Consider the following 134767-nt stretch of genomic DNA (forward strand, 5'->3'; position numbering starts at 1 on the left):
CTCATGAATCCCCTTCTGACTCTCTTGAATTTCAGACCCTCTTCCCAGACCCCCCAATCATTCCTTTAGCTTTTGTGTCATGGTACCAGGTATCTCTGCCTGGCATCCTTTCTCGGCATTTCCCTGTTCTCCCAACGCCCTGACATCCCCTGGTCCCAGATGCCTCTCTGTAGCACAGAGAATCAGACATATGGATTCATGCAAGGATCTGCTCTCTCCCTGTATCATTCTTCATATTGACATTCTTTTTTTTTTTTTTAAAAATTTTATTTATTCATTTGTCAGAGAGAGAGAGAAAGCAAGAGAACGGCAGGCAGAGGGAGAAGCAGGCTCCCTGCTGAGCAGAGAGCCCGATGTGGGGCTTGATCCCAGGACTCTGGGATCATGACCTGAGCCGAAGGCAGCCATTTAACTGACTGAGCCACCCAGGCGTCCCCCTTCATATTGACATTCTATACAGGAAATCAAATCATGTCACTCTTCTGCCTGAAACCTTCAACGGCTTTCAGTTGTCTTTAGGATGAAATCTAAGCCTCTTGGCATGGAATTAAAGTGGACTTCTCTCATCCAATCCTACACATTGACCATATGCCTGTGTTCTGTTTATGCTCCTGTTGAACGGACCTTCTTAAAGATTTCCAAATAATCTATGTTCCCTTATGCCTGGAACAGGCTTACCATGCCTCGCTAGCAAACTCCCCTTCTTCCTTCAAGACACAGTTCCTCAGCAAAGTCTTCCCTGACTGAGGCCATTTTTACACACTTAACACATTCACACAAGCCACACTTGTATACACACACACACACTCAAGCATGACCTTGCTTTTTGCCTTTATGGTGGCTTCTATAACTAGGGAAATGGCCTTGATTTCTAGCCTTACAGAGATTATAGCAATCTTAAATAGCTATAACAAATGGAGAACAAAGAGAAGGAGAATTCTCCTACTACCAACACTTAGTAAATATTGGATATATGTTATTTAAAAAAACCTTTTTAAATGCACAGTTGAGCATATAAGGAAGAGCAGACTGCTCTGGTGGCAGAAGGACACACGTGAGACCATGAGCTACTGTGGCTGCCCTGCAGTATTCTTGGGCTCTGGAATCCAGAGGCTCGGAGTTTGCCATTCTCATAGGGACAGAAATTGAAGCTTTGTATTCAAAAGAAAAGGGGGATTGAAACTGAGAACTTTGAATAAATACGGGACCCTGAAAGCTCTAAATCTCAGGGAAACTTTCAGAGAAAGTATTCTTAAGACAAAAATCCACCCATTGGTCTAGAAAGAAGAAGACAAGGAAGATGAATCAAAAGTGCATTTTCTGAGAATCCAACTCCAAATATGTGTTTCATGAAGGGTTAGGATTCAAAATAATACTTTTTGCAAAGCCTAGAAATCTTGAAAGGAAGAAGTTTGCATAAAGATTGGACCCAGCAGGGTGGTACCTTTGGGGCAAGGGCAAGAAGCAAATGCAAATGCTCTAGAGAGGTAACCCTCAACCTAAGCTACAGAGAACAATTCACAGGGAGCAGTAGTTACCAGATTCAACAATGAGGAGGAGTGCAGCCCTAAGAATTTCAGCTCCTGGAACACTCTGGTAGAATCTATAAAATGTTTGTCCAACATGAATAAAACATAAAATGTGAATAAATCCTAAGAAAACAATAGGGCACTATGAAAAAACCATATATTTGTAAAAGAATACATAAAATTTCAAGAAATAAAAAGCTAATGGGTACACTAAGCATAAATTAAGTGTTAATCTAGAATAAAATAGCAAACTGCCATTTGGAAAAGAAGGTTAAACAACACACTTTTAGGCAGAATTCAGAGGATTTACCACTCTCAGATAAATGGTGAATAGAAACATTTTAAAAGATGTAAGTAAGGAAAAAGCCAGAAACAAATACAGATTTCAAGTAACAATGGTAAGCAAAAAATTAGTAAAAATATGGGTCAATAAAACATGCATTTCTTATGTGGAATAATAACAAAGCTGTGTCTCAATGGTTGTTAATTTAAGCAATAAAAAAACCCAAGATATAATAAAACTCCAAATACCTACGACATTAAATAAGGAAAGTGGGTAATTATTGTTTAGGAGAAGGTTAGAATATATGTTAGCAATTTCAACATAATCACTTCAACAACAGAAATCGATTGTATAATATTTAATTAATTAGAGGATAAAAGAGATAAAGATACCTTGGCCAATCTTACGGAAGTCAGACAAAGATAAAGGCATTTTGAATAGAAAGCAAAAAGAGAACAAGAGAAAAGAGAGATAAATCTAAAAATTTTAGTAATTACAAGAAATGTCAAGGGACAAAATTCTATAGTTGATGAATAGAGGCTATAAATTGGGTTTTAAACACCTAACAAAATTATCTTTATATAGGAACATAAACATAATGACACAAAATAATTCACTGTAAAGGGGTGAGAAAAATAGCCCAGGTAAATAAAAATCATAAGTAAGCTAGTGTAGCTCTATCAATATGAAAAATACACTTGGAGGGAAAAGCATTATTAGAGTTATAGATGGTTACTACATGCTGATCTAAGGTTCAAGTCACAATAAGTAATACCATTTCAAATGTCTATGCTCCAACAACATACAGAGAGAGCATTTTACACAATTAGAAGGAGTAATGAACAAATCAACCATTATATTGGGAAGTAAATGTTCCTTATTCCATAACCATAGATCAAGCAGACATGTAAAAATTATTTATCTGCAGCTCTGTTTGCAAGAGCAGAAAGTAGAAACTGTCCCAGGTTAAGGAAATAGAGAGCTAAACTGGTTTATTTGCACATTAGGTTAGTCCTCAACAGTTAAAAATGGACTCACTCTCATGGATAACATGGATCATCCTCAAAAACAAGATGCAGAATGACAAAAGGAAATGGAAAAGTATTACATATGGTAGGACGGCAAGTGGAGATATGAATCGAATATATGAACATGGTGCTTGGAGGTGAGATTTGGACTGAAATGTAAAGTTAGCAATTGTCTGCCTATGTCTCTTCAAAGCATGAGAATGTTATAAAGTCACCAAGGAGAGTAAGTTGAAAAGAAAGCCATTAGAGCTCTGGGGATTTTCAACATTTAATAGAGCAAATTGAGAGGAAGAGAATCAAGCAAATGAAATCTAGAAAAGCCGCCTTACTGATAAGGTAGAGAGGACACAAATAAGGAAAGCTTTCTTGTTCCCTGGCATCAATACTTCCTGCTTCAAAAGTGGTCTAGTGAGGACCTATGATACTCAATGTTACAACAGCCACTTTGGAACCATGAGGGAGCAAGCTTGAGGATGAAAAGCCAACACACTGAGGCTGGTGGATTAGAAAGAGAGAAAGAATTTGACCTCATACAGTCGCTTGACAATCTGGAAACTCACTACCTCTAGAATTTTGTTATAGGAGATAAACATCTATTTTGTGAGGTCACTTCTACTTACGTGTTCTGCTACGTGAATCCAAAAGCATCTTACTCTATCCTAGTGCCATCTAACAAGTCCGTCTATTTTCCAGATAAAGGAAGGTCTTGTTGAATAAATGAATTAAGCTATTCACCAGGGTTGCAAAGATGACTAAGACAGGTTCTTGGCCCAGGAGATCAGCCTAGGAGAAAGAAATTTGCATTTAAATGTTAAGAAAGAGCAGGCCCTTGAAAGTTTTTGGTCACAGATGTAAAATAATAAAGGCAGCATTTTGGGAATATTAGTTTGGTATAATAAAAGTGATTGAGCACCTTGAACACATATAGCTGTCTATATAACAGATTTTATTTCATTCGAACCTTATATCAAAACGATAAAGAAGGTATTGTCTATGTTTTATGGATTAAGAAATTGAGGCCCATGGAATTTAAATAATTTGCTCAAAATCAGACAGCAGTCAGGTTAAAACCAGGTTTGTTCAATTCCAGGCTCTCACGTGTTTTCTTTCATGCTACACTGTCCCTCCTGGGCCGCCAGCTGTCTTCTCCTCTTTCATTATTCATAGTGGAGGGCTTGCAGGGAGGGGAAATGGGAGCCAAGGGGACCAATGAAGGTAAGAGAGAGGCAAGCATAGGAAGGGAAAAAGAAATCAAGATGGGAGGCATCTGTAAGAGGAATAGTGAGCCTTGGTGACAGACGGACATGGGATGGGGAGTAGTGAAGTATCATGGAGATGCCAGACATCCTGCTTAGGTCCCTACTCCTTGAAAGAAGACTTAGTATTCATTGCTTCCAACCCTTCCCCTATTCATTAACACATGATAATCCTACTTCTGCTCCAACTCTTTTCTTTGAAACTGTTCTCTATATATTGACTGTTGGCCTACCAACTGAAAATATATACACATATTTCTTCTTTTTTTTTCTATTCTCCTTGACACCTCTTTGCTTTCTTTAAATTTTCTCCTTCATCAGCCTCTCCACAAAATTAGATTTATGCCCAGAAAAGCTCATTCTTTTTATTTTTTTATTTAAAATCAATTAATTAACATATAGTATATTACTCTTTTCAGGGGTAGAGTTTAGTGATTCATCAGTTGCATATAACACCCAGTTCTCATTACATCATATGCCCTCCTTAATGCCCATCACCCAGCTAACCCGTCTCCCCCACCCACTTCCCCTCATTCTCTCTCTTTAAAAATCTCCCTCTCCCTCACCTTTTGCCTACTTCCAGAATTATTTGTGGTTGCCTCACTTCATATCTATCTTCATAGTTGGCTCTAATTTTTTCCTTCTGTAAGCTAAATGAGCTCTGGGGCTATGTCCTTTACTACAATGATCTTGATCTAAGTTTTACCTCCTCCTAGAAATCTTCTGAAAAATCCCTATACTTTAATGCTTTGTCTCCACACCTCCTTGCTTATAACTATCACGTGGCTATATTATATTATATTTATTATATTATATTATATTATATTATGCCTTGTTTAAGGAATAGTTTTTATATTTTATATTTTTTATAGTCTCCAAGTGCCCAGAATTTTTGTATCCAGAAGACTCTCCATTCATCTACTTCTTCATTCATTGAACAAATATATGAATGACAAGCACAAAAAGGAGAAAAACAGAATAAACAACTATCAAAAGTGTGAAGCAGAAAAGAGAATAAGGTGGTAATTTGAGGATGCTGTGGAAATTCATGTTCTATTTTTTTGGCCTGATAGGTTGGGCTTATTTGAAAGTCAAGAAAATATAGAATGTATAAGGGAGAGAAGTAGAAGATACACTGTAGAAGATAATCTGTTTTTAGTCTACTGATTTAAATGCTAATCACTTCTAAATAAATCACATTCACAGCAGCATAACGACTGGTATTTGACCCCAAACTGGGTCCCATAGACTAGTGAAGCTGACCTATAAAATTCACCATCACAGAATGGAAGCCAAAGAACCAGGTAAAGGTTTGTCTCTAGAAGAAAGAAGAGAAGGCTCCTCCATTTTAAATGGGAAATGATGATGGGTACCCGTGTGGGTGGTCAGGGAATTCCTATCAGATGGTTTCTATTTCTCTCTGAAGTAGAATGAGATCTTCTGGGATGGAAGGAAAGGATTGAAGTTTGGAAGAGAGTAGATAGGTTTGCAAAATTCACTGAAGTGAGTGGGAGGGTGAGTTGCCAAGTGAAATAGAATCAAATTACTGGGGTACCTGGGTGGCTCAGTGGGTTAAGCCTCTGCTTTCAGTTCAGGTCATGATCTCAGGGTCCTGGGATCGAGCCCCATGTGGGGAATCCCTGCTCAGCGGGGAGTCTGCTTCTCCCTTTCCCTCTATCCCTCCCTGCATTCATCTCTCTCGCACTCTCTCTCAAATAAATAAATAAAATCTTTTTTTAAAACAAAGAATCAAATTGCTGAGCAGAGCTAATCACAATCTTATGAGTAGTACAATCTCTTCAATAAACATTCATTGCATAGTCATTTCACTTTGTTTCAGATGACATCTTTATAAGTGTTTACACAGTACTGCTCTTTACTTTCTGCTGGAAAACACCACTCTTCAGTTAAGCACTGTGTACTCTACGTATTCCATCTATTAGATCCAACTAGTGTCAACTGTGGTCTGCTTGTTTGACAATCTTACTCTTGTTTGCCTTTAACATTATGCATATAATAAATATTAAAATTTAGAGTGGTGCACAGGTGACATGGTATATTAGCTTAAAGAGGAGGATACAACTGTTGGGACAAATTTAAACGTTAGAAACACTTCTTGGCTTTTGACATAGACGCCCTGCTCTGTGACTCAATATTAACACACTCCTTTTGCCATCTTCCAAAGGATAAGCTCAAATACTGGGCAATAGTCACTCTGTATGTATTTGAGTAAGTGAATGAAGATGTTGATTTTCTTGATTCTATTTTCTACATTTTTGCCTATTTTGCATACCATGCCCCAGAAAGTGGCTAAGAGCCGAATTTATCTAAAGCTTTTGATTTAGTGTTCTCGTCTTCCTTTTTGTTTGAATTATCTGATAAATGTACTTGTGTATTTGAGAGGTGGTGTGAGGTGGAGGAAATATTTTTAGACCATGGAGGCAGAAGACCTAGGTAGGTGGTGGCAAACTCAAATCCCTACAGAAATATAACACATCTGCTAGAGCCAAACATAACACATCTGCTGGCAGATCTTGTCATCTTCAACTTACGTTTTAGTTCAGATTTTATTCCTTACTAGTGCTATGATTTAGATAAATAATCTGCTCTCTATTGGCTTATTTTCTTTATCTCTAACATGTGAATAATAACTTGTTTTACCTAGGGCATAAGGTTATAGTGAAAATTAAATTAAAAAGTGTTATATAAGACAACCTTTGGATTATACTAATACACATGAATTAATCTAGATTCTCCATAGAAACAGAGAATTTCTAGAAGAGAGATTGAGAGAAAGAGATTTATTTTAAGGAATGGGTTCATGCAGGTATGAAGGCTGTCATGTCTGAAGTCTGTAGAGTAGGCCAACAGTCTGGAGATTCAAGGAAGGGTTGATGCTGCAGTCTTGAGTCCATACCTGCAGGCTGGAGACTCATTAGAGTTTTTATGTTGCAGTCTTGAGGTAGACTTCCTTTTTCTTGGGGAAACCTCAGTCTTTGCTCTTGAGGCCTTCAGTGGATTTGATAAGGCCCACCCACATTATGGGGGAGAGTTTGCTTTACTTAAAGTCTACTGATTTAAATGTCAGGTCACATGTAAAAATTACCTTCAGAGCAACATCTACACTGGTGTTTTAACTAATAACTGGGCACAACAGCCTAGCCAAATTGACACATGAAATTAACCATCACAGTACAACATTGTGATTAAACGTGACTCTTGAGTTAGGTTGCCTAGATTTAATTCTAGCTCTGCCCTTTGGGATCTCCCTTGAGCCTCTCTGTAGCCTATATATCCATCTTGTGATTGAGTCTCCTCATCTAATAAACCACCTTACAGAGTTGTTCTGAGATTGGATGATACATGTAATGTGTTCAGAATAGAGTAGCACACAGTAAATGTGCAGAAAATTATGGCAATTATTATTAAATGTACATTATTATTATCACTGTTCTAAAATCTGGAAATATAACAATATACAAGTTTTAAATGGAAAATAAATTTTTATGTTTATTAGTCCCGTTGTCTTCCTTCCCCTCAGGGTTCAGGCAGTAACCAATCATCCTGGATTTACTACGACAGTCACAATTTCAACATTCTGCCCTAACATCTCCTTTAGCACACTCTATTTTTCAGATCTTTCATTCTGATGATTGATTCACACAATATTCATGCCATTAATATTGAAAACAATTGACCTTTTTAAGATGGTTATTAAGCCTTACTACTCAGGCTCATGGTTTATTCCATAGTTTAATAGAGAACCATCAACTTAGTTAGCTATCTGTCAGCTAAGAAGTCTCACACTTGTAGGCAGTGTCTTGGTGATGGATCCTTAATCTCAGGCAAAGTTATTCATTAATTTTTTGCCATAATCTCAGAGGGTTATAGTTTACTTCCCTGCATCTGTACATACCAACATCATCTAAAACAATTTGTTGATATGTGATTTTATCTGTTAATACTCATGTGATTTCCCATTTCCAACCCTTATTGGCTTTTCTGAATTATTTAATTAACTGTGGGCTTTCCTTTAGTCACATAAGTGTGTATTTAATGAGTTCTCCATCCCATTAAAATATATATATGTGCACAGATCTACGGGTTCTTAATGTGTCTCTACAACAGTTCTGTTTAGATGAAAAGTAAGTTAGCTTAGGAAAAGAAAATAGAAATTAAGAAAGGAATTAAATTTTTAAAAGGTCATTAGGTGACCTTTATTATTAAAGATTTATTATTAAAACAAGTAAGTTTTTGAGACAAAACTTTAAAATGAATTTATTAAATTATAAATAAGATGTTATTTTTTGCTACATTTACAGAGATGAGATGAAGGACTGGCCACCAAGGGGGGCTCTCACAGGTTGGTGGTGAGTTGGCAGGGCTACTCTGAACCAGGGCCTAGATCTTGGCCTTTACTTCTTAAAACCTCATTTTCAGGATGTCTGGGTGGCTCAGTCAGTTAAGCATCTGCCTTCGGCTCAGGTCATGATCCCAGGGTCCTGGAATCCAGTCCCGCATCGGGGTCCCTGCTCAGCGGGGAGCCTGCTTCTCCCTCTGCTCCTCCCCCTGCTTGTGCTCTCTCACTCACTCTCTCTCTCTCTCTGACAAATAAAATCTTTTAAAAAAATAAATAAAACCTCATTTTCATCAGGTTCTGATTCAACTCCATTCTCAGAAATGACTCTTAAGAATCAAACTCATAAATGATTGTTGTGTAATTCAGAATGTCTGTTTGTTCATTTACACTGCAGGCTGTTTCCATCCAAGGATTAATCTCGAGTATTGCCCTCTCCTGGTATTAAATTCTCGGAAAACCTGAGTTAGTATTTAAAATTATGCTTAGAGTCCACAGTTAGGTCAAAAGGCACTGGACTGTTGTCTCGATGCTAGAGGAACAGTTTGGTTTTATATTATGTCCCCACTTTATTTGCCTGAGGTGCAGGATTGATGAGTATTTTGAGACAACATTTGAGGCCAGTGCAAAGGAATGTTCTGTGATTGAATACAGCGTCTTACATCTGCCCAAGATTTCTGCTGTGAGCTGGGCATCCTGTTTCTGTCATCTTTGATCAAAGCTATTGAGAAAAAGCTCACAAATATCCTTGGCCCAGAATACATTGCATCACTCTAGTCATTAGGATACAGATGTCTCTCAGACACATTGCCCATCTGACAAAGACTGAAAAAATCTTACTATCCAGACAATTACTCTCTTGCACAGACAACCATAAGACCATGTTTTCCTGGCAAGTAACAATATTCCTAAGTAGGATATGGTTTTCTTAGTCATGTTATGGTCCTAAGAACAACATCAGAATTGTGGTGTTTTCATAAACATTTTTAGAAAGGTCATTCTCTAAAGATAAAGGATTAATATGTGATATTGACGTATTTTAATTCAGTGTGGACTATTTTATTGTCAGAAGTGAGTATGCTGTATCTTCAAGTTTAGGAACACTCTATGTCACTTTATAATGAAAATTTGTTTTCAGTGATCCATGCTACAAAAGACTTCAGAATTTGTCTCTTAAGTCTCTAAACTTTTCCAGGTAAGGACTGACTTTGATTTTCATAAGTCTTAGGCTAGATGGGCAAGGAGAGAAACTCACAGCCTGGGCTCTGCATGAAAATTTATAGCAGTGGGAGCCAAGCCTGGTTTAACTTCATGATTGACCAGAAGAGGGCAGACAACCTTTCGGGTTACCTTAATTTAAGTGATCCTTCATGTTCTGTAAGGAACACAGATTTTACTCCCAAGACATTTCTTTTTTCTTTTTTGTTTTTTTAAGATTTATTTATTTGAGAAGGAGGCAGAGAGAGAGAAGGGAAGAGAGAGAGAGAGAACACGGTGTGGGGAAGGGCAGAGGGAGAGAGACAATCTCAAGTGGACTCTCTGCCCAGCGTGAAGCTGGAAGCAGGGCTGGATCTCTCCATCTCTCCATCTCACGACCCTGAGATCATGACCTGAGTTGAAATCAAGTCTGACTCTCAACCGTCTGAGCCACCCAGGTGCCCGTTCCCAAGACATTTCTTTGGGAGTGTCAGTAGACATTGATGGATATGGATGTGCAGAGCTGGTAAGCAAGAGTAAACTATTCATTTTTAAATTGTAGTTCTATATATATTTTTAAGGAAACTGATTACTTAAGAGAAAAAAAATATATGTGTAGGAATAGCCTAAGAATGTCATATAATATACAAACTAGACTCCAAAAAGCTTTAAGCATTCTACACAACTCTGAAAATCACTTCAGAAAGTTTTGAATAAGCTTTTCTTCAGGGTATTTCAGACTAATCTAAGAAAATCTTTGCCTGAACAGTTACTGTGTGTACTTTTTAAGAAGGAATTCTACTCAGTCTCCAGCTATTAACGTTTATCTTATTTGTGAAGCTCTTTAAGCACTTCAGAAAGAAGGATTAATGATTAAGTACCAAGGTAAAATGTTATTACTCTTTTTTTTCTTCCATTGCATTCAACTGAAGAACATATTAATCATTATTATGACATATTTATTAAGACTTCTAATTCCAAGCATTTATTTTAACTTTTCCAATGATTTATTTTTCAATATGACTGTTAGCATGGTCTCAAAATTATATAACTCCCTGACTTTTGGTTCTGCAGAAATCTGTACACTATTGAGTACCCTGAATGTCCCAAACATCCCAAGTCCTTTATCTAGCATCAGTTTTCTCTTCAATATCCAACAACTACAGTCCAATCATTCATCTTAAATTTCTGCCAGTAGTTCATCTCATTCTTGAATTTCTTTCCTTTAATATTTTTGAGCTCCAGGAATGTTTAATTTTCCCATAAATCCTCCTGATGATTGTGTACCAACATTTGTATCAGTTAAAATGTTTTCAGCTTCAACTAGCATGAAATCTGACCCAAAAAGAGCTTTAAAAATAAGGAATGTAATTGGCTCACATCAGAGGAGCTCCAGGGGTAGGGTATGGTTCAGAGTTGGTTGTTGATGAGAAGGACTGGGTTCTTTCCCTCTTTTCCCACTACATCCACTGGATCAGCTTTATCCCACATTTCCCTTGTGGCCACAAGATGGTGGTTCCATAGCAACTGGAACTGCAGAGTTCCATTTTCAAGTCAAGGGAGAAGGAGGTTGACTTGTTATAGCTTTCTCTTAAAAGTCAAGACTCCAGCCAAACTCTCGTCACTTCTCATTGGCGTAAACTGGCTTAGGTATGTACACCAACAAGCAAGGGAGATGGGACTAATGTAATTGGCTCATATTAACCAGTGATTCTTGCCCCCTCCCCCCAACCCCTGCCTCAGCATAGAAAAGGGATATTGACTAGTCAGTCATTCCATAGTAAGCTGCTATGAAATGATGTTCTGTGCTCTTCTACGGGTTACCCCTTATTGCATTATACCTAGTTCTCCAGGCTGCAGCTAATTTGTTCCCTTACTTGGTCCTCACTGTGAACATAAGAGCAAGCTTAACTTCCGCCCCCCACCCCAGGCAAGTGAGTGAAGACATTAGAAGAAAATAACTTAATACTAATTATCATATATTACTGTTCCGCATCTGGAACAGCATGTCTCCTCCAAGTAGGGGTCCTCTTTATCTATATTCCCCAAAGGCAAAGGTCACAACCTTCTCTGTTTCAGGTGACAGTACCCTCCTACCATATATGGCCAATGACCTCCAAATTCATCTTTTAAGCTTGATATCTCTATTGAGTTCTGAGCTAAAGCAGCCGATGTCTATTTTAATGGAGCCAATATTTCCATGTAGATATCTAATAGGCAACTCAAACTTAACATGGTCCAAAGGGAACTCTTGATTTCTCCTCAACGCTAAACTTTTCCTCCCTCGGGCATCTCCATTAATAGAAATAGATGTATTTATTTATAGAACCCCATGGATCCAGTTGATTGAGATAAAAAATAAATTAGAATTAAATTTGGAATCAAATTAGAATTTTTTTCTTTTTCTTTGAAGCACACAATTTGTCAGCAAGTTCTATTGCCCATACATGCAAAAATCCATCCTGAATCTGTCTATATCTCTTTTTCTCCACTGCTACTACCCCAGTCCAAATTTCCATTATTCACAACTAACTGGGCTCTTAACTGCTCCCCCACATTTCACTTTCGTACCTATACAGTTTATTGAACAATGGCCTGGTGAGCTTTTAAAACCATAAATAAAATCATGTCACTTGTCTCCTGAATACATTCTAGATTTTAATTCTTGTTATTTATATGTGCTGCAAGTATAGTCTCCCAGTCTGGTTTTTCATCTTTTAAAAAATGTTTTGATTAACGTAAGGCTTTAAATCTAAAGCAGTTGACTTTACCAATCTTCTCATTTAGAGTGTGTCATCTGTTTTCCCTTAATAAAATCTAACGAGTATCTAAATGCATTTCCCCAGAACACTTTAATGTTTTTTCTTTAAAACTCGATTTTTAAAAACTCCTGGGATTGATTTTTGTGTATCATGTGAGGTACATATCCATTTTCTTTTATTCCCATGTGGTAAAAACAATTGTTCTGTCAACATTCTTGAATACTCCCTCATTTCCCCTCTTATCTGAAATGCCAAATTTGTTTATAAATCAAGTTTCTGAAAAATGTGTGGGTTAGTTTGTGGGGGCTCTATCTTTAGTTTCTTGACCAAGTTCTCTAAATTTATATCTTAATTAGTAGAGCTTTGTAACTGTTTACTAAGGTTAAGACAAATCTCCCCAATTTATTATTTTGCTTCAAAAGAAGTTTGGCCCTTCTCAGGACCCTTTGATCTTTGGTATATAAAATCACCTTGCCAAGTTCCACACAAAAAGATCACGATGAACTTCTAATTAGAATTCTATCGAAACTTTAAGCAAATGAGATTAAAATTGATATATATTTTTTATTATATTGAATCTTTCCAAGAATATTATATATGGATCTATTTACTTAGATATTTAAAAATACCTTTCAATAATATTTTATAAATTTATCTACAAAGTACTTGCACTATGAAAAAGATTTTATGATATTTTTTGGTTGCTACTATAAATAGTAAAACTGCATTTTCTGTTTGTTGCTATTGTAAAGAAATGAAATTGATTTATTTACATTGATTTTGTTTCCAGCAACTCTGCTAACCTCTTATTAATCCTAATAAATTTTTTATAGATTCTTTGGGTTTTCTTTCTAGACAATCAACTGTATCATCTATGTCATCTAAACAATTACAGTATTAATTTTTAATTTTCAACACTCTGTCTTCTTCCTTTTTTTTTTTGCCTTATTTCCCTGGATTTAATCTCCAAAAAAATGTTAAATTGATACTGTGATAGTGGAGTCATTGTGTTTTTTCTTGATTCTAAAGAGAATGTTTATAGCATTTTGGCATTAAGAAAAGTGATAGCTTGAAGTCATTATAGATTTTCTTTTTCAGGTTATAGGATCCCCTTCTATTCCTAGTTATGTAAGAATTTTAATCATGAATGGATACTAAATTCTGTCAAATGTTTTTCCTGAGTCTATAAAGACGATCATATGGTTTTTCACCTGTCAAATATTATTGGTGGGAAATGTATTGATTGATCTGCCAAGATTCAAATAACCTTGAAATCTTGGAATAAACACAACTTGGCAATCACATAGTATCTTTTTACATACATTGCTAAATTAATATTTTGTTCAGGATTTTGCACTTACACAAATATATTCAATTCTTTCTCAAAGTATTCTCAGATGGTTTAAGTACTGCATAAGTCAGTATCCAAGAAGGAGAAAAATAAGACCATTCTAGATATTGCAAGAAGAGGACACTTAATATAGAGAATGAAATTAGTTACAAAGTTATTGGATGAGTTAGAGGGGCACAAAAGGAATAGTTACCCAATGAAGGTAATAAGGGTTAGAGAAACAAAAAGTTACCTAGTACTAATGACTGCCATGATTCTGAGGCTCCTTGCAGTTGGAAGGGAGCTGAAATGAGAAACAAATCATTTCACCATTAGTCTCATTTTCCAGACTCTTGTCAGTGCCTCACATTAGCAGAAACTAACAGGAAGCCAGATGGCAAGAAGACTCCGAGATACAGTGTGTGCAGGCTTCTAACCCCAGAGGTATAGAAAAAAGTATAGAGGACAAATGCGGAGTAGAGGGAATATGTTATCCATCACAGGTATGGAGATTTGTGCTAACCTCATAAAATGAGCCAGGGAATGTTCTTTCTTTTTCTATTCTCTGGAAGATTTCATGAACATGAAACTGTTTGCTCAACTGAATATTTGGTAGACACAGCTGATAAACTATCTGAGCCTGGTGTTTTCTAATAAAGATTCTGAACTACCAATTAAAGTTTTAACTGTTGATTCACTACAGAGGTTCCATTTCTATAGTGTGACAAAGGATATGGATGATCGAGTTATGATTCTGACTTACTGTCTATTTCATTCTCTCTCCTAACTTTTTTGAATTATTTTAATCCTTTTTTTCCCTTGTATTTTCTGCATTTCTTAACATACTTTCATGGATCTAAAATATTCTGTAGTATTTATTAATTCAGAAAGCTCAACCTTTATGTACAGTGGAAACTTGTGCATACCGTGGGAAAGGAAGTATTTGCTCGATGCGAGAGACCATATGAAGCTGGATGCAGCTGTGGGCAGGGCTGCCTTTATGCCCATGAGACTATACCGTTAGCTAGTTGCTTGGGGCTTCACACCAAGAAGGACTCCATCTTGTTTTACTGCTCTGCTGTCTGTCTAGAAATTCTCCATTTTTTTTTAAAGATTTTATTTATTTATTTGACAGAGAGAGACACAGCTAGAGAGGGAACACAAGCAGGGGGAGTGGGAGAGGGAGAAGCGGGCTTCCCGCGGAGCAGGGAGCCCAATGCAGGGCTCGATCCCAGGACCCTGGGATCATGACCTGAGCCGAAGGCAGACGCTTAACGACTGAGCCACCCAGGTGCTCCGTAGAAATTCTTCATAGTTTTTGAAAAGGGGACCCCACATTTTCTTTTTTGCACTGGGCCCTCAAATTATGTAGCTAGCTGGCTCTGTTGTGAGTATTGGATTGGCTTGGAGTTAAGCTTTCTTTTTCTTTTCTTTTTTTTTTCGTTAATTGCTAAAAAGTATTCATTAACTGTGAAAATAAGTATTTTTCTAAGGCCTTATTAAAACTATAATTCAAATATTCTTTAAGAGAGGAATTACAGCATTGATTTAGGAAACCCAGGATTACAAGGTAACAAAGGAGAAATGGGTTTAATATTGAGTTGGGTTGTTCCACAAACTGTGGAAGAAACAGAGAATTTGCTATTGAAAATTGAGTAACTGTGATCCTCAGGGCACTTTTATAGGATCTTATTAAGGAATTAACTTGGGTCAGTTGGCTGTTAGTGATTATGTCCACAAGTTAGAGTAAGTTTTTAAATAGCTTTGCTTACAAAGAATAGCATGCCAATCACTAGTTTATTTAATTTGATCATTCTAATCATTTCTTTATACGAGTAGATAGATGTTAGCCTGAAAAAGCTTAGCGTCTGTCAAATATGAGATAGTTGTTTTAAAAGTAAACATTTATGCAAAGTCAGTTTCTACATTGCCAGTTAAGACCTGTACTTTTATAATGTCTTTTGACATTGATGTAAGTGGCTGAGCATGAAGCAGACGAAGAGGTCTAACTCAGATGTAGCCCAGGGGCATCCTATCCAGTATTTAAATTTAAGTTTTTAGAGAACATACACAATTTGACGGGATTATATATGATATATTCCTGGGAGTCTTTTCTCATATTCTGTTCTCTGTTTGGCCTCTCTGATCAAACAAGCTTTTGTTTTGTTTTTACTTTATTTGTTTGGGTATGCTTGGTTTAGCTTGATGCTAATCTTGATCAAACCTGGAACTGGAGTACATGGCCAGAAAATTCCTGAAGGGCTCTCTCAGAATGTTAAAATAAAGTCCCAGGAGATTTTTAGATGTTTATAAATTCTGGAGAGGTCAAGAGGCCCTTGTTCCAGCTCAGCCTCCTTGATTTAGCAAGTTCAAATATCCATGCTATCTTATTTTCTTTGTTTGTAGGAAAGGTCCAGGAGAGAAACCTCAAACCAACGGGCTTTGACCAACCTGGAGAGAGTCCCAAACCCTAATTCTGATGGCGTCTCATCAGACCTTGTGAAAGGTATCAGTGGAATAAATTCTGGGGCTGGTGGGTAGGTTCTAGATTACAAGATTAAGCCTCTGGAACAAGGGAATGCTAAAATCTACCTCAAATCAAGGCAAAAATTCCTTTTCTGAGAAATGAAGTTACTCTGATATAGAAGCAAATCAAGGTGCTAAAAATGCATCCTAGATGCTGATTCACAATTGCCTTTTGACCTAGCTCCAAGTAAAGATGTCCCAAGATTCTCAGGAGGAGATTTATGAGGCCACCTTTCAGGTGACAAATAACCAATATTAATATTAGGATAGCCAACATTTACTGAGAGAATAATATGAGTACACACTGTTCTTTATATAATTCTTAATTCTCTTAATAACTCATGAAACACAATTATCTTTATTTTAGTGATAAAGAACACTAGGCTCAGAGAATTCAAATAACCTTACAAAGTTAGTGAGTAGCAGAATCAAGATTCATACTCTAATCTCTGGCATTAACACGTGGCTTCCTCAGCAGTCTTATCATGTAATTTTGACCTCTGTGGGAAGAGAGCCTTCTCCAAGGTCACTGAAGGAGAGCCAGGGTATTTCAAGCATTGTGTTCCAAATGGGAAAATGCATGTAGCATACTTGATTTCATGTTACAAACTGTCAGAAAATATTATTTATGATGCTGGAAACTCGACGGTAAAGGACAAAAGTTTAGGTGTTAGATTCTAAGTTCTGGTTTGTAACCGAGTGCTAGCTTGTTGTGTGATTGTCAGTTTCCTTTTCCCTGCTTGAAAAATGGGGATACTATTCTTCCTCACTTTGCAGAGTAGTTGTGGTAATCAGACAAGATGATACTGTACTTAGCACTCTACTTGGCACTCAGAAAGTGCTTAAGAAATGGTAGCGATTGTTTTTGAATGTTTTGAATTCCTATTGTGGTCTTTGTTGCTTGTCATGTGGAGCCCCAGAGTCGATGCTGGTGCTTTGAAAATCCTTGACGTCAGAAGCCACCGCGTAAATCAATCAGACGGAGAGGTACAGGTGTGGTCCTCGGGCCTAGCAGAGCCTGAGTTCGCACAGCCACCAAGCAGTGGAAATGAAAAAGAGCAGCAAGAAGCGGAAAAGTCACCGAGAAGTGTGAGCCTCCTGGCATCCTGCCGGAAGAAGGAAGGAGACCCGAGAGACCGGGCACCATTATTGCGCTGAGTGTGGGGCATCAGAATCCAGATCATTTCACTGGCATCAGCTGGGTTAACCAAACTCCTTGACTGTCCTCCTCCAAGCTCCTGTGCCACTGGGAAGTCAAAGCTCTACCCCTTACTCCCCTTAATTGTATTCTTCAGCCTTCCCAGTGTTCTCCTTTCGGCTCAGAAAGCAATCACCTAATAATATCATTCAAAGGGAAAAAAATCTTTCTCCAATTTACAAAATTGCAGGTAAATCTGTTATTCAATTAAAATAATACCCTTTCCTGAGCATAACCTCCTGTCCTAAATTGAAACCCTAAATGCGTTGCAGACACTTAAAAAAAATGACTGAAGAATAGAATACCCATGGTTTCTCTATTCTTATATTAAAGAATGATATTCTCCCAGAATTTTCTGGCATGCTTATCCATTTGAGTCACAGAATCTGTTTCAGTGTGTTTCAATTGCTTCAAAGAATGTAAAACATCATTACCATAATTGCCTCCATATCTTTATAAATATTACAATATTGGTAGAGTAAATGTAATCTTAGTAAAACCTAGATTGTCTTTTGAGAAAATTTCATTTCATATCTAGAGCTTTAAGACCCTTCGTGGGTAGAATTTTTATTAATAGAAATACTTCATATATTTTATTTCTTCATTGAGCAAAGAAATGAGTTGTTTTCCAAGGTTAATTATCTCTGTCTTCTAAAAATACAGTTTTTGTGGGGGGCACCTGGGTGGCTCAGTCGGTTAAATGTCTGACTCTTGATTTTGGCTCAGGTCAAGATCTCATGGTCCTGGGATCAAGCCCCACATCAGGTTCCCTGCTCACTGGGGCGTCTGCTTGTCTCTCTCTTCCTCTGCCCCTCCCCCTGTGCTCTCTGTCTCTCCCTCAAATAAATAAATAAATAAATAAATCTTTTAAAGAAATAAAAATATTTTTGGTTAATAAAAATAACTTTAAAAAGCAAGGCACAACATACCACGTTCTAACAAAATTTCAATACACTGTGCATATACACAGTTCTGGTTATGAGCTAGGGAACACAGTTTCCTTGAATGTTATAGTTTTTCTATTCTATTTTAGTGCTATAATTTTTCCTGGCAATAAATAATGTACTTCTATTGAATTTAAAATTACAGTAAATGTGCTCCGTGCAGATAATTTAACACCTGTAAATCCCCAAGCCCTAGGATTATAGATTGCATATCTTAGAGAATTAAGGATCTGAATTATATTGCAAAAATAATGAGTTGAAGACTGATTGCAAATGTGTATCTATTAACATAGCCATGAATTTTTCTATTGCATTGAATAGACAGATCGGAGTGTGAGTCATTCAATAACCATAGCAATATGTTAGATTTAGCAGGTTTAGATCTTTAAAAAATTAACTACAATTGTAGCTAATATTCTTCCCCTGGGGATTGAGAAGGGCAAGTCCATTGGTGGTAAACCCAATGCTGCATTTTAGCAAAGTGTACCTTGGATAGATGACCCCACACTGGGTTGCTCTGGAGGAGTGAATATGACTGAAATCGATCCAGGGAGCCCTGAGAAAGAGCCACAGTGCTGTGCACCATCTCACTTCCCCCACCAAATCAGGGAGCTACAGAGAGGAGGAACTATACTTAAAAAGGAAAACTGATAAAGTGAGCAAACAGCATCAACCTCCTACCCACTCTTGCATTTTCCATACTTTCAGAAGTGATGTTAGAATTATTTGAATTGAACCTTTTATTATTATTGAGTTTTTTTCCTACTGTGAATATCAATTTTATTCACCCATCTACCAAAATAGTGTTTTATTTATGTGGCAAGAATTACAACATGGTAGGGCTGGAAGGTTATTTAGAAATCAGTGAAATTCTATTAAAGATGTGTTTTATGAGAGGTGAGGGCACTGGGGCCTAGAGAAGCTATGTGCCCAGCCGAAGGCTGAGGCAAGAGCAGGCTCGCCGGCCCACTTTCCTGCCCTGGATATTGCTGCAGCCACTTGCCTGGGATTATATGCCCATAGAGCAGTATCTAAGCCTTCCTTAAAAACCCCCAAAAACTGAGGGGAGAGTCTTCCAGGGACTGTGCTACACTTTTTTAAATTGGCTGAGATTTGGAAAAGGGGGGGCACCTGAAGTATTAAAAATAAAATTTGTAAAGATGTCCATGGGTCTACTGCTTTCTCTTAGTCTCTTTTTTCTGATTCATCTCTTAGGTTCTGGCCGGGAAACATCCCATTGAAAGGGATCAAATCTTCATCAAAGGAAATGTTTTGCTGAATACAACTTTCTTATTCTAAATTCTGGGTTTGGTCACGGATTGGCTGGGCTAACTCAGCTTTATGGGGCATCCAACCTTAGGTCCTTTCCCCCCCCAATCATGACTGAGTTTTTATAAGAGTAAACTACTCAGTCTTTAGCCAAGGAAAATGGGGGGAGTTATGACTCAGAGTTGGAGGTGGGGATTATTTCATTTATTTGGGGAGAGGCTGGTTTACCATATACATCCTTGCTTGAGCTTCCCACTTTCCTCCATCTGTATCATGGCACAAGTAGGATTTATCCTGCATTCATTTTCAACTGAGGCATCAATACAATAGATGTCAGACATCAAAATGACTGAGGCAAATCCTTATGTGTAGAACTAGCCAAGAAAGTGTTTGAGAACCGATTCCACATTTTTAAACTTCTTCGCCAACTTCAAATGTAAAAGAGTTGAGAGCAGGAAGAAAGATGGGCAACTATGAGAAGTTTTTAAAGAGAGAGAGCTGTTATACTGTGAATCCCCCATCCCTACCCAAACACACAGGGACGAGGGGGAGCTGACCTCTAGTCCCACAATTAGGGAGCCAGGAGACTGCTCAGAGAGCTTGGTTTGGTGCCTGAGTCAACCTGAGAAAGTTTAAGAGGTCTGTGAGCAGAATGGAGCTGAATGCTTTGAGACAGTCCAGTGCACTCCAGTTTATCAGGACAAAGGATCTGTAAGGGTTTTTTGTGTCCAGACGGCAGCCATGTTGGAGAGGGACAGGGTAGAAGAGCCAAAGGGAGCCAGAGAAGTTTAAAGTCCTGTCCTAGAGGAACTTCCAAAGGATAGGACCTCTCTTTGGATAACTGGAAAACCAGGAACCAAGAGTAGTATGGTAATGGCAGAAACAGATTCCATCCGCATTAGGAGAGGGGCCTCTGATGGACACGGGAAAGTACCCATGGAGGAAGGAGCCCGCTTAAAACCTCCATCCAGCCCAGGGAGTGTTCCTTCCCCTCCTTCCTCCTTACTTCCCAGACCTGAAGGGCTAAAACCACAGTTAGCAAGGGTGGCAGAAGCAGAGCCAGAAAGAGAAAAGTCATAGCTCGCCAACACCTCTTCCTAATGAGTGGCTGGGGCCGATCCAGTCCTTAGAAGACAATGAAATAATTTTACTTTCTAAGCTCTGGGTTCTAGTGTCAAGTTATTCTTGATGCAATTTGGGTCCTAATTTTGAGCCCTTTGTTTTGATTCTGTGCCTTATTTTTAAAACCCACCTTATTTCGTCAGAGATATTAATTATAGGACGTCATTATGAGAATAGTATCATTTGTATCATTTTTTTATCCCTAATTTTCTTAATAATCTGGTGGCTTATCTAGGTGTTGGTTTTTCTTTTTTTATTTTATTTTATTTATTTTTTTTTTTGGTTTTTCTTTTTTTAAAGATTTATTTGTTTATTTTAGAGAGAGAGAGCGCGCTTGCAGAGCAAGCAAGTGGGGGGGGGCGGGGCGGGAGGTGCAAGGGAGAGGGAGAGAGAGTCTTAAGCAGACTCCGTGCTGAGTGCAGAGCCCAATGCGGGACTCGATCCCATGACCCTGAGACCACAACCTAAGCGGAAAGCGAAAGTCAGACGCCCAACCTACGGTGCCACCCAGGGGCCTCGGTTGGTTCTTTTTTAAGAGTAAGACACTAACAAGCTGATTGTAATCCCACGGGGCGGGAGCTGGGTTTGCACGTGATGAGAACTTTGAGGCTGTGACAAACTTTTCGCCTTGGAGGATCACCAGCACTCAGCATCTCTAGGACTTTCCCCTCGGGTTGCAGTTTTCTTAGAATGGTTCAGCAGTAGTTCTCACATTATAGCTGCATTAGAATCATCTGGAAGGCCTGTTCAAACGGAGGGCTGAGCCTCATCTCCCCCAGTTTGTGATTCAGTAGGTCCGGAGAGAGACGCAGGAGAATTTGCGTTTCTGTCAAGTTCTCAGGTGATGCGGATGCTGTTGCTCTGGGGACCACACCGCAAATCACTGCCGGAAGTGCAGAGTTTCTCAGCCCCGGCACTCTTGACATTTTGTGCCGGGTAATCCTCTGTGGTGCAGGGCTGCTCTGTGTATTTGTAGGATCCCTGGCTTCTCCCCACTAGATGCCAGCACCAAACATGTCTCAAAACATTGCCAAACCACTGACGACCCTAAAGAGTCCTTGTGTCTCCTGCCTGGAAAATCAAAGCCCCGATGTAAGCAATCTGGGAGGCAACGGGGCCCTCGAGAGACCGACCATTCAGTTGAGAGAGTCTATTTAACGCCCTTATTTTCGGCATTGCCTCTCACCAGTCTGACCCAACTCTACATTTGCACCTGTACCTGTCTCTAAAGATAAGTCTCTTCAACAGGGGAGAAGCGAGCCACGGTCCTGGGGAGGGAACCTGGGAGTCTGACCGACCCTCGCATGAACTTTCGACCTACCCTCCAGTGGCAGCTTTGCTCTGAAGTTCTGCTTTCAGAAATGTCCGCTGTCGCTGGGATTGGAGACTTTCTGAGGTTTGGCCGAGCTAAGCAGCTTCCTCTCCTGCAAGCCCACAGGTCCATTTTCCCGGGTCTGCTGAATCGGTTACCGTTCACCCCGCTGCTTTCCCGAGTCCAGGGTTTTGTTGACATCTTTCATCTGCTGTCATCTCTCCTCCCATTCTCTTTGTTCTTGTGGCTCTGTGCCCTTTTATGCATTTACTTTCAATCTGGAGTATTGCAAAGGAGCAACAATAGCATGTGTGTTTAATCTGCTGTGTATAACCAGAATTCCCAGCTGCTTTTTGGAAATTAGGTTTCGGTAAGAGGGAGAATACAAGGGGCATAAAGGTATGTGAGTTGGGGAGGTGTTATTAATGATTTTGGCTAAAAATGCAGGAAAGAAATTTGAAGGTATAAGATACATTCTATTCATATTTCAATTTATTTTTTTGCCTAAAGCCCTGATTGTTACACTTTGTTATCACCTATTCAATAAAAACAACATTTGCCATGGAAAATATAGCCCTTAAGAGACTCTGAAACATCGAGTAAGACAATATTTATTAAAACCTTTTATAAGTGTCAAATATATACCTATGTTAGGTTATGATTCCTCACTTAAAAATATAAAGATTATTGGCCTTCATTTTACCCATAAAATCAAAGCAATATATTCTTACAGTAGACTTGCTCTCCACTTTGAAATTAACACTGGCACTAAACCAAATAGCTTAGAAGTGAGAATTAAACCCCTTGAAGCATTTAGAGGTGGGTGTTTTTTTTTTTGTTTATTGTTGTTATTAATATTCTAGTCAGTGGAACCACTTGGCTGCTTCCCCAAATACTAACAATCTGAAATCGGAACGCAATCCGAAAGTGTGATTTAGGTCTTAAGTCAGACTTGCTCATGTGTAACTTTTCTTATTTTTGAGAGAGGGCCCAGCTCGTGACTTTTGGGGATCAGGTGGGATTTAGCCATAAGTAACCAAAGGGGATATTGAATTTAAATTCAATAATTAACAAAATGACAAGTGAAAATTCTTCACAAATAAATATCTGGCTCTGGGAAAATTACCAGATCCCTCAGGAGTAAATCTCTCTCAGGAGAGGAATTGTAAAAATATCACAGCTGAAATGGACTGCCTGTCCTATGAATCAAACTTTGACTTGGCATTTGACTTCTTTTTGAGCTTTCTACGGGTATAGTCATATTGACGAAATGCCCTCCAGCTACTTCTAGAAATGATCAGTGCTTTTTTTATACTAGCACTTTGAAAAATTTTGGTTAACGCATGTTCATTAAATATAAATTCATATTTCCATTGCATTATGACTTACTTGAATCCCAATATATAGACAGGCCACAAGATTTCTGCTAAAACTGTGTATTGTCTGGTGCTTTCAAGCTAACAAGCTCTAAGAAATAATATGGAGTTCTTGCCCTTGATTTTCACACCTGTTGACTTACAATGGCGTATGGTGCAACCTGAATGTGCTAAGATGCAAAGTCAATGGAAAATGTGGGAGGAGGAAGAAGAGGTCATAGACATACTAGAGTATGTCCAAAGTATATATCCAGATCCAGATCTAGATATATTAGACTATAGGATCTATATTCTCTACAAATATATAATACAATATATGTAAGAATAATACATATTTATCAAAAAGAAGTCAAATGCAAATATGATTTAGAGTGTCTCTGAGAACTTGGAAATGAAGAAGGTATACATGAGAATAATTTGTCATAAGAGCCAGTGAAGTATGGGGGCATAATCACTAGATTAGACATTTGGAGAGCCAGTTATGTGACCTCAAATAGAAATCATCTGGCTTCTCTAAAATTACATTTTTTTTTCATTTGTAAAATGAAGACAATATCTGTCTTAGCTCTCAAGAGTCTGTGAAGACTTACTGAGATAATATATGTGAAATCCCTTTATAAGTTACATGTATTATATGAATGTAAATTGTTAACAAAAACAGAATCATAGGAAAATAGAACTAGTGGTGTCCACAGGAGGTTGGTTCATTTACCTACCTAAGCCACTCAGGAGAGTAACTTACCTGTATATGCCTTTGACATATTTTATAGTATTTCAATTTTCTCCAAACATTTAAAAATTATATTTATTAAAATAAGGCATAACCTTTTTTTAGCATGAAATAGTTTTGAAAATAATTTTAAATTAAGTAAAATGGGATTCTTCTGACACAGATGATATTACTTAATTCCATAGAGATGAACTCCCCGAAGTAGGGTCCCTTGTTAGACTTTGGGGGGACTTTGTGGCTTCATTGAAAGTACCCATGAAAGTGTGTGTGTGTGTGCTAAGGGGGGATTTTCTAGGAAGAATATACATCCCTAGGAAGAATGTGCTATAGGTGGTCTGTGCCCCTCCAGAAGGATGGAGAAAATGTCTTTTTCTGGGAGGGGGGAATGAAGTTCACATTTGGACATTGTAACTTACATTCACGGAGGGCTCAGTACAGGCACTGTGATAACAGCTTTCGTTCGTTGACTATGCCCACGACAACCTCATGAGAGAGGAAAAGATCCACAGCACCTTTTGGGAAGTGCTTGAGTCCAAGTATATGTCATATTAAGGTGCATATGTTGGGGCCAGAATTTTTACGTTTTTAGAAAGGTGAGTTGATGCCTTGACCATACATTAAACAATACATCCAAGTGGTTCTGAGAGATCGCCTCATAATCGTAGAGGCATAAATAAAAGTTTTAAAAAGATTCCCATTAGTTTATTCCATACAAGTCAGATTTTGATGCCCAAAAAAGCTATGAAAAAGCATTTTCTTTTCCTAGCTTTTAGGACTTTGGAATTACAGATGAGGGATCGTAAACCTGTATTATTATCATCCCATTTAACCAATGAGAGAATGGCTCCAGGAAGTTAGTAGTAGCCCTGGTTTGCACAGACAGCAGGTGACCAAGCTGACTTAAATTCTGGTCTTCTGAGTCCAGGTCTATGGTATTTTAAGAATTCAATGCAGATGGACGATGAGAAGTCCTAAGAGACACAATTTGGTCTTAGTTCACAGCTACTACCAACCATCCACGTTATTTTTCTTACTGTTTCTATGGGTTGTCATTTTCCCTAGCAACCATAAGCCGCTAGGTGACAAGTGAGTGGGAAAAGGAAGACAGTGGCAGAGTCCAACCCATTCCTAGAATCCTGAAATGCTGATGGGAAAGCTGACTGCCCAGATTTAGATGAGTTGGCAGCCAGTCCATGAGATCTTCCCAAGAAGAATTAGAAGGAGTCACGGAACATTCATAAAAGTATTTCTTGAAGATCTACTATGTGTTAGGTACAATTCCAAGCACTGGCGATGCAGTGAAGTGTATGAAAGTCTCTACTGTGGTAATATACAAGTAACCACATACCTAGGGTACACTTGACACCTTCACATAGAATTTGGAAAGAAGTCCAGACCGCAAGACGGGTTTTCCTTAGCTAATAATTGTCTCATAGGTCTATGAGGAACTCAATTTAAGGAGAGGGACTTTCACAGGAAACCAGAAGAATGAGAGAATTCCTTAAGCAGCTATGTTCCCTTTTTCCTATAATCAGGCAACGGTATTAATTCATCATGCTCTCAAAATATTTGGATAGGAGAAATAAGTAGGGAAGAATACTTCTTTGGTCAAGAGGATCCACGAGGGCAGGATGAGGATCACTGACAGGAGCTCATCAGCGAGGATTCCACTGAGTCATCAGCAAGGCAAAGCCAGACAGAGGGTCCAAGTGGGCCAGGTAAGGGTAGAAGTGGCAGAGATACACAACTGGGGGCAGGGGACAGAGGCCAGGCCCTTCTGAAGCTTAAGTCACAGCATCAGCAATCAGGAGCGGACTGAGAGAAAGAGACTGACCCCCCAGTGGGGTTCTTTTTCTGCCCAAGGCCAGACTGAAGGTTGAGACAGCATGGCTGGAGTGGAAGGCTGGGAACGAGGCATTTGCTCATGGACTCTCAGAACAGTAAAAGCACAAAGAACATATAACATGGTACAAGAAGATTCCATGAAACTGTGAGGACAGATGGGTCAGCTGAACTGGAAAGTGTTCAGAGTACATTATGGGATGAATGATTGTGTGAACAAGCTGGAAACTTAACAACTACTCATAATATCATTTCTATATTAAAATGAGTTGTGTATTCCAAGCCATCAATGTCAAAACAGAAATTTTAAAGAATTCTGGCCCGGAGATACTTGAATTACAATTTTGGTCAGTCGCGGAGGCTGTGGCCAAGACCCACTAGGTGGCAGGGTGGTAGTGATTTGCTGGGAAACACAGCCCAGAACAGAGCGGAATCTCAAGCTATTGGTTTTTTCTGACATTTAGAATTTCACAGTAGAAGATGTGCGTGGAATAATGGATGGAAAGTCAAACAATGACTACCATGTGAGCAGCCATTGACCTATAAAATAAAACTGTTTTACAAGTAGTTAACAATGGAGCATTTTATAAAAAGTCAAAACAGCAGTGTCGTCTGCTATGTTCTTAAACGATTCTTCTGATAGGTGAATGTTAGACGTACCTAAAATATAGATAGGTGATAGAAGAAAACAATGGATACCTCTCTCCCAGCGCTTACAAAAGCCGGGCTCCCTAGCTGGACCTAGCGAGCTTCAAGGGTTTTCTGTCTCAGGCTTCACTTCCTCCTCACCAATCCACGGTCCCTGTTGCCTTTGGAGATGCCACTGGGGACCAATCCCTGACAAGTCACCTCATATGACCATCTTACCTTGTACTTTTCATTCGTATTTCCCCCAAATTATGTACAAAGCACACTAATGTTTTGCATTGTAAAATTTTCCTGTTCTTTCTTGTTCCTTGGATCATCACTTAATAGCTGTGTGATGTATGACACATTACATAACCCTTCTGTGCTTCATTTTTTTTTTTATCTGTAAAAGGGAATGATGATAGTATTAACCTCTTAAAGTTATTGCAGGACTGACATGAGTTAATATAAGAAGTGCTTAGACTGATGGGTTACACGGTAAACACCATGTAATAATTTGCTCCCAACCGGAAAGTAAGGTAAAAAGGAAGAAACTGCATTCTGGTTCCCTTTTTATTAGTGCCTTTTAACTGCTGAATATATAGCATAAATGCTCAATAAATATTTAAATCGATGAATGAACAAATGAATGGTTAAAATATGATGGCGCACTGAGATACACAGGGATGACTTAATAAATACAATCCAGCCCTTAACATTTGGAACACCTTTTTTTCTTAAAGATTTTATTTTTAAGTAATCTCTACATCCAACCCGGGGCTCGAACTCACAACCCTGAGATCAAGAGTCGTCGCATGCTCCACCGACTGAGCCAGCCAGACACCCCTGGCACATTTAAAGAACATATTCTTGCATGATTAAAGATAGAACACTTCTTAAATAAGCCTTTAAAATATTTCTTTACATTTTAGATTGACCAAATGTTATTAAATATCAGGATAATAGTTAAGAAAGATTAGCTGAATCCCAAAATATTGATTTTTTAAAAAGATTTTCTGTATTTGAGAGAGAGAGAGAGAGCACAAGCAGGGGGAGCGGCAGAGGGAGAGAGAAGCAAACTCCCTACTGAGCAGGGAGCCTGATGCGGGACTCGATCCCAGGACCCTGGGATCATGACCTGAGCTGAAGGCAGACGCTCAACCAACTGAGCCACCCAGACCCCCCCCCAACCAAAGTATTGATTTAAAATAGTAGACATTTTCAGTGAGAAGTTACCTTTGAGAAAAATAGGCTAACCCTCTTATTTTTGGACTAGAAACCAGGCCTTTAAATTCAGTGTGCCTTTTTTTTTTTTTTTTTTTTAAATATTTTCTTCCCCAGTTTGGCAAAAGCCATTAGTATGAGTATATTAAGTGTGGTTAGATTTTGCTGTTAAAAACGTAGGTGAGGAATACTCTTGACATTTTATATTTTTATATGGTTGTATCCATTTATATAATATTGAAGCATAATTTTTGGAACTGGCTTCTTTACCATCAAAATATAAAAATGTATTCTTAAATCTGTACTTAGCCCTTTTCAAATTATGAAGCACTTTTAGCTGTTTGCACCAATTTACTGTGTGCTTTCTTCCCCTTTGACACTGCTTCTCTTTCCTTGAAGGAACTAGGTTAAAACTCTACTTATCAGAAAAATTAGGCTCAGAGTAGACAAGTGATCTTTTAAATGTATCAAGTAAAATTTTAAACTCAAAAGATCTGAGCATTATTCTTGAAAACAGCTGCAACTAGAATAACATATATTATATTTTGGAGAAAATTCTTTGGAACAGGAAGATGTTAATTCATGCACAAAACTTGCCCAGACACAATCACCTAGTGTGGTTTAGGCGCAGTCTGCACACAAAAACTAATCCTTTCCTTTTGCCACACTGGGACCTTCCCATGCAAGTTTGCCAAGGAATCAGGGGATCTTGTTGGTTTGTTCTTGTTTTAAAGGATAATCTTGCCGATTTTAAATTAAAAATACTTTTATTGCCATAAATACCAGTATAACCTTAAGTGAAATCGCAGGTACCATTGGGCCACGGAGAACTGTATGCATTCACAAACAAGAGTTGTGCAAGGCTTTTAGTTTGGCAGAAATCTCATTGCTGTTCAAGTTAGGATCTATGTATTTCTTTGCACTTTTGGCGCAGTCCTGTACTGAGATTATTCTTTAAATATCACGGTTTGAGTGGGTTTGACAACATGAGGGACATTTGTGATGTTGGCATGAGTAAATTGAGTGGAGGTTTGGAGCCAAGTGTGCTGCAAAGAAACTGGGGGATAAGAAAATGTAGGCTGGTAGGATGGACAGGTTTTTATAAAGAAGTTTTGCTGGGAAGGGGGAGGAGTATTAGCTGAGGGGGACCTGAGGTCGTGGAGGGCTGTCAGTGGTTGTTGTAAGTGGAGAGAGGTACTACAGCAAGGTTGTAAACTGATACAAGGGGAACATCTTGGTGTGCTTGAGGGGACTGGCTTCAGACACAGAGGGACTGCTACAATTTTCCCACTGTAGCAAAAGAGAGGGAAGAAAGTCAAGGTCAGATACAAGCAGCTGGTGGATTTAGTGATTGGAATATAATCATCGTGTTTATTTCCTCAATAAAGTCCAAGACAGCCGCAGTTGATGTGCTAGGTTTATAACCTGGATCTTGGTACAGGTTTTCAGCATTTAAACATATTTTAATGCATCTTTGATACATGCAAAAGCGTGTTTGTTATGAAGTATACATAGTAAAAGGAAGTCCTGGGCTCCTCCCACCCACTTAAGAGCTACACTTTAGAACTTGACCACAACCACTCACATGCCTGGGTACTCCTTCCTGATCCTGTTGCTCTGTCTCCTCCCCAAAAGCAACCAAGATTTTGAAATGTGTGTTGTAACATAAGTATAAGCTAGTGATCTAGTGCATCCTAATGCCTTCCTGCATAATTGTCTCATGAGTGACAACTAGCAGTTATATTGTTAAATAGACTTGGATCAATTAGCAATTCCAATGGATGCTGCATGATTTAATACAGAATTTTGAGTAGCTCATATTTAATTCCTTTAAAATTACACCATGAAAAAGGGACCTTATGAGAGATGATAAACAAAAGGAAGATGAGTTTGAATAAAGCTTCCATACGCACTTGACTCTTGTTTGAGTCACATCCAGTGCTGTAGAGCAGCTGTAATTCAGTCTATAGACTCTGCTGGCAGGAAATATCACATTTATTTATTATTTTAAATCCATATAAAATCCGCTCTAAGCTCCTATGCTGTCAGACAGGTGAGAAATTCAGTCTTAGTCATTAAGGCTGCAGAAGAATCGAGAAAGTGTATGTGGTGCTGACAAATTGGGGGAAGACTGTCTCGCCTCTAGTTCATCATGGTCATCTTATCCCCATGCTTTATGCCCATGCCCTCTGCAGCCATACCACATGGAGGCTGGGCAGCCTATGCTTGAGACCCAGCCTCGGTGGGGCTAGACGACAGCCAGACCCCTCCCCAGAACTGCTATTTCTCTGGGGCTCTGCTCTGGAGCCATGCTCAGAATCCTGCACATAGAACTCCATTCTTTTCCTTCTCTGTTGGAATCTTTCCACCTCCCTCTGTTGATCTCAAAGTCACTACCTCCTCTCACCTCTACCCCTGCTGCACTTATCCGAATAATATCAAAGAGGTTAGGCTTTCACAAAAACCAGGAAAATTCTGTTATTTCAAGTGGCTTCTGCTTTTCATTCTGCCATGATTATCCTCTGAGTTGAAGGAGCACAGCTCTGAGCCCTGCTTGAAATTAGCAGTGGGAAGAGAGGGGAGGAGGGCAACACAGTTAAACAATTACTATCTCAGCGAATAATCCTGCAACATTTCTATATAATGCATGGGCTTGTTATTAAAGAATTTTTTTTTTAAGAAAGAAAAAAAGGAAAAACTGTGGTCTGCGTGGTATTGGATTTTGACCTTGTGTGACTATTGAGAAAATGGGGATGCCCTCCACCTACGTCATCTCTCTCTTTTTATGGCTAAGGTGACTGAGTTCCAGAGACAACACGGCATAGTAGAGACAGCAAAGGTTTTGCAATTAGCAGAATGAAGTTAGCTCCCCGGTTCTGTGCCTTATGAGTTCAGTGATCTTGGGCAAGTTATATAGTCTCTCTGAGATTCAATGTCTTCATCTATGAAGGGGGATCATGACACCTACCTTGCAGGGTTGTCAGGAGATTTAAAGCACTGACATGCATACATAGAACTGGTCCAGAGAAGGCATCCAACAATGCTAGTCTCGTCGCCCTGGCTCACAGCCATACATGCAGGCTGTGGCAGGTCCAGAATGAAATCCCCGGTTCTCCTACTTCCCGTGCACTTCCTTTCATAGTGCACCATCACTGTGGTCCTCTGAGAAAGGCAGTGAGAGGGCGCCTGGGTGGCTCAGTTGGTTAAGCAACTGCCTTCGGCTCAGGTCATGATCCCGGAGTCCTGGGATCAAGTCCCACATCGGGCTCCCAGCTCAGCAGGGAGCCTGCTTCTCCTTCTGACCCTCTCCCCTCTCATGCTGTTTCTCTGTCTCTCTCTCTTTCTCCCAAATAAATAAATAAATAAAATCTTTAAAAAAAAAAAAAGAAAGGCAGTGAGATGTGGACGAGCAGGCCCTATTGACAGGAGACAAACTTGTTACCAGCAGACAGGTGGTATGCACACTCAGTGGGAAAAGGACATGGCATTTATCAATCAACACTTTTCATTTAAAAGATTCATAATATTTGCAAAAACACTTGGCAGCACCAATCGCCTTTGTTTCTGAGCTGCAGGGGATGGGCCTAGGCCTGACAGTGGCAAAGGGTGAGGCTCCCAGCTGCTATTTTTCTCAAGCTGGCTTTCCCATTCCTAAAGACGAGCCAAGTGGTCAGCAGGCAGTCGATTAGCAGCATTTGTCATGCTTCAGGGTGAATGGAAATGAGGCCAAGTTGTGAATTCTCTTCCCTTAAGGGTGGGTGCACTCCAGAAAGGGAAAACAATGTGTCAAGACTGATGAGTCCAGCCCTGATCCTGACCAAGCAACTCTCCGACATGGATAACCTGTCACCAGGGCAAGGACATCAGAGGAGGTGACGGTTCAGCTCAAGCCAGTCACCATGGAGGAGATAATCCCATAAGTGAATCTTCCTGACAGAGGACCACCTGTATCCTGCTAAGTGAAGAACAATGTACTTATGCTTACTATGTGTTTTAGACTTAAGCAAATTGGATCCATAATTATTAATTCATTTATTCACTCAACCAACATTATCAAACCGGAGGTTTTCTTTTTTCTCTTCTAAGATTTTATTTATTTATTTTAGAGAAAGAGAGAGAGTGCGAGTGGGGGGAAGGGTAGAGGGAGAGAATCTCAAACAGACTCCATGCTGACCACGGAGTCTGATGCAGGACTTGATCCCATGACCCTGAGATCGAAACCAAGAGTTGGACTCCTAAACGACTGAGCCGCTCAGGTGCCCCAGACCTGAGGTTTTCTAAATCAACATTATCAAACACATACTCTGTGTCAGTGGATTTCTATGCATTAGCTATTAAAATGAAAGCCAACATTTATCAAAACAATGCACTAAGCACCTTACATGAGTTACCTCTTTAATTATCAGAAAACACCTATGAGATATTTTCTGGTATCCTGCCTTACAGACGAGGAAAATGAGGTTCAGATTGCTAGACACATACAGTGGTAGACCTGGGATTTGAATCCTGATTTGCCTGTGTTCAATCAATGTATGATACTGCATTCTAGGGTCCAACCTAGTGCATGCCACCATCTCTGGGAAATCTCCATTCTAGAAAAGGAAGAAGGAATACTAATGACAATTATAGAGGATAGACCAGGTAAGTGGAAGTAACATTTCTGATAACTGATCCTGTTTGTGTATTTACCACAGGTAAAATAGGCATCTCAGAGTGATTTCTATTCAGAAACATTCAGAGGAAAAATTCACCATATTTTCACACTTAAGTAGTAGTCTTAAGTGAGCACTTACTGTAATATAGTCATTTCCTGCATGAAAATGAAGAAATCAATTGTGCTATAGTAGGTAGTGTTCTGTAAGTGCTCTAAAATGCGAGTGTATGGACTCCTAAGCTGGGAAACTCATTATCTAAAATGCTGGTCATTGCCCCTAAAAATTCAGCTATTCACATTAATATTGGGGGAGCACCTGATCACTCTTCTTCACATCTATATATGGTGCCCAAACACCCGACAAAGTCTTTGATGAGTCTTTGGTTCTCTGTGCCAAAAGGAAAAGTTAATTGCTATAAACTGTGACCCTTTGAGGGGGAGATAGCACTTCCTTGTACTTGTCAGAAGCTGGACATGTAATATACCCTTTTCCGAATCTCAACCCCTCCAAGCAAGATGCGGTATTTGCACCTTGCTACACAATCCTGTGACGAACTGTGTACAGGACTGGTTTCCAGCCACTTCGTAAGTGCACCTCAGGCAGTGTTTGTACTCAGGAGGGTTTATGTAAAGTGTTATGACTCAGTTATAAAGTACTGAATGTAAGTTACAACCAAACCTTCACTAGACCATCAGATGCTTACCACCACCAGCAGACGGTAAGAGCAGCCAGGAGCAAACCGCAAGTTGGGGAGTGTTCGTTTTCAGTGCTACCAGCATTCACCATCCGGCGCTTGCACTCAGTACACTTGGGCTCTTAAATCCACAACCATGCTTTCTCCTTTCCAAACTCTTCTTTCAGAAAACAGGACTTCTAAGAATTAATTTCCACTGTTACCTTCTGTAACAAGTGCTTGGATGTAGAAGAAAGACCATCAGTAGTCCAGACATGACTTCTGAGTCAACGTAAGATGCTGGTCTTTCCAATTCAAATATCCTATATAAATTTCTAAGTCGATTTCTCTCAGTTTATATGATCAAGTTTATCCTCCTAATGTAGGCCCTCAAAAGTCAGAGGATTCTTAAGATTGTGAAAATTTTCCCATAAGATTCACTATGATATGCAGAGGAGATATTTTGTACATATAATCTTACCCTCTGCTAAACTTATTAGGGACCGTGACTTCTACTTCAATATGTACCCAATCTATAATGCAGAGGTGGTTACATGATATGTGTTCAGTAATACTGTATTTGTTTTCTATTGCTGTTATATTGGTGGTTTGAACAATACAAAGTTATTCTTAGAATTCTGGAGGTTAGGGGGCACTTGGGTGGCTCAGTCAGTTGAGTGTCTGACTCTTGATTTCAGCTCAGGTCTTGATCTCGGGGTTGTGAGTTTGAGCCCTGCGTTGGGCTCCATGCTGAGCTGAGTGTGAAGCCCACTTAAAAAAAAAAAAAAAAAGGAGGTCAGAAGTCCACCGTGAGTCTCCCTAGGCTGAAGTCAAGGTGTTGTCAGGGCTGCTTTCTTCTGGAGGCTTGAGAGGAAAATCACTTTCCTTTCCTTTTCCAATATGTCTTGGCTTTGTCACCCCTTTCCTCCAACTTTTTTTTTTTTATGTTATGTTAATCACCATACACTGCATCATTAGTTTTTGATGTAGTGTTCCATGATTCATTGTTTGCATAGAACACCCAGTGCTCAGCCAGCAGCATAGCATCTTCAAATTCCTCCCTGACTCTGACTCTCCTGCCTTTATCTTTCACTTAGAAGGACTCTGGTAATCATATTATGCCCACCTGGATAATCCAGGATAATCTCCCCATGTCAAGGTCAGCTGATTAGCAAACAACCTTAATTCCATCTACAACTTAATTTCTCATTGTTAAGTAACATAATATATTCACCTTTTCTGGACGTTTGGGGCATGGACATCTTTGGGAAGCTGTTACTCTCCCTTCCACAAACACTAATCAGGTAAGTAAACACAAAAAGGGTTAAAGTAAAATCAGAATGGATTCTCAAAAATCTTGTCTTTTAATTCCACAAGAATTTTCTGGAAATTCTAAAGGAAGAAAACACTAGATCTGATCCCATTTAATATTCGGATCATATTTATATTTATATCATTTTGAGACTTTTTTTCTTTTTTTACAAACACCTTAGTGTAAGGTTTTCTGCTATTGTAGTCAGCCATCTGGCATTCTTTATGATAAAGTTCAAGGTTACACTGCTTCAAATTGTGTCTCTTCTTGAAACTTTTTTTTTTTTCCTGATGATGTTTAATTTCCCTGATACAGTCAGACTGCCAGACAAGGTGTGTCATCTTTTTTTTTTAAAGATTTTATTTATTTATTTGAAAGAGAGAGAATGAGATAGAGTATGAGAGGGGGGAGGGTCAGAGGGAGAAGCAGACTCCCCGCTGAGCAGGGAGCCCGATGCGGGACTCGATCCTGGGACTCCAGGATCATGACCTGAGCCGAAGGCAGTTGCTTAACCAACTGAGCCACCCAGGCACCCAGGTGTGTCATCTTTGAGTGAAATCTGTCTGGAAGCAAAATATGATGTCAGAAGCATTAAAATGTTTCCAATACATTTGGGCCATATAAGGTTTTTAGGTGCCTCTAATAATTGAGCCTTATTGACATTAGATTCCACAAACTCTCAGCACTAATGTTTGTTTATTGTTTGACAATTTGCTGTCAAACAGGCAAGCAAGGAAGCTACATGATAATAACCAATATGGTCTATCACTTTATCTTGCTTTAACACAACACATGACATCAGAATTCTTCAGCTAATTGACAAGTGAGACTATTCTATGGACAATGCAAAATGGTCAAACATCAATGAATTTTAAGTAAGTAAAGATAAGTAGGAAGACCTAGTTTTACTTTTTTTTTTTTAAGAGAGAGTTGGGGGAGGAACAGAGGGAGAGGGAAAGAATCTCAAGCAGACTCCCCACAGAGCACGGAGCCTGACACAGGCCTCGATCACCAACCCTGAGATCATCACCTGAGCCGAAACCAAGAGTTGGACGCTCAACTGACTGAGCCACCCAGGCACCCCTGCTTTTTGTTTTTAATTCAGGTTTCAGTGGTTGGTTTGTTCGTTGTTTTCTCTCGCTTGAGAACCTACAGAGATTTGTTGAATGAGAAACGGAATAGAATCGGGCTTAACCTGCCTCCAAACTAAGTGAAGCCCATTCTGGTTGGTTGAACCAACTCTGACTAAACATTCCAATAACATTTCAGGGATATACAGGTGGATGAAGATATTTCAGGGCAGCGCATTCCGTGGCACACGTGATAGAGGTGTATTACAGTGACAACCCGGTGTCCATGCAGACTGACTTTCATCTGTTGGTGGGCAAAGCCCTGGAGGGTGTCTTGGGATTGGCAGACTATAAGAGGGGTCGGTGGCAGCCCTTGTGAGCAAGACATTTGCTATGGTAGCAGGTTGTTAGATGCATCGAAACATGCTCTTTGAAAGCCTTCCAGAAACTGAGTGACCAAAGGATGACATTTCTTCCTCTACCTTCTCTAACTCTGATAACTGGATGAAATACTAAAATGTGTAACTATGTGCTTTCCACACCCAAACACACTTGCAAATTCAGTTCAATGAATTTCAGATATTCTTAGCTATTCCTGTTATCCTATCAATAGACTAAACTGGGAAGAAAAATAGAGAGTTCCTACAAACCCAAACCACAGACATGTCTCTTGACTTAATATGAAATATTGACCTGGTCTTGGGACAGAAATTCTTAACCTCAGGCTTATGAATAATTGGATGGTCCAAAAGGATATTGGGCCAACAGTGAATTCTCTACAAGCACAGGGAAATATTATGGATATGGGGGCATTAGGCTTTTCCTGGGATGAGGAGCCATAACTTTCACCAGATTCTCAAATGACCTTGTATCTAAAATGTAATAACAAAGAAAATAAAATGGCTCAGGACCAGAAATTTAGAATCTTTTCTTCCCCCACCAAGATGTTGTTTATAAACCTCAGAAAAGAAATGTTTTGGGTTTATGATGAGATGTTTTTTGGCTACCATGAATAAACGGAGCAGCAGCTTTGGAAAATTAATGTGAAAACATAAAAAATGTAATTGCTAAGCAAGCTGTGTATTAAGCACATTTTCAATTAATTTTAGCTAAGAATTGGGCTATTAATTTTAGTATCTTATAATCACATTTATAATTAAAGTTAATCACTTTAAAACTCACTTTAGAGGCTCTCCAAACCATAGCATGTTTTTGTTTATTCAAGGATTTCTCTCCTTTTAAAATTATGAAACATCATATTGTCTTGACAGAGTTCCAGAATACCGGAAATGTACACATTCTTTTCCTTAATGAGAGCTCAAAAAGTGACACTCTATTGTTAAAAGAAAGAAAAAAAGGAAAATTATTTAACTCAATATTCAATATATAGTAAGTTTCATATGAAATGCAGTATTTTAATTCATTTTAACTATTTTGGATCTATGGTAAGAAGCTAAATCATTTCCTTGAAAGGTAGCCATAACAAATATTCTTAAAATTTTACAAAATTATCAAAGGCTTTATCTATAGTGTATAAAAGAAAATGTTGACCATGTTTTGGTAAGTAAGCACGTGGCTGGTGAACCTAGAAAATTCAGACCATCCTGGGGGGCCTTGATTCAAAACTATTAGGAACAAAACTTGACTTTTCTAGAATGGAGTTAAGTCAGTAATTTTAGGAAACTTCTGGAAAAAAAACTTAACTTTTTGGAGATGATGATGGAATTTGATTACTTCTGTGATTATTATTATTGATTTTTTAAATGTACTTTTGGGTTTTTTGGGTAATTTTATTTTATTTTATTTTTTTTTTTAAGATTTTATTTATTTGTCAGAGAGAGAGAGAGCGAGAGAGCGGCAGGCAGGGGGAGAGGGAGAAGCAGGCCCCCCACCGAGCAGGGAGCCTGATGTGGGACTCGATCCCAGGACGCTGGTATCATGACCTGAGCTGAAGGCAGTCACTTAACCGACTGAGCCACCCAGTTATCCCTTTGGGTAATTTTATATTGAATCAGGTATAGAATGCAATTTCAGGGATGCATTATCAATAGCTCTCAGAATCTTTTTCAAATAGCCTTTTTAACTTAGAAAAGATTTCATTTCACTGAAATCTCCCTGAGATCCCTTAGGTCAGCCCGAAATCTCCACAACTCAAGATCTGAAGTGAACTACTGATATTGTAAGTCATCACCCAGAGAATGGAAAGGATGTTTTGTAGTCACACAGGACTTTGTTTGAAACTTCTGGTCAGCACAAAAATAACTTACCGATGCATGGGGGAAGAAATGACTAAGTAATAAAAGGCATGTCTCTGGGGTAGTGTGGCAAAGCTAAAGGTATCCTAAAGCCCCAGTTCTTACATTGCTCACATTTTCCTCTCCTGGGGTCAGACAACGAGTACTTAGTCCCAAGGGGAAAGGAGGGGGGGGTGCAGTGTGAGCTGGGCAGATTAGAGACTAGGTGTCCTGAGAAGTGGCTATGAACTGGAAATGACAGGAGAGAAAGTGCTGGTTGAGGATAAATCACCAACACAGAAATAGGGGAACTTCTTCTACCCAATTGGATGCCCTGAGAGAGGGGCCCACTGGACCCCCAAAGGCAGCAGATAACCCTCAGTGAGGAAAATGTTTCTGGGTTTGTTTTCCTCCTCTTATGAACAATTTATTTTTCTTATTGTAGAGTACCCAACATTCATTGTAGAAAATTTGGTAGTACTTAAAAAAGAAAATTCACCCCTAACCACCCCAATCAGTAAGGACAACTGCTGACATTTGGTTATTTTCTTCCTAGTATTTTTCCTACATGTACATCTCTAGCCACCTGTTTGTTTGCACACCATCAAAATCCTGGAATCTAATTTGTAATCCAACCTTATTCTCTTAATGTTTTATACACTAACGCTTTTTTCCAGAGACACTGGCTTCTCATGTTGCTGGGCCTTGATGGGCAATCCCTCCCTACTGATGCCAACCCCTCCCCATTATACATATTCTCCAAAGACAGAAGGAGGGAAGGAAGAAGGAAGAAAAGAAAGACTTACTTTGACTTAGGACCTTTTCCTCTGCTATTTCAGGATACTGATCCCCACTACACCTAACTAACCCCCTCCATCTCCCCTATCAAAATTTCTGCACTATTTGTTTATACCCAGAACACAGAATAGTATACAAATGGAGGAAGAAAAGATGCTTCATTGATCTAAACCTGGGCTACGAATAATTTTCCATCAAATTAATCACTCAGTTTGCTCTAAAATTCCTTAAGGGGGGCGATGATCAAGTGGCCCAATAGTTAATAAGGACTTAATAAATAAGTGCCTAATTGAGCTGAATTTTATGGGGTTTTTTTGGTGTTGTTGGACGGAAGAGGAAAGAAGCCTGAAGAGAACAGGAAGGCATTGGATGCCTGCATGGAGATGGAGGCAGTGGGCCAGGGATCCGCGCTCAAGGGAGAGAAGTGTTAGGACAAAGGGCTCAGGCATGAAGAAGGCAAATCTCAAAAACTCGCAATCTCTTTTTTCTTCAAGCAGACACTTCCATCCAGTGAGACATTTCCTGTGAAACAGCTGTGGAAGCAACTCCTCAGCTTCTCCTGCCTGGGAAGGTGTTCCTCATGCTGAAAGGAATGGGTTGGATTAAACAGATAAAGCTGGGTTAGTCTAGATAGAACTGTATTTGTGTATTTGTGTGGACGAATAAGAACTCCCTGGGCTATGATATGAGGAATTCTTAATCTCAGGAAACTGAGGATTGCTGGAGTGGTGGGGGGTGGGAGGGATGGGGTGGCTGGATGACAGACATTGGGGTGGGTATGTGCTATGGTGAGCGCTGTGAGCTGTGTAAGACTGATGAATCACAGACCTGTACCTCTGAAACAAATCATACATTATATGTTAAAAAAAAAAAAAAAGGAAGAAGATAGTAGGAAGGGAAAAATGAAGGGGAGGGAATTGGAGGGGGAGACGAATGGGAGAGACTCCATGAGAGACTATGGACTCTGAGAAACAAACTGAGGGTTCTAGAGGGGAGGGGGGTGGGGGAATGGGTTAGCCTGGTGATGGGTATTAAAGAGGGCACGTATTGAATGGAGCACGACATCAAAAACTAATGATGTAATGTATGGTGATTAACATAACATAATAAAATAAAATACAAAAAAAAAAGAATTCCCTAGGCTAGGACAGCCATAGACAAAACTATGAATGAAATTGGTTTGGGGGAGCTGGGGATAGGGAGAGCATCCACGTGTCCTGAAACCCCTTCAGAGACAGGGGCATTCGGGATGCCGTGAGTCCTCCATGCCTGGCCCATAGCAGGCAAGGGACACTGTTCACTCAGTGAGTAAACAGAAACTGACCTTCTAAGCCCCTCTTCACAGTAAGGAAGTAAGAATTTGCCAGTTGTCCTCAGGTGGTACAAAAGAAGGCAGGCTGCCTCATTTCACATAAGCACACAGGGAGCACAAGGAGGAAAGACAGAAAACAGATTCAACTAAGGGGAACTTGAAAATTCTCAGTATCTTGTCATGAGTCATGGATTTTGTCCTATTCCCAAGTTGAATGTTAGGACATTCAGATAAAGCAGTTCTATTAGTGCCATGAGAGGGGTTACAGATAAGTCTAGAGGGGTCAAAAACAAATTAGGTTGTTAGGACAAGCTGAATATTTTGCATTTATCTTGTTGCGATAAGCAGCCATTGAAGTTTCTAGGCAAGAAAATGACTTCATTAAAAATTCATATGGTGGTTTTATGAAAGAAAGGGGGGTCAATTCCTGTCTAGGAGCTATTTTTTTTAGGGAGCTATATTAATGAATAAAGATATTAAGGCTTTATGAGGAAAAGTCCATTAAAATTATTTCGGCAGATGGTTTTACTTATATGTTAAAACTCAAGTGCGACTCACAGCTTAAGGGGTTTTGAATTGAAACCTCTTCACTTTATGACTTTTCTTACTATATATAAAACTTCACCTCTGCCACTAGTAACAACCAAGTCTCATATTTAGGATTGCAAATTATCTCCAATCAAAAGGACCCTAAATACCCATTCTATCAACACCAATGCTAATGCCGAGTGAATAGGACAATCTAGCTACACCTGAGTGAAGGTCCTTGAAGACTATGAAATTTTCTCTTTCTCAAAACTTATCATTCCAGTGGGGTCTTCATGCTCACTGAGCTAGAAATTAAACATTTTGAGCAGTCAATCCTTATTTTGAATGGAATTCCCGGTTTCTGTAAGCAACAAAGAAAGCATATGCTACCTGAGGGAGATTTACCTGTAACAAACAAGTCTTCATTCTGAGAGTTTTAGAGCTTTTTTATTAAGGAGCCTCAGCAAAAAGGATTAGTATGATATAGCTTACCTATTTTTGGTTTATAATTCTTTAAAAACTATAAAGTGGGAAGAAGTTGAAACATTTTTCATTTTCTTGTGTTTCTTTTTTGTTTGCTTTTATCAAAGTGTAACTGACATAGAACATTGTATCAGTTTCAGATGGACAACATAATGATTTGATATTTGTATATATCAAAGAATGATCACAGTAGGTCTGGTCAACACCCACCACCACACATAGTTAGAATTTTTTTTCTTTTGATGAGAACTTTTAAGATCTACTCTTTTAGTAGCTTTCAAATATGTGATACAGTATTACAAACTTCTATCACCATGCTGTACATTACATCCCAGGCCTTATTTACTCTATAACTGGAAGTTTGTACCTTTTGACCCCCTGTACCCATTTCTTCCAACCGCCATCCCCCACCTCTGCTACCACCAGTCTGTTCTCTGTATCCATGCACTTGTTTCTTTGTTTTTCCTAGCTTCTACATATAAGTGAGATCATGTGTATTCCCATTTCCTACTGTTTCTGTGGGCAAAGAGCAAACAGGAGAGTGTTGGAGTACATACTTCTTGCTTCTTTCCTGACTCCCTTTGGGATCTCTGTGTTAAAGGTTCCTCTGGTCCACATCCCTTTACCTTTGAAATTTTCGACTCCTCAGTTAAAAAGGCCAATGCTGTGCTCTAGCTTAACAGCCTGATACAGAGGGCCCAGTGATGACGAGAGCAGGAGTAGAATGATTTGGACGGTAGCAGTGTTTCCAATTCAGCTTAAATTTGACAACTCTTCATTTTGGAGTTTGCTTAATGTATTTGCATAGCCTTTGTAAAGCTGCTACTCTGCTCCCTTCTTGGCTACCAGGTTTTTCTGTGTAGGTACAATTGCTCAAACCCAGAGTGGAGGACAAGAGCCTTCTAGAACCTAAGCACCTACACATATGTTTTTGTTTTATTTATTCAGGTTATGAATTTTGACATTTTAATAGTTTGAAATGGGCGTCCAGAAATAAAATCTCAATTTCTTTTTTTTTAATTTTTCTTTTCTTTTTTTTTTACTTATTTTTTTTTAGTAGGCTCCACACCCAGTGTGAGGCTTGAACTCACGACCCTGAGATCAAGAATCACTTGCTCCACCGACTGATCCAGCCAAGTGTCCCTAAAAATTTCAAATTCTATCACTGCACTTGTTATATAGGAAATAAGGGTACAACTTCAAATGATGTGATTTGCAACCAAAGCTTGAGTCCTACAAGGCCCTGGATGCTCAGCCCCAGACTCTTCCTCTTTCTCATCTCTCACCACTCACCCTCTTCCTGATCTACCTGGCCATCCTGGCCCTCTGGTTGGTCCCCAAACATGCCCAGGACATTCCACCTCAGAGTTTTTTTGTTTGTTTGTTTGTTTGTTTTGCATTTGCTGTTCCCTCAACCTGGTCTGTCCCTGCTGCAGATATTTTTGAAGCTGTATCTTATCCCATTTAGATATTCCCCTCAGACATCTGCCCCCAGAGAAGACTTCGCTGATGCCTCTACGTAAAACTACACTCCTGCTCCGATCACTCTCTAGACTCTTCCCCTGTTTTATGTCTTCGTAGCACTTATCACTTCCTTTTGCTATACTTCGTATGTAATGATTTTCTGCCCCTCTAAGATCCAAGTCATTAATGGTAGAGACAGTCGGGCCAGAACAGGACCTGGTACAAAGTAGTAGGTGCTCATGAGAACTATGTTGAATAAAAGAACAATTGTTATCACAAGATTATACTTTCTGACCTTCCCATAGATGGTAAGAGGCCCTAACAGCCTTCTTGGTTTTCTTTTTTTTTTCTTTTCCTGAGGGTGAAGTTCATCAAAATGTGCTCTGCTGTCAATCCTTCACCTAGTAGGTTCCCTTACCTGTGGAACTGTAGGGAAAAAAATAAGAGGACAATCAAATACTTACAGGTTTGCAGTAATTAATTCAATTTCATAAGCTCTCAAACCTGAGTGACTCGTCTCAATGTTGCTTAGCTTCTAATTTTGCAAGGGATTGACAGACAATTTCATCCAAATGTTTTTTTTTTGCTGAGGAAAGTGGATTTTTACCTTTATATCTGCTGTGCCATGAACTAGGAGCATATGTCAAATCATTAGATGGGAATTCAGAACGTCTTTGCTATATTGTGTTTTGTCTTTAAAGTCCCCGTAATTTTAAAAATTTTCTCATAGGTCATCTTTACATTTCAACAAAAATTCTTTCCTCCATCATCCAGCAAAATCGTGGATCCAGTAAGCTGGCCCTCATTAATCTCTAGATTTGCAAAGCCCTCTGGAAAATCACCTGTATTCTCACTACAACCATTTACCAGAAGACAGTATTTTTGCATAGGAGGGTATTGAGCAACAAGACAGGAGACCTGTATCCTTGTCCTAGCCCTAATATTTGTTAGTTGTCAGATTCTGAGCAAGTTAAACTCTTTGAGCTCCAACATTCTAATGTGTACATTTTCTTTCAAGGTTAAAAAAGTAATTTCAAATCCTCTATTGGGTAATTGATCAATCTGGGAAGGAAAATCTACTGATACACTATACACTTCATAAGACATTGTAAGAGAGAATTGTTCTTGAGTATATTTGGGTAAACATTGTAAAAGCATTCTCAGATTTTTTGGTTGGCACACATTAACTTTTGTTTAAATAATTAATGAGGAAGCTGACAGGAAAATAAAAGAGCTGAGTTAACATGCATTTGAGGAATGAGGATTTATTTTGTCACTAGGAAAAGGAAGGCTATGTGAGGCATCAGGCTAGTTAATAGGGTTAGTTTCTCTCATAGCAATAACATGTCACTTTCTGTTTTTTAAATCATTTAAAAGTTGCTAATCAAATACAGTATGGCAAAAAGTTGCGTTCTCATAAAGGCAGAAGAGTATAATTAGATAATGTTCTTGCTAGTAAGATGTCAAAAAATCAAGCAACCATTACCTTGCCTTTTGAAGTAAATTATTCTTTCATACATTGAAAAGATGGAAATAAAATGAAGCTGCAGATTGATTGCATTTGCCAGAAGATCCCCTAGAACTTTCTTTCAGGAAGTTTTTAATTCAGATTGCACATCTCCAGTAAGGATTCCAAACATTTTGGATTTTATTTGATGAATTAAGGTGAAATCTGGTATTTAACTTTGTTGTTGTGTGTGTATATTCTAGGTTTGAAGAAAAGTCTGAAAATGTGAACACAAACTTCCTACATCTGTCATTTATCAGTAAGATCCTTCTGTTGCTAGGTCCACAGTTACAGAGAAGAGAAAAGTCTTAATGATTGTTACTGTTACTTTAAAAATATTATTATAAAATTAAAACAAAGTCATTATAAAAAATTAAAGGAACAAAATGGTATAAAATAAAAATTAGAATGAATTTAGTTTGATTCTCCATTGATAGTCTCTGTTAATATTCTGGTGCGTATCCTTCCACGCCTTACACTTTTATACACACACACACACACACACACACTTTAACAAAGATGGGATCCCACTATCCAAGGTGTTCTATGACTTCTTTTCTTCACAGTTCACAGTATCTCTTTGACATCTACCTATGTCAGTGGATATGGATCTTTTCTGTTTAGGGCTACATGGTATTCCATTGTGTCAACATATCATAACTTGACTAGTCTCCGACTGATGAGCACAGAGGTGCTTTCCCGTTTTCACTGAAAGACAGCTAACAGTCCTTGAGAACCCCAACTCTGGCATCAGCCTGCATGGCTCATAAGCCCAGTTCCTCTACTTACTAACTTGTGTAAGTCACTTAACCTCTGTAGTTCTCAGTTATTTCAGCTGTAAAATGGGGGGAAAATTAGTATTTACTCTAGAAGATTTTCGTGAAGAGCTAATGGATATAAAATGCTTAGAATTGTGCCTACCTCATAGTAAGTACTATATGAAGGTTTGCTATGATATTTTGGTTACTATGGACAATCCTGCAATCCATTGCTTTTATATATATCTGAATTTTAACTCTTGAATAAATCAGATGTTTTTGAAGACATGGAATTTAGACCATGGTGAAAACAGCCAATGAACTCTTAGTCTTCATTTCTTATTTAGCAGAAGAATGAAGAGAAAAGGCAGTGCATGGCATGAATACCAGTGCTAGACAGTGTAAATAAAAATACGTGTTTTTTTAATTTCTCCAACTCATCATTATTCCCAATGTCCTGGTTCAGTCCATAACCTTCCCTTACCTGGGCTATTATAAAAATCTCTAACATTTTTGCCTGCCTGCTTCTGAGTTTCTCACCCCTTCCACAAAACCTCTACCACTTCTGTCAAAAGGACATTCTAATGTTCCTTAATGTCTCCAGGTTAAAACCTAAACTCCTTAACCTGGAGTGCAAAGCCCTCTGTGACCTGGTCCTTGTCTAACTCTCCAGATTCCTTTTTATAGCTCTGGCTTCCTTCCACACTCCCGCCATCCTGGCTTTACCTACACCCTTCTGAAAGGACCACACTGTTTTCTCCTCTGGAAATTGCACACACAGTTCTGTCTCTTTGAATTCTGCACGCCCCCCACCCCCGGCCCAGGCCATCCTCTGAAGCCTCTTCGTCTTTTAAGACCAATATCTTGTATCCCCATGTCTTTGAAATCTCCTTTGAACTATAGCTCCCCAAAGGATTTCTGAGAACACCTACTTTATATCATCATTTTGTACTCCTATTAGGGCACTGTTCATATTGCGATTGTATGCTTATAAAAGGGCCAAAACACACCAAGCCACAATAAATATGAGGAAACGGATTCCAGCTCACTCATTTTTATATGGCCCTAACTGAATATAACGTCCAATACATTATGGGAATGCTTTCTGAATTAATGAATGAACAATCTAAAACTGAATTTCTATTCATGTTTTATTATAAGCCTGTTCCCTTAGGTGGGGAGGTGTGGTAAGGCTGGGGAAATGCATCTACTTCTGGGGATAGGCTAAAATCTCTCAAATAATCACCTGGGGATTTTAAAGCAGCCTAACATGGATCATGTGAGTGAATGTTGAATAAGCCCTGAACGAGGACTAAAAAGACCCAGGTTGTAGTCATGCCCTTATCACTCTCTAGTTATATGATCCTGAGATAGGCACTTAACTTGTCTTCATAAACTAAAAAATGGGGGGTCCGAAAGAAATGATATTTAAAATATTTCAAAGGTTATTTTTCCAATAATTAAAAAAAAAGAATATAGTGCCTAAAAGAAGATGTGGCCTGCTCAAGTTCATTCTAACTCATTCCTTTATGGAAACAGGTGTTTCCAGATCAGCAGTGGCACAGTGAGCAATGATCCCAAGTGTCAAAACTCATTAAATGACTATTGTAATAGAACAGATGATCAGGTTTGACATTTCTGTTGAAAAATGAATGTGACAACATTTCCTCATGTTTCGAAATAAGTGTGTGAAGGGTATTCCCAGGGCTCCTAAATGGCGCAATTTAAACTGCACTCTATTTTACCAACATTGTGGCTTCATTAGAGACTATACATAAGTGTAAATGGTACTATTTACAAAGTCAGCTGTACATGTGTATAGTATTTTGTTGGTAGTAGAATTAAGGCATCTAGATATTTATAAACATTTTAGAATTCAAAATACCAAGTCATCTTGCTCTAATTTAATAAAAACAGATCTCATATAATTGTCAAGAAAGAACTTATGCTTCTTTACTCTGGATCATAATTACAGGTGGAGAAACAGAATACTGAAAGAAGATTTGGTGGGTATTAAAATCTTATTTTATTAACTAATTTAATGTGCATGTACCGTGATTTGATTAAGCAGAAATTATTATTATTTATTTATTTATTAGAAAGAGAGAGAGGGAAGGGGCAGAGGGAGAGAGAGAGAGAATCTTAAGCAGACTCCATGCCCAGTGTGGAGCTCGATGCGGGGCTTGATCTCATGACACTGAGATCATGACCTGAGCTGAAATCAAGAGTTAGATGTTTAACCAACTGAGCTACCCAGGCACCCCAATTGAGCAAAAATTAAAGACTAAATTGTTTTACAATAAATTTTCACCATGCCCAAGAGTGTGATGCCAAGAGGGTACCCCTCTTTGGTAAAGAATGTAGCACTGACAAGGTGATTGAGACACTTGTTGAACATCTGCTATATGCCAGACTAAGTGCTTTACAAATACTACTTTATTATCATTGAATCCTTAAAATGGCATTATAAGGACATACTATAATTATTGACACTTTATGGATGAGGACAACGGAGCTCAGAGTGGTCAGTACAAGTTGAGATTTTAACCCAGTTGTTTGATTCAAAAGCTATGCTCTCTGTATAACACCACACTTCCATCAACAAATAAAACATAGCTAAAAATGCAGCATTTGGGCTGTGCCTCAGGAAGGGATTGAAATGAGGGGTGATAAAAGCAAAGTCCTAGGATAATCACAAGGTAATGTAAACTGCGTCCTAGTGCAGCACTGCTGAAATTTTAACAAGCTGATGAATCATTTGAGGATGTTGTTAATTGTGGAGTATAATCCAGCAGGTTTGGGCTGAAGCCTGAGATCCTGCTATTCTAACAATTTTCGGTGATGCCAGTGTTTCTGATCCTCAGACCACACTTTGAGTAGCTAGGCATTGATGTACGACCAGTTCAGTACCACGGACAGTGGAACAGGTGGGTTGCCATTCCCATCTTCTCCACTATTTCAGCCAAATCTAATACCTTCTGTGGGTAGATTCTTGTAACGAAATACACAGTCAGAAACTTTCTGAGAAAGTACTTCCTGGATTGCCAGCAGCCATGAAGTGACCCTTCCTCACATATAGGTACAAATCTGTTCACAGGAAAGAATTGGGTCTTTCGGAGAATGACAGTGTGCCCCCCACTTTGTATTTTTAAAGGCATACTGCTAGTGCTCCTCAGGTAAAAATAACCTAATCAGGTTTATCATCAAATAGGGGGCTTAATACAAAATTTATAAAATATTTAAGTAATAGTATCAGCTACAATGTTATAAAACCTCTATTTGAGACGGTTAGTACTCTTACTTGTGTGTTTAATGAAGAGAAATTAGCAACATCTTTCTGCTGCTAAATATACTGAACTATTAATCAATTATACAAAATGAGAAAAGAAAAATTAAAAATGTGGCACAGTGCTATTCAAATTCACAGTGAAATAAAATGACCTTTAAAATTTCTTTGTAAATATGTTTCTATTACCTTTTTCTTTCCCCTGTATTTCTTCTACCTCGTTCCAAATTTTAAAGATAAAATCAGATGGATCATTTTCTTTAATTGACTTTGTCCTCTTTTACCCTTTATTTTGAAACAGCAACTATGGCTTCCAGCAGAGATACCTTGGGGGCCTTAAGACTATCAATCTATTTCACAGTTGGAGTAAAAAAATTCAGATAAGAATCTAGCAAACAATTGCATTTGTTTTCCATTGAAAATATTTTTTATTTTTTGGTTGAGGACCTCTTCTCAGGTCTGGAGATGCTATGGGCTACATTTGTGGCAAAAGAAAATGGGTATAATCACACAAACTTTCTGACAGGCCTTCCCTTAGCCTTGTTACATGATCTCTTTATGATATTCTTTTTATTCCTATGTGTATTTTCAAAATGAATTTACTAAAAATGTGTTGCCATCCATTGGGCTTACATTTATAGTGTACCAGGAGTGAAAATTTAAATCTTCATATTTCAAAATTTTTCTCAAGTTAATTCTTGATTCCAAAGAAGAGTCTTCTTTTTAACATTAAAACAAGTTTGGGGTACATGTGTGTATGTGCATGTGTTTCACTATGTATTGACAATCTATGTCACAGGTGAGAAGAGTCTTATATATGTTGTTTCATTCAATTTGCACAGAAACAGTTTGAAATAGGTACTTTGTTCCTACTTAAGGAATGGGAGAAATGAGGTTCAAAGTCCCTCTGTCAGTAGTGTTCGTAGGTAGCTGAGCTTGAATTACAAAGATGAGTGCTCTCTTTCCACTGTGCACTCTTATAAGACGGGCTTGTTCTAGTGGAAATTTACAAATCTCATAAGGACAGGGCAAAAATATGTGTGAAGTGCAGTGCAGCCTGATGGTGAGAGGTCCCATCCATTATTTCAAGAGCAGATATGGAGCTAAATTCAAAATCCATTACCAGTGGTGTTATCCTCACTGGGCTTTTTTCAGATGGACAGACACTGGCCATTAGCAAAGATTAAATAATTTACCTGGGCTTGCCTTGAGCACTCAAAATGCCAGGAAAGAATTTGTAACTTATATCTTGGGAGTTGCTTGGTCTACTGAATTGTAGATAATCACCTATTTATAAAACACCTTACTTCAGTCTTTTCTGAGACAAATAGTAATTATTTTTAAAAGAAATGTAAATAATTCCCTTTTGGTGGCCTCACGTAGTCCATCTCTGCTGCTTCTTCTTTTTGGGTTGAATCACTGAAATCTAACTTCAGAAATGACGGGTCATCAACATCTGTGGCCATAAGAATGGGGTTATTTTTTCTTTCGTAGGTCTTATCACTTCCTCTTTGAGGAAGGCTCAGTTATTCAATGTGTAGGATGGTTAGATGGGCATTTTAAATGTTTCTTGTATTAGATGCAATGTCACGTTTGATGATCTCTATGGATGCTATGAACCTGTTATTCATTCCCTGGGAACCTAGTGAACATGACCAGGCGATGTCTACTCTCAGGAGCTTTATATAAAAATGTGGCTTTATAAACATATAGGAAAGGCCCAGTGGAATCACACTTCTTTAGTGTGGGTGCCTTGACAAATGTGTAAGAAAACCAAGAGAATTAAGCAAGTGGCTGTGGGCTAAAGAGTACTAGATGCAGGTGGGGTAAAAATAAACCTACAGATGGTTTATTGGTGTGAATTATTTCTTCACCTCCCTCCCTACTCCTTTAGTTTTTTTTTTTTTAAACATTTTGATTGTGGGCTCCTGGGTGGCTCAGTTGTTAAGCGTCTGCCTTCGGCTCAGGTCACGATCCCAGGATCCTGGGATCGAGTCCCACATCGGGCCCCCTGCTCGGCAGGAAGCCTGCTTCTCCCTCTCCCACTCCCCCTGCTTGTGTTCCTGCTCTTGCTATCTCTCTCTCTGTCAAATAAATAAATAAAATCTTTAAAAAAAAAAAACACAAAAAACATTTTGATTGTAAAATTTTTACTAAAAATGCCAAATCTCCAAATTCTTCCAGTCAAGACAGGAAGACTGGACCACAAGAAACCCATTTCACATTCTCTCCTCATTGCCATGTCTGAATTCCAAAATGTGGGGTTCTGCATGGAATCCCTCCCCTCCGCCCCCAAAACCCTTCTTCCCTCTCTTAAATACACAAATACACTTCACCAGAATGCTATACTTGCTTTCTAGTCCATCACCTAAAATATATTCAGGAGACACACAGGGGCACCCCACTCTAAGTGCTGGCACTGATGTGCTCCGCACAAGCCAGTGTCATGGCTGGAATAGTAATCCAGAATTTTACACGAAACCTTATTTACTGAATTGACCTGCATATAATAAAATCACCACTCTGTCTCTGCCAAATTGGAGGTAATTATCATATCGTTTTACTCTATGAATAGGGCAGTCTCCACTCACTGGATGTTTGGGAGCAAGGAGGAGTAACCTGTACCCCTCATTGACTTTGATGTTTCGAGTTCAACGTCAGCACCGTTTATCGAAGCTCTCAACGGTCCGGTTCGCCCTTATCCCTCCGGCCCATAACCCTCACCCCCAAGCCGTTTTTCGCAGCTCTTTCCCGGCCGGCCCGCGACTAATCGGCTGGGCGTTCTATGGCGCTGTAGACAGAGGGGCCCCGTTCGCCGTGTCGGCTCGGGGCCGGATTTGGCTCCGCTCGCGCAGCGCTCGCGCAGCCCGCCAGGGGGACCCCGACCCGCCCAAGCGGCGTCTGATAGAGTCTGAGGGGCGTGGGGCCCAGGCGCCTGCTCCAGGAAAACCGGGAATCCGCAAGGGCTCCCCTATTGCTCCAGAGGACTGACGGGGCCCGGACCTCGGCTCTGGGACCTGGGGTTCCACCGCAGAGAGAGGCGCGCCCCACGGGTGGGTGTGTCCGTTTCCACCCGCTGGCCTTCCAGCCCGGAGAAGAGCTCCTGAAAGCGGGTATTTTGTCCCCAAAGATAGGTTTTGTCTGCGGTAATCCCGGATCTAGAAGTGCAACTTTGCGGCCGGGTCACGCGTTAGGGGGCCTTTGGGGGGCCTGGGAAGGGGAGGAGCGGACCTCGTCGGCATCCTCGAGGAGGAGGCGGGCTGCGAGAGCTGGGGCAGCAGGGCCCGGGGAGTTCCCACGGGTCGTGGGCGGCGGCGAGATTGGCTCGGACCCGGGTCCCGACCGTGCGGTGACGCTCTTGGAATCCCGCCCCGCCCCCCGTCCCCTGCCCCCAGCCCGCCTCTTCCGTGCTTAGGGCGTGAGGTTTGGTTGGGATCCGTCTGGAGCAGAGCAGAAAACTTTTCCCCTCCCGGCCTCCGGGTCCCTTTTGTCTTTCTGGGAGGCGGCGACCGTTCCTGAGCTGAGAGTCCCTGTCTCCAGGCCGGCGCGCCGCGCCCGCTGACCGCCGAGGGCAGGAGCGCTCGGGCTCCGTGCGCTCGATGGCGATGGCCGGCGGCCCCGCGACCCGCGGCGGGCACAGGCGGCAGCACGTCCCCCGCCCCGAGGCCGCCGCCGCACCCCCGGCGCGGGGATAGGGGCGCCCCCCACCCTCCTCCGCCGGTCCTCCGCCCTCGCCGCCCGCCCCCTCGCTTGACTCATCCGCCCGCGGTGGCCGCGCCGCGTCCGCCGCCCGAGCCCCGCCGGGATGGGGAGTGAGCCCGCGGTTGCCCGCGGCTGCCGAGATTCCCGCTGACGCCCTCGAGTCCGCCGCCTTCTTCGTTCGTCTGCGGAGGCGCCTAACGTCCCAACTGCGCTTGCAGTGAGAGTCCGGAGAGGCCACTGGACCCCTGAGGCCCCGCGCTCAGGACAGGTGAGGGGGGAGGGAAGGGTGCTGCCGGGGTCGGGGAGGAAGCTTCTTCACCCCCACTCCTCCCTGCTTCAGGCACCAGAGTTAGGGTAAACACTGTCTCCTGAAGTTTGGGAAATAAACCAAGTCCGCCATCAGTTTCGGACTCCCCAGTCCTCGGAGCGCAAGAGAAGCTTTGCGGGGCAGCCTCTGGGAGCCTGGAGCTTTGGAGCGCCTGGCTAGGCTTCTTTGAGCTACACCCTCCTTTGTCTCGGTTCCAAAGAGTCAGCATTTTCTGTGAAGACGTGCACAGCGTCAATTTATAGGAGTCCTTGGCAGGAGCAAAGTGTAGTCAGGGTTTCCTAAAGGCAGTATCTGGTAGTATCTACATGGGCAAAATGGAGAGGCGAAGCAATTATTTGCCAAATTCAGCACTACTTTTCTTCCTATATAGTCATATAGTGTGTCCTTCAGAAAAAAAGCTGAAGCTTTGCAAGATTTGCTTCATTAATCATTCTTTTGCTATAATTAATTGTCCACGCAAGCATTTCACATTGTGTAGGTGTAAGCTCTCTGTGTCTATTTACTGCCCTTAGATTTAGAGGGAGAAGTGTATGTGTGTGATAGATGTAATAAATATAATTCATTATTCAGTACCAGGCATTGGCAATGGCAGAAAGTCAGATGCTTCACATATATGTAATTTACTAATTGGAGTCAATCCCAGTACACCTGAGTCTGGTGTATTTCAGAACTGCATTATGTTGCATTAAAGTGTCTCTTAACCTTGTTTTTTTTCTTCTGAAGACCTTCAGAAGTAGCTGTGGGCAACTGTATGCATAGAAAACATTTAAGGAATCGTCAACTGTTCTTATTTGTCAGTAAGGATATTGAACTCTTTTGGTTTTGCAGTCAAACCAAGTTCTGAGCTACACTTTCTGAAGTGCTTTGTGCATAAATATTACCAGCTCCTGTAAAAGCTATTTACTTTGATGATTTGTCCCGTGTTGCATTATAGAAATACTTATTATCAAATGACCTTCAGTTTGTTATTTGGCTGCTGATACAGGAATATATTACCATTTTGTGAAAAATTGGCTAAATTTTGAAACTTTTTAAACCCTTGCTTTTCCGCTACTGTTTATCTGGAGAGAAGCATCTGCTTATAGTTTCATGCTTTTCAAACAGCTTAAGTGAAGAATAGGAGTCCCTCTAAACAGAAAATAATGTTTTCATTAAGTGGAAATTATAGTTAAATGTAAATATAGTTAAATATAAATTTAATGTTATGAGACTTTTCTTTACTCTTAAAAATATATACAGAGGTGTTAGGAATGATTTTTGCTAACCAAGTCCTGCTAGAGAGCTCATAATTATGGGATGATTTAGCTGTAATTTGTAACCCTGGTTATAATTAGCTTTGTATCCTAGGCTGGGAAAGCCTTCAGTGAAAGAGGGAGTTCTTGTGTGGGAAGGCTCTCTGTGTGATTTCCAGGTGGTCGGCACAGAAAGGCTTTACCTGTTGCTTCTGAGTCGGGTCCAGGTAAATGCCATGTGGTATCCCCAATGCACCCATAATCAGAAGGGATTCTTCAGGAAGGATCATCGTAAGGAAGGATGGCTACACTTGTTATTTTAACTTTGAAGAATTTTTAGTGAAGTTTTGGAATGCTCCAACAGCTAGATTACTATAGTCGGACTTGTGTGGTTTCAGAATTTTGACAACAGCTCACTGGGCAGAAGAAGATACCTGCTGACACGCAGGGGGAGCGAATCTGAACTGATTGCTTAACTTCGTTCATCCCCTGAAGATTCTCAGCATAAAGGAAAAGAAGTTCATATTTAGCTCAGGATAAGAATAAGGATAAAAGCAGATGTCACCTTTTACATTTCTTAAGCAAAATTAGTTGAAGATAAATAAGTCCTCATAATAATGCCCTTATTAAACAGAATATAGTGTCTAAAGGGAAGGCAGTTTTAAAATAAATTTCATTTACTATTACTCTCCCTAAATAGGAGACATCATGGGAAGTCTTCCTCAAGCAAAATGCATTTGGAAAAACAAAAAAAGCTTGTGTAGAGACCAAAAAAACAAATCGCAGTGAGATGGACCCTTCATTTTATTAAGGGATAGATGATTTGCAGTTTTGGTAAGTGTATCTGTTTCAGGACTTAAGATAGGTTTTGTCTGTTCATGTCTGATATGTGCCCAAGCACTCAGAGAACACGGATGAACACATGTTGGGGTGCCCTGCTAGCCGATGGACTGCAAGGTAGCCTCTCCTATGGGAACTTAAAGTTTGGTGGAGAGAAGTCTGGAAAGTGGGCCACAGATCACTGAGCACATGGGATGGTCCTTGAGCATCAGGAGACTGGTGCACATGGGGGAGCTGAGGACTCTGGATGGGGGCTTGGAAAACCTAAGTTGTTGTCCTGACCAAGCCACTGAATGAGTGGCCCTGGGTATGTTCCTTGGCCTTAATGGGCTTCTGCGCCCTTCTCCCATCATCCCCTCATTGACAGATCGAGGGCTTTGGACCCATGATCTTTCTGTCCTCTTTTTAAAGTGCTGAATGATGAGTTCTGGTGGAATTGAGAGGGAGAAGTCAGAGTGTAGTGTGGGAAGGGTGCAGTTAATAGAGTTTGGGTCAAGGGAAGATAGGCAGGAGGCCAGGCTGGACACAGAGAAAGGGTAATAATGATGCTAATACTAGGTAAAGGAGATCTGACCCATCATTGATTATCTGAGCTTGAAATACACAATAAAATAATAAATACCAACTTTTGCTTAGTACTGGATGGTTTTTGATGAATTTTCACAAATAATGGCAATTGATTTTTCACAACATTCCTAAAAGGTAATGAGAGCAGAAAGGTGACAGAACTGGAACTAATACTGTAAAGCATGCATGCACCAGTACGACCCGTTGCCTTTCTGCAGATTTGTAGAGATAGGAGAAGCTAGAACGTGCTTTGGAAACCCTGTGTTCATGGGACAGAGAGATAAGGTGGGTATCTGATTTTAGTGTAGGTTTAAATTTCTGAGTAAAAATTTAGGTTACATTCTGGAAGATAAGTCTCCAATTATGAGATCAAGACCTCCTGAAATGTCTCGGTTCCTGTTGTTGATGTTTAGTGTGATTATTTCTGTGTGCTTCCTCCCCGCCTCACCTCCCTCCCCTTCCTCAGCAGGAATTCTGGGGATTTAACTATTTACAGAGTCATTGATAAGACTCTTCTAAGAGCTTCGAGTGCAGCTGGGAAAAGGAAACTCATATAAAGATGGGGATTTGGGGACCATTTTACTACTAATGGGATATGTTCTAAGAGCAAGTTGTGATTTGGAAACTTTTGTCCCTGGGGGTGAAATTACACAGGAGTCATAGGAACTGAACAAGGTGTGAAGATGTGGATCTCTACATTTCCTCCTGCGGCGCCCTCATCTGCCCAAGCATTAAGTGCATCAAGGGTGGACAGGTGCCCCCCCCCCACCCTGTGTCCCTGGCCAAGGGAATTGGTCAGGATTCACCTGGTTATATGTGTAAGGAACCTCTATTTAACTATGTTATGAAAAAAAGGACTTATTGGCTCATATGACTGGAAAATCCAAAGATGTACCTTGCTTCAGTCATGGCAAGAACCCAGAGACTCACGTGAGCTTTGTCAGGGCGCTTTCTCTCTCTCTCTCTCTCCCTGTTTCTCAGTTCCTTTCTCTCTGGGTCAGCTTCATTCTGAGGCCCCTTTCTATGTGCTGAGAAAGCTGACTATCAAGTAGTTCCCGGCCTGCATTCTGGGGCTTTTGAGCCATAGAAAAGAGAAGTCTTGTCTCTTCCAAGTTCCATTCGTAGAGATTTCCTTCAAGGGCTCTGACTGGCCCTATATCAGTCCACATCCATCAGAGAGTGCAGTATGATGAGTGCGGTCTTGAACTAGATCGTGTGCCCCACGCTGTGTACGAGGTGCTGGTGGTGGGGTGAGGAGGTAGAGGCTGGTAGGGACACCATGATGGACAGTTGTGTCAAGATCACAGAGAGGTGTGGGTCTCTGAAGCTACGGATGCTGCCATGCCAATCAAAAACAACATGTCTGTTATCGAGGGGAATTGTCCCCTCCTTTTCTGGGACAGACCCCCTAAACAGTGATGTGGAGTTTGCCCATGCAGGCAGCTCAGGTGCCCAAGACCACTGCAAATTCCAAAAGTGGGACCCTCCTCCCAGCCAAGGCAAAGCCGAGTGATGAAGTAACGCCCTTTGTGTCTAGACTTTGCTGAAAGAGGCGTGGTTGCCAGCATATTTCTGACTGAGGAGCCCACCATTTATCTATATCCACATAAATATACCTGTGCTTTATTTCCAGCCTAGCGATTTCATTATCAGAAGCCCTGGTCATCTAGGGATGCCTGGGTGGCTCAGTGGGCTCAGGTCATGATCCCAGGATCCTGGGATCGAGTCCCACATCAGGCTCCCTCTGTCCCACCGCCGCCCCCACTCGTGTTCTCTCTCTCTCAAATAAATAAATAAAATCTTAAAAAAAAAAAAAAAGAAGCCCTGGTCATCTAAAGATCATTAAATTGGAGACCCCCTACCTTAGGCACTACCGATCTAGTGAACGTTTGAACAGGAAAGTGAAGTGATGAACACAGCACTGTTGTTCATGGAGGTCCCGAGTTTGTGGGGGATGGGCAAAGGGGAGGCAGCAGACATAGATTAGAGTTACCACTTAGGACATAAGTCCTAAGATTATAGGTACCAAAGTAGAATATTGGCATGTGTAAGTGACATCATGAGTCTGGTAAGGGTATATGTCAGGATAAAGGAGCATCTGCGTTGCCATGGGAGAAATGAAATGGATCAGGAGGGACCACATAGGAAGATCAGCAGGGCCAGTAGGTGACACGGCTGTGTGCTGTGGGTAAGTACATAGCAGCTGACTGTGTAGAAAGGAGGTCAGTGGTCACTGTGAGTCCAAAGGGCACAACCTTTATGCGTGTAGCACTGACATTTATTGGGGACCTACCTCGTGTGCCAGGTCCTGTGTTACATGCTTTAAATTCACCATATTATTTAAATCTCATAAAAGCCCTCTGTGGTGAGAACACTGGAAGTTAGGGAGGTAATAACTTGCTCAAGGTTATGTGGTCATGAAACAGCAGCACTGGGATTCAAACCCTGGCCATCCAAAACAAATACCCCTTCTTTAATACACCGTGCAATACTACCTCTCAAGGCCACGGTCAGAATCCTATAGATGAGGTGAAACTGAAGGTCGGGCCTTCTAATAGGCAACCAAAGTGACGGAAGTTCCAGGGGGGACGGAATAGAAGTTATCGGGGCAAAGATGCAGAGCACCCATGCTCTGGGGCCAAATGGACAGGATTGCCAAAGCCAGAGGGGGACAGACCTAGATTCTTGGTTTGGGGTTTGGGGTGTAGCAAGGGAAGTGGACGGGAGTGATATCAGGAAGTTGAACAGGTAGGCAGATCATTACAACAACTGGGGCTTGATTGTTGATCTGAGAACAGGAGCCCTGCCATCTGCTCTGCTTTAAATACCCTTCCTGGTGTAAGGCAGGAAGAACATATACTGGGCAGCTCCTCAGCGGGAAACGGGATTGTATTAGTTGTCAGGCATCGCTAGGAGAAAAAGAGCTAACATCTGTAGAGCATCTGCCATGTGCCTTAGATACATAATCTCCACCAAATCTTTTACAGTCCTGGGAGGGTAAATATTATGGCTGGCTTTCTTTTTCTTTTTCTTTCTTTCTTTTCTTTTTTTTTTTTCTTTTGAGCCAGGAGCTAGAGGCTTAGAAAGGTTAATAAATGATCTGCCTGAGCTCCTGGAGCCAGATTGGAGATGAAGGTGCTGTCATGGAAACCCAGTTCTGTGTGAATCTAGACCTGATTCTGGATCTTCAGGGAGTCATCCCGGCCCTGGCAGGCAAGGTCAATGTCAAGTCTGGGGAATAGAAATGGGGAAGTCAGCAGGGCATATGGTTGGGCAGGGAGACTGGGAGCTAACTTGTAGTCCTAAGCATGTGAGAGGGGAGCAGGTCATCTGGAGGGGATTGTCCAGCAGGATTATATCCGGCTTTGGCAGAGAACCTAATAATCCAGTAGGTTTTTCCCCTCTGTGCAGGATCTCTATCATTATGCAGGACAGATAGGTCAGCAAGTCAGATGTTTGGAAGGCTTAATTCTAGTCACTGATTTCTGTTGAAGAGAAGGGACCTCTGCCAGCTGCTGTGGCCTGAATGTCCCTTTATATGGACAGGTACTTTGCCCTGAAATATGATAAATAGATACATAGAGGGAGAGGGAGGGCGTCAGGAAGGGAGAGCACTAGCAGATACTGAATGTAGTCGGTATGTGGAACACACTCCAGCGATAAAGGGCTATACTTGGAGATACTCTGGATGAAACTGCTTACTAATTGAATTGGAGTGACATCATATCATTCCCTAACAAATGCAAGATCAAACTTTTATCTGGTCAGGCGTGTGACTGTGGATTTCATTATGTGCCCTGGGCTGTGTGTATGTGTGTGTGTGTGTGTATACACGATAAGTGGAAATGGAATGTGAAGGTATATAAAAGTATACATTTTAGGCATATTTGTGAGAACTCAGCCTATTTGCGGAGGTAAATATAACCATGCATGAAACTTTAAAGCAACACAATAAAACAATATGATTTTAGAGTTAGAAGGATTTTTCAGAGTGCAATCAAGATCACAGTGCCTGCTAGCTAGTATTATGAAATACAAACTTAATAGTAGCAGTTGAACTAAATGTTATGGAGACTAAAAAGAATGGAACCATCTAAAACCTAGAAGGCCAATCCAGGGAGGCTTCCAGGAGGAAGTGAGTTCTGATGACTATGTATGAGCAGAGAGATGAGAGGAAGAGCATTGCAGGTAGGATTAAGAACTTATTAATGCTCTCCGGCCAGAGAGCACCGGGAATTACCCATGGTGGAACAGGTTGGGGTTGCTGCTTGTTTCAGCACGGGTGAATGTACACCATAGGGAAACATGGAGTGTCTCAGTAAGAGGGTGTTAGAAACTAGTTATTATAAGATTTTAAGATTTGAGCTTGTGTTAAACGATTTGGGGAAGGTTTAAAGAAGCAGGGCTTTGCTCTGGATTGAAGCAGGAATAATCTTGTGATTTTCTATCTTAATAAGTCTTATCTGAAGGAGACAAGACTAGAGAGGCTAACACTGTAATTGTCAAAGAAGCAGCAGTTCCGTATGAACCCGACTGGGGGGATATTGCTCATTGTAGGGCTTGGACAATGTCTGCATTTCTGTTTGTGTTCAGGTGTGATTACAGCGTGGTCTTATTTCTGTCCTGAGCCATCATGGCCACAGAGTGGCCTTGTCTGGTGTTGACGTTCGTGAAGTCGTTTCCATCTGACAGGAGGCACTCAGGGCCTGGTTGTGAGTGCCAGGCCCGCTCCTGGATATCAGGGATGGCTCTGCTCCTTCCTAACCTGGAAGTGATATCTCAACATGTTTCTGATTCCAGACACCAACCGAGATTTCCATCGCATGAGGGTCCTATTCGTGAATGTTTCTCTTGGGGGTTATTGAGGTGACTTTCTTCCTAGATCAGAAAAATTTATTTAACAATATTTATTAAATGCCACTGTTTACTAGGTACTCAGCTAGATTCTGCGGATGTCGGGATGACAAGGATCTCAAGAATTTCATAAGCTAAAGGGAGAGCCAGAGGTAAACCAATGATTGCAGTACACTGACATCAGGCTGGTAGAGATATTAGAATAGGTAAAGCATATTAGAGGCTCCTTGGATAAAAGGAATGAGGACAAGGAGCCAGCTTTTTGGCAAATAGGGAGCCAATCACAGAGGTGCTGATAGGTTGACAGCTGCTGAGGAATATTTTCCTTACTGAGAATCAGCATCTTGGGGCTGATGTGCAGGGCGAATCCAGGGAATCTCAGTGTTCTCTCTGTGTTGATTTAGGCATAGGAGAGGCACAAATTTGGGCTCACTTGGCAAACCACGTATCAGATCAGCTCCGTGAACATCCCTGTGTGAATATCTGTAATATAGGAGAGTTACTTAGCATTTCTGAAGAGATGTTCTTCTCATCGTAAAAGCAATACATGCTCCCAATTAAAACTTTGGAAAATACATTAAGTATAACAAATCAGGGAGAAAATTTGCCTATAATCCCCTGACCCCAAAGCACCCATCAGATTTTGACATTTTCTTCCTTGTTTTTAATGATTTTTTCCCCATAGTTAATAACATGTTACAACCTTCTCTGTTTGCTTAACCTTATGTCCTAAATATTTTCCGACTCCTAGGCAAGCTTTATTAATGTCTGTATAAGATTTGATTGTGTGGATGCACCACAATTTATTAACTGGTGGTTTCCAGATATCTGTCATTATAAGTGGCATTTTGATGAAATCTTTTTTCAAATTTCAGATTATTTCTCTAAGCAAGATCCGTGGAAGATCTAATTCCTGGGTCAAAGGGTATGGATGTCTTAAGACTCTTGATACTTAATGGAAAACTGATTTTCAGAATAGGTGAATTTGTGATTGACAGTGCATGGAAATACCCCCTCATCATGCCTATACTAGGGTTTTATGTATTTATTTTTAAATAAGAAAAGCTACCATTTCAAAATGAGTAACAGTTTTTGTTAACCACGTACTTTGTTTCCTTGTTATAAAAAAAACTCTCCTTTAGAATGTAGACTGTTGAAACATTGTGATAAACCATTCAAGTTTTAAATATGTATTTACACACATTCCTGATTATGCATCTAGATAGAGGCACAAGACAGAGAGCAGATTAGCTTGTGAGTAATTTTTTTAAATCATAAAATGCGTATCTTGTGAGGGTGCTCTTCAGACCAGGTTGTGGAGAACCTTCTGAGCCAGAGCTCCACTTTGCAGAACAAACCCTGGCCTCCTCTGCATCTGTAGCTCGGTGGGGTATTGTAACTCTTGTGCTCATGGTCCTTACACTGTTCAGAGGGGCTGTAAGCCAAGTGACGGCAAGCCTATGCCTGTTTTGTCTCTGGCTGTGTTCTCAGCAGGGGACCCTGGACAAGGTTGAGCCAGGAGGCAGAATATGAGGTCCCAGATAGAATGCGAAAATGCTTGAGGTTTCCCCCTCCAGATTATCTGCTCTCTTAAACCACCGGTTCCCCTCAAGTAAGCCGAAGACCCTGAATTTTGAGCCTTCTGATTTTGCTCTCTTCCAGAAAAAAAGCAGTCACATCATAGTATCTAGCTTTCATAGTGAGGAACTTTGACTCATTCCATAAGAAGGCGGAACTTGCATCTTAGTTAAACCTTTGTGGGTTTTTTTCTTGTCCAAAAACATTGCCTGCAACTACAAAGGAACTATTAAACTTCCCATAGCAGTCCATTTGACATGGGTTTTGAGTGCCATTTTCAATCTTTTCACAACTGCTATTTTTCTACAAAAATAATACACAACTAAAATAAAAATACTTTCGGTTTTCTTCTAAAAGTTGAGGGAGAATTAAAACTCCATTTTCTTTTATGGATCTCCATCAGTAACTTTGAACAGAATTATTTTCATTCATTTATTCACCAAATCATGATTTAGTGAGCTTCATTCAGAAGTTGCTGCTAAATTATACTTATGACCTATCTGGTCAAATGTGAGGCGCATCCCATACAATGATGATGTAGAAGACCATGTTGGAAAGCAGGACCCATATATTTATGAGTCACTTACTGATAACATGCATAGGAGAGTCAACTCAAGCTCTGTAGGAAGTTCATTAATTAATAATTGATTCAATACATATGTGTTGGCAGCTGGGGATAGGGTAGGGCTCAAAACCAAGGTTGTGGTGAAGGCACATTCTAGATGGGGGGAGACAAACAAGGTGGGTTCAGACATGGAAAGGGCTTGAGGAAGTAAAGGAATCTGATGTAACAGAGTGCCTGGGCTTTTGGAGATCAGATGGTCAGGACAGACTTCTCTGTGTTTGAGGCATCTGGGCTTAGACCAGCAAGATAATAAGAGCCAGCCTCGCATATTGGGGGGGGGGGGCGGGGAGACTTCATTTTCAGTGTGCTTGGAAGCTATGAGAAGGTTTTTCTTTTGGAGCATGATGTTTGAGGCCATTTATTAAAAGTAGGGGGATGGGAGCAAAAGCGCCATTCACGTTAGAAACTCAAGATGTGCCATACATCATTCCGTGGCTGAAGACATTCCATATATAGTATATCCACCTTCAAAGAGTTTCATATAAATAAAACGTTAAATACTAATATAAATATAGTCTTCTCAGTAGAGTATAAACAGCTCAGTCAGTCCACTGCACATTTTTCTTGTTATGTGAAGCTTATATTTTCTAGCTGTGCCCAGTATAGTGACTTTTATATTGTATGCATTCAGTAAATGTTTGCTGAATTAATTATATTTGATCTTCTATGATGTCAGGGGAAGAAAGTCTCCGTAAGATATAAAACACAGACTTTTTAGGGACTGGAGGAGATTATGCTAAGTGAAATAAGTCAAGCAGAGAAAGTCAATTATCATATGGTTTCACTTCTTTGTGGAACATAAAGAATAGCATGGAGGACATTAGGAGAAGGAAGGGAAAAATGGTGGGGGGAATTGGAGGGAGTGATGAACCATGAGAGACTATGGACCTGAGAAACAAACAGGGTTTTAGAGGGGAGGGGGGAGGGGGGATTGGTTAGCCCGGTGATGGGTATTAAGGAGGGCACGTACTGCATGGAGCACTGGGTGTTATACGAAAACAATGGATCGTGGATCACCACATCAAAAACCAATGATGTATTGTATGGTGACTAACATAACATAATAAAATTAAAAAAAAAAAAACAAAAACACAGACTTTTTAGTAAGGGACTAAATTATTTCTCTGAAAATATTTAAAGTGTTAACTTTATTCTGAATGTTAATAATATATATCTTTAAGGATTTATTTATTTGGGGGGAGGGACTGAGGGAGAAGGAGAGAGAATCTCAAGCCAACTCAGGGCTCGATCCCGTGACCCTGAGATCATGACCTGAGCCAAAATCAAGAGTCAGATGCTTAACTGACTGAGCCAGGATATTAATAATATTTAAAAATGATATTAAAGTGTTAAAAAATGAAATATTGAAAATAAAAATATAATTCACAGATATAATTACCTTCTTTACATACTCCCCCCCTATCCACCTGTGCCATATGGGCAGAAATCTCTGGGAAGTCCACATGGTGGTCTTATCACACCTTACTGGACACATGTGGAAATCCCTTATTTATTTTGTGAGTCTTCCAATCCTTGAACTAATCTCTATCCAAAGCTAACTCTATCCAACACCTGCATAATTGAACAGAAGACAATAATAGCATGTAATTAGTGATGTTTGTTAGTGAATATTTAGCTCAGTTTCTTTGGGGAGATCTCGTTCAAAATATACTTATTGAGTCATCTGGTGTTTATCAAGAGCATGCTCAGTGCCGGCCACTGTGGTCAGTGCTGGGAGCACAACAGCTTCTCCTGGAGGAACTCACAGTCTAGAGGGCTGTAGTAAGGCTCAGTACTTCAAGCGAGGATAACAGCTTTGAAAGATGATACAGGGGTCTCCCTGAGTCTAAGCTTGGGGAAAGGGGGTGGTAGTGAGTGAAACTGTGGACTAATTCACAGAAGCCTTAAATTCAGAATTTGGTTAAGTGATTTTTAAAAGACAAGTTATGAAAAGAAGACAAAGATGAAAAGATGGCACACTCCATCCATCTCCAGGTAACAAGGCCACCTGCATCCTGATTCTCATTCCTACTGATATTCCCTGGGGAGTTTCTGTTCTCCCGCCCCAACTGTCAGAAGCTCATTGCTCATTTGGCAGGACGCCTGCTGACTGGCAGGCCCCTGTGACTCAATCCCACCTGCCAGCCCATGAACCAAGCCCTCTCTGCTTCAGCTGCCTTCGTGGTGGCAGTGGGGGGCAGGGTAGGGAGGGTGGGTGTGCAAATGGGGGGGGGAGTGTCTCTTGGCTCTCCTGTCCTTGGGGTCCAGCAACCTGAGCTCTTCCTTCTAACCCTTGTCAGCACCACTCCTCCCTGACCTTCTCAGACTCCTGTAGCTTTAGATTGGAAGATCCTCAGCTCTGCTGCCTTCTTGATTTCTAGTGGAGCATCACTCATTCATTCTTTGTTCATTCATTTGATACATATTTTCTGAGCACCTACAATGTACTGTTTTAGTCCCTGGATATCTAACAGAAAACAGAGCTCCCCTCCTAATGATTCCTACGTTCCAGTTGGAGGAGACAGATGATAACCTATAGTCTATTGTGACAGGTAATAAGAACAATAAAGCAGGACCCACGGACAGAGAGCAGTTGGGAGGGGGAGTGTAATGTAGCATAGTTACGGGAAAGGCCTCTGGCATTTGAGCAGGGGCCTGAATGAAGGGAGGGAAGGAATCGTTAGACTATCTGCGGGCGGAGAGTGCCTGGCCAGGGTACAGGAGGCTCAAGGGTGATGGAGAGGCAGCCTCTGAGAAGTGGAGTTGCCTTGGAGTATTTGCACAGCAGAGAGGCCAGTGTGAGTGGAACAAAGCAGGAGGCTCCTGCAGGGTCTTGGGGCCACGAAGGAACTTTGGACTTTCATCTGAGTAACATGGGAAGCATCTGCCCATCCAAACCTGTGGGGTGGCTTTGCTGGGCCCAGTCCTCACCATCATTACTAGTCTCCGAAGGAAATAGGCAGTAAGCAGAGGCCTAGGTGTCTGCATTCACCATCTGTAGGCTCTGCCTGATGGGTCTGAACTGTGATTCAAGGTTCTCATAAATCATGGGATCAAAAGAAAGTGACATTGGTAAAGACCTTGAAGCAAGAATAACCCAGAGAATTCTAAAGCCAATAGGAGATGTTTTATTTTGGGCTTGTACAAAATTTTGTTGTGGATTGAAAACAAATTCACAGATTCAGAGTATGAGAGCCGCGAGGAGTCTTTTTCATACAACAGCGAGAAATGTGAGGTCTGGAAAAGCAGTTCACTTTTTTTAAAGCCTGCTTACTAAGTACAGTTGCAGATATGGGATTAAAATCTTGGCCCCTGGGTGATACACACATGTTAAGGAAAAGAAAAGCTATGAAATTTGGACTGAAGTTAGCCACCTAATAGGAACTAGAGCTATCATGGTCAAAGACTTGGGGCATACCCCAAAAAACCTTCTCTTAAATATTAGCATTGTTTGGTCAACAGATACTCATGGAGCACCTACTGTGTTCTAGGCACAGACTGTGCCTCATGCTGGAGAAAATCTGAGTGGGGTGGACAAGGAGCTTATCATCTGGTAGTGGGGCACAAAAAATTACATCATCAGTAATGATGTGATGATAAGTGTGATTAATGCCACAAAAACATAGATGTTGCTAGGAGAGAGGGTCATGAGTCAAAGGATTGGTGGAATGTTTCCCAGGAGCTGTCTTGTAAGATGGGGCCAGAGACAAGAGGAACTTGTCTAGAGAGGCTATGCCAGAGAGAAACACCATGCAGGCAGGTTGAGGAAAGAAAGGGTTCGGTGTCTTTGAGAACAGAGAGAAAGCCATGTCACTGGATCATAGCAGGGGAGAGAAGGTGGAAGGAAAGGTTATATGCTGGGCGAAGGCCATCGTGAAATGCCCTGAGGGAGATGATAAGGGTTGGATACTTGTTCCAAAGAGCAAGTTTTGAAAGAGGAAATACATGAACCGATTTACCACCACTGGGCAGTTTCATGGTAAAGGGGTCAGAGGAGGCAAGAATACATGAAGGAAGAAACAGCAGAGCTTAGACGGGATGGCGGAAGTGATGTTGGAGATTTGTGGACAGAGCGAAGACAGGTTTTTGAAGGCAGCATCAGCCAACATTGGTAACAGATAGCACGTAGGAAATTAGGGTCCAGGATATGCCTAGATTTTAGCATGACCAAATAGAATGGATGGTGGTATCATTTGAAAGGATGAGGAAGACTTAGTTCCTAAGTATGGTTTCTGAGTTCAGTTTTGGACTCATTACAGTTGAGATGCCTATGAGGCATCCCAGGAGAAAGCGCAGGCGGACCTTTGGACAGATGGGTTTGGAGCTCAGATGTGAAATTTGGAATGGAGACATAAATTTGAGAGTTATGAGCATATAATTGGTAGTAAGTCATGGAGAGAAGAGAGACTGGGCAAAGAAGGTGACTTAGGACCATGCTTTGGGGATTTCCATGTTTAGGGGTGGTTAGAGAACATATCAAGAAGTAGCAGCCCTGAAGGTAGAAGAAAAGCTAGGGGTGTGTTGTCAGCGACGAAAGGTACATGATATTAGCAGTAAAGAGTTGTTGGCACCTGTCACTTACTGAACACTTTCTGAAGATCTGGGTTCAGTTTCTTTCTCCAATTTAATCTCTCAGGACAACACGTCTGTAGTATTGCCTTCAAACTTTTGAGCGAAATGGGATTAGAAATTACTGAAGTCTTTTCTTGAATTTCATGTCGTAGTTGTTGGTACCAAATTAGAACAGAATAGATGCACGAGTTATTTCTTCACAATAAAATACTGATAGAGTTGCACATCTGAAGGTCAGTTTCATTATCATGCTGATTACCAGGCTATTCTCTTATCAACTCCACTGCTGCCTTCTATTTGACTTGGTCTTTATACTTTTAAAGCATTTGCATATACTTCTTAAAGCATTACTAGGTCATGTATTACCTTTGCAATAGAAGTTTTTAAAACCTCAAATAGAGGCTTAAGCTATTTTATGTTCCAGGACATTATAAGAAAAGCATATAATTTAAGAGAGTTGCTTGAACATCTTGCAGAAAACTCAGAGGATTCCGCTGGCTCTTATTACTAATGCATTTTTAGCTCATTAAAATGGAAGAGAAAAGACACCTGTTATTAGAGGTTACTTCTAGCCTCTCGGTTTGGGAGTTTAGCTTACCCCATTCAGTATGCGATGGTGGACGCTGAGGGAGCATCACATCCTGTTCCTATTTTCCTGCAGGGAAAAACACAGTGGAGTCACTGCTAGTACATGAAATGAATGCGCAAAAACCGAAAATCATCTTTGTCAAACTAGAAGTGATGAACTACATCTACTTTACTGTTTCTCAAGTCTTCTAATATAGTCTTTCCATTTTTAAAATATTTTTCTTTTTTTTTAAAAGATTTTATTTTTATTTATTTTTGTGAGAGAGAGCACAAGGTGGGGGGTGGGTGCGGAGGGAGAAGCAGACTCCCCGCTGAGCAGGGAGCCCGATGTGGGACTCGATCCCAGGACCCTGGGATCATGACCTGAGCCGAAGGCAGACACTTAACTGACTGAGCCACCCAGGCGCTCCCCCATTTTTTTTTATATTTTTCATCATATTCAAATATTATTTAAGATTCAGGAGTAAACCTTATTTATAAAATGAAGTTACCAGAGCACTCAGTAATGCTTATTGTGTCCATTGTACTCTCTCAAGTTATGATTGAAAAGTCTACAACAAAACCTCTCCTGGCCTTGGAGTTCTTTGGAAGTTAGCCCCATGCTGCTCCACGTCTCCCAGGACAGCGAGAGCTTCCAGTTCCTGCGTTAGTACCTTTCTTTTTTTTTTTTTTTTAAGATTTTATTTATTTATTCATGAGAGACAGAGAGAGAGGCAGAGGGAGAAGCAGGCTCCCAAGGAGCAGAGAGCCCGATGCAGGACTCGATCCCAGGACCCCGGGATCATGACCTGAGCCGAAGGCAGACGCCCAACCAGCTGAGCCACCCAGGCGCCCAGTACTTTTCTTTTCTTATTTGAATGCTTAGAAGGCGAATTTGGCCATGGTTTTATCTGTCCTGGCCCAAGTGTCCATCAGTTATGTAAGACCTTCATTAACAGTGTGTCCTAAGGAGCAGCTCCGGATACTGCTTGCTGGATTCGATGATCTCCTTTTCTTGCTTGCCCCCAACCAAAAAAAAAAAAAAAAAAAAAGAATTGAAAAAAATTGTTGTGCCTTTTGGTGAACCATCTCTGAAGCTAAGCCTTGAGGAAAGGAGCTGGGCTGTCTTCCATTTTCAGAGTGGACTTTTTTTATAAGTATCTGTGGAGGTCGGCCTGACCTTGGATCGGTATGGCTGGTTCCTGAGGTGGCGTGCAGAACAGCTAGGTGCCCTGGGTTACCCACCGCGAGGGGGACTCCATGACCTTTTCTCCAAGCACAGTGCTCTCAGGATGTCAGCTGTCTTCCCATGGCAGGTGCAGCTCAGTGAGTGGCGGTCACCCAGCCGCCAGACGGGCATCATCGTGTGATGTTCTACTTAGATAATGGGAGGCGGGCTTTTCTTTCTGTTGAGGTGCACATGTAAAAGGCAGCTCGTGGAAAGAGTCAGGGTGTCATTTTAAAATATAAGTGTCAGGGGCCACGAAAGTTTATTTGGATTTTATCCTTTAGTTCTCTAGAGTTGATCCAACAGGATTTGGGGAATTGCTAACCAAAGGTTAACGTTTGAAAAGCTGGCTGAGCGACCTGCCTGGAGCTTCTCTGAGTGGGATCCCACCTCTGATCTGTGCTCTTACTTTCATTCTGGAGACCACTGCCATCTGGCTGCCTGGCCTCAGTGAATCTCCTTCAGAGGTACTTTTAAAGTATAGAGTCAACTTTTGATTCTCTGAGCTCTTTATCGTTTAAGTGAGGTTTTGTTTGGAAAAAGAGTCCCATTGCCAGGGATTACTTGGAAATCGCTGGAGAGTTTCAGCTTCACCCCTGAAGAGCGAGGTGACCTTGGTCAAATTACGTAACCTTGCTGGACCCCAGGTTGCTCATCTGTAGCATGGGACGTGACCTCCTTGGAAGGGTTACTCGGGTTGTAAAAGGTCATGTAAATACATGATCCAGCAGAGTGTGTGACACCAAGTGACACTGCCTAGTGTGGTCCTTTCTCTCCTTTCACTGCCACCTGGACGACCTTGCTTTGCACACATGCTCCGATGAGGCAGCTGTTAGCTCTGCCTGATGTGAAATCCTTGCGGGGGGTGGGGGGGAGGTGGGCAAGGACTCTTCTGTGGACCCTTCCCCTGCCTCTCTTGGGAGAGTTGGATGCATCTTCCAGCACTTTCAGGGTGCCTTGCTCATGCCAGCAGTCCAGCCTGATGCACGGAGAGTGGCTAGTCCCCCTTCTGTCTCCCAAACCCAGGGGTGTCAGTAGTAAAAGTGGACCTAACGTGTCTCTCAGGACAACAGAAAGAATTGAGTGGAGAATGGAAAGGGAATGTGCTTTTCTGTTAGCGGTGATATACATTAGCAGTGCCACCAGAAAGTAGCGCCCACTTCAGCTCTCTTGATGGGGAGCTGCGCACTCGCCTTTTGGAGACTAGTGGATGGAAGGAAGGCTGCAGCCCACGGGAAGTACCCCCTCCGCTTGCTTGGGGCAGACGCTGGGAAGACGCACTAAGAAGCAGGGATGTTTCTGCTCCTCAGTCCGCTGAGTTCGTGCTATTCCGTTTCTTCTGTGAAGTTGGCCACGCTCCTCAAGGCACCTGCTCTGGCCCCCTCGTGACCTCAGACAGGCGGCAAACCCTCTCACCCGATGAACTGTGTGAGCCCCTTAAGGCTGGGTGTGATGCCCTGTTGTGTTTAGGGTTCCTCCCAGAAGTCATGGAACTTTATCTTTATCGACCTAAGTTGAATGAGGACAGCACCTCTGAGGGGCTCATTAGCTGCCCGGAGCACCAAGAGGGAGAGTTTCACTTTGATGGAGGGGCGGGTCTTATCAAGCCAGAGGTATTAGCTGATTCAGAGGAGGAGCCACTCTCTACTTAGACACTTTCTTCGTCATGATGGCTAAGAATCCGCAGTGCCATGCAGAAGAGAGTGAGACACCGAGGCAGCAAGTTCGGGCAGGCTGGCATGCTAAAACACAGCCAGATGGGAGTATTGCCTGACAATAGACAATCCAGCCTTTTCTTGGCCTGATTCATCTTGATGTTTGGAAACATCCATGAAGCCATCTTAATAAAATTGGAAGTTGAACACTTGACCGCCTGGCGGTGGCAAAGCGTCTGGCCCCGAAGCCGTGAGGACGCGGCCGTCAGAACTCATCGCAACTGGACGGTGCTTTCTGGTTTCTCTGAGGACCCTAATCAATAAATCATGAGCTGTTGTGCTCGAAACCCAGTAAGTGTCCTCAGTTCTTTCGGTGATTTAGTAAAGCACATTTGATTGGCATAGAGAGGTCAAAATGAACATCAAAAAGTGGTGAATACTGTCTTTATTACGAGTACAAAGGATTCTTTTTCCCTTTTTAAAATTTTCTGAATAATTCTGATAAATAGTAAAACTTTGAGGGCCAATGGACCCAAAGTACTATAGAGGAATAATTTATTCACATAATCTGACAAAAGAAGAAATCACTTCTTAAGTACTTTCTGAACATTATTAGTTGTTTTTATCCATGTTTTATATAAAATAAACTTACCCTTTCAGAATGTATTTCTTTTTTTTATTTTTTTAAAGATTTTATTTATTTATTTATTCATGAGAGACACAGAGAGAGAGAGAGAGGCAGAGGGAGAAGCAGGCTCCCCGCTGAGCAGGGAGCCTGATGCGGGACTGGATTCCAGGACCCTGGGATCATGACCTGAGCCGAAGGCAGACGCTTAACCATCTGAGCCACCCAGGCGCCCCAGAATGTATTTCTTTTAGTTTATTAATAGTGGTCATGTTACCGAAGTTTTGGTAAACATAGCTGCACGATGTTCTGTTACCTATGTTTATATATATATATATATATTTTTTTTTTTTTAAGGTTTTATTTTTTTAAGTAATCTCGACACCTAATGTGGCGCTTGAACTCATAATCAAGAGTCGCCTGTTCCACTGACTGAGCTAGCCAGGCACCCCTGTTACCTACGTTTTTAAATGATAGTTTTTAATTAATAAAAAAAAGGGAATATTAATTCTTGTGACATTTAGAGCTTTCCTTTGCAATTTCCTTGATTCAGGTAAGAAAACAGGTTCCCAGATATATCACTGAATATTTTGGCATTTTTATCAAGCTTTACACTTGCAGTGATGACCAAATCACACTGAAGTGAACTTGTCAGGGAGCAGATGACTCCCCCTTGAAGTTTTCTGATGGAATCCTTTTCTGTTCCTCTTGTTAGAAACTTCAGAGTGTCAGACAGTTTAGGATTATTGTTGCTTTTTCTCTCATACCACAAATGTTTATATTTGGAGTACCTTTACTTATTGTCTTTTTGCAAAAAGATTTCTTTCTATCACAACATCTCGTCCAGTGTTAGAAACATGAAAAGACCAGTCATTTTTAATATAATCTTTTGAATATAAATACAGAAGAAAGCAGTGGGAAGAAAAGCAGTCCTTATCTAGAAAGGGGATTTGCATTGTGAACATGGTGCTCCATGCATGTGCTTTTGGGGCATTATAAGTTACAGAGATCACAATAATAAATCTTTAATGTCTCGGTGCCTAGAGCCACCACAAGGAAAGAGGAGGGCCAGGGCTCCCTGCCAGGTGCCTTGTCCTGGAGGTGAGTGGGGAAACAGCCCCGGGGCCCTGGGAGGGCGCATCAGCTTTTTATGGCCATTTTTATCATCTGTTTGTTCTTCCAGTGATCTGACAGTTTGTTTACATTCTAAACAGAGTTTATTGTTGGGGATTTGTCAGACCATTTCTCCTGTTAACCTTATTGCATCAAACAGTTGTTTTATTTTGCCAAACCCAAGCTCCTCCAATAAATAATTCTAATGGAAAGTAAAGATAGGTCGCTGCCCTGCTTAAACACTCACTGTAAAAGTAAGTTTATAGATCGTTTTGTAGAGGAAGCTGTTTAACAGGATCGCTTCTGATTCCCTCCAGTTCTTTCATCCCCACCAAAATACCCCCAGGAAGACGCCAATTTGAAGCTCATTGTCTAAAGAGAAAATTAATTTCTTTGCACTTCTTTAGCTTTAAAGTTACATGACGTTCCAGTGGAATAAAAAAAGTTTTATAACCTTGCAACCTGTGAGCTCTCATGCCATTTGCCTTTTTGAAAACACTTTTCTAGGAGTCTAAGCATCAGCCAACTCATAAGCAATCTCCCATGACTATAAACTACAAGAAGAATTTTCAGGTAAGTTCCTTGGGGGCTACCTTTGGCCCTCTGGTCATGCTTTGAAATGCAAGATGCACAGTTGAGAAAATGATCCTTCAATTGAGGAAGAAACTCTCCCGCCCTTTTTTTCCCTGAAATCTTACTGATATTCTGGGGGAAAATTGTATATTTGTGAGGGGAGAGCTCTTAAACTTGAATTAGCTAGAGTTTTCCTGCATTCTTTATTTCCACTTAGGTGTCTCTGGCTTTATGCAACTTACGTGCAGTTGTCAGGAAAAATATCTGAAGTACTGGAAGAACTTTCTGGTTTCCATTCTCTTGGCTGCTCCCAGGCCCCATCCTGGAAAGGGAAATGGTCTCTAAGTAAAACAGGAGCCCCAGCAGGGACCAGTCCTGTGTGCTGAAGCTCCGGGGAAGACTAAGAAGAACAGGGGAGAGACCTCCATGTAGCAGCACTGGGGGGCTGTGAAGTCTCTGTGGGAAGGAGTAGTAGCTCTGTTTGCTCAAGACAGAGCTGAATGCTGAGCTCCTTTTTGTCAGAGCGACTGTAATTGCCATAATGGTACTCCTTCTACGGTTTCCTTTTAGCCTTACTAAAGGCAACCATGTTATTGTCAGCCATAAAGACTGGCACAAGGGAATCGATTGGCTTTTCAGAGCAGTAGAGAGGATCAGGGGGAGTGATTAGGTAGGAAGGCTTCTGAACTCTTCACCTTGTGTGGCTGCCCCACCATATCTCCCATGGCTGCAGCATCGCCTGGTCTCTGCCCCTTCCCTACACCAGCCTTCCGGTGCAGAAAGCAAACCTTGGGTCTTTAAAAAGCTCCTCCAGGTGATTAGCATCGAAATATTTTTTCACCAAAAAAAAAAGGAAAGAAAAAGAAAAGAAACTAGTAAAAATGTAATCTCAACAGATAATGACTTTAGAATATCCTCTGATAAAACAGATTTGCTTTGCATGACAGTGCTGTTATTTTAAAACTGTGTCAGAAGGCAGTATTCCTATTTCTTCCCCCCCAGCCTTGGAAAGCCAGGTCCTTTGGTCAACAACCCTGCAGTATTCCCAGGCACTCCCCCCTCGGAGAACCAATTTCTAAACCTGATCCCTTTCAGTATGGTGAGGCAGTCTCAGCGCAGCTCATGCATCAGTAATCCCTTAATGCTATTAAAGTGAGTGGGTGGAAGAGGGCCCTTCTTTAATTATCAATTCTAAGAGGATTTGGCCCCAAAGATTCTTCGGAGGGCTATCATTTGGTGACAGTATGCCTTTCTCACTCAAAGGTGGTAGGTGCAAGACGCTGAGATGCTTGGAAAGAAAGAATGAGGGATCACCTGTGTGTGATGGTCCCCCAGGCCTCTTGTGTTTATAATAAAAGTAATATAGCAATATTAAAGGCCTTTGGGGAAGCTCCCATAATTCCTCTGTAGCAGAAAGAATGTTTTTGTTTGGATAGAGTTTTTGGAAGGGTGGGAACTCTTTGCCTTTTAAGTTTGAGTGCAGTCATGTGAACTTTGGCCACCTGGCTTCTCAGGTTTGTTTGCAATTGGTTGAGTCAAGGGGACTCATCTGTAGAGGGAATTCTAGACCAGAATCACGACACAGTTTCCTTACCCGTCAGTATCTTTCCCTGGAATTGTCACACATGAGACAACTGGACTTTAGGTTTAAACTGACTAGGCTGGCTTAGAGCCCTGTCCCATTTCTGTTTTGTTTTTTTTTTTAATTCTCTTTGGGGAGTTCCTTTTTAAGTCTTTTTGTGAAGATAGCAAAGAACACAAAAGTGGGAGATAATCCAATGTCTTAGAGCATTGAAAGTTTACAGTTAGTTTCTGCTTCAGAGGCGGAAGTTTTCATACTGAATAGTATGGGAGTGGAAGGGAGAATGGCAAGGACCACTCAGGAAAGAGGAAAGTAAAATTTTAAAATTCAGTAACTTTATTACACTATCCACTAGTGGAGATCCTTTGGAGATTATGTCCACTTCAGCGATCTACATGTCAAGAAGGCAGTGAAGGAGTTGAAGTTTTAGATGAGCAATAAGGCTTGATTAAGAAGTTGGAAAGTATGAAAGGATTCTGGAGACCAGAGGGCTTATATTAATGGTTTTCGAATGTGTAAGAATCAGATAGCTTCCTCTTTAGGAAGAAAACAATTAAAAAGGAAATGTGCTGAAACTACAACGTTAGGAAATTATCTAAGTATAGATGCTTCCAAACTAAGTTGATAACCCCTAGAATGAATTCTCAAGAGAGGTGATATGTCTGTCTTTGGAGAGAATGGGACCTGTCCTCGGGGTGGAATAACCCATTGCTTAGGTAAGTTCTGTTTCTGTTGATGTGATTGAAATGTATATTCTTGCTTATGTACGTTTTCATTCGTCTATGGGATTGTATAGTCAAAATTCATGTATCGTTATTGCTTCTGTTTCTTAGAAGATGATTGATTCTTTTAATGAGTGTCATAATTCGGTAATCATGCTTTCTCAATCTTGTCACCAGAAACAATGACTATTAATTTTTGTGTCTGTAAGTAGATACCTGATTTTTAAAATAATTCTAATACTTAAAAAATACATGCATCCCTCAATTATAAACACTAAAATTACCAAGACTGAAAACATATGTACTGCAGTTTATGTGAACTACATCAACCACTGTACGTAGAGGCGCTTATAAAACCATTTAACTCATGGCATTCAGCGTATCACTACATGGCAATATTTTTTTTTAAAGATTTTATTTTAAGTAATCTCCACACCCAGCGTGGGGCTCAGACCCACAACTCTGAGATCAAGAGTCGCATGCTCCACCAAATGAGCCAGGCAGGCTCCCCTAAATGGCAGTAATTTTAACACTAATCATTATGTTAAGGAGAAGACAAGCAAACTTATTTTTTTGAAAAAAAAAATCCATGATTCATCTGATAAAGATATACTAATATAAATATAAAATAAAACATGTTTTATATAAAAATAAAATAGATATAATATGAAAATACTACTATATTCCAGCTAGATAATTAGGTAAATCAATGACATTTTCATTGCCTCTCAACAAATTAGGACCTTAGAATAAATTGTAGGTTAGATTATAGATTGTTGGATTTGGATAGTCCTCTGATTTTACAAATGAGGAAACAAAGATTTACAATTGCCACTCAATTATGCAGCAAGGCTTGGAGAAGCAGGAACCAGACTGGGGTGGGGGCCATCCCCTGGTTCTCAGCCCAGGGCATGTTCCACTGTCCAGAATGCCAAGTGTAGATTTTGAGAAGGGAAGTGAAGGCACATGCTGGGAATAATGATGAGGAGGATAGATATTTCAGCATTTGTACCATTAGGGGGAGAGAGGCATGAGCCTGCAGAAAAACATTTAGGAGAGCTAGGACCAGGAACTGTACGTCACCAAGCCAACTCCCCTGTCCGGGGCTCCTGTGAAAGGTAGCCATTGCCAATGTAAAGGACTGTGTGACATAAATATTACTTTGGAACTTGAATTTCATCTTTCTGTGAAGGAAATGTCTAACATTTGTTAGTGTGTACTCCGTGTATTTTGCTAGGTACTTTGTTCATGCCTTCTCATTTGATTCTCACTGTACACTGTGAAATAACAATTCTCCATCTAAGAATATTCTAGAAAAAATGAAGGAACTTACCCTTGGTTGCTTACCAGGTAAGGGGGTTGTCACTAGAGCTTTTGCTCTTTGACACTTACGTCGCTTCCCTCAACCCACAACTCTATCATCATATAAGAAAAAAAAAATGAGAGAGAAAAGGTGTTATAAACTTGAAAGTGATACAGTGTTCATATGGCTCCCAGGGCCCTCCAACCAAAGATGTTTAACATGATAGGGGAAAGCAATGATATAGCTCTTCAGAGTTTTAAGGAACCATTAATTTTAGATACAGAAGCTCACAAGCCAGATTTTAATACCATCAGTTGATTCTGATGATTCGCTGATTTTCAGATCTCAAAAATTTCTGAGTAAAATTTCCAGGTCAGTTGTACTTAGTAAGGACCCTAAGTTCAATATTCCATGGGCTGATTTCATTACATGGGCTCCCATTGTTATAATGAAGCTACAGGGTCTCCCCCCAGTTCTTTGTTAATACCCATTATTTGTGTAAAAATTGCCATATAAAAATGGCTCATCCTGACACTTCAGGGTTACTAATAAACGTTATTCTGCTTCCAAGGGCATAAGAATGGCCAGAAATAGGTGTTTCGGTTTTTTGGATGTTCTCGTCAACTCAGAGTTGCTCTAAATGCTGAGAGGTTTAAATAGTGAAGTATATGAGAAAGCTTGACAAGAATTAGTATTCTTAATACACTTAAAGGGACAAACTCTATCTTTCTCATGAATATCTCTCCCGCATAGGGGGAATGCATTGCATACAGTAGGTGCTTAATGAACGCTGATAATGGATTGGGACTGTGAAAAAAAATACTGCCCAGTAAAGGAGCAGATGTCCACTAACATCAGATGTTGCCTCACTGGCGGCAAATTCCTTCTTCTGGAGTCAGCTCCAATGTTGGTGGGGTTGCTCTGATCCTCCAAGGCAGCCTTGAGTGTTTTGGTCTCCTCTGCCCTGGTCTTTCTGGGCTCTCCTTCATTACAGCAGGATTTCTCAACCTCCACACTAGTGACAATGAGGACCAGATAATTCTTTGTTGTCGGAGATCATCCTGTGTGTGTGTATGTTGTGTTTTTTTTTTTTAAGATTTTATTTGAGAGAGAGAGAAAGAGACAGAGCATGAGTGGAGGGGGAGGGGCAGAGGGAGAGGGAGAAGCAGACTCCTCGCTGAGCAGGGAACCCAACTTGGGGCTTGATCCCCAGAACCACAGGATCATGACCTGAGCTAAAGACAGATGCTTAACCAACTGAGCCACCCAGCTGCCCCATCTTGTGCATTTTAAGATGTTTAGCCTCTACTTATTAGGTGCTGGTAACATCCCCTTCCAATTTTTGTTGGAACAATAAAAATATCTCCAGACATTGCCTCTTGTCCTCTGGGCACAGAGCTGGTTGAACACCACTGTCTACAGCAGACATACGGCATTCCGTGCTTTGCCGTGTAATCATTGGTTGTCTGTGCCCCTCCCCCCTAGACGGCCAGCCCCCTACAGGCAGCACTGTGTCTTTCTCTGAGCCACCATCCCCACCCTGGTAGAAGAGCAGCCAATAGAGAAGGAGGAAAAGGAAAAAATACTTAAAGAAAGAGAAACAGTTATAATAATTGTATTGGTCCATTATGTGTAATGGATTTTTGTTTTTGGGGGGGACCAAAAGGGCAAGGACTCATCATCACCTGAAGTCTCTTTTCCTGAAACCATTAATGTCACCATCTTTTTTTCAAATCCTCCTCTCCCCTATGCCCTGATCATTGATAGAATTATGCAGTGTGTATACTCAAGTAGATGTTAACCTGGGATTGAATGCTTGAGACTTTAGGCTTCAAAGTCCAGGCAGAGATTAAAGGCACCTCTCTCTCTCTCCCCTAAACCCTGGAACACCTTCCACAGCTGGGCTCCAACCACCTATTCCCTGAAGCTCCCCAAATAAGTGCTTCTAGCTTAGAACCTCTCTATTAATCCCAGAATCACGTTTTCTAGCCCCTGGAGAGCTCCTCTTACATATTTCACAAGCTCCAAAACCAGAAACCTGGTGTGAATAGGTGTGAAAAAACTCATCATGTTCCTTCCTTGCTCCTTTTCAGCTTCCTTCAGAATTCTTTATCCCAGGGAGCAAAGCCATCCCAGCCCTAGTGCAGGAATCTGGAGTCAGAATCTTCCTTTGCCCCTTGATGACTCAGTGACCTTCTGCAGATGATTTCTCATCCTGTTGCCTCATTTTCTTCATCTGTCAGATGGATATTGATCTCCCAGGGCTGTTGTGAAGATTACATTAGATAATGTACGCAAATTGCTTAAATGAAGTAATGCATGTAAATCAGCGAGGGGAAAAAAATGCCTGTTCTGCTTAATAAATGGTAGATGCTGTTACTGTTGAAAAATATGCTTGAACCGGCCTTTCTGCCTCCAGTTTCACCTTCAGTCTGTCTGTCTGTTGCCTGGTCCCTGGACACACAGATTCCTTAGTGTCTACCATTGCCTTCATAACGAAGGTTAGCCTCCAGCATGATGTAGATGGCCCTTTGTGACCTGCCTCCTGCTTACCTTTCCATCTCACCATGGATAGCATCCTGACATGCTTGAGCAACCCAGATCCCAGCATGCCAGCCCCTCAGACTTCTGTGCCTCTGTGCTGGCTGTTCCCTCTTCCTTGCTTTCTTTTCTCTTCTTCATTGAACGAACATCTCTTTAAGACAAAGCACCATCATCTCTTCATCTTAGAAGCAATCCTTGGTCACCCTCCATTGAGATCACTGTTGCACCGTGTGCCTGTTACCATGCTCACACTCTGTGCTCGTGTAGCTTCTGGCACTTACCATGCGTAACTTAGGTTTCTTGATTGTGTCCCCCACTAAGTTGTGAATTTTTAACATCACATTCATTTTGGTTTCCTATTCCTTTTGGTTTTCTGTGATGAGTAGCCCATTTCTTGACACGTAGTAGATGTTTAATAATTATTCATAGTCAAAGCTAGGATTCTGCAAGATTGAATCAGGCAGTATAGACTTAGAAAAATGTAGAACAGTTGAGTCAGAATGAGTTGATGAAGTCAACTGGCAAAAATTAGGGACGAAGAAACCATGCAGGTATCTTTATTGGATGGAAACAGGAGATCCATAGATACAGAATCTAAAACAGAATCTTAAAGCTGGGACCAAGTGAGAAGTCCTAGCTGAGTCAGGTATTCTGTAATAGGTAGCAGAAGGAGAAATACCAAGGGGTCTGGGTGTTAAGGCGTGATGCCTCCTTTTATTGCCCCTGACTTCAAGGAACTAGATCTCATGAGGGAGAAACAACAAAAGAAAATAAATAAATGAATCAATTCTTGTAAGAGAGTGCTATTTAAAAAGGTATGTTAGTGTTAGGGCAATAGAGATGAAATAATTTTTCAACAGATGGAGTCATGTCATTGCCTGGAGACCAGAAATGACCAGTTAAAACATCAGAGGCAGACGTGTGGTGGGTAGATATTTTACATCAGTTTCAAGCCTCCAGTGTCAATAACAGCTTCATGGAAAGAGCCTGATCAAAGGTCATGTTCAACAGGCCAGGCTGCCTCAGGATCACGTGGCCTCAACCGGCAAAAGGTGCCAGTATTTTGTCATTTTCTACCTGAGCATTTTTAAACTAGTTTGCTACCAAAAGCAACAGTCTTAAGAGCCTCCCCCCCCATTTTTTTTTTAATCAGGAAGATTATTTTCCATGCCCATAATGTAAAGCAGGGAAACATGGCGCCCAGTTTTCTCAGCACTAAGGAGATAACCAAAACATCACTTAGTAATGTTACTAACCATTTAACTGACGATTTCTTTGAAGGAACCATATTGTTCTGATTGGACAAGGAACACGTTGGTACGTTGCCCAAATATCTACTTTTATAAATTACATTTGAAAAATCTCTGACCATGTTTTATCTTTTGAAGTCTCATCTCACCTTCTGAAAAAGGATTTTGCTTTCTTTTCTGATCTTACCGATTGAGCGCCACACATAGCTTTTCAATTAAGATAATGAACGAATTTCCGTTCCCATGATTTGTACAGTGTTTTGTTGTTGAGGGGAAATAGCAATGAATCACAGCCCTGGTTGTATTTAATGATTCAATAAACTGTACTTGTGAGTCAGTTGTTAGGGTTTGAAGTCAATATTTGTCCATTTCTCAAAACCTTACACCAAACCCGGAAGATTTGGCTCTTGACTATTCTGTGTTGAAGATTTGGCTCTTGACTAGTAGGAGCCAGCATCCTACTAAACCCAGCCTTGAGTCTGTAAGATCTGAGACCACCTAAAGGGAAACACTGAACCGATAGGCAGGAAGGAACCTTTATCAAGGCTTGAGATGATTTTTACTTTTCACAACTATCATACTGAAATTCCTTTCCGTTCCTGCAGAAGGGCATATAGTTAATTCTGCCAGCAGGCTCCTGCCAGGAACTGGAATGAATCTCTGTAAATACTCAGAGTAGCAGGGGTGGAAGAGCTTTCTTCTTCCCCCCCCCCTCCCCACGCTGCTTCTGCTTCTGGCAAAGGTTGGGGTGTTGGCAGGGGCGCCCCGCCTCTGCACAGTCTGCTCCGGGAGGCGGGGGATTCCTCTTACTTCCAATTACCAGTTTCTTTACATGTGGGAGGACATTTTTTGGCACATTATCCTCATTTCTTCATGTCTGGCTGACAGTGCCCTTGCTAATTTATTTTTTGGCATCCTTTATGCATTTGTTAAGATGTCAAAAGGTATGTACAAAGTATTGGAGTGAAGACTGAATTTACATTCTGGATCTTCCAGTGGGTATAAGATGTTAGAAATTGTCTCTTTGGAATAGAGATTACAGTACGAGGTAAATAGAGGACAGCGAGCGTGATTTACTTCCCTACTTGCAAAGGGTGGAGGACCCTTTAGTGAACGTTGAATTGCAAAATCCTAAACTTGTAAGCAGGTAAGGATCTAGAAGTTAATGTGATCTATTCCTAGCTGAAGAAATTGAGGCAAGGCATACTTAAGTGATTTGCCCAAGATCACCCAGCTGGCTCATGCTAGATACTGTACTAGAATTCTGGTCTCCTCTCTTTGTTCTGTAGTATTTTCACTATATCATAATGTTTTGCAAGTAGTAGGCCCTCAGTGATGTATTAGATACATCAAGTTATCTGTTTTCATAGTTCATTCTGCATATAGGAGGGAACAAAATAAGATCTTCTCCCCGTTTCCCCTCCAAAACAATTCTGACTATGGATTGGCTATAATTCTTGCAGCTAGATAGAGTTGCCTGGAAAAGGGGTCACTTCAGTAGATTTCCCCTCTCCCAAGTGGTTGGAACCTTAGTGGAAATGCCAGCCAGCTGAAACATGTCAAAATCAATCTGTAATTTGGGAGGCTTGGAAAAGCAGTTCCAATCGCTGGCCCTGGACAGTCTGTTCTATTCTACTATCTGAAATATTAGTAGCAGATTTGTGAAGGCACACTCAGGAACAGATCTCCCAAATCTTTTCTTCAGACGGAATGATTATATAAACAACTAATTTGAGTAAGAGTAGCTCAGAGAGTATTTCAGGTTCTGGTTGAGAATCTTAAATGCCCAATTAAGTAATTTTTAAAAAGCTCTTGTTAAACCTGGTATCAGGAAGTGATTTTTTTTAAATAAAAGGTTAATGAAACTACATTTCAGTTCGTAAGAATTGGTTCTAAATTCATTGGTTGGATGGAGAAGATTTTGCTGGTAATGATGGTAGAATAGGCTCTCCACACACCTTGACTGAGTTGTGTTATGTATTCAAGAGGGTAACTCACGCTGGACCCAACTTTGGATTTAAAGCAAATGCTACACGTAATGGCAGTTAAAATACAGAGGGCATAATAGCGTGGTTATCTAAGGTAATAATTCCTTTTTGATGGCATTTCTGAAAGGGGCAGGGATACCAAGCTTAATGTTCCATCTTCCTCCTTGGAGTAAATATGAAAATAGTGAGAAGGGACATTTGATGTCAGAATAATTTTCAAAGAAAAGTATCAGACAGACTTTAGTTATGAACCTGTGTGCACTCTTGATTTCAGCTCAGGTCATGATCTCAGGATCCTGGGATCCAGCCCTGCGTTGGGCTCTGTGCTCAGTGGGGAGTCCGCTTGGGATTTCCCCCCTGCTGGCCCTGCACACTCTCTCTCTCAAATCAATCTTTTTTTTTTTAAGTTATATAAAAAAAAGGAAAATGCTTTGGATACCATTGGAAACCCCCTTCTGCCACATCCCATACTCTATTCTCCCTTCTTGGAAGTAACTGGTACATCATAAAGCCTTCACCTCCCTGTTTTTGTACCTTTGCTGTATATGTTTGTATCTGATTATTTAGAGCATTGGATTCTGTATTTTGAAATTTACATCAGTGTTTTCCTGTCCCACATAACCAAACTTTGTGGAATAAATGCCTAGAAAGGAAATCATTGGGCCTAAGGGTGTACACATTTTTAAAATTGGATACATATTATGACATTGTTATCCTCCCAGTTATCTTCCCAGGTGCATTCTTAACTACACACTTCTCCATCACTACGTCTTTTCAATTGTTTTAACTGTGTAAATTTGATAGGTATAAAATGATATGTCATTGCTTTACTTGGCATTTCTTTATTAATAAGGTTGGGCATTTTTCTTTGTGTGTTAATAACCTTTTACAATTTTTTGTAAATTGTCTGTTCATGTCCTATTTTTCCAATGGGTGTTGTTGGGGTTTTTTTTAACCATTGATTTCTTTCTTTTTTTTTTTTTCTTGTCTTCCTTCCTTCCTTCTTTTCAAGTAGGCTCCATGCCCAACCTAGGGCTTGAACTCATGACCCTGAGATTGGGAGTCACATGTTCTACTGACTGAGCCACCCAGGCACCCCTAACCATTGATTTCTAAGAACTCTTTATATAGTAGGGACAATATTCCATTGCCTGTTGTATATGTTGCAACTTTTCTTTGTTTGCAATATCTCTTCTAAACTTGACTACAGTGGCTTTGCCGTATAAGAATTTTAAATTTTATATATTCATAGCTTCTCTTTAAAAAAAAAAAACTTAATGGCTTTTGGCTTTCTTACTATGACTAAAATACTTAAAAGAAGGAATTTGTGAAGTGCTTTTATCAGAAAAAAATTCTAACTTGCCATGAGTAATTCATATAATAAGCAAATGGAACATTATGTAAAAATAACATTTCCCAGAATAAATAGGGGGAAAAGTTATACACTTAAAACAATAAAAATAATGCAACTTTAAAGTGAAACACAACAAGCAATTCTCAAGGAATGAAAATCTCGACACTGTGCATCCAGTGGGGAGACTACAACACTGTTCATGGAAAATAACAGTTGAGTAAAAAATGGAAAAAAATATTAAGAGACTAAGTAAATCTAAATGAAAGAAATATAAAACTCACAGCCAATTGTTCTTTACATATTACTTGAGATTTATGATTAATTGGATAAGATCTACAAAGGACTTTTTATTACACTTAATGAGAGTTACTTGGGCATCTGTTCAACTTTAATAAAACTTAATTTTTGTGTTCGTTATTCAGTCAACATGTATTGATTACCTGCTGTGTTCTAGAAAATAATTTGTGGGTGATAATTTTGGCTTATGAAATCGATCCCTATGAAATTGCATATGCCCGACCTGTTTTTTCCCCTGCAGTATCAGCACTGGCCTCTGGTTCAACCTAATACGAGCTTGGCTCATCCTTCTCTCCTCCTGCCTTCTTTCTACTCCACATCCAGCTGCTGGGTGGAGCCAGGGCTCACTTAACCACCTCAAGATTCCATAGTTCCTTCTTCTCTTCCAGAATGTGACTACATTAATTATGCCTCTATTTCTCTATTTTCAATATTTCCCCTTTCCCTTTGGTTCTTTTCCTTTAGCATATCACATAACCAAGATTTTTCAATATGTATCGATTTTATTGTGAAATATGCTGCAGGACCAAAAGAGAAATCTCTGCTGTGTGCAGTTGAAACAACTCATTGCAACCTCGAGGAATTTCTATAAATCCTAAGTTTACAATTTGCTTAATTTTATAAGGATTTGATACACAAGATATATTAAGAATACATGTGTTAGGGAGCACCTGGGTGGCTCACTCCGTTAAGTGTCTGCCTTCGGCTCAGGTCAGTGATCCCAGGGTCCTGGGATCAAGCCCCGCATTGGGCTCCCTGCTCAGTGGGGAGTCTGCTTCTCCCTCTCCTACTCCCCCTGCTTGTGCTCTCTCTCTCTCTGTCAAAAAGATAAATAAAATATTTTTAAAAAAGAATACATGTGTTAGATGAAGCGAAGTACCCTCTCATCTACTAGAAATTGTATTTTTATAATCACTTTTTAAGTTATTTTGAAAATGTTGCCTATTCAGCCTACCTAGTTGTATACGAGAGTGCTTCTTCATGTCATTTCTCTATCCTCTCATCGCACGTCTTCCTTAAGTTTTGCATCTTAGTCCTATTTACCATCCCCCATCCTTCAAATCTGCAGTGGCTTTGTTTCATATTATTTTAGTCATGGCCAACACTACTTCTCCTTCTATATCTCAGTGCAACCACACCAGGTAAAAACACTTGGGAAAAGCACATTAGTGGAATGTTCTGTCTTGGGTTCCTCACGTTAATGGTTGTGTCCGTTCTGAGGGATATCTGAAATATGATTGCATTAGTGATCACTCCTTATTAATTCAAACCCTGTTGATAAATGTGACAAAAATTCACAAGAATGTTATACAATTACTTTTCAATGAGAGCAGCGTGCAGATTTCCTTTCCGGTTGTTCAGACAGAATGAGTGACTAATGCAGATACCACTTTCATACCAAGGAAATTCTAGATACTGTAATGATTAATTCTTCCTGATTGTTGTGATTATTTCATAACTTGTGTCCAGAAATAGTCCTCTTTTTAACACCAAGGAAATTTGTCCTACTAATTTACATTGGTGATCACTTATATGGTCAGCACGTTATTGGAAGAAGCAAATTACATGTTTAAAATTGCAGCATTTTTAAAAAAGATTTTGTTTATTTATTAGGGAGAATGCATGCAAGCAGGGGGGAGAAGCAGAGAGACAGGGACAAGCAGACTCCATGCCGAGTGTGGAGCCCGATGTGGGGTTCAACCTCACGACCCTGAGATCACAACCTGAGTGGAAATGAAGAGTCGGGTGCTTAACCGACAGAACCACCCAGGCGCCCCTGAAATTACAGAATTTTGAATGAGAAATATATCATCTTTGCTAACGTGTATTTTTAGGTGAGAAGACATGGATCATTCATCCTATAGTTTTTGCATGAAATCCTTATTTCAGAAACTTTTCAGAGTTGCTTTTACTGCTGAAATGAACTACGGCTGCAGGTTTTTGATTTCTTCTTTCAGTTCATTTTCCATTAGTTGACTTTGTGTCATGGTAGGAGAGTCATTCTATCTAAGAGTGCAAAGTTACGTGCACTCACGTCTGTGTGCCCAGCCCCTCACCTCTGACAACCGGATTGCTCCCCGACAGTGGGGAAGATGCCACAGCTTTAGCGGGCTGGTGCCATTGACAACGTTATGGTTTCCTTCCCGGGTGCACTTGCCGGGCTATGCAGCTGCCCTCCTGGGCAGCGCTTGTCGCCTCCCTGTGCCTGCTCCCACCGCCCACCACAGGTCTCCTCACCCACTGCTTCCTAGCCCAGCTGACAGACCTGCGATGGGGAAGCCCTCAGTGGACGTTGCTTCTCCACTGCTTGGATGGACCCGGGTGAAATTGCCAGTGTTTGATGGGTTTTGACTCACAAAGTCAGCAGTTGCTTCTACTTCAAGCTAAGACATGCTTGTCTTCATCCTTTTATGATTCTCCGGCTTCTGGGAAGAGATGACCCTCCTCTCCGAGGTGAATTCATCCATCTCAGGAACCCATAAATTCTTTCTCTCCTGGGATCTGCCTCCATCAGTTTTGCTCGTCTTTTCATGGTTTTCATTTCTTATTTTCACCTTGGCTCCTTTTTATTAACCATATAACATAGCCCACCCAGTCTTTTCTGCCTTTATATTTGATTTTTAAAACTATATACAACATGCCACACATATAAAGGAGAAATATGAAATATATGTGCAGTTTAAAGAATAGTAGTGTAACAAACATCATCTTAAAACTAGTCCCTTTTCAATATATTTGAAGCCCTTGTGTGCTCTTCTTCCTTCTTCCCCCAAGCAATATCCTGAATTTTGTATTATTTTATTCTTTTCTTTATAGTTTAATCACATGTGTATATGTCTTTTAAGAATCTTTTGTTTAGGGACACCTGGGTGGCTCAGTCGATTAAGTGTCCGGCTCTTGGTTTCAGCTCAAGTCATGATCTCAGGGTCATGAGATCGAGCCCTGCATGGGGCTCCACGCTCTGCATGGAGTCTGCTTCTACCTCTCCCTCTGCTCCGCCCCCCACTCCTACTCTCTCTTGCTCTCAAATACACAAATAAAATCTTTTTTTATTTAAATTCAATTAGCCAACTTATAGTACCATAAATAAAACCTTTAAAAAATAAATCTTTTGTCTCACATGTTTTTAAACAAATAGAATAAAAATGTATATAGTCTTCTGAAGCCAGCTTTCTTGCCCACCGTTATGTTTGTGAGGTGAATCTATGTTAACATGCAGTTTTCTTTCATCTGGTTTCCCAGTTTCCATGGTGCACTGTTGTAGACTCTGCACCTGATGCATAAATGTCCTGAATTCCAAATAAAATAACTTTATTTCCCAGTTTTTATTCCCTGGAAATAGCCTATTTTGTTTCACTTTGTCAGCCTTATTGCCAGAAACAAAACTCTTCTGTCTTAAACAGAAAACCAGTGCCCTCTCCTTAATTATGTGTCCATTTCCAGCTGCTTCTCTGCCTTTCTTCTTTCCTTCAAGACTGAAAATCTTAGAGTGAGTAGTTCATACTGTATGTCTTAGCCTCCCATCCAGGCTGCATTTGACCTCTTGATGGTTGACCTTCCAAGTTTTTCAAACTTTCTCCTTTGATTTCCTTGATAAAGCTCGTGAGACTATATATCAGGCATGATCTCTGAATTCTCTATCCTCTGTCCTTCTAATTTTTACGTAACAACTCTATTGATGCATTATTAACGTGCTGTCTGTATTCTAACATCTGTGATAAATGCCGTTCATTCGTCCTGCTTGTATTGGGTATGTAATATGCTCCGCTACCAAGCGTGGACATACAGAGATTCGTCAGATGTGGTCGGGGAGTTCAGAGCCATGAGGAGGCAGATATGGACACTGTATTCCCAGTACCGTACAACAGGTGCCCCATTGTGCACGATACTGTGGTGGCCCCAAAGGAGGGACGTATGAACTCTGATTAGTTGGAGCAGATAGACAGGTTTCAGGACCCAGTGGAGCTCTTTGAAGGATGAATAAAAAGTTACCGGAGGGACACAAGAGGAGCGCATTCCAGGTTTCTACCCGGGGCGGGGCACCTTTCAAGGGTTTTTCTTCAACTGCACCTGGAGCTGGAGAAGGTCTATGACAAACCTCATCCCCTGAGTTTTCTATTTCTTACCTACTTTCCACGATTCCTGTCTCTAGGCTCTGGTTGGCCCCAGAACCCAGATTGGATTTGGCAGGTGCCACAGCTTAGATGGGGCTGGGCAATCAGACACAGAAGGAAAGGGAGGAGTGTGAGAAAAGTCGGGGATGCAAAAATGGCATGAGGCAGGTGGGGGGCATGAGCACATATGCGTGGCTGGAGCACAGGTAGGGCGCTTATGGAGAAGAGGTGGGAAACAGAATTGACCAGAAAAGCAGTGTCCAGATCATGAAAGAACATCCGCGCTTTGCTGAGGGGTTTGGACGTTATGTGGGCATGAGGAAAACTTGAAAGGCTTTCAAGGAGCAGAGTACCTGAAAAGATGTGTGTTGGGTGTTCTGTGCGTAACGTTCAGCTGGTTTTCTTGTTTCTCTGTGGAAGCTGTGGATGAGGCACACCACCCCGCTCTCCCTTCGAAGAGAAACTGTGGCGGGCGTCGGCCTGCAGGTGTCACGGCCTTCCCACAGGGCCTCCCTCCCTGGGCTGCCCCCCAGTGACGACTGAGCATGGCGGGATGTTCTGCCCAACGCAGGACTCCTCTAGTGGGCAGCCTTTGCTTGAGGTTGTGCTGGCAGAGACTTTCTCAGAGCCATGTTTGATGCTGCTTCTTTCCCCCTTTCCTTTCATGGCGGCCAAGGGTTTAGGGTGGTCTGGGCCCTCCCCACTTTCTCTGTCCCCGGGGTTCCCCTGAGTAAGCTCTTAGATTTCTAATTATGTTACGGAACCTGGACTGGCTCGTGCAACAGAAGAACCAAGTGGCACCCAGAGATCTTGGAGGATAGGAGGTTTATTTAATAACGGCGGGCTCAGAGGAGAGTGGTCTCCAAAGGTCTGAGCCCCGCACACAAAGGAGGCAATTTATACGCTTCTGCTTCCGCATATTGGGCACTCTGGGCGCAGGCGGGAAGTGGGGCAGGGAGAAGAAGCCAGAAGAGCCCCGGGGCAGGGGCTGGGACTCCCTTGCTGGCTCCTCGGCCATCTTAGGACACAGATTTTTCCTTATCAATTACATCTTGCTATCTGCTTCCCATAGGATGTGAACTGACACATGATGCTTCGAAGTCTGTTTTTTAAATTTCAGTGTATGTCTGTAGGTGGTTTATTTATGTTTTTCCCTCTGAGCTAGCATGCTTTCCTTTATATGAAATAAACTGTGGTATGAAGTGAGAAGTAATCTTTATGTTATCTGAGGAGAGACTGGACTCCTGGGAGAGCCAGGCTTCCCTGCACCTATTTATCATTCCAGCTACCTGGGCTCTGGCGGGCTTCCGGAGGATCCGTGCAAAGCCGCCAGCCTTGCTCGGTTCTACTTGGTCAGGGTTTCCCACACCCCATCATGAGTCAGGATTGGCTCAGGTTCCAAGAGTTGACGGACAGGAAACACTTCAGACAGAGCATTTCTTTTCCTGCCTGTCATTCTTTTTTTTTTTTTTTTTTTAAAGATTTTATTTATTTATTTGAGAGAGAGGATGAGAGGAGAGAGAGAGCACATGAGAGGGAGGAGGGTCAGAGGGAGAAGCAGACTCCCTGCTCAGCAGGGAGCCCGATGCGGGACTCGATCCCGGGACTCCAGGATCATGACCTGAGCCGAAGGCAGTCGCTTAACCAACTGAGGCACCCAGGCGCCCCCTGCCTGTCATTCTTACCATAGAAAGTATTTGGATATCTCATGACTAGCAGGTGGTTAGATCAAAGAGGAAGATAATTCAGCATCTTAAAAAGCCTGTGACCTAGCATTTTGGGGGGACAGGAGTAATCAGAGCAAACTACCAGGTGAATTTTGAGGCAGTGTTTTCTCTGTGGCATATTGTGCCTTATATATGAAAGGCACTTCCTCGCTCTCTCTTTTTAATACATGTTTAAATGTTTCAGTGAATCATGTTCTTGAAGTCAGCTATCAGAAAAGTATGGAAGTTCATTTTTAGTTTTTAGAATGTCTATCGTTTTTATTGCAGTTTATGTAATATGGCTCACAGCAAAATTCTATACTCCATTTATTTAAAATAAAGTGCTAGGTTGACTAAGATGTTTTTTGAAACCAAAATGGATGTGTTTGAGTTAAGTTGTGGAGTTGAGCCGTATCTAATCCCTTGGGCCGGCTCTCAGGTGTTCTTGTGATCATAACTCTTTTGTGAGTTCTCTGTGAATGGGAGTTCTCTGTGTGGTCCAGGATTTAGGGAGGGACTGAGGACCAACTTTATGGTTTTGGCTGCCCTGCTTTGTTCTCATCTTACACGTTAGAGTCTCTTCAGTAGGAGACAGCTAAAAGGCCAACAAAAATTCAAATGGATTCAAAATCTGTGGAGTGAGAAGATGTTAAATGCCTTTAACATGAACTTTTCCATTTAAAAACACATTTTTTAAGTACAAATGATCTAATTATAATTGTGGGCATTTTCTCGTAAATTTTCATTTAAAGAGAATACATAGTATATTGCTGAAATGTGAAAAGAACCATGTAAAGAAAAACCTCATATTTCTGTGATATTGTTTAATAGTGCTAGGAAGTCTATTTGGTGAGAGGATTTCATGTGATATCATAATTTTGCAGTACTAAGAACCCGTGCACAAATGAGACATTGTTCCTGTTCAGGGTGGCAGATGATTATCAGTGAACATGACAAAAATGACTACTTCAAAAGCCCAAGTGAAATGTTAATGAACTTATGTCTTCATTCTGATGAGATTGAATTTAGGGGGGTGCATGACCTTTTTATTTAATAAGTACTAAGTTACCAATGTTGTCGGAGTTGTAGGGAAAGCACAGTGGCATGTAGAGTGGCTACTACAGGGAGGCTATCCGTGTCAAGTGGAAGTTTGGGAAAATCAATATGGCATCTCACATTGGCATTTGAGATTTGTTTCAAACCAGTAATTGATTGTGTTTGATGGGAATGAGTGGATGGAGTGCTAAGGCAAATCAATGCTATTTTTTAAGGTGTTTATTTTTCTTAAACCTCATGCTTATGTAAATTTTGCAAATATAGTATAAAGAACTTTTTCCCCTAAACCATTTGAAAATAACTTGTTGGCATGAGTTAGTGTGCAGGTACTTACAAAGTAAGTGTGCATTTCTTATAAAGACACTCCCTACAATAACTACAATATAACCATCAAATCCAAAACTTTAATACTGATACTTTACTACCATCTAATCCTCAGACCCCATTCAAGTTTTGCCAGGCATCCCTGATGTCTTTTATAACAAAAGGATCCAGTCCAGAATCACGTGTCAGATTCAGTGGTCATATCTCTTTTTCTCCTTCAATCTGGAATGTTTCTTTAGTCTGTCCTAGAGTTTCATGATCTTGAAAGGCCATTTTTGTAGGATGTTTTTCAATTCAGGTTTGTCTGAAGACCCTTCCTTGTTCTTAGAATCAGGTTGGGCAGGAGTATCATAGAAGTGGTTGTTGAGGAGGAAGATAACTTTTCCTCTAACCTCTTCGGTTCAGTGTATGGAGGCCTGCAAATTAAACTGACCAAGACAGGTTAGTAAGAGGAAAGAAAAACAGATTTAATTAACTACATATGCACGGGAGTTCACAAATGTAACTCAAAGTAGTAGTAAATATTTGAGACTTATATACCATCTTAATAAGGAATGGGGAGGGCCAGACGGTACTTCTGGGAGAACAAGTGACTTTTTAGAAGGGAAGTGCAGAGAAAGGACACTTATGGAAAAACAAATGACTCTTTGGAACGATAAATGGGCCCTTCGGAAAATAGATGGGAGAGATGATGGTTTTGCAACAATATCAGTCCAGGTGTGGTGCCAGCTTCTCTTTCTGAAAGAGAAGATTGGAGTTGTTCCCAGAAATGGGATTTATGACAATTGAATTTTTTTAAAACTCTTTCGGGAATCTCTGCTTTTAGGCAGATAAGGGATTTCAGGAACTCAAAATGCCTTTATCGTAAAATAATTTTTATCCCACAGTGGCTTATTCTGGATCCTTTCATGGTGCTTTTTTCTTATTGTGTCAATTAGTGCACAATTTCAGTTCCTCTCATGATAATGATGTTCACTTTGATCTGGTGTCTGCCACTCCTTAATCAATCAAAGTTTCACAGTGTGTTCTATTTATAATGAATAAGTATTTTGTGAGGGGATACTTTGAATTTATGCAAATATCTTGTTCCTTCCTAAACTTTCAGTTGTTGCATTTACTAGTTTATATTATTATGGTCTCATGGTTTAATGGGTTATAATCTGTGACTGTCATTATTTATTTTGATGCTCAGTTGTTCCATATTTGGCCAGTGGGAGCTCATTCAAGCTGACTTGTATGTCTTTTTGACATACCGCCATCATTGTTTGAGCATTTCCTTGCTTTTGGGGGCACATGTTATTCTGAGATCATCTTACACTTTCCCTACCCTAGTTCTGAAATTAGCCATTTCTCCCAGAAGCTCTTGTTCCTTTTCGTGGAGAATGGTATTTAGAAACCAGAATCTGGGTGATAGGTGTGTTCATTGTGATCAGGGTGTTGCTGTGGCTCACAGACGCTCTCAGTAGATAGTCATCACTGCTGTCCCCACCCACCCGAGGGGGACTCCCTGCTCATTGTTCATGCTCTGGTTCCCTGTGCTGGGCTACCATGCAATAGTGCTACTCCTCTGTGTTATTCTGGTCTCGACGCCCACATCAGGCCCCCTTGCCCACTCCTGCAGGGAGTCCTGTCTCACCTTGCTCAGGTGTGACAGCCTGGGTGGGCCACAGCCCCAGTGGGAATGCTTCTTGCTCTGCTTGGGCTCTGAAAATCTGTGCTTGGGTACCCCCACCCCCTCCCTGTGGGGCTATCTTCTTTACTCTGCTCAGAATGTGACACCCAGGTTTGGTGAACGTCTTCCTCATTCTAGCCGGTCTCTGATCCATGGCTTCCCTACTCCCGTGTGGATTTCTGCCTTACTCATCCCCACCAAATGGCTTTAGGAATGAATTGTTCATGAAGGGGAACAGGGCTTAAGGCCATTTGTAAGCGTTGATGTGGAACTAACCTAATAATTTGCTGAACTCAGAAAATCTGTGGTCATATTTTTTAACCAGGGTTCTGGAACATACCATTAAAGAGAAGCGATTTCTTAAGTATCCTCAGGTCCATTTATTTTTTTTAAGATTTATTTTTTAATGTGAAGATACATATTTTAATATAACGGAGCTTTGATGTTTAATTTATTCTGCATTCAATGAAAAATGAACACACATTTATAGCATATCTTCTCCAAAATAGACATGTGCATTAATTACTTAGGAGTAAATTGTCTTCGGGGGATTTTGTGTCCAAAGTAATCCATGATGAAAACACCAGAATCAAGTACCAGTTCCTCATTGACATTTCATCAGATCTGTGCTCTTTGGATTCAGACAAAAGGTCTAAGGTACTGCCCACTCTGCACATGGGATGTATACTGGTGACCCCAAATTTATATTTCCAGCCCAGATCTTGGCCTTGTAGCTGCCTTTAGATCTCTCTACTTTAGACTGTCCTTTTGTCTCAATTGTGCTAAAATTTTGTCATTGACATGCCTGTGAGATACCAAAATGGAGATATCAGGTAGGCATTCTTTGGGTTTTGTGCTCCTTTGATACTTCACAGGCATCTCAAACTCAGCATGTCCATACTTGAACTCTTGATTACTAACACCACCCTCCCCAGTGCAGATCTTCTTCCCAGTCTTCCCTATCTCAACAAATGGCACAACCATGCCCCCAGCAAGAGATTTGGAAATGTTCTTGATTCTTCTTTATTCCTATGTAGAATAGGTCAATGCATTCTGTGGTCTGTGGTCTGTTCTGTTCTTTTCAGTACCTCCTGTCTCAACTCTAGTTGGGATGGGAATGGGATAAAGCTGGGAATGAAATGTCTAATTTCATTTAACCTTGACCTTGAAGTGAGGACAGTTCCCTCCCAAAATCTTTGACCCTGCCTACACACAAACACATCCTGCCTGGCACCATCAAATGCCCCAGGCCTCCCCTTGTCAACATAGTTCCCAAAGGCAAATTGCAAGGGGCCTTGTGGCCCAACTTATGACAGAGTCACAAGATTTCTGCAGTCTCCTCAGTTTAAAGCATAGGATATTGCTCTGAGACACTGGTTCTGAATGGCTCCCAGGGAGGACCTACTTTGGAAAAAAGAGCAAAAAGATAGATAGAAATGGATACATGGAGGGCCATAGTTCTTCATTACAAATGAAAATGGGATAGAGCTGAGAATGAAGAGCCCAGCACAATCTCCTGGCAAGCTGGCTGTCTTGGGAGTGCGAAACACCTGTGGGCTGGAGAAAAGGAAACCCCCCTTGGCTCTATATGGGAGCCCAATGGGCAAGAAGCTGAATTATTCCTTCAAAAAGAAAGGGAAGGAAAAAAAACAACAACACAGTATCTCTCACCTCATCTACTTCTCATCCTCATTCATTATCCTCATAGCTGCCAAAGTGATGTCTGCATATCAGATCATGTCCCTAGCCTGCTTAAACACATTTAACAAACCCCATGATTCTTATGTACGGCTGCATGACCAGTCCCTGTTCCTCTCTCCACTCTTATCTTGTGCTGTTCACCCCTCTACTCTCTAAGCCCTGAGCACCTGGTCTTTTTTCTTACTTGGAACATATCAAACTTTTTGCTACCTTAGAGCTTTTGAACATCCTCTGCCTAGAAGATCATTTACTTCCCTATTCCAAGTAGAACCTTTGAATCTTTACACCACAGCCAAATGCTTACTGATAAGTGTGATTTGGGGACTAGTTTCTGTTCTCCTTCAGTATTATTTATTTTGTACTTGAAGGAGAATCTCAGTGTCAGTTAGTATGAAATAATAATTAAACTTAATTTACTATTAAGAAAACAACAAGAAAAAGTCTGCTTCCAACTGCTTCCAAAATAAAAATCTTAATAAAAATCAATGTAATTATGACATTGAAAATATAAAAAAGAAAATATGGGGCGCCTGGGTGGCTCAGTTGGTTGGGCGACTGCCTTCGGCTCGGGTCATGATCCCAGGGTCCTGGGATCGAGTCCCGCATCGGGCTCCCGGCTCGGCGGGAGGCCTGCTTCTCCCTCTCCCACTCCCCCTGCTTGTGTTCCTGCTCTCGCTGTCTCTGTCTCTGTCAAATAAATAAATAAAATCTTTAAAAAAAAAAAAAGAAAATAAACTACAATGTCTATAAAATATTCAGCATATGAAACACTTTGAAATCCTGGGAAAAAAAGGGAATTCAAAGTATATTGTTACCAAATTATGTCTAGTTCAGTTTTCACACAACTCGCTTCAGTAAAAATGATGAATTTTTATTAATGGTGTTTGTAAATACTATAATAATTTCTTACATGTACATGGCACAGCCCAAAGTACAAGAATGTGTGCATGCATTGTCTCTCTTGAATTTCAAGCCTCATGAGATCAGAGAAGTGACTTGCGTAGCATCACCCAGCCAAGTCCAGTGCCCTGGACTCCCACCTTCATTCAGGAAATATTGTGCATCAAGCACTATGCTAGGAACTGATGAACAAAATGTGCTTATGATCTAGTAGAGAAGAAACATAATAAACAAGTAAACCAGCAAATACATTTATGTACTTGGAGGGATATTTTTTCATTGCTCCTATACACTGAATATCTGGAGCCAGGAACATATCGAACTTCCAAACCAACCTTTAGATATGAAATACAGAGGAAAGGAAGAGTCAGAGACTCTTTTTTTCATATTAACTCATAGGAGATAAATGATTTGAGGCAGTATAAAATTATATTGTTTTGTAGATAATGTATCCATGAGAACTGAAAGCTCATCCCCACCACTCCTTCCAGAATAGTATTCAGTGGAATGCAAGGATTTGCAGATCTAGCCTCTGAGGAAGCAGGAAGAAAAGGAAGAAAACCAGGGAGTTAGAGGCCAGAGAGGACAGAGGGAACAGAGGTTTGGCCCAAAGGGAAGCGTTTTCTTCTACTAAGTGATAAGGTGCCAAGTGACAGAGATGAGCAAAAGGGTAAGGAAACCTCTTTCACCCCCAAATCCCCACACACCCTGTAGAGACTAACAAACAAAAATGGAACGTGGAGAGGTGAACGATTTAGTGCATTCTCCTCAGTTCTGTGTGCTTGGCTTGCCAACAGCAAGCTTCATTATAAATGAATTACATCCTTCCTTGGTGAAGAAATCGGCTCTTTATAATTTCAAGAGAACTACATGTCAGAAAAAAGAGAACCAAAGACTCCATAAGATGATAGATTTATTTAAGTTTTGAAAGGAATTGGACTCCCTTGACCCCCACTTTCATAGTTTACTAAATTGATGGTAGGGACGCCTGGGTGGCTCAGTCGGTTGGGCATCTGCCTTCGGCTTGGGTCATGATCCCAGGGTCCTGGAATCGAGTCCCACATCGGGCTCCCTGCTCAGTGGGGAGTCTGCCTCTCCCTCTGCCGGTCCTCCCTGCTTGTGCTCTCTCTCTCACTCTGACAAATAAATAAATAAAATCTTAAAAAAAAAAAAATAGGTGGTAAATCTGCCCAGCCCTCCTCTGCTCTAGAGATCCCTTTCCTCTACTTTAGTGCCTTTGGAGCTTCCTACGAGATCATTCTTGGAGGGTGTTTGAGGTTGTACCTTTACCTAAAAGAAAACTGTAATCTGATATGCAAATGAATTATTGTGCTATGTATGTGTAAGGAATTATTACAGTATTTATAAGCATCATTAGTGAAGATTCATCGTCTTCACTGAAACAAGTCATTTGGAAATTAAACTAGAGATAATTGGGTAACAGTAATACTTTGAATTCCCATCTCTTCCAAGGTTTCAAAGTGTTTCGCATACTGAATATTTTATAGACCTTCCTGGTTTTTTTCCTTTTTATAGTTTAAATGTCCTAATTACATTAATTTTTATTAAGACTTTTATTTTGGGAGCAGGCTTTTTAGTTGTTGGTTTTTTGTTTTTTGTTTTTTTAATGGTAAATTAAGTTTGACAGTTATTCCCTACTAATCACTGCTGGGATTCTTCTCCAGGCTGAAGGTAAATAATACTGTAGGAGAAAGGAAATTAGTTCCAAAATTACATTCATTATTTAGTATTTGACTCTAGTGTGAAGATTCAGAGGATCTGTTTCACTAAGAAAAACAATATTATGATTCATGGTCATTAAGCCTCATGGCTGTTTTATCAGTGGATTAAATTTTCAACTTTTGCTTATAGGATTGCTCTGTGTGTGTGTGTGTACATATAGTCAATGAACAGTAAGTCTGTAGGAATATGAGAACCAATACCATTCAAAACTAAACTTTTCCCTCAAACAGCTTCTTTTCATTCGTTCCTTGTTTCCCTAAAAGGTGTCTTTATCCATCCAGTTGCTCAAGCCAGCAACTGGGTGTCATCTTGACAACTTCCTCTCCCTTACCTCCTACATCTGCTCTAACACCAAGATCTCTTTATCCTGCCTTCTCCGTTCTGTCCACTCTGTTCACCCCAGAGCCACCACCCTGGTTCAAACTCCTGTCGTCTTTTGCCTGGATTGCTGTAGGACTTCTTAATTGGTCTTCCTAGATCCATTTTTGCCTCCTTTCCCTCTGGTACCAGGACTCTTATAATCATGCAGATCTGATCCTGTTCTTTCTCTGCTTGAAGCCCCACTCATTGTGTCTCCCAAGATAAAGTTTAAGGCCCTTAATATGATCTGTGAAATCTCATGTGATCTTGCCCCTACTACCTTTTCCCTCACTCCCTTGCCTGAGTCACATTGCTTTTTGCTCGTTTCTTTGAGACATGATACTCTACCATTTCAGGTTTGACACATGCTGTTCTTCCTTCCCTCCTCTACTTGAGCTTAAAGTCACTTCCTCAAACTTCTTAAGACTAAGGTGGGTTACCGTGATATTCACTTCCATGCCATCCTACACTTGCCCTTTTAACCACATGTAACACTCGCAATTATTTGTTCAAGGTCTGTCTTCCCCACTCAACAGTTAGATCCAAGGAGGGGAGGATCAGGTCTGAGTTGCTCATCATTTTATCCCCAGCTCCCAGCAGAGTGCTTGGCACATAATGAATGCTCAGTAAATATCTGTTGGATGAATGAAAATGAATAAATGAAATGGGTGAGTGAATGAATGATAGACCGATGTAAATGTCACTCAAATACTTACTTTGGTGTTGAATTATTATGACATTTCAAATTAGAAAAAAAAAACACAAATAATGAAAATTTGAGCACAAATGGGTAGTACTTTTAAAAAGTTTGTTTGAAAGCATTATCAACAGTCTTGTATACTCAGGTTTAAATTGATTTGGCAATGTGTGGGAACAGAGAGAAAGGATCTTTCAGGTGAAGAAATTTAAGTATATTGGTAAGCCCTGAACAAGTGGAAAGTTTTCTTTATGAGAATGTATATAGAATGTAACATCTAGAAAATATTATTTGTCTCCTTGGACTCATGCTACAACATATCTAAATAACTCTCTAACGTGTAAAGGCTGATCTAACATAAGAACTTCACATTCACTGGAAATTTGCAGACTTCTTAAGAACACAGCAAAACCAGGAAGTAGGCACACATCCAATAGTCAAAAGACAAGTAAAATAGATGTCATAAAGCCCAACGCGTATGTATACCCGAAGTCTTCACTCCAACTTTGCTTGCTTCTACTTTGCACATAGCATCAGTAAACTTACTTACTTGGCTCTCTCATTTCTAAGGACAAAGCCCCACCCAAGAACTGGACAGGGACGAGCAGTTGTAAGAACCATACTCCCAGTGGCAATGTCCAGCAGCACGGTCACCTCGCCATCCTCCAGACTTCTGGGGAACTGTACTTGTGTGATAGCACTGACCACATTCACCTAGTGACACAGTTATGCTTGTAAAATGTTGCTTCCCATTCGTGATCATAAACATCTTAGGGAAAGACCTGGGCTTTTCACAAAGCTTTCAGAGTATCACACAAGAGCATGCCATAGCTGATAATCATATTCAAAACAAAGCAAAACAACTCTGAGACATCAAGAGAAAATTAAATCATGTTTAATATTGTTTGAGGAACCTGGAATGAAGTATTATATTTTTTTTGAAGTGTTATATTTTAGAAATATTTTTATCCCTAATAATGAAAGTTAGAAAAAGGTGACTACAAAGTTACTACGTCTGTTTTTTAGGGCTACTCATAAACTGGGGAGTGTCCCAAGCATGAAGTTTCAGTATTTCCCAGTTCTGGTTTTATTGATGTAAGTTTGCAAATCTTTAAACTCGACCTAGCTTGTAGCAACCTATTAAGAATGCGAGGGTAAGTATTATAATTTTAAAAATAAAAACTTGAAGTGGTAACTTAAATTATTATCTTAAGATTACAGTTTATTGCGGTGCATGGGTGGCTCCGTTGGTAAGCGTCTGTCTTCAGCTCAGGTCATGATCTCAGGGTCCTGGGATCGAGCCCTACATCTGGCTCCCTGCTCAGCGGGGGGTCTGCTTTTCTCTCTCCTTCTACCCCTTCCCCCCGACCCGGCTTGTGCTCTCTCACTCTCAGATAAATTAATAAAATCTTTAAAAAAATAAAAAGATTACAGTTTATTAAGGACCAGAACTTTTAGTCTTTTCAGGATACATTTAGCCATAAAAGCGGTGTAGCAGTGTGACAAAATCAAAGGCTTTAGTGTCAGAAAGATCTAGGTTTGGATCCTTCCTTTGGTCACATACTGAGTCACAGTGGGCAATATGTTTAATCTCTGTAGATGAGGGCAATCTCTGAGCAATTATTAGTGATGTGATATTATCATATATCAGTTTGGTGAAAAATGAATTGGAACTACAAGAGGGAATCGTTGAGAAATCAGCTAATGAATTTCCTTGCTCCTGGAGCTAGAGGGTCAGGTATTAAACAAAAAAACATTTACCTGGTGACAATACCCTCTCCATTTAAGTCATTTTTTTAGTCTCTCTGGCTCTCAATTTCTTTATAAAACATTGGAATAATAGCAGAACCTAGCTGTATCAGTCAGTTAAGTGCAGTAACAAAACCCCCCCACATCTCAGTGATTTAAAATAACAAAGATGTATTTCTTATTCACGTCCACTGTGGGTTGACCAGCAGCTCTTCCACATCATCCTTACACGAGAACCTGAGATGGTTGACTTTTACCATCTGGAGGGTTGTCAACCATCATGGCTAGGGGAAGAGATCATAGCAAGTTACACACTGGCTTTTAAAGGGTTTTGCCAGGAAGGGACACACGTCTCTTTCCTCATGTGTCAGTGACCAAGGCAAGCCACTTCTTTTGCCTAGATTCACGGGGTTGAGAAAACGCAATCCAATAATGGGTCTGTGGGCCTAGAAGGAGAATTGGAATGTTGGTGAATAACCCTAATGACCACCCCATGGCCCTATTAGTATTGTCAGGGGATTGTTAGTGAACGTAAAACTAGACACAATGCTTGGTACCTTACAAGAACCAAATAAATGTAGGGCTTGTTATGACTTAACATTGGTTACAAACGTCATTCATAATGATGACTTGAGGTTTATTTCTGCTTGTTGCCCATAGTGTCCCATAATAAAAGGAAACTTCAGAAATAAGGCCTGTGTCGAGACAAAATAACTGCATAAGCTCGCACGATGGAAATGCCTCAGTGTCCTACATGGACATAGTGCAACGACTCAGATGACTTATATTCACAGTGCTTAGTTATTCTTTTCTGTCCAGATGGGAAATTTGTGGCTTATATAAACTGCTAAAGAACAAAGAGGATCGGAGTGACACATTTAATTTTATGGAGCCAAGTACATTATTTTCCAGCGCACGGCCCGTGTCTACACCTTTCCTTTCACTCTGTTAAGCGGCAACGGCGCGGCCACCCTGGTTCCAGGTTGAGCGTAAGCAGGTCAGGTTGTAGTCAGAGCGGTGTAGACAAAAATAAGTCCTCTCGGTTTTCAGAGTCCTCTTTCTTCTCCTTTAGTCTTGGGTCCTCAACGCCCCGGCAGCATCTGGAACTTAGCCGTCCCCAAGTGAATGAAGAACAGAATGAATATGCAACAGTTGTCCCCATGGGAAGGAATTTCAGACGCAGGGAGAGCACGAGGGGGCATTTTCTCAGTGCCTGGGATCCTGAAATCCTGTGCTGATTGCCTTTCCCTTTCCACTCATTTCTTCCCTCCTTTGTAGCCAGGCCGTGGTCACTGGGGAAGCAAGGAGGAGTACCTTGACCCCTGCAGCACCGCTGGACACAGCTGCCTTGAGCCCTATTTCTCTAGTAAATAGCATTCCCTTCCCCATCTCCTTCTCACCCCTGAGAAAGAATCCTGTTTTTAAGAAGAAACAGTCAGTCCCCTCCCCGATGTTTGATCCGAGTAGAGGCTGGGTCTCTTGAGGAAATTCTTCCATCTCCGTGGCTCAGACTTCAACAGGCATGGCAATCACTTGGAGAGCTTGTTCAGACAGACTGTTGGGCCCATCCCCAGGATTTCTGATTCGGGAGGTGGCAGTGGGCCCATGAACTTGCATTTCCTACCAGTTCGCAAGTCATACCAATGTGGCGGTAGTTTGAACAGCACTGCTCTGAGCTCCGTCCCTGCTCCTTCCTCCCGGTGCCTCCAGAGTTCCCGGAGCTCGTTTCTTTTCAGGTACTGGGTTTGCTTAATTTTTTCATGTTGCTTTTGAACTGTTGGGATGATCCTAATTATTCCTCTTCTGGTGTTATAAGACTCGTGTTCTCTTTTATGTGTCTGCCAGAATGTTGTTTTGATTGTTACGGATGATGAATTCCTAAGCATTGGAACCATCTGGTCCCAGAAGACCTTCTGGAGGGAGGGAAAGCCGAGGGGGTTGCCTGCCCAGCACTTCTGAAGACTGTATTTGGTCAGAATAGTAAAGGGACGGCTTCCTTGTAGCAAAGACATTTGGACCTTTAATCAGCTATTTCAGAAATTTATGAGTGTTTTTCTTATACTCCTGGTATCTAGCTAGATAGCCAGTTGGTCTTTTTGAAATCATTAGAGGAAGTAAAGAAATTCCTTCAGCTATAGGGGTGGAATATAAAATTAATGCGTCTGCAGTTTTGCACAAGGACTTTTCTCCTTTAGTTGACTGAGTCAAGTTGTACATTCATAGCTGTAGCTCTTAAATTGGTCTTGATGTAACAACAAAGTGATTTGACTTTTGAGAATAAAGACACACATGAGCCTGAAGAAATGAAAGTCTAGATTTTAAGTGATCTTCTATTTGGGATGTGTATGATTAGATGAACGAACTAGGAATTGTATTGAGTTAGACGGCAGAGTGAGCTCTTTTCCAGATGGCTTATCTGGGTATTTTCTCCATGTGTATGTTTTTCCACTGTGCCTCTAGTTACACAGAAGAATTTGTGTGGCTCCGACCAGCGGTGGATTGTAGACAGCGGTGTGCACCTTGGTGCCTGCTCTCCAGCTGTGTATGTGTGTATGTATTTGAAATCTATTTCTCGGGGCGCCTGGCTGACTCAGTCGTTAAGCGTCTGCCTTCGGCTCAGCTCATGATCCCAGGGTCCTGGGATCGAGCCCCGCATCGGGCTCCCTGCTCGGCAGGAAGCCTGCTTCTCCCTCTCCCACTCCCCCTGCTTATGTTCCCTCTCTCGCTGTCTCTGTCTCTGTTAAAAAATAAATAAAATCTTAAAAAAAAAAAAAAAGAAATCTATTTCTCAAATAAATGAGATTGCTTATCACACTGAGTTTTTGATATTCAGTTAATATATTTGCAGACCATTTCTTCCTGTCATTAAATGTTTTTGTACATTTTTGAAATGACTACTGGTATGCGTTTGTTTGAGTGTACCATGATTGGTTGGTCAAATATCGGTTGTGTTAATATGATCAAGAGGGGTCAAAAAAGTACATGTTGCCGAATTCTCCTCTAAAGAGAGAGAAAACACTTTTACATAAACACTGCTAACTAATAAAAAAAAAAACCTTTTGCTGATATTTCCTTAGTTTGTCCATATGACACTTTAGGGGAAAAATAAAATCTTTTAAATCTTTAAACCTATTGGGTTTAAAATATTCTCACATCAGTTCAGGGTGCAAGAGTCATTTTTAAGTATCTTTCCCTTAGTTCTGGTCAAATCTATAGCAGCATACCAATGAGTATTTGATTTTTATTTTATGTATGCGTTGAGTGATGTAGTTTTGGGCGGTTTGTGTGTGTGTGTGTTTTGTGGGGTTTTTTGAGGAATTTGTTTATTTCTCACCTACAGCTTTGATAATTTTTATAGAAGTGGGTTCTTACAAAGGTTGGAAATGGAACTCATTCTGTCATCACCAACAGTTGCAAGTTGTTGAGGACATGGCGCTCTGCTGTGCAAGTCAGGGATGCATATGATTTCTTTCTTTAAATAACATTTTTTCTTTAAATGACATACTTTGTTGTTTCTTTGAATAACATATTTTTCCTCACTGCATTCTAAATTCATAAGCATAAATTCTTCCTTCTTCCCCTCATCTCCTTGTTTTCTCTCAACATTTGCAGTCATGCCTGGTTCTTCCCCTTATCCTAGTTCTGTTAATGTGCAGTATGATTGAAGGAGAAATCACATGTTCTTAGAGCTAAACAGATCTGGATTTGAAACCATGCTCTTCTATTTCCTGGCTGTGTGACATGAAACAAATTACTTACCCTCTCTGAGCCTCAGTGAAATGGTACAGTTTTTCCTCCCTCACAGAATTTTTCTGAAGATTAAATACAATAGTGTATATTAAGTTCCTAACAGAATATCACAGCTCAATAAACACTTGTTCCTTTCCCATTTCTAATTTTTCATTCTTCCTTTGCAATTTTCATACTTTCCCCCCAAAGTCTCCAGATGAATAATTTGAACTTCTTGGCTGTTCTCTTCGAAAAGATTCAGAGTAAAACTTTTTTCTTTCTTTCTGGAATTCATCATTTTTAAAAAGTCCCTGTTTAACTAATATTTACTTTGATCTCAGTAAGGTTGCAGAGCTCAGGTTAGTTAACTTTATTCCTTTTAAATACGAACGAATCCTAAAATGACCTTTTAAGCAGTACACAGTCCTCAACTATTTTATGAGAGCAGGTGGGGATGGGTTGGGGAGCTATGATGACGATGACTGGTGTCTCCATCAAGTAAGACTCGGAGATTTTACCACTGAATTCTGTCTTCTGCTTGGGGATTGCTGATGGGAAGTTGTGCAAGTCCATTCGTGCCATACTCATGGCTCTCGTGCCTCTGTTTTCTCTCCTGGGAATTCCTCCCTGCCTCTCTGCTTCTCTTCCTCCCTTCTTTGAAGACACCTTCTTTATGAAACCTCTGCTGCTTATTCCCTCCCCTAACCCCCACCCTCCAAGGTCACTGGCTCCTTTTGGCCTTCTCTGCATCCCATAAATACTTCCATCCCTGTGCCTAGAGTGTGTCTTAGTACTTGCTTGGCGGTCTGCTTCTAGGCTGTCAGCTCGATAAAGGCACAGAGGGTGTCAGATTCACTGCGGAGCTCTGGTGCAGGGTTTGTGTTCCACAAATCCCTATTGAGTTCAGCAGAAGTAAACGTTCGACATCACAGCATGGGTCCTCAGATAAAGCAGCATTCAAGGTTGAAATTATTCTAAGTGGCGATCTGAATTAAAAGCAGCCCAAGCAGTGCTAACTAGAGATGAGTGAGATTCTCTGCTTTCCAATACGAACGAGAAATTTGAATAAATTATCAGCATCGTTCTGGAAGAATTAGGAATGTGATTTGATTTATTTAATTACTTGACTTCATTATCTTATATGGATTTAGGAAGAAAGAAGTCCTCTTCATCATGTCAAAAGTAATAAAAAAGAACCCAGATGCCCTATAAGTAAATGGTTCAAAGCAAAGCATACTGAAGCCTGAACAAGGTCAGCAATGATTTCAATCCTCTCCATAATTTTCCTTTGGAAGATCAGCTACAGGAGCGGTATGGTCAGAACTTGCTCCGACAGACCTGGGAAACAGTTACTTCTACGTAAGTTACGATGTATCTTCTTGGACTCTTAGCTCATCTGCTATAAGGGGGTTGTCAGGCACCTTACGTTATGGGCATGAAGCTACAGCCTACATTTCAGAGTTGTGAGGATTTAATGAGCCAATATATGAATAAGCCAACAAATGTTTGATTAATCTCCAAAAGGCTACAGATAAAATCTGTGGTTCAGCAGGTAACTATAGCAAATCTAAAAAATACTTTGATTATTAAAGCAAGTTATGTTTGTCCATGGGTTGGATATCACTGAGGATCAAAAATGTAAACTAATGCTAAGTATTTGTTTAAAAAGCATACAGGGTGGGACGAGGTGGCCGAGTGGTTAAGGCGATGGACTGCTAAAAAGCATAGAGGTCAAAAACTCATCTTTATAACCCTATTAGTCTGATTTTGATGAAAATCATGAAGATTGAAGGCATTTTTAAAACTCAGATTGAAGCCACGTGAATTTATAGGATGGCTCAACCTTGGCATAAACTCATCTTAGATAAGCCCCCCAGGATGTCGACACTTGAAGAAAAGTTCCACGTAAATATACTTTCTCTGTGTTCAGATTAAGCAGGGACAGGGCAGTCACAGGGTAACCCTTGAGTACAAGGGACCATCTCCTTACCACCACCCCACCCGACTCCGGCCACAAGCTCCTGCCAAAACAGATCCTCACCCTCTAGGACGACTCTTGGGTCTCTATAGACAACAGAGCCATGCTACACGCAAAAGATGAAACAGGGTCAACGGATGGGGCAGAACAGGGATGTAATTTCAGGGCATGAAAATTAAATAAAATTCAGCCTTGCTTCTTCATCTCTTTGAAGAGATGAATGCAAATCAGGTTAAGTGGAAGAACCCTTTCCGGAGCCCCAGAGCCGGTTTCCCTCATAATGAAGGCTGGAGATCTCTGTCTAGCCTCTGTGGCTGCATGCTTGATGAGAATAATAATTCTGAAGTTGCAGGCTAATCTCCAACAGAAGCCCATTTTCATAAGTGAATCAAAGTTGTAAGGTTAGATTAACTGAAGATCGTCAGTGAGGACTGAGCTTTGGGGAAAGAAAAAAAGCCCCTTGCCCCTCTGCGGGCCAGAAGGGAGCCGTGTGAATAAGTCAGGATGACCCGGACACAGGTGAGCCAGTCAGCCCTGAGAAAGGATTTGCTTTATAATGCACAGCATTATCCATGAGCATATCCCAGATTACAGATTTCTTGAAGTCAGATGCCAGTTCATAATTCATCCTTTATGTTAACTTGCCCCCGGTAAATGCAGGTGTTGATCTTTGTTTCCTGTCCTTCACCGTTACGATGTATCGTAAGTAAATCTTTCATTCCTAAATTTCTGATTTAGTCTGGTTAGTGATTTTAGCCATTTTCTATTTTCTCTACTTTTGCGTTTTTTGCCTCAAAGGCAAAATTTTAAATCAGGAAGCCCACCAAATTATCCAAATGTATACCAGGTTGCTCTGCCTTTTACTCTTATTTTATAAGCTTAAGCATCCTTTTTTTTTTTTTTTTTTGGTTCTGTACTTAATTAGAGTTCCAAAATGGAAATGAAATAAAAGCAGTGTGTGCTCTTTGCAAAAAGATGAATAATTTGGTTATACCTAAAGCGAGCGTCCCGCTCTTGACGCGTAAGCCCTGTTAGCGGTGGCCCTCCACATCCCTTCAGTGCATATCCAAACACATGTTCTGTATGGTTGACATAAACAGAATCTTATTCTTTATTTCTGTTCTAAAATCTCAAAAATATGATGTAAATAGGGGCCCCTGGGTGGCTCGGTCGGTTGAGCGTCAGACTCTTGGTTCTGGCTCAGGGCGTGATCTCAGGGTCGTGAGACCGAGCCCTGCGTCGGGCTCCACACTCAGCAGGGAGTCCACGAGATTCTCTCTCTCTCCCTCGGCCCCTCCCCCACCTCTAAAATAAATAATCTTTAAAAAATATGATGTAAATATTTTTCCTCATTGGTACATACTCATTGTTTTAAATATCTGTATAATAATCTGTTGTATAGATGCAGCATAATTGACTTAGCCAATCTTCTCCTGATGAACACTTACGTGATTTCCAAGCTGTTACCATTCCCATAGCACTGAACACACGCTTTGTGGGCACTTCCGGAACTCTTTCTAAAGGATGTAGTCATGGAAGTGAAATGGTGGAGGGGGGAGGCGGGGACAAATGGAATGGGCACTTAACCTTTTGAAAGTCATTCCCAAACTAACCTCAGAAAAGTACCAGTGTGTCTTCTCATTGACAGCTTTTTAGGGTTTATTTTCTTTACATCCCACCAGTAATGGACATAATCAATCCCTCTTTTTCTTTTTTGTCAATTAGTAAGTGAAGGTCTGTCTTTACTTTTGAAATTGCTTTAGTCGGCATTTCTTTCCTTCCTATTGAGTTGCTCTTTTCCTTTGCTACCTGGACATTTGTACTTTTCTTTCTGTGACTGGACTATGAATGTCTTTTGTCCATTTTTCTTTTGGATTGCCATCTCTCACAGGAAATTTCCAGTGAAGCAACCATTATAAGGTATAACAGATATTTGAAGCTAAAAATATCTCAGACATGACCCCCACATACCCTGCCCTTGTAGAAAGGGTACGTATGGTGTTTTTAGGAACATGGTTCCATCCTTTGCTGCTGTTAGGTTAAACCTCCCTTGAAATCATTTTCTGCCGTGCACTCTTTCCAGTTTTTTTTTTTTTTCCTATTCCTGACATCATATGCAGTGTATCATTCTTCTTGATTTTCCCCTCTCAGCTAATATAATGTCAGGATTTCTAGATGATCTGGTAATCCCAGCATCCCCAGCAGAACAATTCCTGACCTTATATAATTTTTTTTAAGAAGATAAGGAAAAAAGTAAGGATTTTTAAGAAAATATATAGAACTGATTTATGGTTTCAGATAGTTAACATTGCATTAATAATCCATAATTCCCCCCACACACCGAACATGGTTCTCCTTCTCTTCCTCCATTGTACCCACCTTTCCTTCTTCCTTCTTTTCTATCCTTTGCCCTTCCCCTCCTCTTTCCTTCTACTTCCTCCATATCCCTATCCAGCAGCAGCTCTGACATAATTTTGTCCCCTGGAGTCTAGGTAAAAACTCTGCATAACACAGTCATTGACTGGTACTTCTTCAGTGGTGAAACAATAGGCGCTCCCATTAAATCCAGGAGCCAGGCAAGAATGGCCACACCTCCCTATTGTTTACTTGTTTACCTTTGCTCTCCAGGTCCTAGGTGGTACAGTTAGAAAATACCAATTGTAGGGGCGCCTGGATGGCTCTGTCAGTTAAGCAACTGCCTTGGGCTCAGGTCATGATCTCCAGGTCCTGGGATCGAGTCCCGCATCAGGCTTCTTGCTCAGCCGGGAGTCTGCTTCTCTCTCTCTCCCCTGCCCCTCCCCACTGCTCGTTATCTCTCTCTCTCTCTCTCAAATAAATAAAATCTTTAAAAAAAAAGAAAATACCAATTGTAGGTTTAAAATTGGGAAAGAAGAGGCAAAAATATATCTGGATGATGTAATTGTCCTTCTAGGACACTTAAGAGAATGAACTAAAAACTTTTTTTTTTTTAAACAGTCAACAAGTTCAGTAAGACATCTTAGTAAATTTTTTTTTTTTAATATTTTATTTATTTATTTGACAGAGAGAGAGACAGCAAAAGCAGGAACACAAGCAGGGGGAATGGGAAAGGGAGAAGCAGGCTTCTTGCCAAGCAGGGAGCCCGACGTGGGACTCGATCCCAGGACCCTGGGATCATGACCTGAGCCGAAGGCAGACGCTTAACGACTGAGCCACCCAGGCGCCCGACATCTTAGTAAATTAAGGCACAAAGATCAGTAGCCTTCCTACATCCAAATGACAACCACTTGAAGACAGAAATGATAGTGACAGGAAAACGTACTGCTATATAGTAGAAACCCAGTGACAAAATACCCAAGAAACAAAAAGCAACAAGAAATGGGAAAGATCTATGTTTAAAAAAAAAAAAACCAACTCTGACATAAAAGAAAACTTTTAGATAAAATGCTGCTGTGGTATAACAGTGTCAGTTCTCCCTGTATTTATATAGAGATCTAGCGGGATCTCAATAAAAATGCCAGATTTGTAAAAGTCAAATTCTGAAGTTCACTGGCAGCATAAAATGTGCAAGAATAGACAAGAAACTTTTGACACAGGAGAATGAGAATAATCTTATCAGGTATCCAAATATGTATTATAAGTAGTAATCAAATCAGTTTGGTTCAGGCAAATTACTAGATTAATGGAATAGAAGGGTCAACCTTAATATTGACCAAAATGCATATGAAATTTGGTACATAGTACAACTATAAGAAATTAATATGCAATGGAAGTTGCATTTTGAAGCAAGGGAGGATAGATTTATTTCCTGTAAACAAGTTAGATCCTTACCTGTATTCTTACACACACACAGAAATCCAGATACATGAGAAAATTAAAATGTAACAGAATTAGAACATAAAATTACTGGAAGAAAACATGGGAGAATTTTTTTTAAAGATGTATTTATTTATCTGAGAGAGAGAGCACTCACGCACACACGCACACAAGTGTACAGGGGGGAGGGGCAGAGGGAGTGAGACTCCTAAGCAGACTCTGCATTGAGCATGAAGCCCACTGCAGGGCCCAGTCCCATGACTCCAAGACCACGACCTGAGCTAAAATCAGGAGTTGGATGACACAACCAACTGTGCCACCCAGGCGCCCCAACATGGGAGAATTTTTAACATAATCTTCTATTGAAGAAGATCCTTCTAATGGTTCTCTGAAGCCATCAATCAACATACTGATAATTAAAATTTTCTGTTTGATAAAGGATACAATAAAAAAAGAACCAAAAATATAAATTAAATGTGTTTGCCAGACTTAACCACTACCAGAGAGCTGGTTTCCTCAATATGTAAAGAGTTCGCATAAATCAATTCTAAGAAACAAAATGAGAAAACATTCTTCCCACTTCTTAAAGAGCTACAAGAAATCCGACACTCTGCTGACCTCTAGGATGGGGAAATGAGGGAAACCAGGGGTGTAGGTACTTACTCTTTGTATTGCTGGATACCTTGAGCACAAGCAGCTTCCACATAAAGGGGAGGGACGGGGAGAGGAGGGGAGGGGAGGGGAAAGGAAGGGAGAAGGACAAACTGACCAACAAATACTGTTTTTAAATTGGAACTCTAAAAATCTGTTTTCTTCGATTCACCTTGCTGCCGCTAACCTGTACAAGTAGGAGAAAAGATGAAGAAAACGAAAATAGAAATAGTCACGTGCACCCCCGCTGTCTCCTTTACTGGAGTTTCTCTAAAGACTATGTTCCTTAATGCTAAAAGACTTTTGTATTACCGAGCTGAAGAGATTCATTCTTTTTGTGACCGGCGAGGAGTTTGGTCTTGCCCTCTCTCACGAGGCCGCCTCTCATACCTTTTTCTCCCTTGCCTGAAGGGCGATCCTACTCAGGTTGCACTTAGGGGGAAAAAGAAATTCTGTAGTGGAAATGATGAGGTTTCGAATTATTTCGTAATGTGTTCCTAGGGTTTTACAAATGCTTCGTGGCCGCCTTGAGCTACCATGGTTTGGGAGATTTTATAAGAAACTTAATGTGCAGTATGTCACTATGGATTAAAAGATGACACAGCTGATGGCTAATTTCGATGGTGTTTTCCTCGATGAGAAATGGTTCCTCATTTGCAGTAGAGAAGAAAGGAAGATGTTTGGCATCCTTAACAGTGTTAGCCCAGCTGCATTACATACAGAGCTGGTGGACTTGCAGAAGACATTTTGCAGAAAGTAGAGCAAGTAGAATTGAAACTTACTACCAGGCTTCAGCCCTTTCCCCCCTTTGCCCTGTAGAAATGTCAACAGTGTGTTTGGGACTTTCTGGACATTTAAGGTCCCTAGAAAGGTTATTAATACATTGGAGTCTCCCTTACCAGTGCTGTCTCCAAACCACTGTCACCACACCTCTAAGCGAAGTTACCGGAGACGTTCTTCTGCAGAAGAGAAACCTGTATACAAAGTCCGTCCTGGGGTTTCAGGTGTTTCAGCTCTTTATCCAGGAATATCTCCGCTAATTTCCTGCATTAGTAAATCTGTGACTTATTTAACAATAGCTTCTGCGCGTCCACTTCAAGCCGACTTCCTGCCCAGACGCGCCGGGAACAGGGAGTGTCAGTAAGTGCCTGTGAGGGCTTGTCCGGGTTTGAGGAATTGGGGTACGAGGCAGGGAGCATATTTCCACTTTGGGGGAAATAAGCTTCTAAATTTCTTCTGTTCCCGTGGAAAATGTCTCCCACTGGGGCTCAGCAGGACTTTGTCTAACAGCTCATTATGGATCTGTTACTTGGCCTCCTGAAGACTTTTGTGTTCCTGAGCTTCGTGGCTTTTAGTCCTGGGAGAGCAGTTCCATGTCATTGTTACACAGTCTGTAATTGGTTTGGGCCCATATTTTACACTTTGTCAGGCTGGCTTCGGTAACAAAGAACATGTATAGATTTCCAAGCACTTTCTGTGTTCTAGCATTTTCTGCATGTGTAGGATGTACTCGACCATAAAGTGGTATTTTATATTTAAGGACTTGAGTCTCATTCTGCTAATTATAAAAAATTCTGTATCTCCCTTTGGTTCCAGCACTCATGCAGCTGTGGAATGATACTGAATAGTAAGATACCCTTCTCTCCAAGGCAGACCAGCAAAGGTTTTCATGGTGTATACACAAAATCATAGCGTAAACCTCTTGTCACAAAATTAACATTTTGCAATTTTCCCTTTATATCACCCTTATGGCAAATTCTCTAGTCCCCATATCCCCAAGCCCCATATCACTTTCAGTCTGTTTTATGTCCAAGGGTCCCAATGGAAGCAGAACGGTGCTTGCAGGATTGATCAGATACTCGTGTGTTTGGTTCAACTGCATCATTAAGATAAGTAAAAACATCAGATGAACTGGTTTGGGTTTTCCTACTTCATTTTTATTATTGCTTTTATTTTTTTTGTCTCAAAACAGGTCTCCAAATCTGAAGAAATACAATTAAAAAGAAAGGCATGCTTTATATAATCCCCCACCTGCCTCTCTCTTATATAAATGCAGCTCTTCTCTTCGTAACTATCAAATTATTAATGCTTCTGCCACTGAAATACACAGTCTCCATTCAGATTGTTTTGACTCTAAGTCCCAGTACAGACTTGCAATCATAATTTCCTCTCCATGTACAGTGAGCCGTCATTAATTATTTCACTTAGTATATTGAAATATATTTTGGTTTGCCTAGCAGATCAATGAAAAAGTTAATGGTACTGAGCAATGAAGAGTTAATAAAAATAGCTATTGTTTATTGAGAATTTATTACAATCAACACTATAGTAAACATTTCATAGATATCGCTTCATTTTATCCTTAACGTGACCTTACAATAGGCACAGCTGACGTCACTAATGTGGACCTTAGTTCCCAGATACTGAGTTGTGCTTCACGTTCATTATTTCCTTTGCTCTACAAGAACCTTACAGGTATTGTTACTATCCCCATTTTACAGATGAGGACACTGAGGATCCCGGAAGTTGAGTCAATTTCTCAATTGTGGCTATTAAGTGGTGTGGAGGAATTCAAGCCTTTCCTGCCTGGTCTTCTGCCTCCAGTACACTATATACTATGTAGTAAAGAAGGTTTTTGCCATTTTACAGATAGAGGAACTGAGATAAGAATTTAAAACAACTTGTCTAAGGGGTGCCTGGGTGGCTCTGTCAATTAAGCATCTGACTCTTCATTTCAGCTCAGGACATGATCTCAGGGTCATGAGATCGAGCCCTGCGTCGGGCTCTGGGCTCAGTGCGTAGTCTGCTAGAGATTCTCTCCCTCTCCCTCTGCCCTTCCCCCTGCTTGCATACTCACACACACTCTCTCTCTCTTTCTCTAAGATAAATAAATAAATCTCTTTTTTTAAAGATTTTATTTATTTATTTTTGAGAGAGAAAGAGCACATGAGCTGGGGGGAGGGGCAGAGGGGGAAGCAGACTCCCTGCTGAGCAGGGAGCCCAATGTGGGGCTTGATCCCAGGACCCTGGAATCATGACCTGAGCCAAAGGCAGACACTTAACAAACTGAGCCACCCAGGTGCCCAATGAATAAATCTTAAAAACAAACAAACAAACAAACAAAAAAAACTGTCCAACGTTGCCTGGCTATCAGGTTTCTGTGATTCCAGTGTCCATGTGCAAAACCATTTTGCTACACATTAAAAAATGATTTCTACTCTATTCTTATTTTTTAAACTTTAATATGATTGAAATATTAGTCACCCATAGAAATTTTCTCTTCCAACCCTGGTAAGGATATAGAATAAAAATCCCAGTCTGAAAGTTTAAAATGTCTCTACTGGGAAGAAAGTCCTAAAACTATTCTAGCTTGAACAGAAAATATTTCCATCTGTTACATTTGTGGATACCACATGGGGTTTTTACATAATGTTTTTGTTTGGTCCTGAAGGCATAGATTAATTTTCACTTCCTTTTGGCAGATAGCCTCATATTCTGGTGAATTTTTAAAACGTTGAGATAAGAATAAAAATTCGAACATAGAAGTAAGACAATATCAAATATATTTAGGACAATAAGCATCCTTCAGCTGAGAAGATGAAGAAAAACCCTGGTGTGAGGACCGTTGTGAAACAGTGAAGAACACAAATGAGTTCGAATCTGTTTGCATGGCGAACTCCTACTGATAAACCAAGTCTCCACTCCTGCCACTTCTTGGAAGCCTCCCCCTGCTTCCTCCAGATAGTGTAGAAGAGCATTCTCCAGGATAAGTCCATCATCATAGCCATTAGTTCATTTCATTTTAAATATGTACTTTACTGCTCTTTGACTGGACTCCATACTCCTTGAAATCAAGGACCAGATGTTATTAACTCAGTGTCCCTGGTCTCTAGCACATTTCAGTCATAGACTGAAATTCCTTAAGTCGATTTATAGTCAACAGAGAAACTTGCTGAGCATTTATCACGTTCCCGGCATTCTGTGAGGCATTGGGATAGCATGTAAAACAATAAGAAGAGGAATATTTAACCTAAAGAATGAACATTGGCCCGGGGGTCTGAAAACTTGAATTCCAGTCCTATTCTTTGTGTACCTCCTTGTTGGATCTTAGACAGCATTCCTGTCTCTTAGCTGGTTAAAAGGAATGTCTGATTCAAAGACTTCTAACGTCTCTCAACTCTGCAAGTATACTTACTTATTATCTCAGATGGAAGTGTGTGGATGCATCTGGAACCACATCTGCTGTGTGGGAGGCTCACACTGTGGTCAGAACAGTAGGTCAGTGTGGTCAGAAGAGGACATAAGAGTACAGGAATAAGCTTCCGTGAGGATGTGAATCCTAAGTGTGGAAGAACCCCCTGAAGAGCCAGTTCCACAATGTGCTTAAGCTTGTGACGTGGGTGAAGGACAACAACACGGCTTTTAAAATGATTAGCAGAGCAAGAGTAGGAGAGGTTAAGCGTGACAGAGAGACGTGATGGTGTGGGTTTAACATTTGATATGCAAAGCAGAGATCTGCTCAGTCAAGGAGAAAGAGCTTTTGGTTGAGGGGGTAGAATAAGCATGGTCCAGAGGGAAGATGAGCCCCAGGTAGGCGAGTAGATAAGAATGGGGTGCACGAGTGAGTGCAAGAGTCTACATCTGCAGGGAGAAAGGTAGCCACTGAGATTGAATCCCTACTGATGATTTCTGAGATCTACAATGAATGGGTAAGATGGTGAAGGGCCAGAGACAGCCCCGCAGGGAGCTGGTTTGCCCAGTGAGGAAGAAGGTGCAGGTGTAAATGATAAGCCGGTTGTCTTGTTAGCTGTGGCAGGCAACGTTGTGGTGACTCACAAGCCCTGGGAATGGAAAATAGGCTGATGAATGTGTAGCTAAAAGTTAACCCAAACTAATTTTTTTTTTTTGGTTGTCAACAGATGATTATATTCATACCTGTTTTTTAGTTTGACTTCTGACAAAATCATGATACCTTTTGGAGAACATGGAAAGTGAGTGTGGCTGACCCTCTAGTTAGGTTTATTTATAACTAGTCAAATGGCCTCCTCAAAAAGGTAGCTCCTGATCATTATATTCTTGAGGCCAGAAAACCTATTTTGAGTCTTCTGCTATAACTGCAATACCAGATGTTGGTGTTTACTAATTATATGAGAGAATATCTACACAAACTAACAGCACCCTCTTAGGAGAAGGTCTCTATTGGAATACCACAGGGCTTCCTTCAAGTTCCAAAAGTTTAGGTAAAGCTTTGGATCCAGAGAGATTGGGAAACACAAACTCTGTGCCCAAGTTAACAGAATGAAATTCAGTTAGTAAAATTCTTCACTTGGATCTTTAAGGAAATAAGTCCCCGGCCCGCCCTGGGATGGTAGAGAGCACACACACAGTCAAAGAAGTGTAGGATGGAGGGGATGTGGCTTTGCAGCATAAATTAAAAAAAAAAAAAAAAAAAAAGATTTAGGCCGCTTTCGCATAGACTGAACACCGTAAACCAAGTTGACATTGCGGTTTGGGGGTGCAGAGGCCTGAGCATATACTCTCTCCACGTTTACAGTTCCACGGGCTTCTTATCGCAGAACTGCCATTAGCATCTTTATGTTGTTCCCAGGGTCAGTCCCTTGTTACTGCTTCGGTCTACAAGTTGAGATTAATTTTCCTAAGATTAAAATAACACCAGTATTTGTGTCTTACTCCAACCCCGGCGCATGTGAATGGAATATTCAGGTACTTGGGAGTGACCCTTGCTACCTTCCAAGACCTGGCCTTCCCTTTCCTCTCGAGCCTTACCTGGTTTCCTCCCTCAGTGCTGAGCCGGGTGCTAGGGGCAGACCAGGGCTCTGTGCTCCAGCCTTGCTTTCTCTTGACCTTACCTGAAATACTATTCATTTGACTTTTCACTGTGATTCAAGTTAGAAAGCTTTCACCTGTGGGAAGCTGCTGTAAAGCTCCGCCATGATAGAAACTTTCATTCTAGGGGTATTAATTCTGTTTTAGGGAGATAAACCAGCTCCTGCACTGGGGTTCAAGTTCTTTGAAGCAGTGACTGCGTTTAAGCACCTTTGCTTTCCCCTCCGGGTCACTTTGGGCCCAGTCATAACAACAGCTCACTAAAGAAAGGTATTGGCACCTACCCTGAGCTTGCTGATCCTTGAGAGTCATGGTGCCCCTGTCTCGGCCTGGCCAGGGCAGCCTGGTTGAAGAAGCCATGACATCCTTTCATTTCCCCCTACCCTGTTCTTGATTTCTAAACTCTGCCCAGACTCTTTTCTCCTTCCTTTTGCTGTGAGTTTTTGCACTTAGACTACCCTTGCTTTTCCTTCCTGTCTAGTCTAACCAGCTTGCTTACTCACAAAGCCCACTCACTGTTGTTCTTTTCTGCCTTCTTATCCTCATCCATCTTTCTCAAATACAATTCTCTCTTCCAGCCCCCTCTCCTCTGTCAGCCTCAGGAATGGAGAATGGTAATGCTAGCAGAAATGTTTTAATAAATGGAGGTGGACGGGGACTCTGTATGGAAGGGTAATTCACGGTGGTGTCTTTCAAAGCAGATGAAAGCCTTTGCCTTGTTTTCATTCTGTTCAGAAGGATCGCAAGCTGAATCCTCATCCTGCTACAGGGAAGTAACTGAGTTAGATGGCTTCTGTCTAATCAAATTATTTTATTCAAACATTTGAAACTGTTTTGGGGTCAAGAAAACATAGGTTGACACTAAGCTCCGTGGTAGCCAAGGTTGGGGAGAAATTCTGAACTGCAGTATGTCTGCTTTGATAAATTTCATAGACTTATGCTATGGGTCACAGTATAGCTTGTTCTTTCAGTATTAAACTATTTTAATCCTAGTTATAATTCCAAAGAAGGCTGGATTTACTCACCAGCTTGTTCAGCTAGCTTAAAGTGTAGATACCATCCACAATCCTGGTTATTTAAACACAATTCAGAAATCATAAATAGGAATTCAAAAGGAGGGCTCAATTTCACAAGATGAGATTTGATGCCATGAAGAAACCCTCTCAAAAATTTGCCAGAGACCTGTGAGTCCTAAAATATCCTCTGTTTCCTACCAGCCAGATCTGGCAGCTTGAGAGCTATTCTTACAAATAATGACAAATATTTTACCAACTCACAACATGTTGCTTTTTGTTTTGGTATTAATTTTGTTTGTTCATATTTTTAACTAGGAAAGTTAGTATAATAATGTGATGGTCATCCAACAAATAATCAGGAAAAGAATTATTCTCTTACTGAACGTTTTAGCATGTTTCTTGAACACTGGCTATGTGCAAGTTATTATATTGAATGTTTTTGGTAATAAAAATATGAATTGAACTTGATATTGGACCACAAGAATTGAGAGAGCTGAGACATTATAATGCAGCAAGTGCCATAGAATACTTGCTAAAATGCACTGAGAAATGAGGGCTCGGGTGGGATTTGCTGAGTGAGACAAAGAAGGCTTTCTAAAGGAAATGGGATATGAGCTTTGATGACTAGCCAGATGTTAATATGTGCAATGTGGTGTGGAGGGTAAGGGGAATTTAGATGAATGAAACATTATTAACAAAGCCTCAGAAATAGTACAGTTACAAAATACAGGGAACATTGTTAGGTTTTAGTTTTATGTAAATGAAAGGGAGCAGTTACTGATAAAGCTAAATTCCCTGGGTCTGAAATCCCAGATTTAACTCTGCTAGGTAATGGGGAATGTTTATCCATTATTCCACTCTTTAAACAATTTCAGAGCTGTGTTTGAGGATAATTAATCAGATAATTAATCTGTACTCAGCGTAAAAGCTTGACTGGAGGAAGAGAAATTGGAGTTTGGAAGGCCAGCTGGGAGGTTATTATAACGGTCTAGTAAGAGGTACTACGAGCTGCCCTGGGCTGGGAGGGGTAGGATTGGAATGGAGGGTTGAATTGAGAGACATCAGGTAGTGAACATTTCTAGGATTTAGAACCTGATGAGAAGATGAGAGGAAGAAGAAAGGGAGGAGTTAAAGATAATTATGAAGAGTCAAACCTAAGAAGTGACACCATTAAGGAAGTCAGACAAGTCAAGCAGGCCTGGAGGAAGGTGGGTTCAGCTTTGCTAATGGTACATGAATGTACATGTGCTCCCCAGTGGTGAGGCGGAGATGTGAAATGGGAACTCAGGCTACAGTCTGAAAGACAGGCTTGGGATTCATTAGCACAGAGGTAATGGTGGCTGGTGTAGGAGTGGGTGTGAACTCCAAGGGAGGATATAAAGAGAAGACGGCCAAAGATAGGGCTCTCGGGAAGGTGGTCTACATGTAGGTGAGGGAAGATGAGCCAAAATTGAAGTAGTCAGTGAGGTCAGGGAAGAGCCAGACTTAGGATCACAAAAGACTGGAGAAGAGAGATTTTCAAGGAAGGAGGGGTCAGCAGTGTTCATGGACACAGAGAAATAGGGAGGTTGAGAATGGAGCGGGAGAAATGAAATGTGGGAGTTAAGAGTTCACTGGTGACTTTCACAAGAATGGGTTTTAAACTGTGAGTTGCTGGAATGTATTTTCTTCGTAAGTCTAGGGTTTGATGGTTTGGGCCTATTATCCCATTTCTTTAAAACAACACAGATAATTTAAGATGGTGTGCTTGTGTGCACCTACGCGCACGGGTGTGTGTGTGTGTGTGAGAAAGAGAGAGAGCCTTGTGACCAGGGACTTTTTTTTTTTTTTTTAAGATTTTATTTATTTATTTGACAGAGAGAGAGACAGAGAGAGAGCACAAGTAGGCAGAGTGACAGGCAGATGGAGAGGGAGAAATAGGCTCTCCGCTGAGCAGGGAGCCAGATGTGGGGCTTGATCCCAAGACCCCAGGATCATGACCTGAGCCGAAAGCAGCCGCTTAACGGACTGAGCCACCCAGGCGCCCACAGGGACTGTTTTATATAAGTGAAAAATTATTTAAGTAAAATATACCTTGAGCTCACATTTCATTAATACTAGAGATACCAGTTCAGCCAATAAAGGAAATCTCCAGGATTTTACGTTATTCAATAAATAAAACTTCTACTTAAGCTATGTCAATTAAAAAGATATTCCTCTGCCCCTTTTCATTATATGAAACAACAACAGCAAAAACATATAAATACTTGTTGAACTGGTGAGCGTGTCCCGGAACATACTAGATTATCATCTCTTTTCCTTCTTTTCAGAGCAAAAGGCTGAGCTATGATAGCAACCGGTGGAGTGATAACTGGCCTGGCCGCCTTGAAAAGGCAAGACTCTGCCAGGTCGCAGCATCATGTGAGCCTCAGCCCATCGCCTACTGCCCAAGTGAAGAAACCCGTCAGGCGGCGGCCTCAGGCCGATGTCGTGGTGGTTCGAGGCAAAATCCGGCTTTATTCCCCATCTGGTTTTTTCCTCATTTTAGGAGTGCTTATCTCCATTGTAGGAATTGCAATGGCAGTCCTTGGATATTGGCCCCAAAAAGAACATTTTATTGATGCTGAGACAACACTGTCAACCAACGAGACTCAGGTCATTCGGAACCAAGGTGGCGTGGTGGTCCGTTTCTTTGAGCAACATCTGCATTCTGACAAAATGAAAATGCTTGGCCCTTTCACCATGGGGATTGGCATTTTCATTTTCATTTGTGCTAATGCCATTCTTCATGAGAACCGTGACAAAGAAACCAAGATCATACACATGAGGGATATCTATTCCACAGTCATCGACATCCACACGCTGAGGATCAAGGAGCAAAAGCATATGAATGGCATCTACACTGGTTTGATGGCAGACGCAGAAGTAAAGCAGAATGGGAGCTCCTGTGCCTCGAGACTGGCAGCAAATACCGTTGCCTCTTTCTCGGGTTTTAGGAGCAGTTTTTGGATGGACAGCTCTGTCGAGGAGGATGAACTTGCGCTAAACGAAAATAAGAGTTTGGGGCATCTCATGCCACCTTTGCTTTCGGACAGCTCCGTCTCTGTCTTTGGCCTCTATCCACCTCCCTCCAAGACAACAGATGATAAGACCAGTGGCCCTAAGAAATGTGAAACCAAATCAATTGTGTCATCGTCCATCAGTGCTTTTACATTGCCTGTGATCAAACTTAATAACTGTGTTATTGATGAGCCCAGTATAGATAACATCACTGAAGATGCTGAGAACCTCAAAAGTAGGTCAAGGAATTTGTCAATGGATTCCCTCATGGTCCCTTTGCCCAATGCCGGTGAGTCCTTCCAGCCAGTCAGCATGGTGTTCCCAAGGAATAATTCCATTGGGGAGTCATTGTCGAGCCAGTACAAGTCTTCCGTGGCCCTCGGACCCGGGGCTGGACAGCTCTTGTCTCCTGGGGCTGCTAGAAGACAGTTTGGGTCCAACACATCTTTACATTTGCTCTCGTCACATTCAAAATCCTTAGACTTGGACAGGGGTCCCTCCACCCTAACTGTTCAGGCAGAACAACGGAAACACCCAAGTTGGCCTCGGTTGGATCGAAGCAACAGCAAAGGATACATGAAACTAGAGAATAAAGAGGACCCCATGGAGAGGCTGCTTGTGCCCCAAGCTGCGATCAAAAAAGACTTTACCAATAAGGAGAAGCTTCTCATGATTTCAAGATCTCATAACAATTTGAGTTTTGAACATGATGAGTTTTTGAGTAACAACCTAAAGCGGGGAACTTCTGAAACGAGGTTTTAATGTTCAAAAATGTATCATTTTACAAGGCTATATATTTTAAAACTATTTTCACCAGTGTTTCCATGTTAAAGTATGGGTTATAAGCCTTTTTAATCAAATAGTCTGTAGTGGGTTAGACCTGGTTGCTTAATTCTGTGGTGGAGACGGCTGTATGTTTGGGTTACTTATGATTGCAAGACTTTCTATGATCACACATGATTTTATATTCTCCCTTCCTTTGAAAGCAGTATCTCTTCGCTCAATATGAACACAGAACACTTCCATCTCTACTAAAATTCCCTTTCTTTACTTTCAAGTTCTTTCACTGATGGTCATCTGCAAGAATCAAGTGTCCAGTTAGGAAAAGGTAGGGTACCAAAGTGCGGACTCGAAGTACCAAATTTAGGCCCAAGACTCAATATAAACTTATAAATGAGCATGAGTACAAATCTAAGGTGTGATTTTCTAAACAACTGCTTTTTTTTTTTTTTTTACAAAATTGGGTAAATTATTTAAAAGGAGAAAGATCTAGTTTCTGGGTGTGCTAAATAATGTGAATTGGTGAAATTGGTTTAGTTCTATGTGAACTAATTGATAGGAATTATTTAGGTTGGTTGTGACTAGTACCCTGAGCTCTGGGTAGGTATATCTTTTTTTATTATTAATTCTATTTTAGTGATATTTTATCAAGAAACCATGTATTCAAGAGCCATGGCTGAGAATGCTAGTTATTCTTAGGGGTAAATATCAAAATGCTATTAGCCATAACTTTAGATATTCAGAATCAAAATTTCTTTGCAACTAACTTGAAAAAGGAATGAACCAATTTAGTTTGTAGGAATGCTATCTTGAAATAATTATATACATGAAGAAGATGTTGATTAGTCACAAAATTACACTATGGGTTAGTTAATGCTAACTAATCTCAGTATCTTTCCTAGCCATCTCTTTTATCATCCAGCATCCATTCATTCCCACATCCTTCTTTCCCCTCAAGATTTTTTAGATCCTGTTCTTTGGAAAATAATCAGCTAACCTTTTTATCTTTGTTTATCACTAGCTTGGTGACTCAAGAAAATTTAGTCCTTGACAAATTGCCTTGAAACGTACCTTGTGCTGGAAAGCCTTATGAAGACCCCAAAGACTTTCTTATGGTGTAATACATTTTTGGGATTGTGGCTCTCAATTATTGAAGATAACAAATGTGAAAATGAATGTTTCCATCAGAAAATGTTCATGTTTTCCATTAAGGTAATATTTAATTGTAAGAGATGCTTAATGGAATACTCAGGAAATTTTACAGGTTCTTCCCAATGCCTAACTTTTCTGAGCATCTGTATTATTGCAGCTATTGTGGAAAAGGAGAAGGAAGATATATTTCTGTTCGTAGCTCCCCACAATTCCCCCTGTGTTGGCATCATGAGCTTCCCTGAATTGAGTCAATGTTACTTGTTAGAACACCAAGCTTGTGTATTTTAATAGAGTGGACTCAATATTTTACTATAAAACATTTAATAAACTTCTGTTCTTAATAGAAATTTGTGTTCTGCCTACATTTGCTATTATTTTTTAAATAAAATATGCAATTCTGTTTAAAGTATTGTTTTTCAAACTTCCAAGATATATTCTACTGAAGGCGCCTGATACTCTAGTGTATGTATTGGGTTCTGTGGCTTTCTTATTTTGCTTCTATTAAAGAGCTAGGTCTAGCCACCTATTTAATTAGGCTATTTTCATATTTGTTCTCCTTGTGTGATGATTAATTTTATGTGTCAACTTGACTGGACTAAGGGATGCCCAGATTTCTAGGTGTGTTTGTAAGGGTATTTACGGAAGAGATTCACATTTTAATCTATCAACTGATCACCAGTGCAGATGGACATCATCTAATCTGTTGAGGGACTGAATAGAACAAAAAGACAGAAGAAGGGCCAATCTGTTCTTTGTGCTTGAGCTGAGACATCTGTCTTCCTGCCCTCAGACATTGGTACTCCTGCTTCTTGGGCCTTTGGATTTGGACTGAGGTTTATTCCATTGGCTTCCCCGGTTCTTAGGCCTTCGGGCTGGGAGTGGAGCTACACCCCTACCTCTCCTGGGCCTCTCTAGTTTGCAGATGGCAGATCATGGGATTTCTTGGCCTCCACAATTATGTGAGTTAATGCTTCATAATAAATCTCTCTATATCTATCTATTATCTATCTATCTATCATCTATCTCTATCATCTATCTATCATCTATCTATCATCTATCTATCTATCATCTATCTCTATCATCTATCTATCTATCTATCATCTATCTATCATCTATCTATCTCTATCCTATTGGCTCAGTTTTCCTGGAGAACCCTAATACACTTGGGATCATTTTCACTTAAAATTTCATTGGCTTTCAGGAATACAACCCGGTATATAACACCTAGCAAATGTCAGTGATACTCCCAAGTTTGAAAACAGTGACTCTAAACACCCCTGATGTGACAAATGACGAAAGCCATATAATTTGCTCAATCCACCCCTGAAGAAGCTGTAACAATTTGAAGAGGATTAAACAGCATGGGTCTTAGAGGATTCAAATAAAGGAATTGGGGCTCAAAGCAGTGATTGCTGCTCATCCTTCTCTTCATCAAAAAGTCTGAGCTTTTTATTTCCCAAACAAGTCAGCTTTGTGAAATGATTAACTTTACTTTAAATTAATCAGACACATGTTGCTAATTAAAGCTTCAGATGAATATGAGACAGTGCATGTTACCATGTTGATTTGATGCAATTCTGCGCAAAAGCAATGAAACTTGGAATTTTAGTTAGAGTGCATTTTGTACATTTCCCTTAAGCTTTTATAAATTTTGAAAATTATTTAGGAACTCCCATTTCTTCCTTTGGGAAACTTCAGCTATCTGAACTGTGGGCTAGTTGCCTCTAGTCCAAAGGGTTTGTAAGGCCTGTGGTCTACCTGGGATGTATTAGTTTGCTGGGGTTGCCATAACAGAATACCACAAGCTGGATGACCTAAACAAGAGAAATTTATTTCCTCATAGATCTAAAGGATGGAAGTCCAAGATCAAGGTGTTTGGTTTCTCCTGAGGCCTGTCTTCTTGGCTTACAGAAGGCCATCTTTTCCCTATGTTCTCAAGTGACCTTTCTTCGGCTGGCACATCTCTGGGTCTCTCTTCTTTATGAGCACAGCAGTCCTATTGGATTAGGGCCTCATTTCACCTTTATCATCTTTTTCAAGGTCCTACCTATCTACAAATATGATAACATTCTGAAGTACAGGAGGTTAGGACTTCAACATATGAATTTGGAGGGGAACACAAGCCTGCCTATACCACGAGGTGTGCCTTTGAGAAGTGGGAGAGCTAACTGAATGTTCTTAGCCTAGAGCAGGTAAGAAAAACACAGGATGCCCCCAATGGCTTCACTACCGCAGCTCTGTAGCTTTCAGTAAATCAAAATCTCAATTTCATTTCAATTTAAATTAATTTCTTAATTTCAAGCCTTAGATTCCTCAACTGTGAAGTGAAATGAGTACGAATATCAACAATAAAGCCCAAACTCTAAAGGCTCAGGATTCTTGATGCCCTGGGATGAAGACCCACTGCCTGTCGCTATCTCTGCAGCAGTTTACTTCTCAAAGAACCACAGTAGAGCAGAGGGTTTAGACTCGTGGATGTTGGAGCCAGAGTACCAGGATTTGCATTTGGCTCTGCCACTTTCTGGCTTCTGCCACTGTTGAGGCAAAACCATCAGTGAATACCATCTGAGTACCAGCTCCACTCCCTGGCTAGTACAGATTAAATCAGTTGATGCTCATAGAGGATCCACAATGGTTCCTAGCTGGGCACACAGTGAGCATTCAGCATTTCTATTACTATCTGAAAGTGTCACCTGAGAGCTTTCCCACCTTCTTCACCCTAACCACATCCCACCCCCAGATATACCGCAGTGGCACTATGAATAAAGGCCTCCTAAAAATGTTCATGTGCCATTCCCCATAACCTGTGAATGTTACCTTATATGGCAAAAAATCACTTGTAACTCTAACTAAATGAAAGATGTTGAGATGGGGGAGATTATCCTGTATTATTCAGATGGGTCCATTGTGATCACAAGAGTACTCACGAGAAGGAGGCTAAGAAAGAGTTGACTACAGAGGAGATGATGTGATCAAACCAGAGAGAAAATAGAAGATGCTAAGATCCTGGCTTTGAAGATGGAGGGAGGAGCCAGAAGCCAAGAAATGGAAGGAACAAAGCTCTAGAACTGGAAAAAGCAGGGAAATGGATTCTCTCAGAGCCTCTGCAGGAACCAGTCCTGCTGACACCTTGACCTTAGCCTAGTGAAACTGACTTTGGACTTCCCACCTCCAGAGCTGTAAGTGAATAAGTATATGTTATGTTAACCCACTAAATCTGTGTATTTTGTTACAGCAGCCATAGGGAACTAATACATTCCCCCAAACCAAAGGAGCTTTTTCAGAGAAGTGAGCCAGTTGTCAGCAGACTAATAAGCAGGGTGAAATGCATCTATCCCAGGTGATGGCAGGTGGCCCAAAGTTGATGTATGGTCAACATTAAATTTACTTTAACATTGATAATGCAAGTATAATAATTCAGACAAAAGAGGTACAGCTTCTTTGAAGCAGGAAATATTGACTTTGATAGATAATAAAAAATAAATGGCCAACAGACCCATGAAAAAATGCTCAACATGACTAGTTATCAGGGAATTGTGAAGCAAAACCACAATGAGATAGCACCTTTCACTTGTCAGATTGACTAGTGTCAAAAAGACAAAAAATAACAAATGTTGGCGAGGATATGGAGAAAAGAGAACCCTTGTACACTGTTGGTAGGAATGTAAGTTGACGCAGCCACTGTGGAAAACAGTACAGAAGTTCCTCAAAAAGCTAAAAATGAAAGTTCTGTACATTCTAATAATTCCACTTCTGGGTTTTTACCTGAGGGAAATGAAAACACTAATTCAAAAAGATGTATGTACCCGTATGTTTATTGCAGCACTGTTCACAAGAGCCAAGATATGGAAGCAACTGAGCTGTCCATCAATAGATAAATGGATAAAGAAGATGTGGTATATATACACTATGGAATATTACTTGGCTATAAAAGAGAATGAAATCTTGTCATTTGTGACAAGATGGATGGACCTAGAAGGTATTATTCTGGGTGAAATAAGTTAGACAGAAAAAGGCAAAAAATATATGATTTCATTTATATGTACATCTAAAAAACAAAACCAATGAACAAACAAGCAAAAGCACAAAAACTAGAAACAGACTCATAAATAAAGAGAACAGATTGGTGGTTGCCAGAAGGGAGGGGATGGAGGAATGGGCAAAATAGGTGGATGGTATTAAGAGGTATAAACTTCAAAGTATATATATTCCCATATTTGGATAAGAGTGTATCTTAAACTCTTGGCTTCAAAGCAGCTATCAATTGTAAAAGTTTTCAAAGTCAAATTAGTGTTTCTGTTTATGTAATTTTAGAAGAAACAGTGGTAATATCAGTAAAAAGGAAACTTTTAGCCCAGCTTTGTATCAAAATGGATATTGTACTAGCAATGAACAATTTACTAAAGATAAATTTTTAGTTACTTTCTTTAGCAGTTCAAATTTAACCCTTTTTAATTTATGGAAACATACCATGAATGACTAAAAGAGGTAAAATAAATTTTTAAAAAATCCATCAATTTACCAAAACTTTACCTATAGTGTTTTAAATATGAAAGTCTTGGCCTGCCCAGTGATATACATCCAACCAGATTGTTCAAAGATCTTCAACTATTCTCCAAGTAGCAGCACCATACATAGATTATCCTGCCTCTTAATTCCAAAGAATTGCCCTGTTACCCTTCCCACATGCCATATATAATCCCATCTCAGGCCTTATATCAATAATAATAATAACCGTAATGTTGGATCAGATCCCCATTTAATGATTTAAGTCCTTTGTGATCTGAATTCAAACTGAAGTAATTCAGTTGGTTTCTTTCTATATGCTGCTTCTTTCAGGATGATGGCCTAAGGGGGGAAAACCAACTTCATTCAAGTGCCTTTTACTCACTGATGCCATCTTTTTTATTTATTTATTTATTTTTTATTTTTATTTTTTTTTAAGATTTTATTTATTTATTTGCGAGAGAGACAATGAGAGACAGAGAGCATGAGAGGGAGGAGGGTCAGAGGGAGAAGCAGCCTCCCCGCCGAGCAGGGAGCCCGATGCGGGACTCGATCCTGGGACTCCAGGATCATGACCTGAGCCGAAGGCAGTCGCTTAACCAACTGAGCCACCCAGGTGCCCCTCACTGATGCCATCTTGAGATGGAATTTAAAAATCAGGCTTGCCCAAGAACAGGGTTCATTAAAGTGACAGAATTAGGTCCCTCAACCTTTATTTTTTTTAGTTTTTTAAAATTTAATTTTATTATGTTATGTTAATCACCATACATTACATCATTAGTTTTTGATGTGGTGATCCATGATTCATTGTTTGTGTATAACATCCAGTGCTCCATTCAATACGTGCCCTCTTTAATGCCCATCACCAGGCTAATCCATCCCCGTGCCCCCTCCCCTCTAGAACCCTCCGTTTGTTTCTGAGAGTCCATAGTCTCTCATGGTTCCTCTCCCCCTCCGATACCCCCCCTTCATTTTTCCCTTCCTACTATCTTCTCCTTTTTTTTTAACATACAATGTATTATTTGTTTCAGAGGTGTAGGTCTGTGATTCAACAGTCCTACACAATTCACAGCGTACACCATAGCACAAACCCCCCCCATGTCTATCATCCAGCCACCCCATCCCTCCCAACCCCCACCACTCCAGCAACACTCAATTTGTTTCCTAAGGTTCCTCAACCTTTAAATGTCGGCAGGTCAGTCCCTATTCTGGAAACACATCTCTGGTAAACTGATTTTCATGTGTATTTCTTCTTTTGTTGACTGTAAGAAAAGAGAAAGTAAGTAATAAAGAGTATACAGGAATATCTACACATAGGATCTTGTCATTGTCACACATCAAGTTGGTCTTCACTATAATCTTAAACTTTGAGTATTCTGTTTTATTGCTTCCCTTTACTACTGGTTGGTTCAGTAGTTATTTTATTACAGAAATTACTGAGAAATTTATTTTCATTCCTCCCTATTAATTCACCATCTAATACTTTGAGATTTCTAATGATTTCCTAGTTCCTTCTCTTCACCAAAGAGTATGGATTGTGTCTCCAGGAGCATGTGTACTCTGTAAATTAAATTTAGAGATTTTGTTTGCAGTGCAATTATTTATAATCTAGATCATAATGCCATGATATTTGTGGTACAGAGGTTGAATACTTGCTATGGAAACATAAAAGCCTGGAATTCAGAAGCAATAAGACATTAGAACTGACACCCAGTGGGACCACAAGTTAGTGGCAAAACTAGGACTTGAATCCAAGACTGTTGATTCCCGTGATCTACATCAATTAAAATCAAGCCAAGTTTTTTTTTTTTTAAGGTTTTTTAAAAAACATATGTTCAAATTCTGATGAATAGATTTTGAGTTGATTAGGACTGGCAAAGAGAAAAGTATCTAAAATTTCAGGCAGGAGATATAGTGTTGAGACTTCATCACATCTTAGAAGTATGTGCGGGGTGCACAGGGCATGATACACTTGGGACAGACATTAGATAAGGCACAGAGTTTGGAATGGGAATTTTTAGTATTTATCTTTTACATTGATTTTCTGCATTTTAATATATTAACTATGAAGCTCTGCCATGAAAATTATGCCATTATGCCTGCCTGAGCCATTATATTATCTTTGAACAAGATTTATGGAACTAAAATGAGTCATTTGCATCCATATTCAAAAAACCACATGTACAAGAAGGAAGGCAGGAAGACAAGGAGGAGGGAAGGAAGAAGTGTGGGATTTGAGGGAGAGGAGACAATACCATATGTTTTTAATGCTTATTGAAAACCCATGCATAACAAATGGCATCCCATTTACACTTTATTTTGGAATAAAACCAAGCTTATAATTTTTAAACATGGAAGCAGTGAGAAAATATTCTTAGTTGATTTAAAAATACATTTTAATAGATATTATCAGTGTTTATTTCCCAGCTTATTTCTGTCAGTCACCCTAAGGGTTAGTGAATTAATCACTAATTTGAGGTTGTCAACTAATAAGTCATCAATAGCTCAAAGCTATTCAGAGATTATTATTTTAAAAAATGAAATCACTTTTTTTCTACACTCAGATATTTTCTGTGTTCATTAGGTATATATTTTTTTCTCTAAAGCACTTCCAATTCCAAATGTGTTACCATTTACAATGTTAATAACCTGAGAAGTCAAATGAACTTTCTAGCCAGTTAATTGAAGAGTTAAGGAAATATCTTTCAAAGGCTCTTGCATTTTATGTTTGTTATTATAGTCTATTACTGTTTCAGGACCTTAAGAGGATCAAATAAAATACAGATGAGCAAAAATATGAAGACATTTAGAACCTGGTTCATATTTAATATAGGTTATAGTTAATTATCTCTTACTGTGCAGTATGCTCATTACCAACTCACAGGGGAAAAAAACTCTCTTACAAAGTAATCTAAGTGAAATACGCTCTGGTGTGTGAATGCTGCATTGTGTTTTATATTGATTTGCAAGATATTTAGCAATTTACAAAGTAAATTTAATAGAAGCCATTCTTTTCTTCTTATGCTAGAGTTCTGGCAATGATATACATTAAAAAATTCTGATGCAAATTATTGTATGTTTATAAACTTATATCAAAAAAGTCTAGTCCTAAAAGTATAGCCTGCTATCCAATATTTAAATGTGTAGTATTTCATCTGTGGCTCCTTCAAGCTCTTCTCTTTCAATTCTTTTTATTTATATATTTCATTATTTACTTTATTGACGCAATTTTATGGCTCTGTTCTCCGGCTAAAGAAGAGAAATTGAGTATTGACCATCCGCAGCATAATGGTAACAGACTGCCATGGGCTCATAATGGAAGGAAAGGGAGAATATCTGAGAAGGTGTGATGTTGGGTATTTCTAGGTATACTTATATGTGTTATTTCTGATGTCTTGCTTCTGTTGCCACAGTCAACTAAGAGTTGACTTTTGGTCAGAATGGAGATTATTGCCAATTTGGTATGTCATTGAATAAATTGTATACTGGAAAGTCCAGGAAATTTAGGAATTGATTTTAATATATTCATCGTAGGGGCGCCTGGGTGGCTCAGTCGTTAAGCGTCTGCCTTTGGCTCTGGTCACGATCCCAGGGTTCTGGGATCGAGCCCCACATTGGGCTCGCTGCTCCGCGGGAAGCCTGCTTCTCCCTCTCCCACTCCCCCTGCTTGTGTTCCCTCTTTCGCTGTGTCTCTCTCAAATAAATAAATAAAATCTTTAAAAATATATATATATTCATCGTAGACTCTCTTCTCAATATTTCTATTCTTCTAGACTTCAGACTCTACTTATCAAGATGCCTCAGAGTCTTGCACAATGTTGGTATATATTGGGCTCCTAATGGATATTGGTAGAATTTACTTTTCAGTTCATGGTGAAAAATAGAGACTGTATTTCATTGTCCTATATTTATGGGTCAATTTACAAAAAATCTCTATGATAAGAAAGGGGAATCTATGTGGCTGGTTATAAAAGTGGAATGCACGGACTGGTCTATAAACCAACTGCAGGAAGGTAAAGGAAGAATTAATCCAGTGGTACTCTTGGTCATCTGGTCCTAGAAAGAATAAGAAAGTATTTCAAAAGCTGTGTATATCTTTTTAAAAGCATAGAAACTGAACTGCAAAAGGAATTCAGTACTTGGAGAGTTGGTCAGTGGCCTTTTTGAAACATTAACTTTGTATTATCTTTTTGTCCCATATATTTGCTTTTACTCTTTAAGGCCCAAGCCCTATTTGAAATTCATTTCATCAATGAAACAATTACCCAGGTGTACATAATATTTCAATTGCATGAATTTGTAAGTCAAAATGATCATTTTCAGTTAGCGTTTCTTTAGAGTTGCAGGGTATGGTTCATTACCAAGGTCTTGTGATTGGTATAGCACATCTTCCCCATGCTCATGTCTCCCAGGAATCCCAACAGTACCTGAGCATGCAAATTACTTTCATTTCCTAGATGTAAACCTGAAATAGAAACTTGCTCTTAATGAAATTTTATACCTATGTGATAACAGCAGATACCAGGAGAGTGGGAAAATAGAAATTTAAGATGCAAACATTCACTCTTCCAAGTTAAGTAAGAAAAAAATCCTGCCATTATTTAAGGTAAAAAAATAGATTCTTTAAAAGACTCTTAAGTGTCTCATGCACACCCATGTGACTTCTGTTTGTGGCATTGGGAAATCTCAAGGAGACCTGCATCATCCTTGACACACTGAAGAATATCAAAAAGTAAGTAATGCTCTCTGAAGTGAAACAACTTGAACTAGATTTTGAAGGATTTGTATGAATCAAGGAAATATTTCAAGGACAGTCTTTTGAAGAGAAATTGCAGCTCAGGTTAAAACCTGGAATCAGGGAGAAGTAAAGCCTGCAGGACACATGGCCTGCCTAGAGTATTGAGTCTGACCTAGAGAGGAACAGAAGATAAATTGGAAATTAGCAGGAACTTAAAAAGTCAGGCCAAGGAGCTAGGTCCTAGGGTAGTGGTGAGACTCCCTAAGCATAAGAGAACTACCCAGAGAGATGTTGATAGTTCACCCTTTTCTCATACTCTTTCCCTCCCTCAGTTCCCCAAAGCATAGCTTGAACCTACACCTGAATCTTGCCTTTTTTGGGCAATGGATGCTGGCTCATACCAGACTATGTCTTTCACAACTTCCTCTCTTGCTCTTCCTGCCATTAGCTGTCCCCAGTCTCTTTAGTCTCTCAACCATGTCTAGGTTTTTCCTTTTGCTTTGACACCCCAAGCTATTATTTCTCTTTTGCTTTCAGGACTTTCTTCAACTATTATTCCTATGTTTAGAATTATTTACATGATATTACCAGTTATGGAAATAATGTGGGGTCACTATTTAAAAAAATCCACATCCCAACAAAATGGAACTGCATCATTTAGAAAATGAAATGTCCCCCAAGGTCCCACACTTAGATGGCCAATGTGACAATCACTTTTTGAAAGCCCATTGTGTACCAGGCATTGTGTGAAGTTCCGTGAAAACAAAACCAAATTAGACATTGTTTGTCCTTCAAGGAGCTTGCAAAGTTCAAACAGCGAAGTCCTCCTTCATAGCGTGGACATAGACACTGTGCTATTGCTGTTAGCTCGCACCTTGCTCTTGGCACTAACCATCCACGCTGGCCCAGGTCACCCTCCTGCCTCTCTGGCTGGCCCTAGCCGCACTGAACCCCTGCTGACAGTAGGAGGGAAGAGGAGGTGGAGCCCGTGGACTGAGAATGAAGAGGCTGAATCAGAAAGACTAAGGAAAAACAGTTTTGAAAAGACACTCAAAATTTACTAAGTCATTTCACCTATCACTGAATGGATTTGTGCATATCTAAGCTTCTTGCTTTCTCAGTGACAGATCTTCTGAGAACTAAAATTATTATTTAAAAAAGAAGAAAAAAATTCCCGTAGGCTCAGACAAAGTCTTCTCAAACCCTGAGAGGCAGATTGGCCTAAATTCTTAGCTACACTTGAAAAAGCACCCAGGTAAAGAGGTGTACTGGACCCAGGCCAGAGGAGACCCTAGGAAATTTTCAATATACATCTATTGACAATTCAGTCTTCACTACTGTCTCTACCTATTCCTATCTCTGTGCATGGCTCTTTGGGAGCAACTTCCTCCATCCCCTGAGCTCCCAAGAGGTAAAGATCTAAAATGATCATTCACACTTGTCAGTTGATTGATTGATTACACTTTGATGTTTAGCCTTTTTTCTCTGTGGAGCAAACATCTTTGTTCTCCAATAAATCATCCTAGTCTTGGCAAGCAGGTAGGGCAGGGAGAAATTCTACCTCTGCAGGCTTTTGGAAAACCAGAGCTGGCTAGCTGCCAGGGAACTATTACAGGAACTGCTGGGAATGCAGGAGCCTAAGGCACATATCACATGCTTTTTCTAGGACTTAGAACCTCTCCACCTAGAACCTCTACATTCCCTCCCTATGGGCTGCTCCCCCAACTCTTTCTACTCTCTTCTCTACCTGAATTTGGCTTCCATTCCATCTGCTCATCCCTTAGCCTTATTCTTTCTCCAACTTCCCAACCATCTACTCTAAGTCTCCTGAGCATATGCTTTGTGGCTTTCATTACTGGTCAAATTGACCTAAGACGATGAGGGCACAAATCACCATTAAGTTCTTTTTGGTTGATTATAGTACTCGCCAATAGTTACAGACAGGTGTAGCTGATCTCTTAACTTGCTACTGGGTTATAATGAAGACAAGTCTCTTACCACGTACTGTGACAACATAGACATTTATTAGCAAGTAGGAGTAAAACAGTTTGTTCTGCAAGCTTGATAAAGCTTGATAAAGTCTTAATTCTCCAAAATGTATATGCTTCTACTACACTGAAGAGGAGGAAAAAGTTTTCCTTGACTCTCTTACAGTCCTGGTTGGGTCTGAAAATGAAACTGACAAAGGAAGATTAACAGGAGAAAAGAATACAAATTCTATTAAAATTTTACATGTACATGGGAGCCTTCATAAGAGAATAAAGACCTGACGAAGTGGCCAGAGCAAGAAACTTTTATACCTTTTTACAGAGAAACAATAAATTTGCTAAAAACTGACGAGACAAAGGGGTTTGAACTATGGGTAGTAAATGGTGAAAAAATAACAAGATTTGTTTATACAGCTTTTTAGGCCTAACTCTCCTCTGGTGATAAGAATATCTTACTCCTTTCTTTCAGGGAAGAAAAGCAAATGTGGAGGGGAGATCAGAGTGACCTTCCTGCTTCTGGTGTTTTCTCAGATTCCTTCAGTTTAAAATATTCAATATGCCAAGGTGCCATATTTTGGGGTCGTGTGTCATGAGCCCTATCAACTCCTTGCATGACAGTTTTACTCAAGACAGACTTGATAACAATCTAAAGTAGGGGTTCCCAAACTTTGGGGCTTAGGAACCCTTTATGCTCTTAAAATTTATTGAAGACTCCAAAGAGATTTTGTTTTTGTGTTTTATATATATATAGGTATTAATTGTATTGTATTGGAAAATAAAACCGAGAACTTTAAAAAATGAAAACACACATCCCATTGGCTTTCAGGGCAATGATGTTTTCACATATCATGTAGTCTCTGGGAAACTCCACTGTACATTCCTAAGAGAATCAGCGTGAGAAAAGCAAATGTAACCTTATTATTAGGAAAATAATTTGACCTTGCAGGCCTGTTTCAAGTCTTGAGGGCCCCTGGAGGTCCCAGCAACATACTTTCAGAATCACTGATCTAGAGTCAGGATTCAGTTATTCAAGAATGAACAGATGCAACTAGAACCCTCTGAGCCAATATCTGGATATAGAGCAATTTAGGAATAAAACCTCAGACACCATCCTTGAGGATGAAAGACTTTTGAAGAAGGAAATAAAAGGGATAAATAAAAGGGATCCCAGGACTTTTAAATTAAATCTGTTTATACGCATGCAGGGATAACCCCAAAATACTGGAGCAAATCTTCTTGTCTTAAACACTGCAGACATCACTAGTGGAAGCCCATCTCTCACATCCATTTTGCTTTTAGAAAGCCACAAATTTTAACAATGGAAGCTCCTTTCTAATATCGTTACACTAAAGAACAAAATCTCTTGTTGTTGCTGAGAGATTACAAAAACACAAAAAGGTAAAAGTCTCACCTCTACCATCACTTCCCACTGAATTATTTTGGAGCAGATCCCAGACATACCATTTCATCTGTAAATGTTTCAGCATTTATCCCTAAAGGAGTCTTCTTTCATCTTAATTTAATTACAATACCATTATCACAGCAAAAAAAAAATGATGTTAATTCCTTAATATTATCAAATATTCACTTGGTATTAAAACTTCCCTAATCATTCCATATTTTCTTCTGTTGGTTTCTTCATATTAGGATCCAAATAAGGTCCACACATTACAATTGGTTAAAATCTCTTAAGTCTCTCTTAATCTTTAGATTCCTCTTCCTCCCTGCCCCTGATCGTTGTGATTTCTTTATTGAAGAAACCAGACCATTTGTCATCTATCATTCTCCATATTCTGGATTTAGCTGATTGCATGCCTCTGGTGTTATTTGACAGTTTCTCTGCCCCATATGTCCTGTGTATGGATCGTTGGATTAGTGAAGTTTTTTGGCAAGAGCATTTTATAGATGGTATTGTGTCTTTCTCATTGGATCCTCTTAGGAGGTACATGAGATCCGTGACCCCTTTTTGTGATAAATGGGTTGTTAAATTTACATTGTGTTGGGATTGAGAAATAATCTTTATTGAATTAAACCTCTGAGATTTCTGGGATTTTCTGCCACAGAAGCCATGTTACTCATCATTACTAAGACCTCAAAAGTAACATCACTTCGTCCAGGAGGAAGTATTATAAACTAATTACAGGCATCAAGATGATCATTTTTGACCTGATCAATTTTCAATAATATTTTTATAATGTAACCTCTTTACCTGAAAAAAAACAACAACTATTTCTACTCTTATTTCTGCCTCTGATGCTAAAATTTCTGAGAGAAATATGTGACTGGAACAGCTTCTTTGTTGATAACGATTGTATTGTCTTTGGAAACTAGAACAGCCTAATCAGCAACCAACCATGCCAGGTAACAAAAGTTTTTTGTTGTCTCTACATTCCATTACAAACCCTTTTGTTGGGGGAGAGGAAAGATGGTGGAG

The 134767-nt window shown here is 40.5% G+C and overlaps 1 protein-coding gene across 3 annotated transcripts; it reads left to right on the top strand.

The window, feature by feature from the left end:
- Positions 1-50912: 50912 nt before the first annotated feature.
- TMEM200A (transmembrane protein 200A) lies at positions 50913-121646 on the top strand. 3 transcript variants are annotated; one of them, XM_081828996.1, is made up of 3 exons: positions 51116-51962; positions 103995-104202; positions 118440-121646. In XM_081828996.1, the coding sequence occupies exon 3, from the start codon at positions 118456-118458 to the stop codon at positions 119929-119931; it is 1476 nt and encodes a 491-aa protein (XP_081685122.1). In that variant the 5' UTR covers positions 51116-51962; positions 103995-104202; positions 118440-118455; the 3' UTR covers positions 119932-121646. The 3 variants fall into 3 exon arrangements, with proteins under 3 accessions (XP_081685123.1, XP_081685122.1, XP_006736716.1); XM_081828997.1 differs by lacking the exons at positions 51116-51962; positions 103995-104202 and adding an exon at positions 50913-51105; XM_006736653.3 differs by lacking the exon at positions 103995-104202.
- The last annotated feature ends 13121 nt before the right edge of the window (positions 121647-134767 follow it).

The sequence above is a fragment of the Leptonychotes weddellii genome, chromosome 8 (assembly GCF_054177405.1).
Source record: "Leptonychotes weddellii isolate Sample4059 chromosome 8, ASM5417740v2, whole genome shotgun sequence".
In the NCBI taxonomy this organism is placed as follows: domain Eukaryota; kingdom Metazoa; phylum Chordata; class Mammalia; order Carnivora; family Phocidae; genus Leptonychotes; species Leptonychotes weddellii.

Bases quoted from the DNA above. Each gene is read 5' to 3' on its own strand.
- TMEM200A (XM_081828997.1), top strand. From the start codon at position 118,456: ATGATAGCAACCGGTGGAGTGATAACTGGCCTGGCCGCCTTGAAAAGG.